The 117,933-nt window shown below is 40.8% G+C and overlaps 11 protein-coding genes and 1 long non-coding RNA gene across 13 annotated transcripts; 10 read left to right on the top strand and 2 right to left on the bottom strand.

The window, feature by feature from the left end:
* Nucleotides 1-7,291: 7,291 nt before the first annotated feature.
* On the top strand, nucleotides 7,292-9,197 carry LOC111236801 (G-protein coupled receptor 20-like). The gene is made up of 6 exons (XM_022765661.1): nucleotides 7,292-7,489; nucleotides 7,612-7,878; nucleotides 7,995-8,239; nucleotides 8,476-8,560; nucleotides 8,750-8,875; nucleotides 9,048-9,197. The coding sequence occupies exons 1-6, from the start codon at nucleotides 7,292-7,294 to the stop codon at nucleotides 9,195-9,197; spliced, it is 1,071 nt and encodes a 356-aa protein (XP_022621382.1).
* A 1,097-nt stretch (nucleotides 9,198-10,294) lies between these two features.
* LOC111236819 (solute carrier family 45 member 4-like) lies at nucleotides 10,295-22,420 on the top strand. Of its 2 annotated transcripts, none has more exons than XM_022765683.1 (13): nucleotides 10,295-10,424; nucleotides 11,753-12,723; nucleotides 16,661-16,849; nucleotides 16,942-17,121; nucleotides 17,353-17,951; nucleotides 18,195-18,341; nucleotides 18,463-18,711; nucleotides 18,886-19,005; nucleotides 19,234-19,333; nucleotides 19,450-19,530; nucleotides 19,675-19,805; nucleotides 20,264-20,332; nucleotides 20,588-22,420. In XM_022765683.1, the coding sequence occupies exons 2-13, from the start codon at nucleotides 12,465-12,467 to the stop codon at nucleotides 20,885-20,887; spliced, it is 2,424 nt and encodes an 807-aa protein (XP_022621404.1). In that variant the 5' UTR covers nucleotides 10,295-10,424; nucleotides 11,753-12,464; the 3' UTR covers nucleotides 20,888-22,420. The 2 variants fall into 2 exon arrangements, with proteins under 2 accessions (XP_022621404.1, XP_022621403.1); XM_022765682.1 differs by having other exon boundaries at nucleotides 18,192-18,341.
* A 5,497-nt stretch (nucleotides 22,421-27,917) lies between these two features.
* LOC111236800 (DENN domain-containing protein 3-like) lies at nucleotides 27,918-41,571 on the top strand. The gene is made up of 27 exons (XM_022765660.1): nucleotides 27,918-28,001; nucleotides 28,245-28,443; nucleotides 28,637-28,726; nucleotides 28,967-29,082; nucleotides 29,316-29,440; nucleotides 29,694-29,808; nucleotides 30,128-30,247; nucleotides 30,359-30,457; nucleotides 30,977-31,096; nucleotides 31,421-31,536; nucleotides 31,712-31,867; nucleotides 31,965-32,061; nucleotides 32,203-32,306; nucleotides 32,666-32,853; nucleotides 33,021-33,180; nucleotides 33,415-33,610; nucleotides 33,761-33,929; nucleotides 35,702-35,961; nucleotides 36,062-36,232; nucleotides 36,326-36,455; nucleotides 36,696-36,803; nucleotides 38,121-38,260; nucleotides 38,935-39,095; nucleotides 39,240-39,376; nucleotides 39,739-39,857; nucleotides 40,231-40,368; nucleotides 40,858-41,571. The coding sequence occupies exons 1-27, from the start codon at nucleotides 27,918-27,920 to the stop codon at nucleotides 41,074-41,076; spliced, it is 3,837 nt and encodes a 1,278-aa protein (XP_022621381.1). The 3' UTR covers nucleotides 41,077-41,571.
* A 921-nt stretch (nucleotides 41,572-42,492) lies between these two features.
* atp4a (ATPase H+/K+ transporting alpha subunit) lies at nucleotides 42,493-50,901 on the bottom strand. Its single transcript, XM_022765659.1, has 24 exons — nucleotides 50,890-50,901; nucleotides 50,096-50,200; nucleotides 49,747-49,806; nucleotides 49,430-49,633; nucleotides 49,077-49,190; nucleotides 48,777-48,911; nucleotides 48,219-48,336; nucleotides 47,833-48,101; nucleotides 47,665-47,743; nucleotides 47,456-47,575; nucleotides 47,139-47,248; nucleotides 46,781-46,915; nucleotides 46,414-46,606; nucleotides 46,103-46,278; nucleotides 45,776-45,912; nucleotides 45,437-45,587; nucleotides 45,066-45,234; nucleotides 44,630-44,784; nucleotides 44,347-44,470; nucleotides 43,858-44,003; nucleotides 43,571-43,704; nucleotides 42,974-43,075; nucleotides 42,652-42,743; nucleotides 42,493-42,521 (listed from the first exon to the last, which is right to left on the bottom strand). The coding sequence occupies exons 1-24, from the start codon at nucleotides 50,899-50,901 to the stop codon at nucleotides 42,493-42,495; spliced, it is 3,069 nt and encodes a 1,022-aa protein (XP_022621380.1).
* Nucleotides 50,902-54,676: 3,775 nt separating this feature from the next.
* tbrg4 (transforming growth factor beta regulator 4) lies at nucleotides 54,677-60,461 on the top strand. Its single transcript, XM_022765652.1, has 11 exons — nucleotides 54,677-54,750; nucleotides 55,260-55,728; nucleotides 55,846-56,166; nucleotides 56,550-56,724; nucleotides 57,166-57,323; nucleotides 57,454-57,564; nucleotides 57,660-57,804; nucleotides 58,513-58,752; nucleotides 58,899-59,010; nucleotides 59,136-59,250; nucleotides 59,899-60,461. The coding sequence occupies exons 2-11, from the start codon at nucleotides 55,324-55,326 to the stop codon at nucleotides 59,998-60,000; spliced, it is 1,884 nt and encodes a 627-aa protein (XP_022621373.1). The 5' UTR covers nucleotides 54,677-54,750; nucleotides 55,260-55,323; the 3' UTR covers nucleotides 60,001-60,461.
* Nucleotides 60,462-62,701: 2,240 nt separating this feature from the next.
* LOC111236798 (protein Ycf2-like) lies at nucleotides 62,702-68,972 on the top strand. Its single transcript, XM_022765658.1, has 5 exons — nucleotides 62,702-62,850; nucleotides 66,295-66,581; nucleotides 66,671-68,024; nucleotides 68,370-68,595; nucleotides 68,939-68,972. Exons 1-5 carry the CDS (start codon nucleotides 62,766-62,768, stop codon nucleotides 68,970-68,972), a joined length of 1,986 nt encoding a protein of 661 aa, XP_022621379.1. The 5' UTR covers nucleotides 62,702-62,765.
* Nucleotides 68,795-75,519, top strand: LOC111236778 (microtubule-associated protein futsch-like). Its single transcript, XM_022765634.1, has 8 exons — nucleotides 68,795-72,230; nucleotides 72,469-72,717; nucleotides 73,268-73,359; nucleotides 73,764-73,832; nucleotides 73,979-74,125; nucleotides 74,315-74,449; nucleotides 74,612-74,734; nucleotides 75,374-75,519. Exons 1-8 carry the CDS (start codon nucleotides 68,999-69,001, stop codon nucleotides 75,386-75,388), a joined length of 4,062 nt encoding a protein of 1,353 aa, XP_022621355.1. The 5' UTR covers nucleotides 68,795-68,998; the 3' UTR covers nucleotides 75,389-75,519.
* A 68-nt stretch (nucleotides 75,520-75,587) lies between these two features.
* Nucleotides 75,588-82,195, bottom strand: glipr2 (GLI pathogenesis related 2). The gene is made up of 5 exons (XM_022765635.1): nucleotides 81,817-82,195; nucleotides 80,975-81,083; nucleotides 79,368-79,471; nucleotides 78,821-78,898; nucleotides 75,588-77,528 (listed from the first exon to the last, which is right to left on the bottom strand). Exons 1-5 carry the CDS (start codon nucleotides 81,827-81,829, stop codon nucleotides 77,362-77,364), a joined length of 471 nt encoding a protein of 156 aa, XP_022621356.1. The 5' UTR covers nucleotides 81,830-82,195; the 3' UTR covers nucleotides 75,588-77,361.
* Nucleotides 82,196-99,278: 17,083 nt separating this feature from the next.
* steap4 (STEAP4 metalloreductase) lies at nucleotides 99,279-107,201 on the top strand. The gene is made up of 10 exons (XM_022765619.1): nucleotides 99,279-99,874; nucleotides 100,317-100,424; nucleotides 100,518-100,588; nucleotides 100,710-100,797; nucleotides 101,715-101,993; nucleotides 102,132-102,226; nucleotides 102,336-102,446; nucleotides 104,207-104,249; nucleotides 104,435-104,599; nucleotides 106,288-107,201. The coding sequence occupies exons 1-10, from the start codon at nucleotides 99,674-99,676 to the stop codon at nucleotides 106,543-106,545; spliced, it is 1,419 nt and encodes a 472-aa protein (XP_022621340.1). The 5' UTR covers nucleotides 99,279-99,673; the 3' UTR covers nucleotides 106,546-107,201.
* Nucleotides 107,202-109,049: 1,848 nt separating this feature from the next.
* LOC111236816 (C-reactive protein-like) lies at nucleotides 109,050-112,014 on the top strand. Its single transcript, XM_022765678.1, has 5 exons — nucleotides 109,050-109,159; nucleotides 109,351-109,405; nucleotides 110,137-110,239; nucleotides 110,330-110,627; nucleotides 110,776-112,014. Exons 1-5 carry the CDS (start codon nucleotides 109,088-109,090, stop codon nucleotides 110,992-110,994), a joined length of 747 nt encoding a protein of 248 aa, XP_022621399.1. The 5' UTR covers nucleotides 109,050-109,087; the 3' UTR covers nucleotides 110,995-112,014.
* A 1,109-nt stretch (nucleotides 112,015-113,123) lies between these two features.
* LOC111236807 lies at nucleotides 113,124-117,622 on the top strand. The gene is made up of 2 exons (XR_002665735.1): nucleotides 113,124-113,363; nucleotides 117,285-117,622. It is a non-coding gene; the product is annotated as an uncharacterized LOC111236807 (long non-coding RNA).
* Nucleotides 114,599-117,459, top strand: LOC111236806 (jeltraxin-like). Its single transcript, XM_022765665.1, has 5 exons — nucleotides 114,599-114,645; nucleotides 114,730-114,784; nucleotides 115,776-115,878; nucleotides 115,963-116,260; nucleotides 116,635-117,459. Exons 2-5 carry the CDS (start codon nucleotides 114,730-114,732, stop codon nucleotides 116,854-116,856), a joined length of 678 nt encoding a protein of 225 aa, XP_022621386.1. The 5' UTR covers nucleotides 114,599-114,645; the 3' UTR covers nucleotides 116,857-117,459.
* Nucleotides 117,623-117,933: the final 311 nt, after the last annotated feature.

The following is a 117,933-nucleotide window of genomic DNA, read 5'->3' as shown; positions in this document are numbered from 1 at the left end:
CTTAAGCCACTATTTCGGTAAAGGGTTCACAGCTAGTCTGTGACTTATGTGAAAGCATGTTCACACTCATGTAGAGAGCCACAGGAAACAAGCTCTTGACCGTTTTTTGGTTTAGGAAACTCTAACCTACAGTGCGATAATGGGGTGATTTGAAGGCGCACGAACCCTAGATGCAGCATTCTCAGCATCACATTGTAAAAAACATACTAAATAATGTTCTTCAGGAACCATTTAATTGACAGGTGCACTGTTAAAGTCTCACTCTGTTGAACATAAATACTCTGAAGTGGTGGGTAATGGTTTACAGGAGATGTGGTTGGCAAGAAAGTGTGTTTCATTTGACGTTTCCACTTGCATCTTGATAAGAGGAATACATGTGACTGTTTGTACAAGCGATCGATTTCTCAAATCTCTCATAAATCCCATCAGTCTGGGGAAAGTGGCCACCACTGCCAAAAAGTGAGCTTTTCCTGCAGGACAGCTGTAATCCTCCATCCACCCCCCACCCCACCCCCTCTTATTCCTGACAAATAAACCATGAGAGGATGGGGGGGTGAGTGCAGTCAGAAGAGCAGAAACCTCGTCATTTCTCTCTTCTATCATCAATATGCAGACCATCCCTGACATAAACAAAGCGTTCCAGTTCCTCCTGGTTGGACTGACTCATTGATTTACTGTCTTCGCACTTGCACACATACAGTACATATACACACACAAACACATGTCATATAATGATCCATCTGTCATTTTGACATCTATACATACAGACACTTACACTTTACAATAAGCACTTACTCTGTCTTTGTCTCCCTATCTTTGCTTTTTCTAATTGTTACTTTCACACCTCCCCCATTCTGTCTCTCTCTCTCTCTCTCTCTCTCTCTCTCTCTCTCTCTCCTTCCCTTTCTGTCCCTGTCCTGCACCTTCTCTCTGAGCTCATCGTCCTCAGTAACAAGTTGATCCATGGCTATTCTCCTGACATCCGTTATTCCGGATCTTTCCGAGGAACGCTGACGGGCTGTGAGTGATGATGATCCTCTAGACAGGAAACTGGGGGACACAAACCTGTCTAATTCTGCAAGATGGATGGAGCGTTGGTCCAGAGACACATTATAAAGAGACAAGACTCAGCCTTACACTTGAATGCAACTTTTAGTCGGGCATGTGCGTATTTATACAGATATGTTCAACTGATTCACAAATCATGTTCCAAATAGCAGTTTAAAGGAGACATATGGGTAGCATGTAGTGTTAGAGTTGGATTTAAAAGTGCAGACTTTATATATACCACACCATACAAACATTTTCTGTATGTCTGAGGCTGTGGCATCAAGAAATAAATGGGACATCACTCTGGTCTAAGCTTTTTGCCTTTCCTCTTCTTCTGTCAAACTGTCTCCTTCTTATAACATCCACGATGGCAAAACCTTCAGCATTAAAACAGTATTTTTATTTGATTTTCACCCTCCTCATCTTTCATTCTCAGTCTCAGTCTCAGTCATTCTCAATCTCTGATTTTCGTACATTTTTTCTTACAGCCAGTGGAGGTTTAAAGCAACTGGCTGAAACAATTTTAATCATCTTGAGAGAAGTGATTACCCTCATTTAGATGATATTGCCTTTCTTCATTTATTTTCCACTTTTAGTAAAAACAAGTGTCAGGATGAAAAGAACATCAAATCACTTGTTAAGCCCGACGTGTTTTGTCGTTCGAGCTCAGCAGAGAGAGATGAAAAGGTCTGCTCAGGTTCAAGATTTTGTGTTTTGAGGTTATTTTTAATATATCACCGAGAAAGCAGTCATGACAGAGCGCTGGTATCGCGTCATATTTGATCATGAATCTTTTTTGAAATATTTTTTTGCTTTGCAAGTTTCTTACTATTTTTGTAAAAACATATGCATATCTTGTTGTGAGTAATGTTTTTTTTTAAACCTAGCACAAATCAGAGGGCTTTCTGTCTTCATCTTCCAGTTCAATCCCATATATCACTCTCCATTCATATTCACATTTATCATAAGACACAGACCAAATCCCTCCTCCTTGATCGAAGGCACCTAATTTTCTAGAGTGTTATTTAAGATCAAAAAGGAAGAAGTTCATGGAAGCATCAACAACACACTGTTGATTTTTCCAAATGATTTAAAGAGATTTAAGTTTTTTTTTCTTGTTGTTAGAACACACTCCATTGTCAGTGTAAATATCAATGTTTTTCATACAGGGTGTAATTCACTTTCCTATAGCATTGCCCTTAACATTAAAAGAATCTAGGTTAACATGTTTTACAACATGTTTACACCTGCTGTATACTTCCCTTGGTCATTTTAACTCTTGTGTCTCTTGAAAAGCACGTGCTGCACATTCAGTAGTATTTCACATTGGTTACGTACTATAACCCAGAGCTTGTGGTGACACTAATGAGAAAAATCAGTTGAAAGAAGATCCATGAAAAAAAACAAAAACTGCTGAACTTTAAAGAGGATGCGTCTTTATTTCATGAGAGGGAACATGCAGAACCTCCATCATTTGTGTTTTATAGTGGTCCTTTTAGTGTAAGCCTTATGTATAACAATATTTAATGGTTTGGTGAAGGACTTTATGGACCTACACAGTAAATCACACATGAAATGTATGAGTTGTGCTTGTGATGTTGTGTGCCTGAGTGTATTTGCATGTAATTGTGCATGCGTGCTCTAACATTGGTGTGTGTGCATACTGTACATGGGTATGCATGTGAGTGTCACAGCAGAATGTAAACACATACTAAGACTTCCTGTCTGAAGCCCAAACTGGGGGGGAAATTTAGAGAGAGAGGGAGGGAAGTAGAAAGAGAGAGTCATTGAAGGGAAAGAGAGAGACTAAAAATGATGAGAGAAGAAGTAGAAAGACACACTGAAAGTGAGACCTACAACAATAGAAGCAGAAAGATTTGAGGATGTTTGAGAAATCCAGTGTGAAAACAATACACTGAGTAACAGCAGACTGGCTGACAAAGTGACAGAAATGACAAGGAGCCCTCTTCATGCACAGATCTGAAGAAGAGTGTTGTTTGCTGCATCCAGCTGGCATGACTCCAGAACCCAAACGGAGAGACTCGAATGACACACTGACAAGGGAAAAGAAATTCTCACTGAGATGCTGAACCGCTCCAGACAGAAAAGCAACTGACGTACGTGGATTTTCAGAGATGATACAAGGGCGCAAAGGTCACTGAGGGCTGAAGCATCGTGACTTGGAAAAGATCCAGCATCACCTGGTTGGACACTGACCAAGGATCTTTGTATTAGGACGGACATGAGGACACAAATTTGAAGTCCAGAGTTTATCAACTGGTTTGACTAGACTTCTTTTTCTTCAGAGGTAAGTTGTCATCCACAGTGAATAAATGGTGTCCACATTCTGAACTTAAAAGAAAGGAAAAACAGTGATGTTTCATCCTGGAATCCAGACTAATCACAAGGTACATGTACAAAAGTAATGCCAACAATCACTAAAACAGGGCATGACCACTCTTAAGTATATATTCAGAGTGCAAAATACCAGGGGAGCATTATCTTTACAGTACACAGAATACAATAAGCAAGCAAAACCATCCATTAATGAGTTTTTCCATTAACTGATATCTGCAAATGAAGTAGAGTGTTTAAAGAAGTGAAAAAACATGCCACATTCCCGATCATGTTTGTGATATATTATACAATCAGAGGACATGGAAAGGCCCCTCTGAGCTGTAATTGCAAGTTCAACTATCTCTAAATGTAGAGTTACAGCAGCAACAAAATGTTCCATTTGCCTTGGGGTGGGTGGGGGGTGGGGGTGTTCTCTGTAGAGCTATAATTTGATGCAGGACAGCGTGAGATCTGTATACCAGTATTTCATACTGTCTCTCTCCCTTTTATATATATTTCTGGTCTTTCTAACAATCTTAGGCACACACATGCGTGTACACACACCCAAACAGGACTCCCACGCTGCTGGAATTTATTTGGACAGTGTTATTTGTGATCTGCCTCAAGGCCCTCTGCTCTCCTTTTAGTATCGCTTTACAGTGATTACATCACCACTGTCTTTGATGTTGGAAGAGCAACAATAGGATAGAAACAGTGACGCATTAGATTATCAAACAACCTGGGTTGACTCATATTAGAGGATACACAAACTTATTGCTGTATTCTTCATATTTATTTTTCAATTAGTGCCAATCTGCACACTGTTTGTTCTAGGATTACAACAAATCCAATCATTTTGGTGTCTTCCTGAAACATGTTACTTTCAAAATCGTGACTTATTTTGGTTTAACGAAGGACATGTGGAAATAGACTGTTATTTAGTATCTGTACTTGGGTTTTATTGTATTACCCAAAACCAATTTTGTGGGACATTTTTTAGGTCAGATTATCAACTTTTTGAGAAGTTATGAAGGAATGGTTAGCTGCTGTAGGTTAAAGTTTTTCTTTTATCCCTCTTTATAAATGTAGGAATGAAGGACATGCTACAGCAGTGCCTATAGTTAAATGCTAACATATCTTAGTTTAGCATGTTAGCATGCTAACATTTGCTGGTTACCAATGGACACAGACTATGTCTGAGGATGGGTAGAGGAATAGAGGAAAAGTGGGCATGAAAGTCTGTATGAAACTTTGTGATTATCCATCTAGTAATTGTCAAGATATCTAATTGAAAACCACAAAGGTCAACCTAATGGTGGCACAAGGGGAAAGGTCAGGAGATCCCCAGAGATGTTAAGATACATCCTCGTGTGTTGCGTAGTTGCATGGCTAAAAAGAATACAGTCTGTAGCTTTGTATAGTTAGCTCAGCTTTGACAATACATCACTGAAAACTGTTGAAATACTTTATTTGTCCTTGTCATTTGTTTCTCAGCACATGAAGTAAGTGTTTTAATAGATAATTTCCCCAGAGCAATGCTCATAACGCTCGTTAGCACTGTTAATGATGATGAACTAGCTCCAGTACACTGAATAATATCAGGGGGTATTACTGTGAAAACACCCATTTATTTCCTTCAGTGGTCTTAATGTTCTATGGCCAGACTGGTCTTGGTAATGCAGATGAATCATATTATTCATGCCTCACCCTCAGCTGAGCATGTTATTCTCATTAGCTGGAATAGACTACATTTTTCATCAGCTGGACGATTATTTTGCTGTGAGAGATTAGTTGAGAATCATGAGCATAAGCAACACAATATGCTAGGCTTCTTAAACCTTTCCAGTTTGGGACTCACATGAGCAATTAAGCAACATTTGTCACAGAAGGATGCAGTAGCATGCTAGCCACCAGCTAATTTAGGATTCACACTCATCTGGATGCCACAAGGAAATTGTGATGTTTAACCTCATGTGATTTGACATTTTTTTGTGTTTTAAATGCCAGTGGATTCCTCATGAGTTTGATTCAAACAATAAGCTTTTTGCATCTGCTTCATAGTCCTCAGCTGATACTGTCACCTGTGTGAGTCCTCAGATCGGTAGAACTCCATTGTCCATTTTAAATTTAATCAAAGTAGTAAAATCAATGAATTAAACACAAAACAACAAAACCAGTTGTTGTGAATCAAAATCAGTGTGGAAAAATTACCTTCTGTTAAACCTTTTTCTTCTTTTTCTTTCTCTTTCTCTTCTCTTCACACATCTTCACACCCAACCTTAATGCTTTTCTTATTACGACTGTCCTTCATGGGCCCTAAAGGCTCCGTCCTAATATGGCCATTGACCACTTTATGAGCCGTGTCAACTGATGAGGAAACACCTATAAGGACAAGAAGCAATTCATATATGCTAAATTTATATCTATTCTCACATTATAGTCCAATGAGATATATACAGTGCAGTCACTGACTGCCCTCTGCTGTCTTTGATATTCACACCTGGAAGAATCTAATGAATATTTGCATATTCATCCCCTCACAGCTGAAAACATGGTATGGAAAGGGTGATGTTTAACTCAAGTGTCTCATTTTATGAAGTTTTCGATTGCACACTGTGAGACATAATCATCAAACTGTGAAAATGCAACATGTGAAAAATACCCTGAAGATGACATAGTGGTCTACAGCTGTACTGCAGCATTTATTTCCCCTTTGTCCACTCAGCAGTTATTTTAGGATGATCAGTGGATGTTTCATCTTCTGTCACTGTTTACACAGACGTGTCTTCTCCTGGTTTTGTGGAATATAACTTGATGAAACCTGCTGCATTTTGATAAGCTAATCTGATTTGATTTGTAGCCTATGAAGGTGTTATGGGGTTTGTAAAATAATGCACCCACAGAAGAATCCCCTATCGCTCCCTTTTAAGTATTTACCAGTTCATTCCTAACAACATATCTACATAAAAAAGACTCCTCTAATTCATCATATGAAATGCCATAAAACTTAAAATTGTAAACATCCTGAAAATAAGGCTATCCTCACACAGTTTATCAAATTCACCCAGTTCCACTGTGTTTATCCCAATTACGAGAAGAATTTGCCATCTTTGTTAGAGGTAAATAAACACATACAGACCATTTCTGAGATAAGGATTGATTCACACAGACACTGTAGGCATAGATAAATAATTGCATTATAAGTAAATAGTCTAAATAGATAAACAGATATTGGAAAGAAGTGGCTGTGTCAGTGTGGCCATGCCAACAGCAACAACCACAGCGAGGTCAGAGACAGGGGGGAGAGTGGACGTCAGGGCAGGGGAGTGGATGTTTGTGAATGTCTTTGTGTGTGAAAGTGGAGTGGAGGGGAATATTAAGGAATCAGCTTCATTAACTGGATAAACAAGTATAAGACAGACTCATTATATAAATGGCACTTTCGATTTTAAAGTAAAAAAGAATCTAGCTTCATCGATGTGGTTAAAGTAATCAAAATCAACTCAATAACCTCAGAAGAGGTTAAACCTTCACCCTGGTTTGTACGCTGCCCTTTTGTTTCCATACAGTTTCCATCACTCCCAGTCTCTAAGTGTGAACATTTGCGGTAATGTGATTAACTGTTTTCTGTATAAGCTGTGACAAATGTGTTCAGTTTATTGCCTGTCATCTTAATGCTAAACAACTACACATGGGTGTAGAAAATGAATAGATTATATAGGACAATAGAATCCTTCAATGAATTGCATTTTGCAGCTTGCACCCAGACTAAAATCTGAAATATATGTTTACTGAATCAAAACACTGTGTCATTTTGTCTGACAGCTTCTGCCCCAGCTCCGAATCATCATCATTGTTCTCTCCATCATCACCTACTTGCATCATCATCATCATCATCACCATTATGATGAACTTCAACAGTACTGAGTCCTGGGTTTTTATCAATACTTCATTCCCCATCCTGCCTGTAATAGCCAGTCCCACTAACAGGAGTGGCATGGAAGCTTATCTTCAAAGACTAGCTCATTTAGATGAGGGGCTTTACAATGACTTCTACGGCCTCTGGATCGCGCTGATGGTCATAAACTCTCTCATATTTCTGGTAGGAACGTTTTACAGAGATGTTTTTGATGTTGTACATACACATGCTCTCTTACAACTACACTACCCTGCGCAAACTCTAATTTTCCTCTCCTTTACTTCATGTCTCTCTCGCTCTTCCAGGTGGGGATGGTGCTCAACACAGTTGCACTTTACGTTTTCTGTTTCCGGACCAAGCAGAAGACCACCTCAGTGATCTACACCATCAACCTGGCAGTGACAGACCTGTTGGTGAATCTCTCTCTGCCGACTCGCATCCTGCTCTACTACAGTGGAGGAGCATGTCTCACCTGCTCCTACCTGCATATCTTCAGCTACTTTGTCAACATGTACTGCAGCATCTTGTTTCTAACCTGCATATGTGTTGACCGTTACCTTGCAATCGTGCAGGTGGGTTTTTTTCTGTAGTTTGGTGACAGAATCGGTCTCATTTATGTTCTCCGAAACCTAAATTGTCCCTTTGCAACATGCAGGTGTTATTAACTTATTCTCCTATGCCCTTGCAGGTTGAAGCTTCCCGTCGGTGGAGGAACTCCAGTGTGGCCAAATGTGTGTGTGTCTCTGTCTGGCTGTTTGCCATCGTGGTCACCTACTCCTTCCTCTCCTCTGCTTTTCAGCATACAGGCTGCTGCCTCTCAAAGCTCCTCTTTCTTACCATCACTGAGTTCTTTCTACCCCTCGTCATCATTGTGGTCTTCACCTTGAGGATTATGTGGGCCCTTGCGGACCGCCGTCTGATGCAGCAGAGCAGGTATAAACACTTACATTAGCAGAAGAAAGGAAAGAATACAGAATACCATGTGATTTCAGGTATTCGGGCCTTATTTGCTTGTATTTGGTGCTGAACAAGTTTCAAAACTTAAAATGAAGCTTTTGACACAAGGACATATCATACAAGAACAAAAGGACTAGGGGGAGTGACTCAGATTTGCAGCTCTGAGCAGCTGATGGGATGTCACAGTGATAGTTTTACCTGTGTTCTCTCAGGGAGAGGAGAAGGAGGGCTGTCCAGCTGCTGACCACAGTGCTGATAATCTTCACTGTGTGCTTCACACCCTTCCACATAAGACAGGTGAGTGAGCGACAGGTATGACAGATTAAATGTGAAATCATCATCATGTTTTTTGTGGCCTTTTAACTCTCGAGCAGTCCCAAGATGTCTGTCGCTGCTTTTATTATTATTTATTTATTATTTATTTTATTATTATATTTTTTTTTGGCTATGGTAATGCAATGGATGTTCTGTCTTTTTGTGTTGTAGGTGGTGGTGTACTTCTACCCCGAGATGCCTCATCATGTGATTGTCTACCACTTAACCGTCACTCTCAGTAGTTTGAATAGCTGTATGGATCCTGTTGTCTACTGCTTTGTTACAAATAATTTCCAGGTAAGACTTGAATCTCTTCTTTACTCTCTTTCTTATCATCATTCCATTCATCCCAACATCCTTCCTCTCTACCACCTGTACATTTATCCATTCATCCTTGCCTGCAGCCATCCACCACTCATTTATTCACTTATTGATTTCCTGAATGATTTAGAGCCTCTTTCTCTCCCAGGCCACTATGAGACATCTTTTCCGTCGTGCAGATCCCGAGCAGACCAGCGGAGACATCATCAGCATGCAGCACAGTTCCAAGGCCTCAGGAGCAACGGCCAACGCCATCACAAATAATGTGATCATGATGACCAAGATCCATACAGTGTAAAATCCCCTTTCTTATGGGGTAAGGAGAACTACAGAGATGCCACAGTTGTCTGGGGAACTGTGGTTGATATGTCTGGACTCTGCAGCATACTGACCACTGATAACGGCATCAGTTTGTAATGGTACAGTGCTGAGAGCTCAGGATTGGCAGCTAATGCTGTCCACAATCATTTAATATTGACCAAAAATCTATTCATAAAAAGTGAGATACAAACAAAGCCGGTTCAGCAGCTTAAAAACTTTTACGAACTACTTGAATAAATTACAACACTGACAAGAGACAAATTTAGTCTGCACCCCAACGTTATCATCATGCCAATAGCACCCTCTCATTACTTTTCAGCCATGACACTTCCAAATTCAATACACCAATGACAATGATAGCCACTTTTGTGCAGCAGAGGGCAACATTGCACTCTCATTCAAAGACTATTACAGTATAAGACCAAAGACAATTTTATTAGTCAGGTGGAAGCTCCTTGGATAAACAGGGAGCACCTACATTGTGAATGTTTGAACAGGGGTTGTTGGGCTGTAATCACATTGTTTTATTATAACAAAGTCTGATATTACATGCTGTTGAATGAACACTGTAATTTCATCAACAATGACCAGAGCCTCTCTTGGCAGGAAAAAAAAAAGTCACATTAAACGACATTTGAAAAAGTAGGGTGAAATTTGATCTGGTTATTTTACTTGTCTGATGTTAATGGGATCAAGTTCTAGTGGATGAGTAATAGATGAATGTAATATTGTCGTTTGAGCTTCAAATGTAAAATCAGTCTTAAAAAAGTCTTTAAAAAAACGAGAACGATAAGTAATTAAAGTTTCATTATTGCAATTTGAAATGTTTTACGTCTTTTCAATTGATTGATTTATTGTTTTTATACTATTATCGCTTAGTTTTGTTTTATTGGTATTGGTATGATTAATGAGAAATGAATATAGCCTACTGTAGGTACACCATAGTAAACATTGTAACTGTAATTCCTTATACCCCGTAGGTGAGTAACTTGCTCACGTCATTGATGTTCCCGTTTGACCACGCCCCGCTTTGTTACTGTGGAAACCAATGAGACTGATGAGTGTAGTAAACCAGATAGTCACTCAGTTAGCTGGTAAAGGTTAGCCAGATTGCTAACTCAAATCGAGTTATGCATCAGCGTTATCGCAAATGTTTAAAAAGCGGAAGTGGCTCTATTTCATCTTGAAGGGAGTAATATCTCAGGTATGTTACATTTTCCTGTCTCCATTTTGAGTGGGTCTCTATGTCGCAACTTGCTAATGTTAGCTGTCAAATGTATTAGCCAACGTAGCTCGCTAATGGAACGTTGATCCCGCATGTCAAACCTCAGTCAGTGAAGTTGATGTGTCCAGAGTCAGGTGTTTTGATCCAACCGGACGAAAACACGTAACTATCACCGTGTGCGCCATCCTCACACCCTTAAATGGACTGATAATGCCTCGTTATTAACCTTGTAGACTGTAGAGCGGGTTGGTTGGAAGCTCAGGTAAGAGTTCAGCGTTAGAAAGAGCTGTCTCTTAGCTAAACATGTCGTAACTGGTCCAGCAAGCCCCTTAGACACACACACCTAACGACCATGAATTCCTTTGAGGAACACTAATTTTCAACTCGACTTAGGGGAGGTAAAAAACTTCTATACAGCTGTTACTGCACACAGGAACATGTTATTCTGTCACTCTGTGAGAACATAACGTCAAAAAATGCACGTGGCTGTCCCAAATCTATGGTTTTAAAGCTCAGTTTATTATGTTTAAACATTAACCCTTACGTGACCTAACCTTTATTTGGGATACATTTCATTTGTTTACCTCAGAAAAGGCAGACACAAAGTCACTGAATAAAGACGACAAAGAAATGGTTCTTATCTACTGTATATCCCAAAAATCAAGTCACATCGCAGTTATATGGTTTGTATCAACCCCAGGGGCATGGGATCTACCTGTTTTAACTGAGACCAATTATGCGACAGCTATGGTTTTGCAATATGGGTTGATTTCTTAATGTGGCTTTTGTTCATTCCTCTGATGCCTTTTATAGTCTGCTTGTTAAGCAGTTCAAAGTGTATGCGTTCTGGTGATATCACTGAGTTTAACAGATTCAACAAAATATAAAAATGGAAGTCATTATAGCAATTTAAAGCACTTAAGGTGTGGCAAAACTGCTTGATCCCTCTTTCCTTTATAATGTTATATGATACACATGACAAGTCTATATCCTCCATATACTGTTAGTTCTGTATAACAGGATATGTTATACATTGAGTGTAAACTTGTTGCCAGTGTACTTCCTCGGAGCAGGGCAGCATTTTTCTAAAGCCAAGGGATATTTTGTTTCCCTTTATGGAGCCCAACTGCACTGAAACATTTTACACATGGGAGCCTTCTAGTATTTGGCCCTTGACCCCATATTAACAAAATACAAATATTTAAAGTATGAACAGCAATTCAGAAAATACTTTAAGAATGGGCATGTTAAAATCAATGCATTTATAGCTTCAGTTAATTGTCTAACTGGTTTCTGTTTTTCTGCAGGTTGCTGTGTGACTCAGTGGGTTTTCACATGCTTTGACCCTGACTTGCCCTGAAGTACACTTTGATGCACGTGCACAGACCTCTGCTGACCCACACTCTAATCTTCAAATCAATCCAAATACTGCATGCACACCACTTCCAACACACACTGACTGGCAGCAGCAAACGCAGTTGCAGACCTACTCTGCCTCTTACCACAAACTGAGCTACTGGAAACCATAATACACATATTGCTACCCCTCTCCTCCCACCTCTTCTGCTCCTCCCCTCTGCATACCTCTGGAGCTGTGCTCTGCTCTTCCTGAATTTTGAATTTGTGCAAGCCACAGTGAGGAACACTTCTACTCTCCCGCTGAGTTACTAAGCCGTGCACACTGGTCACTGGTCAAAAGATGGCCACAGGATAAAACATATTTTTACCACATCAATTTTTTGGACACATTAATCTCATTTTAATGATGATTCCTGCCTCCTCCTCAATCATTTTCAGTTCTTTGGTTTCAAACGCAGAACATGCTGACCAGCAGAAATGCTCGCTGATTACTCTTTCTGGATATCTTGGGCTCCTCTTAAACAGCGAGTGATCAAGATGAAAACCATGGACATTAGATGTTCTTTTAGCATATTATAACATAGTAGAGCGTGCTAACATATAAAGGAAAATAGCAATAAGTGGTATACACTAATATATAGCGACCATCAAGCAAAATAAATGGTTCCTCTGAAGTCAAACCATGCTGAAAAGGGCGAAGAAGCAGAGGAGAGGGAGACTTCTGGCCTTCCGGAGAGGAGAAAACCTAAGGAAGAAGTTGAAGAGAATGAGAGTGAGAGTGAGAAGGAGGTGGAGGAGGAGGGCAGAGGCAAGCAGATCCCTCTGCATCGATGGGTAATGCACGGGGCAGTGATGTTTGGACGTGAGTTCTGCTACGCCATGGAAACAGCTTTGGTGACGCCAGTGCTGCTGCAGATAGGTAAGGAGATGCAATACAGTCATACTGAGACAAACACACTCTTGCTCTTCTCCCGCTCAAGCAAATGTTTTAGAAATGTTAAAGATATCTAAAGATGAGAATTCAGCAATATTGACAGCCCCGGAACGTCCACTTTTTAAGTGTTACTCTTACTTACTTTTTCAACTGTGGTAAGTGTGGAACACAGACATTAAGAACTTGTATTAAAACAACTTATACATGACAGATGGATAAGTGCCAACAAAAAACACATACCTGTCTAAATATACATTGCTCGACTCATTCAGAGGTAGCAGAGTTATTAGACCCTTCCCACTTAAAGTACACAGTGGTATGGTAATAGTGTTATCAGTATAGCCATATGATGTTTCAGTGCTGGTGTTTACAATAACTGTAATGTGTAGCATGTTCTGTTTACCCTGTCAGGTATCTTAGGTTGCAGTTTGTTTGTGGCAGTGTTCCCCAGGTTAGTGTCAGGGATCTGGAGGATCAATAATTTGTCCAGATGAGCATCTTGTTGATGGTTCATTTTCTTTATATAAAAGTTCTTGGGTTTGAATTGTGATGAAGGCTGTCACAGCTATCCTAAAAGAGATTCCCATCAGTCTAATTTCCAGCTGCAACAGTAGTCGTAGTAGCAGTCAGGTAACAGCAACAACAACAATGTGGAATTCTACTGTCATTGCGTTAGCCAGGCTGGATCTATTGATCACCCACCAATGTGTCATGTAACCTGTGTGCCCAGCAGTAGCCAACACGGGCTATGCAGTTAAATGTCAGGTTTGCCACCATAGCAGAAATTGAACAAAGGCATTTTTTCCCTGGCTAGGTATTACAAGAATGTCTAACACAGCACATTTCACTCACACAGTTTTCACAATATTGTAAGAAAGACATTTTTTTTAAAAACCTTTAACCATACCCCATTCAGGGTGTTTTTGGAGGCATCCAATTTTGCTTTGGTACTATAAAAGTAATCTTTATGGTAAATGCCACAGAGTCAGTTAACATTGCAGTTTAATGTATCCTTTATGGTGTCCGTATGCTAAATGGGCCTAGAGTCCAATGATAGACCCTCAGATAGAAAAGACATTTAGTATGGCATAGATGACGATTATTGATATTGATTATTGGTCAAAATAGTCTACTAGCAGTAACATGACCTGCCACACTTCAAGTTTGGAATGAATCTTTTCCAAGGGGTGTCCTTTAAAGAGGAAGAAGTGCACAAAAGGCAAAAAAGTAGTAGACTCTGTAGACTGCATCTTTGTTTCCTTGCTCTATCCATTCAGTGATGCAACAGTGTGTGGCAACACCACCTTCAGAAAGATTAACATGTTAAGCTTGGATGAAGTACTCCCAGTTTAAAAAGTTGAAACATTAGCTTTGTGTTTTTACAAGGTTTACTTTGCTATTGACAGCACTGTAAAATCTATATCAATCTATAGTTTGCTGAATTTCCCAGAGAACTTCAAGCATGATCATACATTTATTACTACAGTCTCTCTTGGATTGTCTTTTAGCACAGTAGATGTATCAGGTGGACTCTTATCAGCATTTTTAGGGCAGTGAATCCATACGTTGTTAAACATAAGCATGGATTAGTTCGAATGGGACTTATTATGACTGTCTCAAGGCTACACAGGACCATTTGGTTGTTTATTTTTTATTGAGTACAAATTTTCATGGCATGATTCATCACCATTGATGCAATTATACCACTCCTCATTTTGCTAGCAACAACAGGAAAACCAATGAAGTAATCCTTGATTTTGTAATGTCTGCTTAAATAACTAAATAATTATAATAATTTAGCTAAAGTCATACAAACTCTGCCAAAGAAGAGTACTGTTCCCTGCTGAATGTCTGATCATTCTGAAAAAAAAAGAACTGTATGTTGAATCTTTTTAATACAAACAGTGGAATTTGGATTCTAGTTTTCTCAGCTTGGAGAGAGGCACAGCAAAATGTATTAATCAGTCTCCAGTCTGTGAACAGTGAGCTGAAGTGTGACTGCATTGTCAGCCACTGCAAAGTGCTGTAGCTTTGCAACACTGAACCCAAGCATGATGTATGTTCAGCTCCTTGTGACACAAACCTACCTAATGAGTGTGTCATAGTTTTGCTTAAAGTTATGTTCACTTACAGTGTTACTCACCAAAACACACTGTGTGTATCCTTCAGGTCTAATGAAAGTGTTGAATGCATTTCCTTCCTCATTAAATATTTGTAGAGCCAATTGTTTTTAAACCTGCATTGTTTGCGTCCGTGTCTGTCTGCATGAGTGACCTCGTCCATATGCATGAAACAAACAAAATGGAGACCAACTCATAAAAAAACTGCTCCATAATGCTACTCAAGGTTAAAAAAATCCTCAGGGAACCTTTAAATCTTCCTGTAGGCCTGTTGACAAAAGAGAATGTGCAGCAGTGGGACAGGGAGACAAAAAGCAAGAGTTTTTTCCTATTGCAATGCAGTCATCTGTTGTTGTGTTGACTTAAGAGAGAGGGAAGGCAGGAGCAGAGCAAGGCAACATGGGTAACAAGTTGTTCCCGTGAGAACCAGTAGGCTCACCCAGCCAGCTGACTGGATTCAAATGCATCAGATTTTTACATTAAAACTAAAAGCCCATGTCTTTATATGGGGTGGAAAATTAGGATATTTTCATCTAGCAGAGACTGCTTTTTTTTTAACTTTTTTTTTTACTGTAACTGATGTGCATAGCTATGCATACGTTTTCATACAATATCATTAAAAAGTTTGGACACACTCCTATCCTTGGGAAAGTGTGTCCAAACTTTTGACTGGTACTGTACAAGTGTGCCAAACTGGTACAGTATAAACTGTCCTACCACATTGGTATTGAACTGGCTACAGAAATGTGTGTTGAGTGTTTCCTGATTTCATTTGAGAGCATGATAAAGCCTAGTCTTTACTTATGACAGGGCCAACTGGAGGTGATTTCACCACTTTCCTGGCTGGTTGGTGTGTATTTCTGTCTGTGTTGTAACAGGCCACCTCATTATCTGAAATGTTCCTGCTGCCCTCAAAGCCAATGGTAGAGGAAGCTGTTTAAGAGCACTAGTGGTTCCTCAGCTACGCATTGGTATGCAAGTGCTGTCATGTGCTATGCTTTTATAAACAATGGAACACAGGAAAACTTTCACCTTTTGTGCAGAGAAAAAAAATGAAGAAAAAAAACTTCTCTGCCCAGACTCCAACTGCTCCCACTGGTTTAGTTATTCTGGGAAGTTCCTGCAAGACAAATATATGAATAGGTTGATGTGTTTTGTACCAAGTAATTCAATACAAAGGACATTTAACCTAATAATATAAGCCGATAGTTAAGTAGTCTGAGTTAAAGATAAGGTTCATGATAAAAACACTAAGTAAAACAAATTAAACTCGAATGAAAACTTTTGACAGATCTAAAAAAACGAACACAAAAGACGAACTGAATTAGATGCAGCAAAGAACGTTTCATGTTATGCTGCCTGAATAAAAGCACTAATGGTGAAACATTTAATATTTTTAGCTTGAAACATATTTGTCTTCAGTTTTTCTATTTGCACTTGATATTTGTTGATTTATAGGGCCTGTTAGCAAATGAAACCATTACTATTTCATCAAGTGTCCTCAAATGTCTTTTGTATCATTTAACTGTGTCTTAGGAAATACTGGGAAGACTCAAATCTGTATTGTGAAAGCACTGACAAATTAGCAACAGTTGCTGTAATGATGTGGTTTATTATATTAACTTAGTAACAGTGTGATCAAATATGAAAAGGTATATAGAGACTGATATAAGTTAAAGCAATGCACTTGGGTCAATCCCCTGCTCATGTAAAAAAAAAAAAAAAGAAGTAATCTTGGCTTTAATCTAATTGTACTTTCTTAAGCTGAATATAGCTATTGTTCTGTTCTTTATTGTTTCCAGGCCTTCCTGAGCAATATAACAGTTTAACCTGGTTCCTCAGTCCCATCCTTGGTCTCATCTTCACCCCTGTGATCGGCTCAGCCAGTGACCGATGTACTCTGCGATGGGGCCGGAGAAGACCATTCATCCTGGCCCTGTGTGTTGGTGTGCTGCTGGGAGTGGCACTGTTTTTAAATGGATCATTAATAGGTAAATAGGAAGTGTCAAAGAAGATCTCCACTTCCAAATGATTATAGTTATTGTTTAACCACATCTGTATATATGTTGTGGTGTTCTTTCAGGCCTCTCCATTGGTGATAGCCTAGGCAGCCAGCCAATCGGCATTGTCCTTACTGTATTAGGTGTGGTGGTGTTGGACTTCTGTGCTGATGCCTCTGAGGGACCAATCAGAGCTTACCTTCTGGATGTTGCTGACACTGAGGAGCAAGATATGGCCCTGAATATTCATGCCTTCTCTGCTGGTAAGACATGCTTATATGAACACTAAGACACACAAAGACCGTCCACATGGATCTGTATAAATATCAGCTCTTCAAGAAAACATCTGCAAGGAGTGCATATATGTACATTCTCAAAACTTGCAAATGATCTCAGAATTTGAGCTTTAAATGTTTTAAACATGTCAACAATATAGCCTCAGATATATTAATGTATTTGTCCATGTGCATCTGTTTCTATCCCTGTTTCTCCAGGGCTCGGTGGAGCAGTGGGCTACATGTTAGGTGGTCTAGACTGGACTGGCACAGCTCTGGGGCAAGCATTTAAATCACAGGAACAGGTCCTCTTCCTGTTTGCAGGCATCATCTTCATTATATCTGTAACACTGCACATGTTCAGTATCCCTGAGCGACCTTTCACTCCATCCTACCAGCTTAAAGCCATAGGAAGTGGGGAGTCTACCAGCCAGTTGTATTTCAAGCCCGTTGGCCACGTGCCACCTTCACTTGATGTGATTGCAGAGGAGGATGCTTCTGCTCAAGCCCCTTTCAGAGAGGATGACGAATCAGATCCTGAGGAAGGGGAGATTGATTTTCTTGCGGTGGAGCGAGTGCGGAGTAAGAGTGACTCAGTCTTAGCCATGCCAGATGCTACAATTGAGTTGGATTCCGACCTCGACCCAGATGCGCAACTTTTCCTGCCAGAAGTGCATCACTTTCTACCAGAGACGCAGGGAGAGTTAGAAGATGCTTTCAAGCCATCAGATCACAATATTTGCTCCTCATCTCCACATGCCCTTACTGATGTGATGGTCTTAGAACCTTCTGGCTCAGAGGACTTGCACCGTAGACAGGTGAAGTCAGATGATACAGTTGCAGATGTTTTTTGTGTTAGCTTAATGTGACTTTGAGACTGTGAAACAATTTATTGCCTGCACAGAAACAAATGTCATCAAGTGCCAATATCAACAAGTTATTTGATATGTGATTATTTTCAATAGGCAATATATGGAACTCTTCAGAGACTGAAAACCTCTGTACTGTTTTTCAGATATGTCATCTCATGTGGTCTCTATACATCTCCCCAATCACAGCAGGTCAAGGCTGCCAATGGTCTCAATGCCTGTTCGTCCTCTTCTGATCACTCCAATGCAATAAAAAGCCATGCTTCCACCAAGCCTGGGAACCGCCCCTCCAACTCCTCTGTTTCATCACAGCCACACAGACACACCTTCTACAGACAAGTACAATTGAATTTATCATTTTTTGAATTAATTAATGTAATCGACATAAATGTTTGCTACACATTGCAGTTCAATTTGCAAATGTGAAAAAGCTGACAGCTTGTCTTTTTTTTCTCTCCAGCCTTCTTTTACTTTCTCGTACTACGGACGAGTAGGATCGCAGCGCTATCGACTGCGACGGGCAACACCATCGAGCCCTCAGCGAATCACCACCTCTCGCAGTCTGAATGATCTGAGTGACCTCCAGCAGTGCACAGACAGGCGAGAGATACATCTGTCAGCTAGCAGTCTGTCATCTGAGGGCTCAAGCAGTGAGGGAAGAGCAGACAAGGGTACAACTGTTCGACTGCTGTGGTTGTCCATGTTTAAGGTGAAGTAAATTGGAAACAAATTTTTCTTTTTCTCCTTTGTTACCATTGCACTGCATCACATTTAGTAAGCAAAGTGTCTACTGTTGCAGATTAACAAAGCAAACATTTTTGTGGAACTATTTTCACCTGCTCGTCTTGATTCCTGTTTTTTTTTTTTTTTTTGCCCACTGTAGATGCCGAGGCAATTGTGGAGATTGTGCATATGTCACCTCCTCACGTGGTTCTCCATTATAGCTGAAGCTGTGTTTTACACTGATTTCATGGGGCAAGTCATTTTCAAAGGAAATCCCAAGGTACACACTCGCACACACACACGCCCTCATTATTATTTAAAGAGAGTTGTACTAACTGACATCATTTGGTTTTTTTTATACCATGGAGACCACACAGTAGAGGAATACAGAACATATACACAGCTCACTAATTAGTAATTTATGTGAAATATAAACACTGCAATGTCAGTTATCCAGTCTTTTTGTCAAGTCAACATTGCTATGATAACATTGTTCCACTTTTTTCAGGCACCAGCCAATTCCACAAAGCTACAGAATTATCACAAAGGAGTACAGATGGGCTGTTGGGGACTGGTGGTCTACGCTGCTACTGCTGCTGTTTGCTCTGGTAAAACACAAATGCTGTTTCCATTTTTAGATCAGGATTCACCTAACTACACACAAAAGAAGTGGTGAGTGAACAATTAAACTTCCTTTCCCTTTTCTGACCCTCTTTCCACCCAGCCATCCTTCAGAAGTACCTGGATAATTTTGATCTGAGCATTAAGGTCGTCTACATCGTTGGAACTCTGGGATTCTCAATAGGTCTGTTAATATATAAGAATAAACAGCTGTGAGCAATAGAGTGTATTCCAGTAGATTTAGGAGCAGATGCTGATCGTCTCAGTAGGCATGTAGGTAGAGGGAAATTATATTAAGTATTAACGCTTTTATTACTCCCTATCTTAGGAACTGCAGTCATGGCGATCTTCCCTAATGTTTATGTTGCCATGGTGATGATCAGTAGCATGGGAATCATCTCCCTGAGTATCTCCTATTGTCCCTATGCATTACTCGGGCAGTACCATGAAATCAAAGAGGTATGTACACACACACACACACACACACACACACACACACACACACACACACACACACACACACACACACACACACACAAACAAAAAGCTATTCATCCATGTTATATAGTTTTCATGTATCATTTTTTCTTGGTACTAACAGGTACTTAACAGAATTTTGAAATGTGTTATGTAGCATTGTTCAGTCAAGTGTAAGAACATTACAGCAATTGCAGTCGATGTGATATAGTCCTATTTGTTCTGTCTTGTCTCCTGGGACATTCATGATGTAGCTGTTGTCACACAAATCATTAGCCTCAGCCCTACATTATTTAAGGAAAATGTAATTTTATTTAACATCAAATGCTTATCTTACTGAAAGCCAAAAACATTTAATCTGAAAACCTATAAACTGAAAATCTAGAGAGACAATATTCGGGCTGAAGTTACAATCTCTCCTCTTGTTTACCTTTCCTCAGTACATTCACCACAGTCCAGCAAACACTCGGAGAGGTTTTGGTATTGACTGTGCCATCTTATCCTGCCAGGTGAGCATTCACACTTTTTAGACCCAAATTTAAGTTTCCTGTTTGCTCTCAACTTAAACTGATGCAGCAGTAATACACAGGTTACATTTAGTAAGTGGAACCAGCAACACCCAAACGTGAGGTGATTCTTGATCTTCTTTGAATGAATCCACAGAGTGCATGGTTTAGGCTGTGGGCTGTAATAACACGGCGGTGGTAATGAGAATTGGTGAATGCCATTACAGTTTGTATCACAGTACTTTTCTCCATTTCCAGGTCTATATCAGCCAGATTTTGGTTGCGTCCACCCTGGGAGCTGTGATAGAGGCAGTTGGCAGCGTGCGGGTCATTCCTGTAGTGGCCTGTGGAGGCTCCTTCCTTGGCTTCCTTACTGCCTGTTTCCTCGTCATTTATCCTGACATGGAGCCCAGCAGCTCAGAGCAGGACCAGGGCTTGGTGGATACGTCTGGAGATTCAGACCAGAATAATGAAAGAACCAGTGACCAGAGACTGGCTCTGCTGAGCATCACAGACGGAGACAGTTTAAAGATGACAGAGAATCACTCTGTTGCATAAGCATGAAGACGGAGCATAGTTAAGGTTTATCCTCACCAAGTACAAGCCATAGCATGCGAGGATTATACCAAATGCGTCTAATTTACATATTTGACAGTCTGTGCTTTTCTAAAGGAGGAAAGATATCAAAAGAGGGGAAACATGACAGAAAGTTGATGACCCATTTACAGAAATATGGGAAGGATGGATTTGGCTAGATATCTTCTTGGAGTAGAGGACTGAATTAGCTCAGTTTTAGGCTGCTCTGCTTGTCCTGTTGCTACCTCAACCCTAATACAGGGTTTCTGCGGGTCCATAAAAAGTCTAAAATCCAATAAGTCTTAAGTCTTAAATTTAACTTGTTGAAATCTGCAGAAACCCTGTAATAAATACATATAAATGTTTGGATGGATAGATGTAAGCCATTAAAACACAGAGCCACGTAACAGTGATTTGGTCAGACTGTTGAAACCCACTTAGCTCAGACTACTGAGGCAAACACAAGCCTTTATTGCGAAAACATAAATGGGAAGCACACGAGGCACTTTCTATCTCACTTCTGAACAGCACTGTCACACTGATGCTCCAGAATGTTTGACCTTTGACTTCACGGAAGCTGCTCTATAATTGCTATTCGGACAATTGTGATGCTGTAAAGGTGTTACTTTGTGTAGCTCTGCATTACATGTAGACTGAATACAGATGTGTATATTAGTTCCAGTCTGTTCTGGGAATACCTTGAAATAACATTGTTATTTTATGTCACAAAGTTTCCAAACTACGCGTATAATCTTATACATTTGTTGTAGACATACACAAAACAGTTTGTTTAATTTCATACACTTTTTTATTCACATTTATGGTGTTGGAACCTGATAACATAACAAGCTAGTCTGCAGTTCAAAGTGCTCTTTTATGATTTTTTTTAATGATCGCCTATACAGATGCAGCAAAATATTCTGCTATATTCTCCTTTCATGCCATGATAGACAGGCAACATGCTGTCATAATGTAGTTAAGATACTAAGCCTGCACTGTAGTTGATAGATGACAGATTTTTCACTGCCATTACCGTGAACCTACACTGTAAATGGTAGGTTCTCATGGCCTCTCATATTTGACCTCAAGGGGTTTTGGGTTTCAGTGTGATTATATTTCAGGGTGTCATTCATTTTGCTTGAATTCATTTTAAAGATGTTTCGAAATATACATTCCAAATAGTTGAAATGTTGAAATGGGAAAATAGTTAATGATGAGCTTATGTTTATCATAGCATATTTGTCATATACAGTCTTTGAAAAATAATTGGATAGAAATACTTATTTAGCCTTGTAAAAGGGATTGGCCTTTCTGTTTGTACTTTGTATTGGAGGCCTTGCTTTACATATTAGGTTACTGTGCCTTTCTGATCATATGACAGCTGTAAAACTCTGCCTTGCTGTACATAAAGGATATATAACAAGATAGATAGCACCCACACTGCCGTGTGTGAGTTAATCTCAGAATTACAGACCCTTTCCAAAAAATTAGAATATCATGGAAAAGTTGTTTAATTTCCATAATTCCATTCAAAAAGTTAAACTGACATAGATTATAGATTCAGGGCCCACAATTTAAACGATTTCAAGTATGTATTTGTTTATTTTTACATAATTTGGGCTTCCAGCTCATAAAACCCACGAAAACAGGAATTCAAAAAATTAGAATACTGTGAAGAAATCACCATTTACTTCTCAGCTCCAGCAGGCAATGCCACAGGCTGATTGCCTCAATGCCACGTCACATCAACCCAACCAAGTATTGAAGATTGACATATCGTTTTGAAAGTACAATATTTTGATTGATTTGATGTGATCCTAATTTCTTTCTTTTTTTTCTGCAAAAACTGAGAAGTAAATGGTGATTTCTTCACAGTATTCTAATTTTTTGAATTCCTGTTTTCGTGGGTTTTATGAGCTGGAAGCCCAAATTATGTAAAAATAAACAAATAAATACTTGAAATCATTTAAATTGTGGGCCCTGAATCTATAATCTATGAAAGTTTAACTTTTTGAATGGAATTATGGAAATTAAAAAACTTTTCCATGATATTCTAATTTTTTGGAAAGTATCTGTACAAACATGAAAGGTACCAGAGAGTCTGCTGAGGATTATTATGTGTTTAGCATAGTCTCTACCACACTTTAACACATAATTTAGTGTGATGAACCTAATGTTATAAGCTACAGACTTATGTACAGTCTTACTTTAACAGCCTAGTGTCTACTCTCTAAAGGCTCATCTTCAGTAGAACCTTATCTCTGCTGAATTTGAGAGTTGGTGTAAATGCCCAGGGCAGCCTTAAACTCACTGTTCATTTAATTTTGGAGTCTTTAATGTCACGTGGTTTGAAACTGTTCCAGAGACCTATAATGCTGCATATCAAATGGTAGAGAGGACCACTTCTATGCAAGACCAATGACTGATCTATGCAAACTTGAATTTCCCTTGGCTGGGGTGTTATGACCAAATGAGCCTAGAAAACAAGCACAGGACCTTCTCACAAGTGAAAACACTTCAAAGGTTCTCACACGTCTGAACTCTGAGCCAGATGTTTATTATCATTACACCCTTGAAAGACTTTTTCCTTACTCTGTCTATCAGTATTTGGGAAATGCTTACAGTATTTGCTGGGACCCTGTATCCTGCTAACTATGCCATTGCTTTGCCTGTCATGAGAGAAAAGTGTCTTTTATGGTGTGTTCACTGTCATTTAGGATTTAAGGCCTCAAGATTTACACAACCTGATTTACAAGCACTACAAAGGGAACATCCTCATTGTTTGGATTTTTGCATCAGATATCAAAGGGAAAGTGTTGAGACAATTAATACAAAATAATATAATTAATAATTATTTCTTTTTGTAAATAATGCAAGTGTGTGTGACATGTGGCATGTGCCATCATGTTCTTAGCAAATTGTTCTGGAGCTGTTCTTTAAAAACACCTTTTGAAGAGATGTAAGGGTATATAGTTTTGTTAGTGGTTGAAATTCATTTTTGCTAATGTTATGTTTTTCAACTGATATACGGTACTAATCCAATTGCATTATAACGAATCAGTGTAAATTAAAACAGAGCAGGAAATTTCCAGCTTGGAATCTGTGGAAACTTTTTCTTTTTCACATTTTTTCCCCAAGAAATTGAATGTTTTCTTCACAGCATACACTACTGTTACAGTAATTAGTTGCTTTAGTTTGGTTTAATGATTCATTTAACTTCAGCTGGTCTAAATGTTTCAGGGATATTTCCATCTCACTAAGAAGCTCTGTCTGTGGGAAATACTCGTGTTTTCATGCTGAATAAGAAAAATAATTTCTTGGAACCAGCCCCTGGCTCATTGAAATTGTTTTGATTTTATACAAATGTTAAGACTTTTTGGATGATAGTCTGTATTTTATTTTGAAATCACTGGTGTGTTTTTAAGTGATTTTTTGATTCTTTTTGCTGCTGTACAGATTTTTGTACAATGTAAAATGGTATTTTTGTACCAGTTATTTGAAAAAAAAACAAAGAATTCACCCTCAGTTGTTTCAGTGTTTTTATTATCAATCCCTCACACGTTTCTCCCTGCAGTCATTATTTGCTTTCTTGCTTTTCTTTCTATTCTTTTACAGATATTTGGGATTTTGTAATTATAAAAAACAAAACAAAAACTGAAGCAAAAAACCACAAGAAATGAATTAGTGATTTTAGAAAAAGCCAGGAGGTGTGAATGGTTATTTGCAGTTATAGGTTACAAGTAATAGTTAAATAATAAGTGTCATAATACAGGCATGTCAGGAACTTGTTTCAACAGACTATAATCCCTCTTTGCATTTTATTTCTTTGTATCTTTCTGTATGAATTAAGTTTGCTGTTGGGTCTACTAAAGTTTTTTTTATTCTATTAATTTTGTTGTAATAATTTACATTTTTACTTTTAACTATGGGGGGAAAAAATAAAAAACGTGAAGCACGCCCTCACAGTTATAGGCTACACTTTACAAATTGAGTGCTATCTGGCCGACTGTACATTTACATTCAGTCAACCACTGTCACCTTCAGGTCACGGTGGGTTATTACAACAGGCAAAACCTACCATGATAATACAGGATTTACATGTTTTTGAAGTTTTTTCTAGTCTAAAATCAGTCGCTGCTTACACAGGTGTTTGACAGGAAGTCACATCAGAGCATCTGGACATAAATGTAAGATGTTTTTTTTTTTTTGTTTTTTTTTTTTTAAAATCAGATGTCACAACTTTAAACTCGAGTTTAGTAGCATAAGTGTCGAAGTGGCTCCAATATTAGATCTGTGAGCGTGCTTGGATGTAGAAAGTGAATGCCTGTTACTCTAATGTGAAAAACTTCATTTACTGCTTTAGTCAACTAAGTTTTCACTGGCACTGAACAGATTATTCGAGAAAACACTGTAGAGCCTAATTATGGTACAAGATCTAATAATTTTACAACATTATTCTGTGACACTGGGTTGTGCTTCCTCAAACCATCAACGCGCATGTTTGTCTCTGCACACACAGAAACAGGAAGCGAACTGATAGTGATCATGGGAACTGAATGAGCCGGTTTCATTCAGCAGCGGAGAAGTTTGCTACCAGTTCGGCACCGGGATGCAGACATGAATATATGGATGAGGAGCCGCACGGAGGTCTGTGAGGAGGTCAGTGACTTGATATAGAAGTTTTAACCATGAGTTATTCATCTAATTGTGCGAGTTCTGATCTTAACTGATCAGCTGAGTCGCGTCTGAGGTGTAGAGGCAGATTGGAAGCATCCTCTTACCTGCACAACTTGTGACGCTGGATCACGTGTCACACCAGCAATAAAACTGTTTCAGCTGATCATTAAACTTTAATGAGTAAAACCCATGAACTCTAAATTCTTTGCTAAAACCACATTCTGTGTAGGCATGAGCATACGCAAACTTTGGATCCTAACAGTGTGACGGTGATTTTTGCCTGGACACATTCACAGTAGTTCATAGCAGAACTCCATGTGCAATGATTTTGTTTGTTTTGCTACTGACTTCCAGTTACCTATTTTTAGCTTCATTCCTACATAATGACTGGAACAGTCAGCCTCTATATTTCCTTGACAGGTGATATTCTGGTTAGGTCTTTTATTAGCTACATATAATTATTTAAAGAAGTAACAGAAAATAATGTTAATTTGCTCATGATATAAATTACGTCAAATAGTAAATGTGCCGCCTTCATGAAAACTGGAAAAAGTACCCTGTTTACATACAATTTTCTGGATTTGCATGTGAGCAGATCAAAGGGGTGGACATCTAAAAGCTGGAGACATCAGACTGTGTTAGTTGCTTTTCGAAGCTGTGATTATAGCCCACTTTTTATTTCCATGTAATTGATTATGATGGTCAGATTTTTTTTTTCTAGGTTATGTTTCTGGCTGCCAGCTTGCTCCAGAAATGACAGTCAGCCTTCTCTTCTGCTTGTATTCCTGTAAATTCTTGGTTATGGTACTCCCCCCCCTCCCCAGCCCTGAACCTTCACACTACCTTCCTGTGTTTGAAGGAAATGTTTGACCCAGATCTCACTGCAGGCTTGACCGCTTCAGATCTGAAAGACAGAAATGTCAGATTGTTGTGTGCTCATGTCAGTTATTGTGCTGTGACATTATCAGAAGACGTAACACTAGTCCATATATTGCATCTAAAAAGATTACATTCTTATGGGTTGATGTGGGATTTTCCCTGTTTTTTCCAATCATCACATGACTGCTGTAGATTATGATGATCGTGTCACATCCTCAGACTAATAATGAAGGGACAGCAGCCAGTCATGTGGCATTCTCTCTAATGGGAAATTAGTAAAGTTATGCTGAATGTTCTCGCTGCTGATGGTTAGTTATGATTTCATGCATGTTTCCTAGGGAGAGCACTTGAAGTGATTTTAGTCTTAATGTTTCTTGCAGCTGGCTAAAGGTCCTTTCGTGATGAGGCTGTTTTAAGGTGGACTTGATGTTAACATTTCATCTGTGCAGCCCATTCAGTGTGGCCCAGTTACAAGTCATGTTCTCTGTGTTTTCGTGTGTATGTGTGCCTGTCCTCCTCTGCGCACATGAGCTTAATTTTCCAATAAGACCGTGTGGTGTCTCAGCTGTATGGAAAGAGTAGCAGACCATGGAGGGGGAATGATAACCAATGATCAGATAGGGTGTAGAAAAATGAATCTCTGCTTTGTCACAGACTGTGAAAAATACTCACGAAATGATGAGTGACAACTGCTTTCATGCCAACATTTTCCCTGTTGAGTTTAATGCAGTTTAACGGATTCAGTTGTTTTCCCAAGTTGTCATAGGAATTTCTCGGGACACCTAATGGGTGCCACTGCTGCCACAGTCTAAAAATGACAAGCTGATAATCTGCTGGCAACAATGTTTTGTTCCACACATTTATTCATGGAGCAGTAATCAATACCACAGTGCATTAGAGCCATAAATATAGACATTGTAGTACAGTATGTTGTGTGGGTGTCAGTGAGCTGATAAGTTTAAGCATGGACTGATGGAGAATTTCCTCTTAATATTTGTTTGCAGTCAGATTATAGCAATGATACTATATTTAACTTTTGTAGCTATAATAATTACTGAGAGGCTGTTTCTACTTTCTCCATCATGTGGTGGAAAAGAAGGTCTGACTGCATCTGTAAAGTTGTTGTTGATGAGACGAGCGGCAGCGATAATGAGCTGCAACAACCACTCTGTCATATGTTGTGACTTTATTTAGCTGATCAATTTTGTTCTCATGTAGAGAGATAAAGATAAGAGGAACAACTGTCTCCCTTGTTAAAAAAAAAAGCCAAAATAACTATAAAATCTGTTTTTTTTTCTTCTGTGATCTGTATCTCTTGATCTTTGTCACTCTGGTTCCTTTGACTTCTCTCTCTGTGTTTCTTCTCTGCTGCTTTCAGCGGTTGTGATCTAGCAGGTCTGAGTTGGCCCTTGGTCGAGTTCTGCTGGTCCAACTAGGTCCTGGACTGGTTTCAGTGATGGCGGACCATCTGCCTCCTGCTCTGCTGGAAGCCTGCGTAGTAGTAGGAGCATCTGTCGACAAACTCAGGGAGGTCTACCAGGTATTTGCCTTCAAACACCTGTAAACCTAATATTTTCTTATCTTTATCTTTTTATCAACCCGGCTAGCTGCTAAAAAGCAGCTTCAGTGCAAACTTTAAACTGCACAACAGCGACATGTAAAAATGCCCAGAAGTCCAAACTGAACCAACCCAGTGGGCCAGACAGCAAACATAATAACAATGCCCTAATGATCCTAAAAAGCCATGCTATCTGTGTTGATTCCCGTCCTGTCTGCCACTCAGGCTGTTAACAATAATGGAGGTCTAGAGCATCTGCTGTTGGAGCCAGAGGTCCTGCATGTCTTGGCGCCTCCCTTTGTTAGCAGACCACAAAATGAGTGTGAAGTGGTGAGGCCACGTGGGAAGAGGCGGCGCTCCTTTCTCAGGAGGAAGAGGGAACAACCTCCTTCAGCTGCTGCTGCTGCTGCAACCCAGAGCCAAGGTTTGGTACCTGCTTGTCTGGTCTGGTACACCCGCTGGTCACTTACCTGTACATACATAGGAGGTTTTAGTTTATTCTCAAATATTGAAAATCTTTCCTTTCCATTCCCTGTGCAAACTGTTTTAACCATATTATCATCAGTGATCGGTATCATTTTTGCTTTATAGTGTTTTAGCTGCTGATATTTTTGCAGGTGGAGGAGCAGAAGGAAGAGGAGGAAGTGAAGATGTCAGTGTGCCCAAAGACATTGACCTCATGGCTTTGCCTCAGCTCTGCTTCCCTGGTATTTAGTGTCCTGGTTTGAAGTTTGTGTTATAACAGCCTCTGAAAGCACTGACTGTAATCCCTCAAACATCATTATATTGTCATTATTGAGGTACTTGCTTCAAAAAAATTAACATCTGATTTTGTATATGCTGTTCAGCCATAGAGCAGCATGAAACTCACATCTTGTAATTGTATAATTGCAGCATATCAGGTCAATGTGATAACGTGTGAATATATATATTTTTCTTTCTACCAGATGGGCTGCAGGTCACTAATGAACAGAGAGATGAACAGTTTCACTTCCTGGTTTTCACTGATGTCTTTGGCAACAAGTCCCATGGAGTAGTAATGCAGTGTTACCGACCAATACTGGTACACAGCGCTACACGCACTACATCACACACTGCAACGGTTAACTTACATCCCAACTGTGTTTTACTGCTACAACCAGATTTCTAACCTGCAATGCTCATTGTGCTGCTGACAGGCCAGATAACAAGACATTTTAGGTGCAGGCATGGGTTAACAAATTCATTCAGATAAAACTAACCAGACCTTAAATAAAAGCAAGTCACTCTCGGATTGTCTTTCCTGTGTTTTCGCAGGAAGGGATGTCTTCCTTCCACAATGGAACCGGGTCCTCTAAGTTTTCTACAGTTTTCTCTGCCTTCAGTTTCTGTGTAATATCCAAGTATCCGTACTTCACTGCGCTGAAAGACTGTCTGTCCTGGTGAGAGAGAGCGTGCCCAACCAAACTGCTTTGCTTGGCAATTTTTAAAAACCAAATGGTTTTGTTTGTTTCATTATTACTAAGATCTACTTGTCAGCAGGCCAACAGCGTGTGTGTAATGCATATTTGATCTGAAACACAGCTTAACTCTTATTTTAAGAAAACCTCTGAGGAATCTTTTGTCTGGTAACTGAATCTAAGGTTATTTGTTTGCATCAATTCTTGTATGTCTCTCCATCTGTTTCTTTGTCAGCCTGTTAGTCCAGCTGAGAACTTGTCGTTTATCAGACATGGAGGAGAGAGTGAAGGAGTTTGCAGCCAAACTGACACTTGTGCCCGTCCCACCTCCTGTGACATACTTACATTTGGTGTGTGTGTGTGTTGTGTGTGTGTGTGTGTGTGTGTGTGTGTGTGTGTGTGGTGTGGTGTGTGTGTGTGTGTGTGTTGTGTGTGTGTGTGTGTGTGTGTGTGTGTGTGTGTGTGGTGTGTGTGTGTGTGTGTGTGTGTGTGTGTGTGTGTGTGTGTGTGTGTGTGTGGTTGTGTGTGTGTGTGTGGGGCCAGGCTACAATGATTTGAAGATCTGTTTACTTTGTGGTCACATGTCCTAAAAATGTTTACATTCATAATCACATGTGCCAGAAGTTAGTTGATATAAGAGCACCAACTGTAACTGTGTATGTTTTCCAGATGTTTACTTTGCGTCCCCTGACCATTGTTTTACCATCCAGTGAAGACAAAGACCACCCAGCTATAGATTTAGACCTCCATCTACCTTTCCTCTGCTTCAGGCCACAGCAACTACTGCAGGTTATTACACACACCTGTATTGTTGTATTTGTCAGTGAAGCACAAGGAGGATCACATTGAACCTCATGCCTCTTTTTCCATTTATTTGTCTTTCTGTCTCTGTCTCTGTAGGTGATGTCTTGTCTCCTGCAGGAGCAGCGGGTGGTGTTATTTTCTTCTGACTGGGCCAGACTCACACTGGTGGCAGAGAGTTTGTTGCTTTTCCTGCAAGTCAGTTCAAAATTTATGTCTGCACATCTGCACAGGGCAAAGTAGTGTTAAAGTTAATCATAATTTTTTATTGAATTTAACTGGTAACTATGAGATCAGAATGACTTTTCTCACGTTAAATTAAGTTTCTCCCACTGTTTAAAAAGGGAAAGACTCAAACACTGGTTTAAAAAGCACAGTGCTACATGGCTTGTGGTTGTTAAAGTAAAAAGTAGAGCAGGGCTGCAGTTGGAGGCCTTAATAAAAGCCCTGCTTGAGTAAATGTCTGTCTTTGGAACCTGAAACTAAATGTAAGTTATGAAAAAAAGTTACAGCACATTACAATCAATAAATAATGATAATGATCAAATGAAAATTTTAACCCATAGCTTACTATTATGTTTATTTTCTCAACATATTACTATTTTTGCTGATTCATTTTGGACATGGTAAAGTCACTTTTATGCAATTTAAGAAGCCATCCTTTAATATTTTGGTCCATGGGTTTGTTCATCCATATCTTCCTGATCTTTCCTCCAGCCTCTGTCATGGCAGCAGCCTTATGTTCCTGTCCTGGCCAGAGGCATGCTGGACTTTCTCATGGCTCCGACTGCCTTCCTTATGGGCTGCCATCTCAGCCATTTTGAAGAGGTTGCTGCCGTAAGTACACAACCTTCCCACTTAAAATTTCCACCACAGGATATCAGAGGGATGTGGGTTTGCTGCTGTTTTTGTCTTTGGCCACAACTTATTTTTTTTAATTCATCTAAGAAAATCTAAAGCAAAGAAGGTTATATACTTGAAGTTCAAATACAGTTTGCTAAGTTGTTGTTGTCAGTTCGAGTATACCTTATTTGTAGGTCATATGTTCTTTGGTTTCTGGTTGTTTATGTTAATGCATATTGACGGAATTTTTACAGATCAAAGGAATAAACGGAGAGATGAATGAAACATTAATTTTTACCTTGACACTCTTTTATCCAGGAAACAGATGATCTGATCTTAATCAACATTGATAGTGGAAGTGTCTCTACTTCCTGTTCTGATACCGTTGACCTTCCCAACATTCCTCCAGCTGCTGCAGACTGCTTCACACAGAGGTACTCATTATTATTATTCAAGTAACTAACTGTACTGAATAAAAACACTAGCAGGTACATATACTGGAGACTTGGAAGTGTAGATCTTTTATTGACGGTAAGCGTCTCTCGAACTAGGCCAGAGGTATGGAGACGTAGCCACTGTCGGTTTGTACAGTCTGAGTATGTTTTGCAGGAGTCAGTCTCTGCAGATACACTTTGACTTGGATCAGTGCCACCACAACAGCTGCACCGACATCAACGAGCAGCGGGCGCACAGAAGAGCGTGGCAACAGAACCTCAACCATGACATCCAGAGGATCACGCTGGAAATGATTGTCAACATATTCAGGTTGTGTGTGTATTCTTTGGGTATTAAGATACAATGGGATTGTTCTCCTAAATGATATAATATATTTTGTTAATATTTACATGTATGTATTTTACAGGGATGTTAGTTGTCATCTTAACTATGAACATCGAGTGTTTAACAGTGAAGAGTTCCTGAAAACCAGAGAGCCAGCTGAACAACTTTTTTACAAGAAGGTAAAGACTGACCTGATAGAAAAAGTGATATTTTTCTATTATAGTATTTTCTATTGTTTTACTTGAATGGACGACACCTCTGAGCAAACATGGGATGCTGGGCCGGATGCGCATCTTTACATCAGCATGACTGTGTTGCAGGTGCTGGAGACATACATCTTCCATTCCTTCCTCAAGGATCGTCTCAACAGGAAAATAGACAATTACGCTCGCATGGAGCTCAGCACTCGTTCAGAGATGCAGAAGTAAGATATTAAACCGATCTGATAATCTTCAGACTGACCTATAACACATTCATGAAGTTCACCACTTGATCTGTGTGTATTGATTATAAATGAAGTTGATAACACCTCTTGGTATAAATCAGTACAGTTCAAAAGCACCACAACTTACAGCCTCAAGAAGGACCACACAGTTGTATCAGCACCTCTCTAAAACAACAAAAACTTTACAAACATTTTTTTTTTTTATTAAACTGGGAACTAAGTGTATGTTGAAATTCCCTTTTCCTACTGTATTTTTTTTTCTGACATATTTTCTTCATCTCCTTTCCGTGCTGGAGCAGTATCCATGCAATGCATTGTTTCTATCATGTGTCCTCAAGGATGAAGGCTATGATTGAAGTCCCACGGAGACCCACCATGCAGGAGATTCAAGCCCGGAGAAAGAGCTCCATCACAGAGAACAGGCTGAATAAAAGACTGGGGATGAGCCTTCCTAACCTGGGAGATGCCCAAACTATCAGCTTCAAAAGAAACTCACTGCTGACTCGGATCATCGTGTCTGACCCTGGTGAAGCTAAAGAGGGATATACCCAATTTTATGTCTTAATTTATATACAGGGGTACAAACAAGTGGCAATAAACAATTTAACATTTCCTCAATTTTTCTTGCTTTTCTTGTCCTCTCCTCCTCCACCTCCTCCTCCCCACATCCTCCACTCTGTCTTTGTCCCTTAGCGCTGAGAACTCCTCCTAAGCCTGTAAAGGTGTTTAAACTCCCAGACTTCCCGGCGTCGCTGTCCTTCCACTCTGTCCAAAGTTATTACAGTGAGCTCATCCAGCAGCTCGGCAAGGCCATCTTCTCCGTCCAAAACGAGAACTCTACTCTGCTTGCCAGGTACTCTGCTTTCATCATTTTCTACGCTCCTCCCGCTATCGTTTCAAGAACAACCCTGTCATTCCTGTCTTCTTCATTTTGATTTGTACAATCAAATGTTTTTCCACTTCTCATTGTTGGTCCGTTGATTCTCTTCACTCTCCGTCTGTTTTAACTCCTCTGTTTCCTCCTCTTGTTGAACGTCTTTAATCCACTATAAACCTTGTCTTGAATTAAATCATTTCCCCTCTGTAGATTCTACTACTTGCGTGGTTTCATCAACACGTTGTGTTCACGGCGGCTGGATGCTCTGAGTGATTTCCAGAACCTCTACAAGACAGACACCGCCATCTTCCCCACACAGCTGCTCACGTGGCTCGTGGATTCGCTGCACCGAGACGAGAGACAGCAAGCTGACAGACGACCTGAACTCAAGAGACTCATCCTCAAGGTCAGTCGGCTCACGCCTTCATTGTCACCTCTGTTGTAGAGGTGGTTGGTTGGTGATAGACAGTATGTTTGCTGGTGTGATATAGCTGCCTCTGATGGAGATTACTTAGCGATGATGTTGGTGATCTTTACTTTTTTTCTCATCTATTAGGTGAAGACAGAGAATGAGAAGACATTGGTGCAGCCCGACGACCATGTGAAGAATTTCGAGCTTCCTCGTAAGCATCTGCATCAGGACGACTTTGTGCGGTGCGTGCAAGAATGTGGGATTGTTAAGGATGTGGCGACCATACACCGTTTATTTGATGCTCTCACTGATGGTAAGTGAAGGAAAGGAAAGCTGATGTGTGTAGATTAGATAAAACTTTTGATTTCTGTTAAACATGTACAGTGTGAGTCAAAGTAAAGTCTTATTAATGCTATGGTGCTGATTTAAAATCCAAATCCATGGTGACAAATGGGTGAATCTTTAAGGCATCTTGTCGCTTAGGCATCTTAAGTCCTGCGATTAGATGAGCTCTGAGCTAACGTAATGGAAACAGAAAGCTAGACGCTGATCATTTTCGTCACCAGCATTAAACAAAAGAATTTTGAATTGATTACACCAGTGGCCGCCGACATGGTGGAATCAATCAGCTGTCAGATGATCTGTTACACTCGTTTAATGCTCTGTAAGCATAAAGTACAGTCTGTTCAGCATGTCCTGTCACACACTCACTCACATTGTTCAAATGAACCCTGCTAAATGTAAATGTAACACAAGTGTCCAACTGAGGGTACAGACACATGATAATGTAAATCTCATAATTGTAAATTCAGCATTTTATGTCTGTGTGTCTTAACCAGGCACAGATTATAAAGTCTTCAGACTGTCTGACTGACCTCTATCCTTTTGGAGTGCTCTTACAATGGTTTTTGGATTTCTTTCTTGACAGGTTGAACCTGTCTGATATAGGATTTTTGAGGCTGATAGTGATATTTCAGAATTTAAAAAATCCCATCAGGTGGCCCAATATTAATTTTCTTTGCACAACCCCTAACATAAATAAATGGACCTTTTAGCATTTCTGTTCTTCAGCTCATTATTATTTATCGGCTGACATATACGCTGATACTGATACATCTGCAATGAACTAATATCAGCCTGGCCAATTTAATCTCTAATGCCTTAAAGCTGCACTAATCAATACTCTGAGCAGTCGCTCATAGTGACAAAATGGCAGAGAATTAGGATCCAACTCTGCGGTGTCCCTCGGCATTTTAGAGTTGTTTAGATCATTGATTTGGTTCAGTCTCATCACTATTGTTTTTCACCTTAAAAACTGTTGCTACCTGCTCAGCACCAAGTAGCAGACAGACAAAGTCAGTGAGTAGCTGGTGAACATATAACAGCTAAAGAGCCAGATATGTTGGTAGAGACCAAAACTAGAGCAAAAGAATGAGTAAATATTGGTCTTAAATTCATCAGGTGGCCAGAAATATGTGAATGTTGAGGTGCCTTTGTGTCTGCTGGATGTGCAAATAAGTAACTGTGAGCTAATAGTTCCATTGATAAATTGCTTTGGTCATAGAACCAAACAATGGGCGACAATGATCAACTTTCTGATGTGTATCCAATATCTAATTTATTGTTTTCAGTAAGCCACATCGTGCGATATAAGATAAGACAATTTGTTAATCTTCAGAGGAAAATTTTGTATTATAAATTTCTAGTCATTAAAGCTAATCTGTAAATCAAAGGAAAAAAGTCTGTTTAGAGCAACAAAAAACATGAGAGAAAAAAAAACGTGATAGCGGTCATGAAATGACTCATGGTGTGTTACACCACAGACCCATATCACACACAGTCTTTGAAGTGTTTTTTTCCCCCACCAACATGTTTTTCCCCATCTTTGTTTGAATTTTTATCTGACGTGAAAAGGAATCATGCATGGCTAGATGGATGTAAAAAACAGACAGGACTGAACACCATATTTAATCTGTAAATGTACATGTTTTCTGCTTGTATTTGCACGTGTATTTCTTTGTTTTGCATACAGTATGTTTGTCTGTCTACATACTGCACATGCCGCTCTGTGTGTGTGTGTCGTAGGCCAGCCAAAGCAGGTCGATCCCGACCTCTTCAGAGTTTTTTACACCTTCTGGAAGGAGACAGAGGCTGAGGCACAAGATGTCAACCTGCCCACTGAGGTCATCGACCACCTTGACAATAGCGAGTGTGTCTACAAGTTGTCATCCTGTGTCAAGACCTCCCATGGCGTTGGCAAAATCGCCATGACGCAGAAACGTCTGTTCTTGCTGACTGAGGGTCAACCGGGCTACTTTGAAATCACAAAGTTCAGAGATATACAGGTCCATTGTCTTTCATCCTCTTTTCTCTGAATCCTGTTTTCTTTGGAGTTGATTTATAACCTCTTTTATTTCAATCAGTAACTCCTCCATTTCTATGCAGGACGTGAAGATTGCCTCAGCTCCCTTTCTACTTGTTCGTATTCCCTCCCTTCGTATCCAGACCTCTGGCAGGCCTGAGGTGTTTGAGGCCAACCTGAAGACAGAGACTGAACTCTGGAACCTTGTGGTCAAAGAGATGTGGGCCGGACGCAAGATGGCCGATCAACACAAGGTAAAATCTCAAAACATTTTGACTGGCCTGGGAAGGAAACGGCCATGTTTGGGTTAGGGTTAGATTTCTGTAACGCTGATTTTCTGTGTCTAGGACCCTCAGTACATGACTCAGGCTCTGACCAATGTGCTGTTGATGGATGCTGTCATGGGCTGTGTGCAGACCCAGAGGTCCATTATTGCTGCCTCAAAGCTGGCTTACTTTGATAAGATTAAACATGAAGGTCTGGGCTCACTCTTGTTCTTCATCATCTACTTCTTGTTCTTGTTTTTTCTTTATTACTAGTATGTAATTGTACTAAAGTGTGTTATTTATCATGCTCGTTCTGATGTTGATGCCAAACCTGAATCATCATTATCCTTTATAGTTATTTCTTCTTCCCTCTCATGTGTCGCAATTTACACCCTTCTCCATTTACCCTCTCTTGAATGAATTCGCTCTTTGTGTTTGTGATGGTGTCCAGTGCCCATGATGGTGCCTAAAACTACCTCAGAGACGCTAAAACACAAGATCAACCCCTCACTGGACCTGGCTGAACCTCAGACTGTACATGTGCTGTTATACACACCAGGTACTATTTGGAGCAATTTGTGTGTCATTTTGTTGATAAGTATCCATTTTCGTGTGTTTAGCCTTATCTCAAATATATATATATAGATAAAGTAATGTGTGTGTATATATATATATATATATATATATATAACCTTATTCAATGGATATTGAGCCATTTGCCGGGGCATGTTTTGTCATTATTGGATCAGAGTTTGTTTGATACATGACAAATAAATGAACAAAAAAACAGTACTAACACACATCCCCTTGGTCTCGTTGTCATGGTGACAGTTGTATCATTTTTATAACCAGTAGCTTCATGCATTATATATCCCTGTTGCACTGTCATAGCTATTAAAAGTCATTTATAGTTCAGAGAATAAAAGATGTTGTGACAATCCATTTATTTATTTATAGTAATGAGTGTTCATAAACTGAACTGCTGTCTGAGGAGAGAGATTATCATGTGCCTCCCATTTTCTTTGATCTTTATTATATCTGTTTAAATCACTGTATAGCTGTATGTCTGCTGTACACTGACTGTTAAAGTCACAAGACACCCACTGTCAATTGGTGTTAAGTTGTCCTAATGAGCGTTGACATCAGAGTAGGGACAGGAATGACAAAGTAAGGGATAAAAATAAAGACAGAGGACAAAGCACAGACATGCTTCAATGGATATTTCTGTATCTGTGAAGGATTTTATAAGTTGGTATCAAAGCTCTGAATAAAAATCTGTTGTTGCTCAGCTTGGCTGGTTAAAACTTTTAGGTTTGCATGAAAACATGTCAACGTGATGACCTATATGTGAGTACTAATTGCACACTTGCGAAGTGTTCACGTGCACTGTGCAAAAATGTTTGTATCGCAACAGCTGCCTCAGGGAAACCTATCCACATAACCTGATTAGTCTTGTTGTGCTGTGTATTAGCAGGCAGGATAATAGTGGTGTTGTTAGTGTCTCAGTTGTTTACACTGTGACAGAACAAAAGCAGAGTATGTCCCATTTTGACATCAACCTCAAGAGCAACACACCAAAATAGTAGTCATTTATAGTATTTTTATCAGGACATTGGAAAAATAAAAATGTCAACTAATTAACTAGTTATTCTCTGTGTATTTATTGCCACTGCCCAGGAGACATTGATGAATAGCTGTCTTTGAAAACTAGAGAAGAGAGAGTGAAGGGTGGAGGTTTTCATGCCCACCCTGCAACATGTTTTTATTTATTTATTTATTAATTTTTACTGCAAACACTCTCTCGCAATTCACAGGTCCGCTGCGCTCTCTCTCTCTCTCTCTCTCTCTCTCTCTCTCTCTCTCTCTCTCTCTCCAGGTCAGTTGACGTGCAATGACTCAGAGGGTGAGATGAACCCGAAGCTGTGGGTGGCTCTCAGTGGGGGCAAAGTGGTTGTATTCGATGCAGCGAGCTGGTCCATGTTGCAGGACTGCATTCAGGTTGGAGAGTCAAAGCTGGTGAGAGCAGACGTTATGTACTCCATTATAAGGAGTAACATTTATTTAATTCTACACATCAGTCTTGGAGCATGACTGCGTGTGTGAAAAAAGTTTTGTGCCTCCAATGGGAGAGTGAAATCTGATAAATTTATTTGGGTCTGAAGACTATGAATTTGAAAATGAAAGAAAATGTGGGTGTGGAGTTAGAATGAAGTGAGATTAAGATTATATCTCTGGATCAGCTGCATCAATTTTTTTAACTTTTTGTTTTATCATCATGTTATGAGTCTGACTACGTTATAGGTTGTTAAACTCTATATAGCAAAGTCAAAAATAGATCTACTGTTTGCAGAATTTGTATGTGATTAAATGGTCTTAAACATTATTGTAAAAGAGAAATCTAAAAACTCAGATCTACCACTTTGTTGAACCTCTCACTGGAGGCTGCAAAGTTGTAAATGTTCAATTTCTACACTTAAAAAAATCCTGTATTTAAATATTTTTTGCACACTGACATTTTCTGTATTGTATCTCTTTTATGCAGATATTTGTTACAATTTTGTTATGGAAACCAATGTACATAACAACATACACACAAAATAACATAAGCTATATTGTGTATTTACAGATGTAAAATGTATAAATCATAATAATTATTAAAACTGAGATCCCATGTCACATCTTCTGTGTAGAACTGCATGCTGGGATTGGTCCAGGAGCAGGTTTGGATTGGCTCCCAGGACTCTGTAATCTACATCATTGACACTCACAGCATGTCCTGCAACAAACAGCTGACTGAGCACAGACATGAAGTTACTGGCCTCACCGTGGACACCAGAGATCAACACAACAGGTAGAGACATGACGGACTCCACTTCGGTCATCAGTTACTGCTCATTAAACATTAGTCTAAACTTGTAAGCAGACATGTTGCAGCACTGTAGGCGTATACAGAGCAGAACAATCACTCGTGTCTCTCTCTCTCTCTCTCTCTCAGTCAGCAGACATACTCCTGCAGCAGTGATGGGATGATCCTGCAGTGGGACTCGGCCAGTCTCAAAGTGAAGCGACAGCTCCACCTGAGCTGTGACCGTCTCTCCTCCATACAGATCCATGATGGCACGTTGTGGTGCTGTAAGTACACTTCCTTACCTTTTTTGTTTTCTAATCTTAAACTCTTATTTCATGTACATTTTTATCTGTACAATTAGTGCTCCCTTGTTGAGGTAAATGTACCAACTCCACTCACTCTTGCACAAACATTTTGTGTGACTGACACAATATACCCAACTGTAATATTGTGTGCATTCATGTGGTTTTTGTATTCCTTCTTTACAATTACAGGCATCGTCATGGTGTTGTGTACATGACAACCTTGAGACCTTCATTCCTGTGTGAAAAAAACCAACAGTGTTAGTTTACATTGTACTTCTGCTTTATAAGCAAAAAGGATCCTGATAATGATTTGTTGAACAGAAGCGTCTGTGTATGTGCAGGTTGTGGTGACCGCATTGTGGAATTAAAAAAGAGTGGGATACCACAGCGTTGGATGACACTTCCTGACGACCTACTGAGCGTGCCCAGTAGCTTCAGCAGCTTCATTGTCATGCCAGAGGTGACTTGAACTAATCCAATATGTCAGTCTATTACACGAGGTAGCAGCCATTTTTTTTTTTTGTCAGTCAATTATGTTTTAACATGGAAGTAGAAGTCACTGCAACCGCGAAAACTAAGAGATTCAAATATTTACTGACATTTCCCAACATGTGGATATCTAGATACAAAAATGTTATAATTTATGTGGGTGTCAGACATGTTGTTATGCATAAAGACAGCTAGGCACGTTTTTGTAAGCGTATGTACAGGCTAAAAGTATGTATGTGACTTTACTTTCTGTGTGTGTGTGTGTGTGTGTGTGTGTGTGTGTGTGTGTGTGTGTGTGTGTGTGTGTGTGTGTGTGTGTGTGTGTGTGTGTGTGTCTGTTCCAGCGAGGTCAGTTGTGGACGGGCTGTGTAGACTCGGGGGAGCTGTGTCTCTGGCACACCCACAACCACAGGCATCTATCCAAAAGAATCCCCCTGCCAGGCAGTTCAGGAGTCACCTGTATGATTCGCGTGAAGGACCAGGTGAGCTATGATAACATGTCACGTCACGAAGTTATCTTGTAATTGTTTTAGTTTGTTATCTATATTTTGTATAATACTTAAGAGTTGCTGAAAGGTGTACGTAAATAAATATGGTGTTTATTTTATGCAGTGAGAGCTGAGCAACAACTATTTGATTGACTGAAAAATAATTTGCAACTATTTTGATAATTAAATATTTATTGTTGTCATTTTTCAGCTTCTCAAATGTGAGGATTTGCTTTTCTTTTTCTACATGATTGTAAATTGAATATTTTGGTGTCCTGGATCAGTGGTCAGACAACACAAAGCATGAGAAATAATCAGCAGATTAGTTGCAGTCCCAACATGCTATAATATAAATAGGGACCTTTGTTGTTTTTCTGCTTGGAATTGTTGTAGCTGACTCTCATCTCATCGCCATTTTGGTCTTTTTCTACCACAATCGTCACTTTGTGACTGCCTTTCCTTGATGTCCTGTCCTCCCCTCAGATCTGGGTGGGCTGTCGTGGCCGGAGCGGTGTCGGAGGTCATTGTGACGGTCACCTGAGGAGTCAGGTGTTGGTGGTGGACCCAGAGAGCCACACTGTGGCTAAGGAACTGCAGGCTCATTCAGACAGCATCCAGACACTCTGCTCAGCTGAGGATCGCTACGTCCTGAGTGGCTCCGCACGCCGTGATGGCAAGATCGCCATCTGGAAAGTCGAGTAGAGAAGAGCGACAGAGAAAGCAACAGAATGGAAAGAGGTGGGTACAAGTGAGGCAACAGAGGAGCATGGGGAGAAGAAAGAAGAAAAACACAGAAGGCACTTTAAAGGAAAGCATGACATGAATGAGGGTCGGGATACAAAAGAGTAACAAAGAAAAACAGAGAAGTGCAGAGGAAAGTTCTTTTCTTTCACTTGGCGAAGCAGCTTTTTAAAGCCACATTTCAATGGTAATTGAAGTTTTCTGCTCAGAGCTATAATTAATTAAGGACACAAAATGATGAAAGCAGCTCTTAAAAATGACATTGTGAGACTTATATGGAAGTGTGAGCCCTTGGAGCAAAGTACAGTACACTGAATGTAACAAAGATGTGCTTACTGACGCTGGTCTTGGACGACGAAGAGCAGATCTTTTTCTTCTTGGAAACAAACCTTCTATGCACATGGAGTGTGAAAAAGATCAAGTCTGTTCCTGCTGTATGTTCTGTTTTAAAAAAAAAAAAAAAAAAAATCATTTTATTTAGTCTAGATGTCAGCAGCAGTCAGATATTGAAATGTCACAATGTAATTGTCATTCACATTTTATTGTCAAGCACTGCTAATAAATTGCATTTTCAGGTATTGTCACTTACTGTTGCTTACTTTTTGGGTGTTTGCCTGAAATATTAGTCATACTACAGTCAACTGTCTGCCTGCTATGACATTTAACCTGGGTACTGCTTCAAAGAATCACATTTTTGAAGCAATGCAATGGTTTAATTGTTGTTGACTGAATCAGTACATTAAGCTGTTATCAATTTTTTGTCAATTTCATTTGTCAATGATGTATTGATTCCTGCTAAAATAATCAATATCAAATTTCTCTTTGAAACATCTTTGTGCATATTGTACATTCTTAGACACGAGGCTCTTTGTGGTGCCAGATCAATAAAGAAATCGTGCACGTCTAGCCTTAAGCATTAAACCAGACAGAACATTTTCCAGAGTGAATCTCAAGTGCAACATTGAATGAGTCTGCATTTGTTAATCCCAGACTATTCAAATGCAGACAGCAACTCTAAAATTGACTAAAGATACAAACTTCAACACAAAAACACATGAAGCAATGTGGAATTCAACAATGTTGCTGCTTTTGTTATCAATTTGAGGTCATGATTGGTCTTAAATTTCTTTATTAGTACAAATACAATGCAGCCACAGTCACAGAGCTGGAACACAACAAATCTGTGTGAATTATTCAACAATGGCTTCCAGTAATGATTACCTTTATACTTTCTTAAAAGGATTTAGGCAGACTCTTGAATATTATATAATGTTAACATTAAAAGACAGGATAAGCTATAAATACATAGATTACAGAGTAAGCTTTCATGCATATGGATGGAAGGATGGATGGATGGATGAAAGAGCCTCTCTGGTCTCAGTAGTATAACTCCTGATCCCACCAACCTGTGAGAGCACAAGCCATAGATTAATGAATAATTAATGGAATGGAATGAATCTACAGTATGGATGTTAATGATGAATGGATGTTTAATGGCAGGTTGAGGTTAGTGGAGAATAATGAATCTTGGCTTACTTCCTGGGTATCTTCTGACTCCTAACTTCCTGATCTCATCGTAGACAAAGATTAAAATACCATATGGAAGAGGAACAAACCACCACTGGACCCTGAAGTAAAAACACAACATGTGATGTTAGACCTCAGCTTTCTTTTGTTTCTAATATAGAAGAAGTGATGAGTGTAGAACACAAATAACTTTCTACTTGTGGGTTCTATATTTATAATGTTTTCATTTGAAATGTGTGTCCTCAGAATTCACAACAAGAGACCAAGTGTTTCCTATAATTCAGTCTGAGCTTTGATTTCAGAGGGTGACCATGTGAATGAGGCCTTTTACCTGATGGGCATGAAATTGAAGATATTGGGCATTCCAGGGCAGTAACAAAGCAGGTTACCAAGGCAGAGCTGGAAGACAATGGCAGTAACCAGGACACGGTTCCTGTACAGAAATACACACATAAATAACCAAATGCCCAGCTGGTTCAGGTTTAATTGCTTCCATATAAAATGGTCTCAAAACCCCAAAGAGATCGGTTGCCTCTACTTGGAAATGAGTACGTGAGATAAAATTTTTATACAGCTGTAACAGAAATGCAATTTCCAAGTTTCAAATCTTCATAAATCATAAAATATGGTGTTTAATAAGGTATTTAAAGCATGTGCTTTGGATCCAGAGAACAATCTGCTCATGAAAAGGAGCTATATACACTTTTTGTATCTGATTTCTTAATGAACCGCTCCAAATTTATATATCCAACCATCTTGGAATAAGTTGCTGATGCCGACGTATATGTGAATGCAGTATAAGCCCAAGAGTTGTGAATGTTAACATGGTACAGACAAAGAATTAAACCTGTAAATGTTAATGTTATAACTGTATCTATTAAAATACACTATACTGGACGAGTCATGTGAGGGATGGATCTTCACTGACCTGAAGAAGCCTTGCTGGAACACAGACAGACGTCGAGTCTTCCTGATCAACACATCAGAGATCTGACAGATCTCTATACTGACGAAAAATACAGTGTAGCACGTATACTCCTGGTACAGCCTCTGGCTGAATGTCTGTAAGTAGAGGAGGGGATTTAAGGGAGGAGTTATTTAGTTTGTTTGCTGATAAAAATATAAATACTCCCTTGACCAAACCACTTTCTCTAGGTTTAACACAGGAGGCAAAAATATGCCTGTAAAAGGTGGGATCTCTAAGTCAGTACTAACCCATTCTTGGCCATAGCTGTCCTGTAAGTCTTGAAGGTGAACATCCTCCCACTGAGAACGCAGGCCGACACACAAGAGTGGAAACCAGCCCTCCTGGGCCATGGCTGTGAAATAATCTGTAAAACCTGCAAAAGACTGGATGGCTCCTAAAAGAGAGAAAGAAAAATGGGTCGATACTGTTTTAGTAGTATATAAATCTAGCTCATTGGCTGTGTGGCATTATTCAGTGATCATACGAGGCCGTGGCTCAGCTCCTCAGAGTGCACTCTGTTACAGGTACTGTCTCATCTGCTTTTTTGTTCTGTTAAAAACCTGTTTACCAATGTCTGTTAGCAGGCAATGCATGTATTCATAGAACTGGAGATATACTCATGTGTGTCTATTTCATGTCCATGTGAAGTTAAGTATTCAGTTCAATATAGTTAGTGCTATAGTAATACCAAGTATGCATGTTTTGTTGACCGGCACAGACGCACACATCAGTCTCACCTATCTGGAAGTACGAGTACGCAGCCAGGGCTTCGTTTACCAAACGATCACGACGGGGGTTCCTGGGCTTCAGGTGCATAATGTCGCTCTCTGCTTTCTCATAAGCCAGAGACACAGAGGGGAACTACAGGAGAGACAGGAATAAACAAAAACCATATCACTATGCAGCAGATAGGGGAGCGAGGAAGATAATCATCTGCTGTAAAGACCGAGGCTGGTGTTCAAAAATGAATCATCATCTGTTATGATAATAAATTGCAACTGTAATGACCTATTAACTCACAATGTCGGTTGCCAGTTCAATGAAGAGGATAGTGATGCAGCCCAGAGGAAGAGGCACACTGACGGTGATGTAGATCAAATATGGAGTCAGCTCAGGAATGTTTTTGGTTAGTGTGTACGCAATAGACTTCTTCAGGTTGTCAAAGATAAGACGGCCTACAGGCAAACACACACACACACACACACACACACACACACACACACACACACACACACACACACACACAAAGTTCATACAGTGGTCACTGTACGAATCATCTACCTCCATATTCCCCCTTGTGGAAGTACATTCTGGTCACTAGGATCTTTCTTCTATCTTATCTCTTAAAAAAGCTCAGTGTATATGAACAACACGTATACACTATACTGTTAATTGTTCAGCACAAACTTGATATGGACATCAAGTTTTTATTTTTATTTTTTCTACTGAGCCTCACCTTGCTCCACTCCAGTGACAATAGAAGCGAAGTTGTCGTCCAACAGGATCATATCTGCAGCGTTCTTGGCAGCATCTGAACCAGCGATCCCCATGGCGACGCCAATATCAGCCCTCTTAAGAGCCGGTGAGTCGTTCACACCATCTCCTGTTACAGCCACGATAGAGCCCTGGTGGGATGAAGGACGAAAAAAAAAAACTCTTTCACAAGCCTGAAAGTGCAGTTTGATCATTCACACTGGATATATGAAGACATGCAAACCAATCTCTTCCCCTGCTGCTTATTTGTAAATTCAATTAGTCAGTTAAGAAGACAGGTAGTAAAGCAAAAGGTGTGTGTTTGTGTGTGTGTGTGTGTGTGTGTGTATTTACCAGACGTTGACAACTCTCCACAATAATCAGTTTCTGCTGGGGTGATGTTCTCGCAAACACCATCTCAGGATGGTTCCGTAGTGCATCATCTAAGTCGTCACTGCTCATCTCTTTCAGCTGACCACCGCTGATCACACAAGCACGGGCGTCACTGCACACAGACGACACAGAGTTACACAAGCATGCATCCAGATACGACAGCTCATTGAATCGTTTGTGAATCTCGAAGGGATGATGATGATGAATCCTGTGGTTCACTTATTAAGAAATACAAAATTATACAGGAATGGATAGCTAGTTAACACACTGTTCAAAGTGCGGACAGCACTGATTCAATACCTCTTGTTGACCTGTTCGACAGGTATGCGCTTCCTCTCGGCGATATCTTCCACTGTTTCGCTGCCTTCTGAGATGATACCAACATTTGCTGCTATTGCCTTTGCTGTAATTGGATGGTCTCCAGTCACCATGACAACCTTTGGTTTCAAAATATTTTAAAAAACATTTCTGAGACAGGTAGATAAACATAAAACAACTCACAAAGTGAAAACAGCATCTCGGCCTAACCAAAGTAATCACACTCATGTTTTTTTTTTTTTTTTTTAGAATTCAAAACCAGCCCAAACAATCTGTTTATGTGCATGTGTGGCAATGTGAACAACACACCCTGATGCCGGCAGTACGACATTTCATCACTGCATCTGGTACAGTGGCTCTTGGGGGGTCAATCATTGAGATGAGACCAGCAAAGCACAGTCCTGTCGTGGTGAAATTCATCTCATCAGGGTCGAATCGATAGCCACGAGGAAACTCTTTCTCATTAAGATAGAGATGACAGAAGCCTGAGAGGGGAGGAAAGGATTGTTAAAAAACACAACTAATAGTAATAATAATTACTTTTTGCTTTCAGTATATAGGGACATAATAGCAAGCCTCAGGATTAGGCCACATCAGCGTTACTAGAAGAGCTTTCTAACCCAGTACTCTCTCTCCCAGTCCTCCCAGGTCCATGTAAGCGGTCTGAAACGCTTCTTTCCACTGCTCATCCAGAGGCAGCTCCTGGCCTTTTATCAAAATGGTGGAACAGCGCTCTAAGATACGCTCAGGTGCTCCCTTCATCACCAACAGGTAGCGTAGGTCCAGTGGATCCTCCAGTTCGTGAATAGACAGCTGGAGAGAGAAGGGATGAATAAAACTGGATGTTAATCTGTGCTCTTAGATCCACCGTGAATCACAGGATTATAGTAGTATCACAGTATTAAAGACACTCCTGCTGTCAGCGTTTAATATATATTTTAAAAAAAAAGATCTTTTTCCCACTACAACAAAGCCTCCTGCTCTCACCTGGAATTTGTTGGTTGAGTTAAAGGGCACTTCCACCACTTTCTTGAAGCGATTACGGTAGTCCATGATGTTTCCTACAGTGAGCTCGGTGAACTTCAGCAGAGCTGTCTCTGACGCATCTCCCACCACGAGCCTCTGTGTGAGACGGTAAAATAGAAATTCATAGAGACGATAAGAACAAATCTGTTCTCACAATAGTTTGTAAGAACAGAAAGTACTACTAACAGAAAGTAGGCAAAACTACAAATATACAACTTGATTTTTGAAAATTAAAGCCAGAGCAAGACTTACTGTTGTCTGCTCAGCATGACATCACATGGATGTCCACTACAAATGTCTTAAAACATTACATTCGTACCTTAGGAATAGGCACTCCTTCTTGATCAGGTTTGAATATAGCTCTGTTACACAGGGAGGCCACTCTCGCCAGTGAACGCCATGTCTCTGATGACTGGTCAAAACTCTGTCCTGAAACCCACACAATCAATCAATATGATCACTGAAAGATTACTGACATGTAAAATAACATCAATCCACCTTTAAAGAGCAACCCACACAACAGCTCATTATGGCCTCTATTACATCTGTATTATCACATCGCTTATAACAACAGCGTTGATCGATTTCAAAAGGAAAATGCTTCCGACAAAAACAGGCTTTGATCCACGTGTTTACCTGACTGATCTTCCGTGGTATCAGCAGCGTGGATCTGGTTGTCAAACCACAGGTGAGCTACAGTCATCCTGTTCTGGGTCAGGGTGCCCGTCTTATCAGAGCAGATCACTGAGGTGGAGCCTAAACACACACAGGTTAAAGGTCAGACTCTGCCTGAATACAACAAAACTACTAGGAACAGGATACGTCCGGTACACTGGTATACTGACCCAACGTCTCCACAGCCTCCAGGTTCTTCACAACACAGTTCTTCCTAGCAAGTCGTTTGGCAGTCAGAGACAGACATACCTGTTGACAAAGACACAGGCTGTTACACACTGACAGATTACTACAGCGCATGTTAAATCTGTCTAACCTGTAGAACATTTATTACTCACAGTAACTGTAGCAAGCAGCCCCTCTGGCACATAAGCCACCACGATGGCCATGAAGAAGATCATGGCTTCCAGGAAGGCATATCCGATGAACATGGCAACCACGAAGAAGGTAAACCCGAAAAAGATGGCAAGTCCAGCAATGATGTCCACAAAATGCTCGATTTCAATGGCGATGGGTGTCTTCTCGTTGCCGACGCCGCTTGCCAAACTGGCAATCCGACCAATGATGGTACGATCTCCCGTGTTAATGATCACACCAGTGGCTACACCTGAAGAGGGAAGAGGAGATCTATCCTTATTCTTATGTAGTAGAAGAATTCATACAAAAGCATTAAACAAATAATACTTAAATAAATGACAAAATAGATGATATCCATGTACTGTACCTTCCAGACAGGTGGTAGAGAAGAAAGCAATGTTTCTGGTCTCCAGTGGATTCTCATGAGTACATTCTGGACTCCTGGTTTGTGGCTCGGACTCGCCTGTCAAGGACGAGTTGTCCACCTGTCACACGCACACAGTACATTAATATATACAACGGTTTATTACACGTCCACATGATACAATGGGGCTGGAAGATACTGTGTGTGATGATGGATTGGGCTTTATCTGTTCCTCAGACATTAAAATTATAGTTCATTCTCCCACTGTCTATCACTGGGATTGTAAAAACATTAAAATACCGGCCTAATATGCAGTTCAATCTAATTGGCACCAAACTCACCACAGTCAGTAAATTACACTGTCTAGCCAAGTGAGGACTCAATCATTAAAAGGTAACAACTTTGAAGTTGATGCTGCAAATTTTGACTGAATGTAGACAGCCTAACATTGTTTTCTAATGTTGAAAAATACACAGATTTTATCTACAGACATAGCAAGACGTTGAAAAAATTTGTCTTGAAGCAACATATCTTTCTTTGTGCAGTATGTGTGTATTTTACCTTGCAGGCCTGACCAGTGATGATGCGAATGTCAGCAGGGACTCTGTCTCCTCCTTTGATTTCCACCAAATCTCCCACCACCAACTGGTTAGCATTGATCTCGTTTTTCTTGCCATCACGGATCACAAGGGCTTGCTGTTTTTGGAGATTGAGAATAAGATGAGCAAATATGAAGGAAGAAGGGGGGGGGGAGAACACAGAGAGACAGAGGGAAAATATGAGAGTGACAGAAAGAAAATAGATCAAATGAGGTGCAATGATAGAGAAGCTATTAACATTAAATTCCAACAATGCACCTACCTGTGGCACCAGATTCTTGAAGCTGGCAATGATGTTGGTACTCTTGAATTCTTGGTAGTAACCAAAGCACCCGGTTACCACGACGACAGCAATCAGGGTGATGGCCAAGTAAAGCTGAAGTCAGAAAGAAGATTTAACCATAAAAACAGGTAGCTAGAAACGGCTGATTCAAATTGTGCTCCTCAATTTCTACTCTTCATTTTTCTTCTCTTATCTCTTTGTCTCTGTCACTCTGTGATCCGTCCTTCTCAAAGGAATCCACATAATCCATATATGCACTCAATCTCTGTTTTTTTTTTCTTTTTTCCCCAGTGCACTAAAGGAGAAACACTCAATATGGTAATATAACTCACATCATCAAAGCTAGTGAGGTTCCCTCTCCCAAGTTCAATTCCAAAGGCGATGAAGCAGATGACGGCTGCGACCCACATCAGACACTGCAGCCCTCCAGCCAGCTGCCTGGCAAACTTTACATACTCTGGAGTTCCTTTAGGAGGCTTCAGTTCATTTGGACCATCTCTCTCCAAGACCTGCTGGGCAAAGGTGGTGGTCAAACCCTGTGGATGAAAAACAGAAAATTAAATAAATTAATAAGTGAGTATTTTTGAAAAAAACGAAAAACAAAATGAATAAAAAAACACCACTGTCAATCATCAAGAATTATTTTTACCTTGGTAACACTTGTGTTGTATCTCATTTCCAGTTCTTCAATTGTAATCTCATGGTCGTCCTGCAGGAGGAGACACAGGGCGTCATTGATTCAGGACACTTGTGAAGGACAGATCAGAGTGAATGAAGGTGATTTATTCAGAGCCGGTTGGTTGAAGCTTGGTCATAACTTCACAGTGGCTTGAATTACTTTTTCTTACAGAGATTACATCTTCTCACTACTGCGCAGCCCTGAGGCTTCTGTTGTATCACCTGTAAATCACAGGTTTATCTATACAATACATAACAACACTCATTACCACTGCTGTTTTCCATTGCTGTTTTTTTGCCAGACAACTTTCATTACTCACAATATCCATTTCTTTCTTCATGCCCTCCAGTTTCTCCTTTTTCTTCATCTTTTTATTCTTCTTCTTGTCCATCTCTCCATCCATCTCGAACATATTGTAAGCGTCCTAAATGCAGGCAGAAATGGCAAAAATATTAATATGCATATTTTTATACAGAAAATCTACCTGTCTGTCCAGACGGCTTGATATTCTTGATGATATTGATACCAGAACTAAATAAAATGTATTTTTTTCCACATCTGCTGTATGTTTGTCAAAGGAACTGCTTACTTAGTGCACTGTATGTGAATATGTGACAACTGGTTTGGTTTGTAGTTGTAGTTAGTAATAAAACTAATCCTGACACCTCATATATTGGAGTACATACATTATGTCCATGCCAGTCAAGGAAAACAAATGCAATGAGAAAGAAAGGCATACGACTGCAGTATTTTGTTTTAATTTATGCATTCGTACTAACACCATAACAAAGTGGAAGTTTGGTAACTGACTGACCTAAAGTATAATAATTAATATAATATAAATGATTATAAATTGTAGTACAAAGAAAATACATTTTTATAGAAGATAATTGTTGAACTTTTTTCATTTCTACAGTAGTGTGTGTGCACTATATAACAACTTGCACATTAGCTTTTTTTTTGTTTATCTGATTTAGTCTTTGTTTTTATGTAGAATAAATTAGAATATTTGCCTACTTTTTTCTTAACATTAATTAAAGACGTGTCTACTGTCTCCCACAATTAATGACAAACACGCTGAATAGTGATCATCTAATCAGCTGGGTCTCCTACCGTTTTACTCATGGTTGCTGATGTGATAGGGGACTGCTCTCCCAAATCAATGGAGGTCCAGACCACTCGATCTTTCTTCACCCCCGAAATTTTGGCTGTCAGCTAAGCTCCGGTCCCAGACATGCACCCTGTTTCTCCCTCTCTCTCTCTCTCCTTCACACACACACGCACACACACATGCAATGGTTAGAAACAGGACACATTTTCTGGAAAAGCCTTTTATACCTGAAACTCCCCTTTTCATATACACATGCGCACAAACATCTCTGGACACACACACACACACACACGTTGAAACACGCAGTTAAATACGACCATCTGCGTAAAATGGTACCTCCAGTAGTAACAATGTCACCCCTAGCCAGGTCACACACAACACGCACTTACATATAAATACATTCATATCACAAGCTATGCGTAGGCTAGTGTTTCTCTGCTATCTCTTATCTCTCCACAGCACGTTTCTTTTCCTGATAAACTGATTGGACGAAGGAGCTGTGAAGGTTAAAGCGGACCAATGTCATTTCTACCAATCTGCCTGACATTGCAATGCATCAACTTACACCAAAAGCTGCACTACACAACTACAGTCTGCTATTGGTCATCGAGTCATGCTATAGGTCGAAATGGGATTGATAGAATGAGTATTAACTGAGACAAAGTGACTTCATAAGCCCAGGGAAAATTAGTCATCTTTACTGCTGCCGTATGAGCTGATGGACAAAATGCACCCTTAGGAAATAAGACAGAGGAACTCAAACCAGCAGGCGCAATCCACAGCCTGACAGCTGTGCCACTCAATCAGACAGTCAGTGATGCACTGCAGCACTATTAAGCCAAATACAAAGGGAGAAGACGTCAGGGAGAGAATAGCCTGCAGCTGAAGTTAATCAGCCTGTCACACCTACTGCCAATCCCAGCTCCTCAGCAAAGCTGTAACAGGTAGCCTCAGCCACAGAGGCAGGTTAATGGTGTCAGGATGTCCTCCTGCAGGTTAACAGATGGTGTGATCACTCTGGTGACCACACACTCCTTCTGTCTGAACCCATACCCTCCTCTAGAGCTTCTACCCCTCACTACCACCACGTTTGATTAATACATTCCTGTTCGCAGGTGTGCAGGTGCACCTCATTTGTCATGTTGTCTGGTTGTGATTCCCGGCTGTTTCCACGACAACTCACAAAATAAAAACATAGTGCACTATGATTGGAGAAAAGTTTTGATGTGCACAAAAGAGGCATCCTCTCAAGGCAACAAACAAGACTGAACCGTGCCCCATAACCCTATGTTGTGTTGTGTATGTTTTTATGCATTTATATGTAATTCACTCTTACATTGCAGGACACAAAACTATTCAGGGTCTAGTGTACATGACTGAGAACCACTGTTCAGAGTAAACAAACAGCTCCACACTAACTACAAGGAAGCAGCGATAAGATGACGTACAAAAACAAGGATGAAAAGGCAGTCGAGAGAAACAGGGAAAGGGAAAGGAAATTAAAGATTCGCAAAACAGTATAATTTTGATCTATCATCTGCTGATATTTTAACTTACTCATTAACATGGCTATGAAAGCTTAATGACTAATCAAGAAAAGATATTCAAGTTTTCCCACCACATACAGCTCTCCTCTAATCGGCTCATTTACAAACAACATAAGAATCAGAAAAGATCCTATACTTAGTTTCATCCATTGTTAGTCTCTGTGTTAAAAGATCTGCCAATTACTATGGGAGTGACATATGGTTCCAATCCTAAATTGTGAGTTTTGGTGGCTTTCAGATCACAGATTTTACTTTCAGTGAAGTAAAAATCCATTATGTGAATGATTAATCAAGAATATTAAGAACACAGGTGTTTATTCACATCCAGGCGCAGCATTCCTCTTTTCTGAGCCAGGGCGTTGATGGTGCCATTATATCAGACATGCATCAGCAGGTCTCTTCTTCTCAGATGTTAGAGATAAGATACACTGTTAGAAATGCAGTGACACAAATTACAGTTACTCCATCATAAAATACCAGGTCATTAGTAATATTGCCTACTTGTAAAGAAATATTCCACCCAAACACACACATATAACTTACTCATTTAAATACTGCAAAGTAAGACAAATTACTCTACCACACAGGAACAAACATTCATTTAAAAAAGCATGATTCCAATACATTGTATAATGAACTGGTATAAGAGGAAGAGTAATGAGTAAAAATTGAGCTAAGGTCACCCCGTCCCTTAAATGTTCCTTCCCAGAACATGTTGCATGCTGGGTAAATAACAGCCGGGTAAGATAAGTTGTGTTTTAGAGAGTCAATATTGTACTGCACTGTATACTGTAGAGTGACAGTACAATCAAAGCAATGTTATCAGCGTGGTTTTATCAGCTGTAATGACACATTAATGGGGTTGACAGGTGAGTAGGGAGTGAATAGAGGGGATGATGGGTAACAGAGAAGAATGAGAGACAGGGATATAGATAGAGGGACCAACACACATACCTTAACACACACATTAAAATGTTCTTCCTAACCTCAGTAGCTAAATTAAAGGGTTCACCCAAATCACAAGAAAGCTAAGTGTGTGCATTATCAGTAACAGGGACATAGTCTCTGGAAAAGACATGTTATGATTTGAAAATTTAATTTGTGAAGGAATTCTTAAGAAAGGTCTAAAGGAAGACGTTATTGAGTTGCATTGCATCATTTTAAACGTCAACCCAGCATTTCTGGACTTTGAGGAGTCGAGAGATATCCAGGTCTCCTAAGATATCCAGTCAGGATATCTCAACGTCTTCTGCTTAGATTTTTAACAAGTCTTTTTAAAATCTGTCTCATGCAAGTAGCCCAGCTTTAACAACATGCAATAGCTACTAAATTGTTGGTGTGACCCTTTAAAATACTTTATTCTAAGCTCATACAGTGCATATTCTTAAATAAATTTGTATTCAATTAGTGGGGTCCAAAAGAAGGCCCTCCTATTCTCTATTAAGGTTAGACTGCATTTGTTTCAGCTAACATACTCAATTACTGAATAAGCCCAATATCCCCAATACAATTGATTCACTACTAACACCTACGGATCAAACCAGAGCAGGAATGTATGGAGCCCCTCAAGGGTCATCATTTAGAATAATTATTGTTTTAGAAGCAGCATTTCTTTCATTTGCAAGGCTTCATTAATTTCTCAATATCTCAGAGAGCGAAGTATTTGGTGCCATCGATGTGTTTAGAGTTGGGATAATGTTTAAAGGTTTAAATGTTTTCTTACTTTGCTGTTAAGGAGCGGATGCATTATTCAGTAGAACCAACTGTAGCTACCAAGTAGCCTGATGCATCCCCTATAATTTCATTTTAGGCCATTATTAAATGCCTGAAATTGATAGAATCGAGCGACAATTGCCTAAAATATGAAACCCGTGTGACTGATAGATCTTCAGAAATAAAGATACAGTGTGGATGAATTAATCGGCAAAAGTGTTTTTTTATTACTTGCTGAAATGTATTCACATGGATGCTCACCTAAATATTTTCTTTTTCACAGCACATGGCCGCTTGGGGCTCCGTAGTAACGCGACTTGTGACAGTAAACTAGGCGACTTGCCTTACAAAGAAGACACTGGTTGAAAACTCCACCTAAGGCTACCGACCTCATACCACCGAAATATAAACCACCGGAAAAAAACAATAAACAAAAAACCTTTTAATCGACTTCAGATCAAAATTTAGTGGCAATGAGTCGAACCAATTACAGCTGCGTACGCCGATCACGTGACACCTTGCAGCAAACGTCATCTTTCCGCGACTATCCCTGACGGACAGGTCCATGTGAACATCTTTGACCGAAGTTATCTCTTTCTACAGGTAAGTAACATATCGCTGTGATGGTGAGATCGGATCGGATTCTGTCTTTGTAAATAAAGCTGAGTGTTGTGAGGGGAAAAGAGTTCACGCGCTGCTGGTGGCACGCGTTTCCCAGCGTCTCTTCCCTCCCGTGACAAGGTCAGGATTTAACGTTACATCACAGATCCCCTAGTTACATGTCAGTAGAAACATCCATACTGCCGGTTCATGTAACATCACCTTTACTGCAGGAGAGGTGTCGTTTCAGCCAAAGTTACTGTAACAAATATATCGCTGGTGTCAACGCAGCTACATTACTGTCATTGTGTGCCTCACCCTGCGTTATGGGTTACACAACCATTACAACCAACCATTACACTACATAAGAGCCCCATGTCTGTCATACCAGAGAAACATGGGTTAAATATTTGGTAGACATGAAGGTGAATATGTGACTGTGTGTAATTGTTGCTAAAGCAAATAGAGCAAACGAGGGTTCAGCTCATTGCTGACATGTGTCTTTCCTTTAGATTGAATGAGAGAACCTTTTCTCTGCTGTTCCACCCTTGGACATCATCTTGCCCCTCAGACAGAATGGCCAGCCGCCTCTTGGGCAGATGTGCCCGTCTGCTCTGCAGGGCCTCCTCTCAGGCTGCTGCTGCCCCGCGCCTGCCTCTGCCCGTGGCTTCGCCGGCAGAGGTGCTGAGGGCTCAGGGTTGGCCGTGGGTCACGGAGAGATTAATGTGTGATGGAAAGACAGTTGCCAAGGATGACAGCGTTCCAATCTTACCCACACTCACCAAGCTGGATGAGTTGGTGGTAAAGGCAGAATTACCAGAGGACGTCCTGCGGATCTGGGATGAGCACGGGAACAATAGTAATCAAGCTGCTAAAACTTTGATGAAGTGGGCTCTGTTGGTGATGCAGACGAAGGGCAAATTTACGGAGCTGATGGTGGATTCAAGGCTACAGGATATGATGAATACCTTATCTCGGCAGGTAAGGAAGCCAGACACGGAGGTGAACTGGCGCTGTCATCGTGTAAGATCATTAACATCTTATCCAAGTTCTTCTGTTAATATTAATTACTCATTTATCTGAGTGTTTTTCTTCCAGATATCTTCAGTGTGGAATGGCAATCTAGTGTCTGCCTTGCAAGCTCTCTGGATCATGGGTTTGCCCTCTGATGATGTAGTTCTCAGTTCTGTCCAGACAGAGGTCCTGTGGCGAGTGCGCAGGCTAAACCACAAGCAGCTGGGTCACCTGGCAGACTGGGGAGCAAAGAGGAAGGGACAGCAGGATATTGTATTAGTGAACGCTGCATTAAAACAACTGGAACTGCGCTGGACTGAAATCACTGATACTAAAACTGTAACTGGACTGATCACCAAAGGACAACGCATGTCACCTACTTTGAGAGACAGATTAGGGGAAAAGGTATCAGAGTTAAAAAAAAAAAAAAAAACATTACAATTGAACACAGTTAATGTCCCAGTTGAACCAGGTAGTTTGGGAACTAAATGTGAATTACTGTCTTTAAAAGCTTGACACTGTTTTTCTCTGCAGAATTAATTTACACGTAAAATGCAAGCATATAGTAGAAAATGTATAATAATGTCGCAATCACTGTGCAGGCTAGAATATACCTAAATCATTATGTCTGGAGAAAGTTAAGAAATCTTCTTCAAAACTACCTTTTGAAGAGGATGTTTTGGAGCATAAATCTAACTTTAACCTATGAGAGCTCCAGCAGCTGTTGGTACAATTGGTCCATAATCCTGAACCACACAGTGATAACCTTCCACCTGTATCTGATGCAGGCGTTGGAGCTTGCAGAGGGCTTTTCAACAGAAGAGATCTGCAAAGTCTGTGTGTCTTTGGCAGCTCAGAGCCGGAGATGTGTCCCGCTGCTCAGAGCTCTGTCCTACTATCTTCTCCAGAAGCCGTCGTCAGAGTACACCACTCCGCTCATATTGGACATGGCTTTTGCCTATGGTAATGATATTATATGGTAGCCATTAATGTTAAAGGCATGCATACACCAAATTAATTGCGGGAAGTTTCAAGCTAGACCTGTGAAGGGTTAAAGGGTGATGGACGGGGACGTCACCCCTGTTTGCTGGTGCTATATTTAGTTAGATTTAACACTGAGCTTTTCTGAGGTAATCTATGAAAGTCACTTGTTCTAGTCTTTTTAAATGAAAGTTGATTCTGTTGGTAACATTTTGTTTCCTCAGTACTTAACAAATCTTTTTATTTTTATATGTTTTGGAATCATAAATCTTAGTATGTACACCATTATGTAAGGCTTGTGGCAAAAAATCTCATGTGTTAAGCTTGATGTGTAGTGCAAATCAGAGGGGATTCAAGCACTGTCTGCTCAGTAACATGCTGTACAACGCTAACAGTATCATCTTTGTCTTTGCCCTTCTGTAGCGAAGCTGAGTTTCCATCATTCTCAAGTATTTCAGCGAATGGCCTCAGAGTTGTTGCCCAGAGTCCCTGAGCTCACCTCTTTTGATGTCACACGCTGTGCTAAATCACTGGGCTTCCTCAAATGGCTCCACATCCCTCTCTTCGAGGCCTTTGCTGTGGTCAGTCCTACACCTCCAAGACTAACTCTAATTCAGCTGATTTTGACAAGTGCTTATTCTTTAATGTCAGATAAACCACTATATATGTCTTGGTCACTGTGTAACTTTCTGTCTGTACATCTTTCATCAGCACTTCATGGCAAACAGTGAGAAGTACAGTGTCCTTCAGCTCTGTAATCTGCTCATGACTTTTGCCAGACTGGGCTTCCAGCCTAGCAAAGGAGAAGAGTTCTTTAACAAGGTACTAACGACACTGAAAGCTGCCTGTTGGCTTTACATTGGTTGCTTCTGCTTCTTCCTTGAATGTATGCCCTGTGTGTGTGCCTTTGTGTCCAGATTCACTCTGTGCTGGAGGAGTCTCTCTCTGGCCTTGAGCCCTTCCTGCAGACAGATGTGGTTTGGTCTCTGTGTGTGCTGCAGCAGGCCAAGCCCCACTACCTCATCCCCCTCACACAGCAAAATCACATCGCCAAACTGTCAGGTAAGACACAGAGCCGTGGGTGTTTACCCTGTGTGTTTTCGATGTGCATATTTATACTGTAAATATGCAGATACACACTTCGTATGAGTACAGGTAAGCACCCACATATTGCTGCATACGTCACTGTCAGTGAGAAACTCGCAGTGCAGCACCTGCTTCTCTTAACTGGGAGAGGCTGGTGAAAATGGTTCAGGCACTTGCTCTTGAGGCACAAACAATACAACATGACACTAGTACAACTAATCAGCATGTCAAATTCATTGTTAAGATTGACATTCAAATGAAATAAAAACCATAAGTAATAATGATAACGATAATGCCCACATTTTAAGAAGTTGGAACTTCTAATATATTCTCACTAGACCATAGTGCTCACAGTAACACAGTTTAATAAGCTTTTCTGAATGAGCCAATACTTTTGTCTTGCATCAGACATTCCTATTTTATCATAGGTTATTAGGTCCAAGTGTGGGGGATATTTTGTTTGGGAGCATAGAAATGATATGACTCATTTATGCATTCATTTGAAATACTGTGGTCTCTGAGGACTCTGGGATGTGAAGGCCAAAATACTATTCTGGCTCAGTAGATGGCAGTGCAGCTCCAATAGATTTCTGGTTAGAAAGACACATTAAACCCATTTTCTCCCAGATATAAAGCACAGCATTGATTACTAAAACAGTCTTCTTGTTTTTTTTCTGTCTACAGAGGGCAGTCCAGTCCGAGTGGAGAACTACCGGCTGAAGTTCCTCCACATTGTTGCTACTCTCCAATTAGAGCATCCCGGTTCCTCAGATTCAGATCCTCCATCCTCCCTGACTGCCCCACATGTTCCGGCCACCATCTCCCCCCTGCAGAGCAGTATAAGAGAGGCATTACAGACATTGGTGGGTGGGAGGACAGAGGCTGTTCGCACTGGGGTCGACACTGTGTTCGGATGGACTATAGGTGAGGGGACCGTGGTAGATCATAAATATGGTAGATTCGATTACATATATAATCACGCTGTCTTTTCCTGTCATTACTGGACATCTACTCCAAAAGCAATATTCAACACAGTTCTTTTTACAACTAACATGCCCTTCTCCATTCAGATGGTGAGCTGGTTGTGGATTGTGACAACAAACCAGTTGACATTTCAATGCTGAAAGCAACTCATCTACCCAGTGGAGGAGGAGACCAGGCTTTACCTGTCGGGTCACGCCGGTGAGTCATAGAAGAGAATCAAGTGTGCCTGGGTTTTTTTTCTCTTGCTGTCTTATGTTACTATGCTCTCTGTTCCACTCCTCTGCATCTGTTTTTTTTTTTTATTTTTATTTTTATTTTTTTAGGATTGCGTTCATAGCTTGGGAATTTCCAAACTTTGGCTCAAAGAGTAAAGACCTTCTGGGGCGGTTTGTCATGATGAAGCGACATCTTCAGTTGGCTGGCTTCATCACAGTGGAGGTAGGGATTTTGTCATGTGTTTGTCATTGTGGTTTACATACTTCAAAGTAAAAGCTTTTTTTTATTTTATTTTATTTTATTTTATTTTTAACAGTGATCAAATTATTTTCTCGATATAGGGTAAACTGAGCTCTTTGGTTTCCAGATCTGTTTCTCATGACACACATCAAAGCCAGTCGAAAAATAAATGTTCTAATGTGTTGTGTTTGTGATAGTGAGTGAACAGAGACAGAGAAGGTGTGCTGCTGCTGCTGCTGCTGTAGCTGTAGCTGTAGCTGTAGCTGTAGCTGTAGCTGCTGTTTCTGACAGGCTAAGCCCATGCAAACAATGGACCTAATACTTTGGTAGAGCTGAGTGTCAGGTGGGTCCCGCTGCAGTCAGTGGTATAAATAGAGCTCCAGCTGCAGCTCTGCCTCATCTAGGCCAATCCAAGCACTTTCACTCTCATCTGGGACAATCTCCTGAACCAGTAGTAGCATCACATCCCTCTCAGGTTTGCAGTGTTGCATTATGAATAGGTTAATAAAATGATCTTTACAGTTGCGTTTGCGTCTTAAGCTCTCACAGAGCATCTGTAATGAGGAGCTACTTGCTCATTAGCCTTTTAAAGAAATGTTTTACAAACCCTTCCTTTTCGTCCTCTTTCAGGTGCCGTATTATGAGTGGCTGGAGTTGAAGACAGACTGGCAGAAACTGGCGTACCTGAAGGATAAAATGGGGAAAGCTGTGGCCGAGGACATGGCCAAGTGAACTGGGCAAAGTCTTGATGAAATTTTTGCAGGCTCAGCTAAATCAGAGCTTTCCCAACCAAATGGGACCACAGGGAATACACACATACACCCACGTTCACACTTGGAACGGAGCAGCACTGCAGAAGAGCTCTCCCGTTCTTTATCAGAAAAAAGAAAAAAAGAAATCATATTTTCACTCTGGTTCCCTTGGCAACGTGTGGGGCTTTCCCTGTTTCCATGGTGATGACGAGCAAGAGTTTTGGAGCCAGAGAGTGACAGAAATAAACACAGTAATGTTCAGTTGAAATGATATGATCAAGGACAAGTCTGACCTGTCAAAACAGAACCACCTGGGCCATTTGTAGAATTTTGGCCGAAATGTTGTGCTTAATATCAGCATGTGAATAGATTGGAATAACTTAACTATCTCTGAATGTGTCTGGAGTCAGCTTGTGATGGAATAAATTGTTTTATTGCTGCTTTTTGTTTTTTTTTAATTCTCACCAGATTGACTAAAGCCCTTATAGGATTCAGATTCAGTATGTAGGGCAATGTGTGTGTGATACATGTGCACATTTCCTAAAGGGTTGTACAGTGTTCATACAGTGTGTATTGTATTTGGTGTGGTATTCAGACCGAGGATGCTTCATTTCACATCTAACAGCCAGTTCGCACACCTCTCTGGCGTACTGGTGTGTGTGTGCAAAGTGCATTAGTATTTTTAGCAAATATTTATTGGATCAGCACAGAGTAACAACTTGTTACTGTGTTCCTCCAGAGCTTAAGTAATTAATTTCTTTTTAGCAGCCCAACGTTTTGGTTATCAAAGGAATTCAAATCAATAAAGACAGCATGTTTGGGTAATGGACAAAGTCGTATTTAAAAGTTTCATTTCTTCAAGTACTCTGTTAAATTTGAATGTTTAATACATTTTTCTTTATCTATCGTCCATGTGCGTGTTTGTTAAAGAACAGCATTATCATCAAGGGACAAGGTGAGATGAACCCTTTGCCGGCCTGAAACTGCTTACACAACATCATGGGCAGCAGCAGCCCTCTGACTTCACAGGCTGCTAAGTGGCAAAAAGAAGAAGGCTGACTAATGCAAGCCAGGGCAGAGGAGAGAAAATGACTTAACCTGAGTGGGAGCCAAAGGATAACACAAAGCCAGAATGGCAAATGAGGTAACAGGAAACAACAAACACGAAAATTAATTGTTACTCTGATACACCATCACATGATCCAGAGGGCATGGTTCATGCTTCCTGATATTCAGGGATTAATGGATCAATTGATGGACTGTTGACAAAGAGCCAAGCTAGCACTTCCAGCGTTGAACTCCTTGGTCACAGTTTCCCCTCTCTGAACGGTTAGCAGTGGGCAATGTGTGTGTTCAGACAAGGCTAAGTAACAAAGGATATGGAAATATTTTACATTGGAAAGTCCCCTAGTAATAAAGGAAACAGCTTTATTGTTGTCCAACACATCAGATCAAGATTTTCTTTTTAAGATGGAAAAATGTGCCATTCAATATCTTTGAAATACTGTATATTCATCTGGTTTCTACTCTGCCTTTGCCCGATGCCTGAGGGGTGCTGCTGTGCACAGGACAACCACAACCTGAGAACAAGATGTGAGTTGAGAACCCACAAACACCTTTTCTTCTTTTTATGAGCAGTGATGCTTGTCAGCAGCCGTATTTGTTGACGTCAACTGGATTGCACGGAAGCCATTAGACATTATCCGGTAAAGCTACAATCACTTCTGCTGAGCTGGCACTCTATAATGGGAAGTTTTGGGTTGTCATGGAAACTACCATTGCTGATCATTTGGCTCAGTGCTGCCGCCCCCTTTATCTCTTTCTATTTCTATCTATTTTTCCCCCCTCACTTGTTATCTATAAAAGTAGAGGAAAACTGAAGAGAACATGTAAGAGTGCTGGAGAGGTGTTTAAGATGGAGAGCACAAACAGATGCTCTAGCTGCCCAAGGGAGAAATGTCTCCCTGTTGATTCCTCAGGGATGCAATCAGAGCAGGAGGCAGAAGGTATAATTAGCAGAATACTTTCAAGTTTTCGCCTCTGCCCTTTTTGCTCTCTTGTGTTTTGAGTTTCTCTTTCCTCTGTTGGTTGTGTTTTACGTGAAACAGCCTCCTTTTCTTAATTTCTCCATCCTCCTCTTGTTTTTGCAGTACCTCTACTTTCCTATAAAGTTGAGGGCAGCACTGAGAGAGCAGTGGAAATCTGCTGACATCATCTCCCAAGATCCAGTCATTGCTTGGCTGGGAGAGAAGGAGGTGGGGCAGAAAAGAAGGAGAGAGATACAGGAGGGAGGAAGGAGGAGGGAGGGGAGGCAGGAATTGGGCATCAAGAGAGAATACTGCAGCTCCCTCTCAGATTTTACGCACACACACACACACACACACACATATTCAGATGAACTGGATCATGAGGCTCTAAAACACACGCCCACAACAGCAGCATCACTGTGCTGCACCACAGAGAGAGAGACCAGCATATACTCCCATCTCTCACTCTCCATCTTTCTCTCTCTGTCTGTCTCATTCTGCCTCATACACACAAACACACACACACACACACACACAGACACGTGCTGCAGGGAAGATCTGAGTGTTGGGTCGCTGAGCATTCAGCCAGCCCCCCCCTCCCCTTCTTCTGCTTTCTCCCTCTCACTCTCTCACTCTCACTCCCTCTCCCTGTTCACCTTGTCTGTTCCGGCTGTATGGTTTATTGTTGCGTCAGAGCCAAAGAGAGCCAGCGAGAAGCATGCCGGGGGAGAGCACTCACAGATCTGTCCCCGCCGACAAGCATCCAGAGCAGGGAGCTGAGGAGACAGGGCTCCCTGGACCAGGTAGGACCTCTGGGGGTTGGGGATGGAGAAGGAAAAATTAGGTAAATAAGCAGATAGATATGATCGAAGACAAATTTCGGAAGAGAGAATAAAGATAGTGTAGAGCAAGTATGGTGTTAAATTGTTTGGGGCTGGAGGGAGAGTTAGCAGGACAGTAAGCATGGCACATATATAGTGACTTCTGGGCCAGTGAGTGTAAGGGTCTGTTAGATAATCACAATCTGCTTTAAACTGCCATGTGGAGAACAGTCAGTTTCAACCTGGGTCATTTCTGTATATCTGTTGACATGTGCAATGAGTAAGCTGTGATTCAGCTGCATGTTGTTTCCCCCTCAAGCTCCTGGCTAATAGCAGCCCCCCCCCCCAAAAAAAAGCCTCCACCCCAAAGCTATCAACTCCCACTCCACCTCTATGCACTTCTCAATACTAAAATGCCAATTAACAAACAATCTCCCATCTAAAATGCACCACTGACTTCCAAAAGCCTTTGTGCAAAATGCCCAGCCCCCATTGTCGTCAGAATCCCAGCACTGTCTTCCCCCACCCTTACCCCGGCCTCCTCACCCCTATCCGTCCTCTTGCTGCCCCATCTTCAGCACCCAGTGCCGCCCCAATCCGCACCCACATCCACATCTCTCCATCAGTTTAACAAGCTGTAAGGACAGCGTAGAGTGGCTCCTCCCTTCCCCCCAGCCTCAGCAGGAACATGACACAGCAGCATGGCAGAGCACTCTGTAGGAACACACAAACACAACCACACAAGAACAACAGCTTCTGGCGTTTTTATTTCCAACTGTTTTAAATTATCGTCAGCTATTGCTTATGTTGTTGTTAAGTTGTGAAATCATGAAATAAGTAGGCTAATTACACACAAATGATGAGAAGGACAGAGCAATGGTAGCAGGTAAGACTGGGAGATGAGAGATTGGGAAGGTCAAGATTTTATTAATGTCCCCTTAATTAGATTTTATTAATGATTTTATTCATGTCCCCTTAATTAGTCAGGCAATAATGTTCAGAGTGAAAATGACCTCATTGGATCAAAGTCTTGTGAATACGCTCCCTCTGACAATTACTGCATAATATAGCTTCTAGAGTTGTTGGGGGTACTATCGTAAACACCCGACAGTGATAATGGATAACCTATTAGTGAGAAAGCTGCCTCCTCTCTGCTGGAGATAGTTTACAGAGGTCTGCTGTTTTAGACACATTACAGCTTTAACTTCATCATTGCCCTCATCTGTTCTTAGGCTTGAAATTATTTTAAGCTCTCCTGGCCTGAATCTCGACAGAGGAGGGAGGAAAGAGAATTGTTGGATGCTCTGATTACGACTGGTGTTCTGGAAAAGGAAAAAGGAGAGGTTACAGAAGTGATTATGAGTAATAAGATGAGAGGTGGAGATGGAGAAAGACAAAGAAGCATATGAGACTGTTGGGGTGTCTCTTCTTCATGGCTCAGTCTGAGCAGTAGCTAAAATAGAGGTTCCCCGTTGGGGCTGACAGCGCTGCAGCCTCTGTGACGCAGCTCCAGTCTGCTCAGCTTGCTGCGGCCTACTCCTCGTATATGGGCAAGCCTGGTGCTCAGTTTCACTGCGTTCCCCCAAGAGGAGACTCCAAAGCTGGGCCAGGGAGGGAAAGAGAGGCTGACGCCCGTATTTGCTGCACTGAGTCTGCAGCTAAGAGGCAGAAGCTGACAGTTACTGTATGCTAACACACGTAATACATATCATTGGCCTATTTAGCAGCCAAAACTGCAGTTCCCACATTATGCAGTTCTTACATTTGATTCCAGTTCATAGCATATAAGGGAAGAAGATACAGTATTTCTAAATATGCTTAATATGTGTGTTGCTTTGCTTGATTTAGTATGTATAAGGTAGATGCCTTTTTATTAGGCCCTGAAGGAGGAAACAATCACATTGCATTGTACTATACATGTGCAGAAGTTGGCTTTTGTGCATGCTTAACTGAGCATCTTTCTGATTAGTGGCAGGTTTTAATCTCTGAGGCATGACTCAGCACACACACACAAACACACCTAGAGCTTGTTCTTGGGGCAATGATCAGGCAGGGCTGCTAAGTGCTGATGCTTGCATCCGCCATCACCACTGGCAGGACAGGAGAGCTGCGAGGGAGGAGAAGGAGTTCTAGTATTTGCAGAGAAAAAAAAAAAAAAAGAACATGGAGGCGAGAGAAGAAAGCAAAGAGATGCAGATAAAAGTGAAACAATGGAGCAGCATCTATATATATATTCATGTATAAAGCAGGGCCGGGGAGAGGATTAGATAGGGAAAGATTTAGAGAAATCTAAGGAATTGAGACAAAAGAGCTTCTGCAGAACAGGGAGTGAATCAGTAAGTGATATCTGAGTTCCTGGCAGAGCAAATGTTTTGTATGTGTGTGAGGGTGTGTGCATTTGTGGCTGGCACCAAGCTGAGCCACTTGTGTGTTATAATGGCCAATCAGCATGTGGCTTGAGGTCACCGTGGGAATGGCCCAGTTAAGAGAGCAACTGCCCTGTTCTCTCCTTGTGTGTTATAGAGAAACAGGCTTATGCCACATCCTCTTGGGCTGTTTCAGTGAATGTATAGTGTTGTGTTATGGTAATCAATCCGACTTAAAAAAACCATTAAAGATGATCAGTGGAACTGAAACTAAAGAAGAATACAGTCTTTGATCCCATCATCTCCCTCCTTCTTCTTTTCCTTCTTAGCTCATACTCCTACATGAGTCTCCCTCAATGCACCCCTGACCCAATTGCATTCAGTCATCCTGTCATTTTATCTCAGTGACTTCCCCATTACTGATGACTGTTATGAAAATGATAGGATGGTCTAGAAGGACAAGGGGACAGAGAACACTGTAATTCAATAAGAGTTCCTTTTGCCTCTGGCTAATTGTGCAATTGTGCAAGTTGATACAAAATGAGAGACAGAGAAACTCTGAGAGAAAACATTGTTTTCCAATTACATGTTTTGAGTCCTCCCTACAGTGGACCATTACAGGCAGCATTATTCAGTTTCAATTTTTTTTTCCAAAACTGGTGGCTTATAGTCTTTGTTTTCAGTCTTGGTGATTGTTTTGCTTTTCATTTATGGGGTTGGAGTGAAATACAGATATGAAAGACATTTGTTTAATCCTCTGACTGGCATTCTGGTGACATTTTTTGTAGCTCTCTCTGAGTTAGTGTGTGGGAGAAGAAAAATAAAGTTCAACTGAAGAGATGAAAAGTCTATTATTGTACACCAAAGGAGGTGTAGCCTTCCATATCAATAACAGATGATCATGTTGAGATAATTCAGTCAGTTGAATGACTCACGTCTTTGTTAAATCTTTACTACCGTTAAAATTTACCATAAATTTGTTCGTATTTCAAGATCTTGATGCAATGACTCCTTCCCTCTATTCAAACTGTTGTTCTACATTGCTTTCTCTGTTTTTCAGACATGACCAGACACCCATCTACTGACTCCACCCCTAGTGACAGTGGCTCCTCCCCTAGTGATTGTGGTTCTAGCCCTTCTCCCAGCACTCCTCAGAAGCTACTCCCAGCATGCACCTCTCCATTTGGACCACGAATATTTCATGCAACACCTAGTTCCTCTGGTTCTCCAAGACCTCAACCTGAAGGCTCTGACCATCGCAACAGCAACACGCCAAAATTGTCGGGAAAGTTAGGTGGTCATGGACCGTGTGGCCGCCTCGTCCCTGTTAAGATGGAGAGAATCAAGGTGTGTGTTATGTGTGTATGAGCATACTTGGATTTTTACACAAGATATGCTACCATACTTTAATATGTATGTATAATGTGTTATTCCAGGTCCTGACCGGGTCTGAGGTGGAAAGTGATTACCAAGAGCCACAAACCATTGACACAAGGGTGGTGATGGGTCAAGAGACACTGCTCAAAACAACAGAGATCCAGAAAGGGAAACCCGTGGTTGAGCCGAGTGGTCAGGCTATCCCTTTGCCGGCTATCCCAAGCTTTTCAGATCCTCAGGCACAAGCAGAGGAGACTCAGCTGGAGACCAGCAAAGAGGAAAGCCGAGCCCAAAGCCCTCAAAAACAGAAGGATCAGCAAAAAGACCCTGTGCAGCCCCCAGCCACACTACCTTCCCCTTTTCACAAACCCCTGTTACCTTCCCCATCCTCCCCAGAGCCTGTCACGACCAATGACAGTTTGATAGACAACCAGGAAGAGGTTCAAACCCTCTCTGAAAACGAAGTGCCTTCCCTCTCTTTTTCGGAGCTTGCCTGTCCAGTTGCTTTGTCCTTCTCTGAACCAGCCTATGCTGTTGACCCTCTACGAGTGGGTGTGCCCTCATCTCTTGACCCTGACTTGTATTATACCGCCCCTTCCACCCCAATCAAGATGGCTTCCCGCTCTTCACACCTTAAACATCATTCATATCCTGGCTCTCCAGCCTCCCCGCTCTCCCCTGGTTCTCCCTCAGACAGCGAGGACCTGTGTTCCCCTCTCACCTCTCCCTCTGGTTCTTATATCACGGCGGAGGGAGGCAGTTGGACCTCCTCTTACACATCTTCCACCTCCCCATCCACTTCTCCCAATCTGCTCCTCACAGAGGAAGCACAGGAGGCCCCTGCTTGCTTTGTGAGCTCCTTATCAGAAATTGGAGATGAAGCTGGGGAGGAAAAGGGACAAGTGGGACCAGAACGAGAGGAGGAAAGGGCAGGGGACTTCTGCCTGTACCGCCCTGAGGATTTTGTCAGGAATTCACGGATAGGTATAACAGGGACAGTGATCCTCGAGGAGGAAGAGGCTGTAAAAGGGGAAGAGGTCAAGATTTCTAGAGAAAGTTGTCGTCCATGCTGGGTGACTGAGGATACATCCCCTCTAAGGAGCAGTAGTAGCCGTAGCAGTGACTCCCAGGAGGATGGAGGAGAGTCTGAAAGCTCACTCTGCCCATTGGAAGAGGCTGGTTCAGACAGAATAGAGTACCCTAGACCCATGCAGACAGGCTTGAAATTGCAACTGGAGGCATGCATATCAGATGAACACTATGGACAGATGGATGACCACCCACAACTACCCTCCACTGCCTTGACTCCTGACATAGAGAACATGACCATGGCCTCATCTAGTCTTAGCCCTGACTCCCCTCTCACCCCCCTGGATGCCTTCTGTTCCGGAGCCTTCGATAGGCTCGGCCCCAGTTCTTTCATGATCTCACAGGCCGCTTGCGCTGATGATATACCAGAGGAGGAAAGGATGATCCCTGCCTCCCTCATCTCCTTCCCCCTCCACACTAGCCTTATCTTTAAGGCTGATTCAATGGAAATCACCCTCTTCCCCACAGAGGAAGAGAATGAAATTGAAGTTCATGACAGAAATGAAGGGAAGGATGTTGATGCATATGCAGCAGGAGAGGAGGAGGGAGATGTTGAAGATGATGACGATGATGACGACGATGACGATGATGATGACGATGACGATGATGATGATTACGATTATGATGATGATGGTGATGGCAATGCTAACGGTGCTGCTGATGGTGAAGACGATGATGAAAATAATGAAGATGATGACGGTGACGAGCACGATGAGGCAGGTGAGGAAGCCAAGGTGGAGGTGAAAGTGGTGGAAGAGGAGGAAGAGGAGGAAGAGGAAGAGCAGGACGATGATGATGTGGAGGAGTGTGATAGCAAAGCAGTGGAGGATCCTACAGATGAGGACAGCTCAGCATCGTTCCTTCATTCACTTTCAGACACATCTATCAATGAGGGGTTGGACGAATCCTTCTGTTTTCAAGATGATACAGATGACTCATTAGATTCCGCCTCCTATAATGGGGAGGAAGATGAACGTCTATACAGCACTGAGAGGCATGCACAATCACTAGAACCCACAGCTTTGGATGCACTTGATCCGACTGACATCCAAACAGAACCTGAACAGGGGTCTACCACTGAAACAGGTCAAGCTGAAACTTTGCACACACAACTGAGCACAGACGAACAACTGGATCATTCCGAACCCCCCTGTCTTTCTGAAGCCAATGGCGCCCACCCCTTGGATAACAATTTAAAACCCAAACCTCTGGATGAACCTGAACCCTGTGAACCTCAGCCAGACCCTCAACCAGAATCTACCAGTGGAATAAGTGAGACAGAACCTTTCCACACACAAATGAGCACAGAGGAACCAGTGGATCACCAGACACCGATCCTTTCTTCACAAGCTATTTCTTGTCAACCAGAGTCCTCCAGCAACCCAAACAACACTGGGAGTGAGAGTGAAATGATAGATATCTCTGGTTCTTCCGACCCTCTTGACGAACCTGAAGACAGCCCTCATGTTAACCCCTCCACCGCCCCTGTTGTCATTCAGGCTCCTCCTGACCCAGCTGATGAGTTCCACACCTCTTCTCTTGCTGCCGTTTCCACACAGGAGACAATTGATCTAAACAGTTCCCTTCCTCTGGAAGAACTGGCCGAGGAAAATCCCCAGATGACAGACACTGATTTGCAACAGAGCAATGACAATTCAGAGGAGGAATCCACCAAAGAACCAGAAAGGGACTCTTTCAAATTGCTCATCAAGCCTCGTAATTATCAGCCAGAAAGCCAAAGGACTGTTGGAGCAACTAGACTAGTGTTATCAAAGTCTTTCTCCAATAAATCTGATGTGCCCAGAGGGGCTGAGGCCATGTGTAGGCCCAGTATTCACAGAGATTCTGACATTGAGCTTGACCAGAAGAATGGGAATGCCTCAGCTGAGTCCATGAGTTTAGAGTGTAGAAGTTCTGACTCTGGTCCCTCTGTTAATATGGCCACTGCCACCAATGACTTGAATAAAGGTGTTCTCCTTCTTTCCTGCCCTAAAGACCCTAGTCCCAACCCCAGTAATATCCCTGTTTCTGTCTCTCCAGAGATCATCTCAGAACTTGCTGACAATCTGGCCCTGACCCCTGAACATTGCCCCAGTGACTCTGCCCAGGAGAACCTGAGGGAAAACACCCTGAGTACTGATGAGGGGGCGCTGGGAGCTGTTGGATCTCCACACTCCCCCCTTGCCATTTCACCCAAAAGGGAAAACTCAGAAACAGACACAAGCAAGGAGATGGTTCCTGGAGCTGGGGCGTGGTGTGATGACAGGATCGGGCTAGGGTTAGGTCTAGGATTAGGTTCGGGGGCTGAGTTTGGTGTCTGGGGAGCAGGAGAGTCTCTTTCCCTGTCTCTGGGGAAGAGGTATGAGTTAGAGGCAGAGAGTCTGCTCATGTGTGACACAACGGGCCAAAGCACACAGACGGCTGTGGTTCCCAACATGAGCAGTGAAGTATATAAAAATTATGACAATGATCTGGGTTCTGTTCTGGATGAGGAAGATAACAACAGTCTGTGTGGAAAGAGGGACCGGATGGCAGATGAAGAACTGGTAGAAGAAGAGGGAGCGGCTGAGTCCAACTTGGCCCGTTGGAAGTCCATTGAGGAGATCTCAGAAGCAGGTGGAGGAGAGGATGGAAGCTCCAGATTCCCAGAGGACGATGTCAGTAATCTAAATCCAGACAATGATGGAGATAACACAGACACAACAATACAACACACTTGGAAGAATTCTAACAATAACAATGACTCTGCCTTTGACTCTTTGGAAGTAGCCATGTGTGGAAGTCTGAATGCTCTATCAGAGGAAGTGAGACCCCAGAGTGTGAGTGTCAGTGTTAATGAGTCTGTGTCTAATATTCCACTAGAAGAGATGCCACCTCAGGTTTCTGACACAGTTGCTGATGAAGAGCAGGAATCGACAGACGGCTCCATAAACCAGACATCAGACACATCACAGGCACCATCCTCAAAGGAAGGTGTCTGTAGCATCTCAGTGCCATTCGTTGAAACTCACATGGACCCAGCTGCAACAAAAAACCACTTCGATTTGGCAGATAAATCAAGATGCCACACTCGTCCAGAGTGTCAGACAATCACTCCAGAGAGTAATACAGCATTTTCTTTGCTACATGGATCCTTTGGTTCCTTTACTCCTAAATGTAAATCTAATGACTCCAGACCAAGGAGAGCTTGCAAAGACAAGGTGGAAAATACTGGTGCTCTGTCAGAACCAGAGATTGTGAAGCCTCAGACTGAAGGTCAAAAGAAAAGCGATGTGACTGACAGACTTGTCGATGAACCAAAGACTAAGGATACCTTCAAAGAACAGCCATGTGTTGTTTGTGACTCAGGGGAAGAAGATGATGAACAAAAAGTGGAAGAGAAGGGAAAAGAGAGAGGTGAAGAGAAAGATGAGGAGAACAAAAAGGAAAGAAAAACCTCTCCTGTACAGAGTAGCCCAGAGCACTTTTTGTGTCACACCCCTAAAGGGGAATTTTGCACAGATAAACCAACTGCTGCTAAGAAAGGGAGGAGAGGGAGGCAGAACAAGCACAGGGCATCTCAGAGAGACAGTCACGCCGACTCTAGCCCTGAATCTGTTGGTGATCCAAAGAATGATGATCCATTAAATACCACAGCAGATGGGTGGTCAAAGGGGATTGCAGACAATTCTAAAACTAAGGCAGGTCGAAAGGCAAACAACAAAGCTTCATCAGTGGACTGTCAACAGAGGACATCTGAGACGGACAAAGCAGAGTCTAGTTCACAAATGCAGGTGGATAACAGTCCCAGTTTTGATGTCAAAAGTCCTACCCACGGACACTGCAATTCAAACATGCATACCCCAGACAACCTCAATGCTGTGGTGGCACTGAACCAAGAATTACAACAGAAACAGGAAGTGCTTGATAACAGACCACTATCTGATAGTCAGAGAGGAATTACAGTAGACATTAATGACAACAACATAGATACTGGCCACAGCACGCTTACCCAGGATACCATATCATGCTCTCTGACTCCACTTCCTTCCTCACCATCTCCTGATTCCTCCTCCTCCCCTATACCTTGTGCCTCAACAGAGCCAGAGGGAGATCTTTCCACACCTGTGCAGGAATCCCAACCTGTCCCCTCAGCTCAGCAACAGTCTTCAATATGCCACACCACTCCTACCGTTTGCTCTACCCCCACCCCCACAACACAACAACCCCCAGATTCCCAAACTCTTCCTAACAACGACGATGACGACGACGACGACAACGACGACGTCCAGGAGGTCGCCGTTGTCCTCTCTCCATCAGCTCCATCTGCCACAAGTGTCTCGTCACCTTCATTCTTCACTGCCATGCCGTTAAGCCTGTCCCAGCCTACCCAGGAATCATCTACACCTGGGTCAGGGGCTCAAGATTCAGCATGTGTTCCAGACTCCATTCCCTGTCCCCAGTCTCAGTCCTCTTCGCCTAATCTCAACACCCAGTCTCACAAACAAATCAAGCAAGGTCGCACATGGAGCACACAAGACCGGTGCAGAGGTGAGTACAGAAATTATGTCTAGTTAGATTGATATCACAGCGCAATACACACTGAGGAATTACTTAAACTTTTGTTACAGTCAGTTGTGGTGACAGTGAAAAAGTGCTTTGCAAGTTGAGACTGTTATCATAAAGAAAAAATGCCCACTATATTCCCTGGTCTGTTGGTTTGAGGGTTTGTTGTGTGAAGTGTGTGGCTCCTAATACAAATATGATCAATGATTGTGTGGTCTGTAAGGTCCGAGTTTGGCTGAGGAGGAGACAGACAGTGAGGATGATGGTGGACTGCCTCGACGTGGTCACAGGTCCCAGCCCAGAGGAGTCGTAGGAAACAGAAATGGATCGTTGCAGAACGAGTCTGGTCCATCGAATAAACGGGAGATACAGCCTTTCTCTGGCCACCAGATAACCGACAGGCAGTCGGGCTGTCCAATCAACCACAGCCATAAGATTTCTGAAGAGATTGACTTATCCTTCAAAAACAATTGTGAGTTGTTTCCGACTCCTGCGTGAAAAAGAAATCCCCTAAAATTCTTTTGCTTTGGGTTGTACACTCCACCCCTTCTTTCCTTTGCCCTGTTTCCATCTCTCTTTCTGTTTGCACAACAACAATCACTGTTACTCTGTATTACATTTAGTTGTGTTTGAATATGAAGTTATCACACAGGACAGAGTGTCCTAACACGGCTATGTTTTTCTCACAGATAACATCACAAAAAACTCAGCTTTACAAAATTCACTGTTTGAATTATGGATGACACTTTCCCTGAGCTTTTCCATGTCAATGTCAAAGGCACCTTGCGTACAATGTGAAATCATATAGTATTAGGATATAATTAAATTTATTTTCCGTAGGCTAATTCAATTCCCTGGTGTTGATTAGATGAGCTTTTGAATTTCATAATGAACACTCTCCATCAGCATAACACTAATGAGACAGACTCTCATCACTTCTACTATGGTGATTAGTTTCTATGGCAGTAAGGATATGATACCCTTCACTTACCTGTATGTGTGTTGAATATATGCTTGTGTAGGCTCCATATTGGCTTCCTGTAATGAGTCTGAGAGTGAGGGGTCAGTGCCTGAGCTAGAGGAGCCGGAGCCACTGAGACCATCAGAGCCCCAGGTGAGGCAATTCATGCTGCTTTTAGGAAACATAAGTAAAAACAGATTATCTGTAATTGCTTACACAGTGACAGCCTGAAACATGTCAATTTTCAGTTGCTGAAGTTCAAGAATTTTTATGCTTGTCATGATAAGCTCTTTAAACGCCTGTTTCTGCTGTTGCTATAAACATAAAACCACTTCCCTTGTGTGCAAGAGAAAACAGAATCGCCTGGCAACAGCAAAATAGTGTGTACAACCTTTCTTTGTAGAAAACCTAACTGGGTGCAAGATTGTACTCATCTTATGTTTATGTTACTTTTGGTGATATCAGCCAAATTGACATATGGCAAATGAGTAAAATGTAAATATAAAAATATCAAACATTACTATAGTAAAGTAACTGATATTAGGTTTTTCCTTCAGTCTCTCTCCTCTGCAGATGAAGGGCTGAACAGACCAAAGCAGAGCCGCAGTGAGAAGAAGGCTCGCAAGGTCAGACTGCCTGTATAAAAATACATGAGTAAAGTAGTCAAAGAAAATATTAAAGCTTTATTGTGTAAGTGTATATGAAATCAGTGTTTAATTTATGCTATTTTGGTTTTATTTCTCACTCTTTCTGCTGCTGTATGTGTATGCAGGCCATGTCTAAACTGGGTCTAAAGCCGGTCCATGGTGTGACCAGAATCACCATTAGGAAGTCCAAGAGTATCTTGTTTGTCATCAGCAGACCTGATGTCTTCAAAAGCCCTGCATCAGACATTTACATTGTATTTGGAGAGGCAAAGGTAAGGCTTTGTTTGTTTGTTTGTTTGTTTTCTTTCTTTCTTTCTTTCTTTCTTTCTTTCTTTCTTTCTTTCTTTCTTTCTTTCTTTCTTTCTTTCTTTCTTTCTTTCTTCATTATTTAACCTTCAGTACATGTATTATATCTCACTCTCTCCTCTCCTCTCCTCTCCTCTCCTCTCCTTTCCTCTCAGATTGAGGACCTGTCACAGCAGGCTCACAAAGCAGCTGCAGAGAAATTTAAGGTGCCTGTGACTTCTTCTCCCCTGGCCCCACCTGTCCCACCCAGCCTCACCATCAAGGAAGAGAGTGAGGAGGAGGAAGAGGAGGTACTGTCTAAACTATTGTTTTACGCCTATTTATCACACTAATGTCAGTACAGTATGTACAGTATGTACTGACATTTCTGTAAAATCCTTTATTCTGTTGCTGTAACTTTATCCTTCATATGTCTCTGTGTCTCTGACTTTTTCTTTCTTTCACTACATCAGGTGGACGAGGGAGGTCTTGAGCAGAGAGACATTGATCTGGTGATGGCACAGGCTAATGTGTCACGAGCCAAGGCCGTCCGTGCGCTGAAACACAACAAGAATGACATTGTGAATGCTATCATGGTGAGGAGGAAGGAGGGGGAAGGAGGGGGCGGGAGAGGAAGAGGGTAGAGGGAGGGCAGCTGGTGTGAACAAAATAATGAGTCTAAGCCGATGGGGGGTGGGGGGTGGTGGTGGGTGGGGGTGGTGGTGGGGTGGGGGGGTGTTGTGGGGGGGGGGCTGGTAGAGGAGAAGGAGCAGAGGACAAATGACAAGTACAATTTCTCCCCAGTAACTGAGCAACCTCTACAGTTCTGTAGGTCATCAGTGCTGTTTCATGCCCACTAGGTGGCAGCAACACCCCACACTGAGATAACTGGGGTTGTTTAAGTGACTCTCATGATTTTTTACTTGACCGGGTGGGAAACCTTATGAGCCGCTGGCAAAAGTTTGCTTAGTATAAACACAGCCTCTCATCCTGAGTATCTTAGACAATTTTGTTTATTTAAGCAATGTAATATCTTCTAGACTGGCTCATGTTTTTTACTCAATAGTAGGGAGGACACTGGTATTTATTTTAGTTTAATAAATGAAACGCAGCAACCGTTTTCTTTACCATCTGAATTTTATTTGTTGTTGTATTGTTTTTATAGTTACATTTTTCTCACTTGAATCTTTTCCCCCTCTTTTTTCCTTCCATCTTTCTTTTCCTTTTATGTGTAGGAGCTGACCATGTGAGTGGAGGACAATTTGAAACCTGATCCCCCTTCTCCCAGCCTATAAAGCCTAAACGCCACTGACTCTTCTGTATCGCTGCTACTGTATGTTGCATCCCCAGTATCTGCCAAATAAAGTCTGTTCCAACGTGGGCTGTGACTGCACCATGAGATTGATTTTAGTGAACAGATTGCAGATAGTTTGGTGTTATTCATTTACTTATCTCTCTACCAACTAACCCTCACATGTTACCAGTGTAGAGATTCTGTTGGCCTGCTAGTTCCCAAAAGCCAGAAGTAAATGTTCACAAATCGACTACATCTTATCTAAATGTAAAATCTATTAAGCTATTTGTAAGTTTTGCTATTGCTACATAGCCAGCGTTAGCATTAGCAACTGTTTACTTACCAGTGTAGGAGCAACATTGCAAGCTCAGCATCAAACTGTCTTCTCCATCATGTCTTGTCTAGAACTGCAGTTAGCATGCTAACCAGCATCAGTCTCTGATAGTTATCCACTGTAGCCTCCAATCTGCCCTGAAGATGTAGCACTGCTCAGAGCGCCTATTATAACCTCTTGTAAACGCAACGATGGCCAAAGCTCTTGTAAAGCGACAATCACCACCAACTGCTCCTGGCAATAATAGCCCCTTTAAAGGTAAAAACAAAGCCAACATCCAACAAAATAATGGAATCTGCTATCACTCTCAAACCAATTCATACTAACATCTAAATGATTGTTTTTGTTGCTGCTAAAGGGCTGACAGGCCTGCAGCGTGTTTCCGAGCATTCAGAGCTGAGAAACACACAAATGCATATATTTCATCCATATCTCGTCTATATATCTTAATATATGTAAAAATACAGCGTGCTTGTAATTTATATGATAACAGATTGGAGCTTTAATGTGTGAAGCCTGTCATGGCGTGCTGTTTAAGTGTAGACTGTGTGAAATATAGGCAAGGCATATTAACATTTCTTTTTCTGGTAATGGGTTTTTCTTAAGAAACATTGCTAACAGGCTGCACTGTAAGATTACCATTTCATATAATTGTTTTATTGTTTTGCAGAGGCAGTCTGCAGATATTAAAGAAATACTTTGCACTGCTATATTGGTTTTTAGAAGTAGAAGATTTATGTCTTACAGTTATTCAGACCCTTAGTACCAAATGGAAAAAATGCTCATTACTCAGTGTTTACATATGCAACTGCTCAAATTGTCTAAAATGTTCCCGCTTTATCATATTCCATGGGGGGATTATTTTTTTTTCCAGAAAACAGTGACTCATATTCCAAAAAAATATGGTTGTGTCATGATTAACGTTTTCTTCTGTCTCTCTCTCTAATGTCATGCAACACTGATAACACTAGCATGCATGGACAGATGCCAAATGCATTTCTGACAATCTGTCAGCTTTATTGTACAAAACTGATTAGAGTACAAAACACATACAAGGTGGCAGGGTTCTGCTTTGACAAGTAGTAGCAATAACACACATACCAAGCATGTTGAGTCATCAGCTTTAAATTAAAAGCAAAGACTCCACAAGTAAATATGTATTCCCTGTCCTGACTGAATTAGTTCCCATTCTTACACAAATACAGATGTGAGGCTTTGATGTATTTCAGTGAGTGAAAATATAAAAGTACTGGAATTAATGAATGAAATACTATCACAGGAAATTTAAATGAAAATCAGGATTATACTTCACATAGTCTCTGGATATATGTTGTTAGTCATGTCAAACAGTAGTGCCTCTTTCATTTCAAACACTGTATCATACACACCCATGTCCAAATGACAAATATAGGACTTAAAGCCCAAGTGCATTTCATCTTTTAGAATCCATACAAGACTTTAACATGGGTCTCTACTAGGCAATAAGTGGTGCTCTCCTGAGTATTCACCATAGCAGTGCAGACAGATAACTTCCCTCTTGGTAAAAGGAATAAATGCCTTTGTGCCTGAGTCAAGTCTTAGGCATCTAGAAATCATTAGGACGTGGTTTTTGCTGGGAGAACGTTATTTTCAAAGTGTCCCTGGTTGGTGATATTTCCAGCTGGGTAGTATCTTGCCACCACGAAGGAAGAACCGTCTGATGCAGTGGCCTTACCAACACCCAGCTCTTTAGTGCTCTTCCACACCATTGCTGTGAAATGACCTAGGTGGAGAGTAAAAAGAGAAATAATAAGTAGAAAGAAACTAAAGGCAGAAAAGGCAGGAGAAGATGGAGTCAGAGTTGCACCTTAAGGGGCTGTTAGGATATGGTTGAAGCTAAGAGCTTCTTTAGTTCCTCTAAATATTTATAGAAGAAGGAATTTTAATTCCTCTCTCATTCATTAATCTCAAACCTCCGCCTTCTCCCTGTACGCTTAATTTCTTTCTTTCTCTAACAGGCAACTTTATATGAATCAGCGTGAATCACTGGTTGGAATGATCTGCTTCATGTGTGATTAAGTTAAACAGACTCATGCACACCGGAGTCTGAGGCTATGGGAAACCATCTGGAGGAATTAGGGCAGACTAGAAATGACGTGGGCTTAGGAGTGATATAGAGGACTGTGATTTCCCCTCAGTTTCCCCGTGGCTGGTCACAGAGTCAGTCACACACTAACTGAGGTGTGACACCAGCACGAGAATAACAGCAGCCTTCCCCGCCTGGGTAAACGTGACACTGAGACAGAGAAACTGACAACGAGTAAACAGAAAATGACAAAGACAAATAGAGCAAGAAATAGATACATTGAGATAAATACACAGATAAAAAGAAGTGAAGAAATGAAATGAGACTCAACAAGAGGGCATGAAAACACATGAGAAGGAGTGAGGAGTGAGTGAGGTTGAATTGTTTTGTTTTACACTATTAATGTTTAAATGAACATTAGCACATTTAGGTAAAACTATGACAGAGTGACTGAAGAATATATCAGTTTCATGAATTTAAATCAACGTGATGAGCTTATTTTAATTATTCTATTTTATTTTATAATATCAATTATTTTCCCAACCAGTTAATTCTGCTGATGAGTTGGCATGAATAGTTTACAATTTAAGATGCTTGTTTTATCTAACAGTCTAAAATCCAAAATATTCACTATCATTTTTTATTATGACAAAAACATTTTTAAAACAGAAAATATTGACTTTTTAAAAGCCAGTACCAATCATTTTTTTTTGGCATTTTCCTTCAGAAATTACTCAAACTGATTGCTTAATTACCAAATAGTAACTGGCAAACCAATTAATCAACTAATGGTTTCACCTTTAAATTATTTTACATGTGAGTTTATAGACATAAGCCATACTGTTTTATATGTTAATATATAATGATTACTCAGGATTATCCTGATATTGAATTCAGTTTGTTATGCTGTTGGTCAGAGGAAGTTTACCACTGACTGAAATATGAAAGAAAGTGCGACAGATGGACAGACACTCTTGTGTAAATCTCACCAGTGCCGGAGGAGAATCCAGGACGATTGAAATTGTACTGTTTCACTTCATCGTACCAGCGGTCTGCCACATCCTTCCCTGCACGAGCAAAGTGTAACTTTAAGGACAATCAAATCAGTCATGTGTCATACATGTTAATCGGAGTGACAATAAAATAAGAAAACTGCACCCTGCAGCTACAAATCCCTTTTGGACACATCTTGTTTACGGTGCTGCACTTTTTGTTGCCTGATGCAGCACTCTAGGAGATGTTTTATGAATCACATGGTCCTGTTCTAACATATTTCTGCCATGAGTCATGGGTGCCTGAGGTCCCAAACACACAGTGAACTAGACGGGAAATAGATCCCAGCTGTTCAAATGCATGGTGAGAAAGTCTGCACGGAGCTTTAAGCCCCATAGACTAAACTATTGCATCTATTGAGGGATGTGTCTTATGCATGTATGTCCTACATACACACAAGTACCTCAGGGGGACCAAAGTGTGTAAGTGTGAGAGAATAGCATGAACATATACAGCTAATCATTTAAGTGTGTGTGTGTGTACCTGATTGGTCATAGGACGCCCACGCCAGGTTCTCTCCACAGCTCCCTCTACTGGACTCCACACTGTGTTTCAGGATCCTTGTGCTGGCCAGACTTTCAGCATAACTGTGGTAAAAGACAAAAGGAAGTTGGCAGTAGTACTGCTTAAATTGTCCTTTTCACATTTTCACAATGAATCCTGCTAAAAGCTGATTTCTACACTGGATAGATAACTGGTATGAGTGGTGTTTACTTTACAGCTTGTCTCAGTTTTGAAAAGCCTCCTGCACTGTGCTGTCCTCCACCCTCAAGATAAACAGTGTGAAACATCCTTAACTTAAAGTATAGTCAAGTGGAAAAACCGCAATGTAGGCACAGAAACCAGTTCTTTAAAAGACTGCTTTTGATAGTTGGATCGGTATTGTGCTGATTAGAGAGTTCATATATTATCTTTATGGACTAATTGCACAGTTCTAAAGTTCAGTCGTTACAATGACAGATATAGTGCTGATGCAGTGACATCCACTTTGCTCAAGTCTGTAGGTGCGTTACTGCATCTTGGCCTGGTAGTAACTTATTCATGTCTCTATTTAAACCACTGCATTGACAATTATGTGGCCATATGACCTCAGTGACTCCTACAACATGGCGCGGATCAACCACAGGCCTTAAATGCCAGGGAACTCCCTCCTCAGCAGAGCTATTGAGGCTTCTTGGATGAAACTTCTTCTACTCTACAAATGTAAATCCAGTCCACTTTGTCACTTATTTTGTTGAATTATGTTATTTATATTCTAATTATACAAATTATTCCCAAGACATGCAGCGGTGAATGAGCGTATGATGCCTCAACCTTTCTCCTGAGCAAGTGTGAAAGCAACATTTTGGCAAGCCCCGTTACAAATCAAATCAGTGCAAGTCAGTTGACACAGAGGGAGAACTAAACATCACATTCCAATGAACTGCAGCACTTTAAATTGCAGATAATCTCTGAACTCAGATATTTACCATCATAGATATTAACACTATACACAGTATATAGAATACACCCATAATAACAGAGGTGTAGATTTTTGTATTAACATTACATACTGTAGCCTGAGGCCAATTATTTAAAAAATACATTTCAATACATTAAAATCACCTGAAGAATAAATATTCTTTTTTTCTCAGTGTAAATATTATTGTGCTTTGGATGTTAATGTATATTTTCATGTCAAGTATCATAAAACTAAAGGTTTTATTAGCATCTCACTGTTATTGTTGCTATTGCACCATTAAACAGAGTATTATGTAAGACAGTCGCCTCTATCCATTCTCAAAGTACTAAACATGTTTGGTGTTTCAGTAACTTCTGAGACTTTTTTGGGGTTAATGATACAGAAGGTCTGGAGATTAAGTTTCATTAAAACCTTATTTGAATAAAATGTTAATATAGCTGCAATTACTTGCAGCAAATTATCAACATAACCTCTAATCGCAATAAAAACAAACCAAAGACCCTTGATATTGTATTATATGTACTAGTTATTGCATGACAGGCTAGACTGGGACTGTCACTGTTATCCAGAGTAATTTGACTCCCTGCTAATTAGTTTTCTAATTTGATCTGTGTGTGCATTAACCAACCGGGCAGCCTCTCTGCTCAACTTGCTGCTCAGCTTCAGTGGAGGAGCCTGGTGCTTCTTCCTGTACTCATTATGGCATCGCAGAACCTCCTCAGCAAACTGCTTTGAGGCTGAGAGACATAGAGGATGGAGACAGAAGGGTCAGACAGCCAGAGCAAGAGAAATCTAACAAAGGAGATGTGATGATGCAACATGAAGACTCATACATGACTGCAGAGCACAAACTCGAACTGAAATCTGAGTTCACCACCTGCGGACTGACCTCAGACAGTGAGTACTAACTCCATGACAGATGATGCAGAGTAGAAAACGTCATCCATGTCACACACACACACACCCCCCACCCCCCCTTTGCCCGGTGCCTATCACTCACTGGCCTTTTCATAAGTGCTACAAGCTCTTGAGTGCTCACACACAATGGGCACATTCAAATAGTCACACAGAAACAATACAAATACCAATGCTGCCAGCATTTACTCAGCATGCTGCAAGATGAATCTTAACTAAGAACCAGAGAAAGCTGTTTTGAAATCTCACTGGAAGCACCATTAACAAGGAAACGATATGAGTGAAAAAGAAAGAAAAAAGGTTTGATTTGCAGTTCTGTATTTTTAAAAGAAAAAAAGAGAAGCAAAGCTCACAGACACATGCAGTAAACAAGCAAGCACTGACAGTTAAACACACACACACACACACACACACACACACACACACACACACACACACACACACACACACACACACACACACACACACACCGTTTCACTGAGGAGGTAAAGTTCTAACTCTGGCCAAGCTGATACAATCAAAGTAAAAAATTCTCTGAGTGCAGTTTCCACTTACCTGACTTTCCCATGGTGCTGACACAGGAAGCCTTTCAGTGAGATCAGTAATAAGCTTGAACGAAATCAGCCTCTCCCCTGTCTCGTTTTCTGTTCCTGCTCTCTTTCTCTCTGCCTCTCTCTCTGTTGCTTGCTCCCTCTCTCTCTCTCCTCCTTTTAGTGCTGTCTATCCAACGCTGATGCTCTGAAGCAGCTGCTAACACTTTTATTTTGGGCCTTTCCTTCAATTCCTTCGATTCCACCTTGAAGATCGAGCAGTTGTGCAAAGTTCCCCTTTAGCTATTTATCTGCATGTAGTGATCATTACATAACTTCCTGAACCCTTGTTTCACTTCATTTAAATAACGTGTCTATCTGTCTTGTAGCCACACACCCTATTATCTGTATGCTCTCCATCTATCTTTATGGCTCAGAGGAGCACACACCCACTGTGTCTTTACTTTCCAATAAATGAAAAGGGAGCCCCTGCAGTGGTTGGTGACATCATCTCTGTGAGACACATGCCCATATATGGCATATGGACACATGCCTTTATATGGCATATGGGCATGTGTCTCACGGCGTAATTGCTCCTTGCAGCCATAGCTGGGACAGTGACTTTTCTTACAAACTACACTGTCATGATGCGGCGCTTTGCCATAGATAATGGGCCACTGAACACCATGGCATGGGGGAGAGGTCATAGAGTGTGCTCACTGCTATTTCTGAACTGACATATCTCACCTTTCAAAACGTCCTTTCACTTTCACTAAAGCAGATATTTTCAAAGTGCTATGGTCTTTAAAACTTTACAGGAAACTTTCCACCTCTATCTTTCGGTTCCTGCAGTAACTTCTGGATCAATAAGTTATCCCATTACACCCACTTATTCCTTAACCTCCATCCTGGATGAAAAAAACAATGATTGAGCAATATGCTTACTGCAGATGACACACAGGGAAAGGCAGAACCACCATTCATCGTGATGCAGAACAGGTTTCTACTATTTGTTTTGTCTGTATGAGGTATGCTGCCTTCTTTGCGTTAATGGTATTTCCAAACTGATATATTCATCATTACAAAAAAAAACAAAAAAACACACAAATGACACCTGGTTTAACAAAGGCAGGAATGCAACAGAGCCTCACAATGGATTGCCTAATATTTTACCGCACATCTCATAACTCAGCTTTTAAAATCGTCTCTCCAGTTTTTGTACAGGCTACAGCTTGTATAAAGAATGAATACTCTTTTTCTTACACCCTCTAAATCAATAGGACTTCAGTGTGTCAGCACCAAAGTGCTGTGATAAAACTGCTTAATGTATAACAGCAAAATGCTGAGGCTTGACTGGCTAATCTCCCAGTTGTGAATTAGAGTTTATCCACACTTTGTTAGGCCTGAATGAATCAAGGTCAGTAAACACACACAATAAGGCTATTGTGGGAGTATCTGTTACTGCAGAGTGTGAATGTAGTCTACCTATAGAGTAGGTTAGAACAAATATTGATTATTGATTTAATGAAATTCTGTACAGACATTCATAATCCCCAGGGGATGAATCCCTCTGACTTTGGTGACCCCCTGACTTTTCCTCTAGCACCTTCATTAGGTCCAAACTTCAGTTTGTCCAGTACTTTGATTCATATCCATAAACCTGCAAAACTGATGACGTTCCCATCACCTGTGCTTTATATTCATGGCCGCGGAAAGTAAGGGTGCTGCGGGTGCTGCAGTACCCCCTAGTGGCGAGAGGATCATTTTTCTATAATGTTGACATGTACTACTCTTCCTCAGAATTACTTATTCTTACCCTCTTTATACAGTATATGATTCTTGCCTAAACCCTAACCACTCAGTCCTCAACCAATCCAACCAACATAGGCAGTGATCACTAGCCAATCAGAGGCAGAGAAGGTTGGTCATGTGAACTCTATGGTAAGATTCCTAACTTTGAGTGCTGTTTCTATAGTATTGACAGCTAATTCAAGGATTAAATCGCAATGGTGCAAACCACCAGCAAACCACCAGCAAATAAAGGTCCAGCTGAAGTCCGGGACAGCAGGTTTTACTTTAGTGTCCGAGACGAAGACCACCGTGCCAGCACCGCCCGGAGTTTCAGCCCTTAGCACCGCTAACACTGAGGGGGCCTGCTGCTACCGAGTGTCAGGTCAGGACTGACATGGCGGCATGTAAGGAGCCACCCCTCGAACTTCAAGTTTCTTGCCAGACGTTTTGGAAAAGAAATTTTCAGCCGCGCATTTATACAATTTTGTTTGCTGACTGGAAGTGGCTTCATTATGTGGCAGAGAGTGTTCATGTTGTGTGTTTTGCTTGTATGAAAGCAGTGGGAAAACTGATTGATGAAGACAGTTTTAGGGCTGAAAACCCCTTCCTGAAGGGCGGCTTTTCAAGATGGCGTAAAGCAATTAAGAAAAACCAAAGAGCACTAGATCTAAGTTGCACACAACACAATACAAAGGCATGCTGCTTTAAGATGGACTAATGTGCCGATCGAAGCCCTCTTGTTTGATGCTGCTGCCGTCCCATCTCCGTGGCCTCATCCGAGGACCTTCTTGCGTCACTTCAAAACATGACTACGGAACACCATGACCCAGAAGAGACTGACTCACCTCTCCGTGTTGAAGGTCCACGGTGACAATTTGAACTCATTGGACATCCATGCCCCATCCATACCCAATGCCCGAACGCAAGGCCACCTTTGGATTATTGTAACTACTGGAGCACATTGTCTACAGCTCAAGGTAAGATATTTGGTTTATTACAAGCTGCCGCCGAGCAGTTTAATAGCCCGTTGTCAATATATTTTAATGTCACACTGATATAGGCCACATTTGCTGAAAAAATTGGCATATTTGGATATGTTCTTGTGTGCTGTGCGCAATGAGCTTTTGGACCTGTTACAATCGAGGCATACATCTGATGGTGCAGTAATGCAGTATTGCCCAAGCAGTTAATAATTTAGTTGCCAATAACTTAAAACACACTAATAAACACTAACAAAGCAATGGCATTATTGTGTTTCTGTGTTTTATAGACCTTGTTGTTGTTGTGGTCGTGGTCTGTGTTGTAGTGGCATTGCTGTAGCCCTATGTTGTATTTGTATGAAGAGACACCGATTATGATTTTTTACAAAATAAGCTCCAACATGTATTTGCAAAAATGCTACTCCCACTACAGCACCCTCAACATCTCCCCGCGGCCCTCTTTATATTTAGTGTTAAATAGCAAATATAAGCATGCTAACACACTAAACTCATATGGTGAACATGGTTAACATTATACCCAATAAACATTGGCATGTTAGCAATGTCATTGTGAGGATGTTGCCATGTCAGTGATAGCATTTATTTATCTCAAACTACTGTGGTGCCCAAGTAGGCTACAGCTTCACAGAACCGCTGGCATGGATTTAGACTCTTCTCCTTGCCACATTTTGTATTTCTGTCTTGGCAACTGATGCAGCATTTCATCCTGTGAATACAATAAATCATAATTCCAAAGACAGCCTCATAAATGAGTCATATTAAGCTGAATGTCAGTTTGCAGTCTATGCGTCAGCTGTAAAAGAGGTCTAACAATCACTGTTTGTATACGTGAGTTCTTCAGTCACATCATAAGGCGACTCTGAAAACCCACAAAGAGGCCAGATACAGAAAACACAGAAAGACCACAGTGTGAGAAAGAAAAATAACACTATGATGCTCTATGGACAAAAACACTGTGGTCACATATAAACTTTCAAAAACAATGGCAAACCAAATGTACACATAGATTCTGAGACATGTCATCATCAGTCCATTTAGACCTACACATAGCCTACTGTAAATAGGCCTTTTTCAGTACCATTTTATATCTATTTACATTACTGCCATACCTCCATGCATTCCCTTTTTTGCAGCTGTCAGTGCTAAAAAAAAAAAAAAAAGCTAAATTAAATCTTCTCTGAGATACAGTATAAGACTAATTCATGAATCATCATTTGAAAATATAACCAGGCACAATGGGAGTATGTAAAATAATACATGCCTCCATTTTAGATTAAAAAAAGACTTAAACTCTGGGCAATTTGAAATTGTGTGTTTATTATTATCATTGTTATAATACAAGAGGCCAAGCAGGAGCTGAGGATATTTCCTGTGGGCTCACTGATTTTAATCCACTCCATTTATAATAAAGGAAGTAAACAATATGAGTTTCTAAATTAGGTTTTAACTCAGAGCTATGGCATTGCATTGTCAAATGTGTCAGTTACTTTGCCAACCCCCTCTGTGATCCTTTCACATGTAATTATTTAATTTGCCACAAGGTGGGACTATTAGCAAAGACACAGGACAAGGATGTGGTTGTGACTATTAGTCACACTAAGTGCAACTAATGACATCTTGGTTTCATAATATGAGTGGACATGATGGGATTTGTGTGAAAAGTCAAGCCACTTGATTTCTCATTAGCCGGATAGTGCTATCTTAACAAATTGATTTCCTTCTTGCCTCCTCCTACCATCTGCAGAGTGATAGGACTGGACAGCTGGAAGAAGACATTTACATAGTGGTCTAGAGACACTGGGACTTTACAGCCATACATCTTAATTCATACTAATTGAGATATCTGTGTGTGCATTAAGGTGTATGTAGTGCAAATATATGTATTTGTGTGCACGCATGCACATGTACTAGGAGGAATGATAAGATGAATTATAGAGAGAGCCACTTTTAGAGGGACAGTACAGACATTGATCCATGCAGATATTACATCATTTATCTCTGCACATTGGCTATATCTGTTGTACTTATTGCTTGGCTCCCCTCCCTGTCAGCTGCGACATCGTTCCTTTGCTGCTCCTCTCCTCCCCATCACTTTCCCTCAGTCTCTCATCCCCTCCCTCCATCCCTCGAATCTGTAATTTTCATTTTTTCCTCACCTGAAGCCCCTACTGAAAATCTTCCAGCAGATCCCTTATAAAAAGAAAGACACACAAATTCTGTCTCGGCCAGAAATAATTTTCCATTTCCATCATGACTGCAGTGGATGTGGATTTATGGCAACAGAAATGTGAAACAACTGGGGCTGTAAGTGCACTTAGTTGCATATAATTCCTCTTTAGTAGTCCCAGGAGGAAGGTGAGGACTTTTTAATAACTCCTTCCATTCACCTCCATCCTCATTAAGAGGTCTAGTTGAGTGAAAATGCAGAGATCTACTGAGAGGGTGTTGAGAGGATTGATCTCAGCTGAGAGAAAGAGAAGTGAGGGGGCTGCACTTTTTCGAAGGAGTTGTTGGAAGCTCTCTCTCCAGAGCTCCGCTCCAAAATTTGACACATCAAGAAGCCTTTTATGGTGTCATTAGTGCAACTGTTCCACCGAGGACAGATGATTCTGTGGGTTAAGAGGAGTTAATCACCTGCCAATCAAACCTCATCAAGCCGCCTCTACGGATGAGGCGTTATACAAATCTCATCATATTTAGGGAGCCTTCAATTAACCAGATACAGGCAAGGGGATACATGCAGGGAGGAGAGAGTGACAGGGTGAGCAGAGGGCAAGCTGGGAGGGAAGGAAAGGAAGAAAGGCGGGGACATAGGGAGGCAGAGACAGTAAGCAGGGCTGGACGACTCCTGTCTGACACTAAGCAGCAGAAATGTAATGTCTTAAAAGGCCATCGCAGTCAATAAAGTTCCTAATGTGCTTAAAGCAATTACTGTGTCCGGAGAGGAGCAGAGTGCATGCAGGATATTAACCTCAGTAACCTGCTCTATCTGGTCCATAATTAAATTATCCTCACATCCTCATTCTCATACAGACACACAGGCACACACCCAAGCACACACACTTATGCAAGCATGCATTTATGCATGCTTGCAGGAAATGTGTGTCGAACCACATGTCTGCTGATATCCTGATCTGACAGGAGAGAGAGGAGGAAAAAAAACATGTATAAAAGTGAAAGCTTGATGACAATGTGGATCTCAGCGCTGGTAACAGTACAAGTATTGTTTGACCTTGACATTGATTGACATGTTATGTTGTGATGGCTGTTATAACGAAAACTGTCTCTCAGCACCCTGTAGGTTTAAATGCATCCATTTGATGACAAAAGAGCAACACTCTGACAGTGTCAATGGTGTTTCTTTCTCTCTATAAATATCTTGGGTAACTATTTATTTTAAGGCTCCCATAGTTCCGTGTAGTTTCCCAGAAAAGAACTGATATGCAAGTGTAAAGTCATAGACAAGTTACTGGAAAGTAACCTGTAAAACATGTAAAACTAATTCTAGGAAGAATGGAGACAGTGTTCAGCTGGTATCTAGAGTATGAATTCAGCATGAATTGATATGATTGAATTTCACATAGTAAATAAGCATTGAATGTTTATTTAATTGAGTTTAAAATGGGCAGTTCTCTCAATAAAACTCTTAAACTAATCTCAACATAAATTTCCAATTTCTCTCTATTTCCATTTTAATTAAATTATTTACTTCTTTCAAGGAAGCTTCCAAGAAAATAATACGGAATTTAAGTCATTACTGAATATCCTTGCGGTATTCTTTGCTCTTGCTGTTTACATGTCCTTGATGACATTTGGATCTGCTGCCTGTTTCCTCCCCTCTCCTTCCTTTCTCACTCTGCATTATATATATTCTAATTTAAATAGCTATGTCCAAGTAGTATAACTAATAAGCTCTTCAAGCTGATTTAATGTTGTTTAATAGTTGTCATACAACATTTGCAGAGCCAGTGAAAAGTCTTGACACTATGGACGCTAATTATGACTTCTGAAAATAACTAACCACCCTTAAGCATCATGCATTGGCCCCCCGGTGGAGCTTTTCTCAGCATCTGGGACAGCTGTTGTGGTTGGACTGGGCAGCAAGCTAATTTAGTATTTCTGGATGGTGCCTCTTTGGCTTATTTTACAGTTGTGTTTGTATTGTTTAGTAATATTTTCTGACCTTGCTGTGGGAGCTACTGCTTTGGGGCAACATAGAACAAAGCTATCTGTTAAATATGAATTGTATAACTGGCTTGTGAATGTGTGTGTGTGTGTGTGTGTGTGTGTGTGTGTGTGTGTGTGTGTGTGTGTGTGTGTGTGTGCGCGCGTGTGTGCGCGCGCGCGCGTGTGTATGTGTGTGTGCGCGCGCGTGTGTATGTGTATGTGTGTGTGCGTGTGCCCGTGCCCTTGTTTTAGTACATTCATGGGGTCCAAAAACTGGATGCCCACTATGGGGTCTGACAGCTTCATGGGGACCCCACAAGTTTAAATGGCTTTTTTAGCTTAAGGGTTTGGCATTCAGTTATGATGGTTAAAGATAGGATAAGCGGAAAGGGAATGCAATGTGTCAATGACAGGGTCCCTGTGAATATACTACAAGTATGTGTATATAAGTGCGAGTGTGTGTGGCTGCCTTTGTCTATGTGTGCATTGTTAGCAATGCTGAGGAGGACTCCATTGCTCTGGCGAGACGATACAGGAGGGTGGGCTGTCTGGAAAAAAGGTGTCGGCCCATCAGTGGACTGTCAACCACACACGCATTTTCACACACACTCCCACACACGAATAAAATACAGCCATCAACTACTGACAAATACAGAGCTGGGGATAGGAAAGGTATTTGCTGCATCCACCTGCATGCCCACATATCCAAGAACGCATATAGGCCTACGGTAAACACATGATTATAGTCTCACGTAAGCCTTATCATAAGAGCAACAATTTGTCACTCTGTAGTGTTTAAGCTGTCATGATGAACAGAGTGTGAATATCATGAACCGAGTCTGTGCCCTGAATTTAATCAAATCAACTGCTGCTAACCCAGCAGGAATTACAGCTTAAACCACATTACAGCAAGTAAGCACTTTTTGAAATTCATACATACAGTATGTCCTTGAGGTATTTGAATATCACGTGTTAATGAATATTTAATGATGAAAATAGTAACCTCTGAACAGACTTGATTTTACAACATGCATCGCTGCAACATTTAAGGAAAGATCTCAGTGTGTTAGCTGGCAGACAATGATGGCATTAATCAGGAGATGTGAAACTGTATCTATGCCTCACTCTGCTAAGCACTGTAAACTGACAGCCTCCTCATGCCACTGAAGAGAATTAAGTAGGTAGAGAAAGTGAATGTTGCGTTAACAGCCTGCTGATGCCATTTACACAGGATTTGCAATCATATCTGGGAGGATGTGATCTTTGGCGCTCTCAACAAATACAAAGACTTGTCTGCTTGTCGATCATAGAGGCCTCTAATGGATTAGTGAAGTTAATCACATCTGGCTATTACAGCTTGATTTCATTCATTGTGAATAGTGCCATTACCTAAAGAGACGTGTGTAACTCCAAAACAGGAATCAGCAATCTCACATTCATTCAGCCTTAGAGCATTAGGAAGCTGTACAGATGGATATCACGTATTTACATTGCAAACATGTAGGCTATGTATGCAAGGATACAGAACAAGCACAAAAGACCTGAAATTGAGCATTTTTTTTCGTTTGCTTTGAGAAGTGATAGCTAGCATTCTAGTGCGAGATAAAGCCACTGGACAGCTCAATATTGCATGTCTGTGCTGCTAATATCGATTTAATTTTCTCTCACTGTGTGTCTTCTCTCTTTTTGTGGTCATGGATCATAGAAGGCCAAGGAGAGCAAACAAAAAAAATTAATATGAAGCGAAAATGCATGACCATAGCCTTGGGGGAGTGAAAGGACGGCAGGGTAGGGACCATTTGTGTGTGTGAGTGCATGTGTACATGTGTGGGAGACATAAAGAAAGGGACCATTTCTCTCAGAGCCAAAATGAGGTTGGGGAATTGGACAGAACACTTGCATTCCCCTCAATGAAAGTGGTTCTCTCATCGTCACAGGAGGACATATGGGGTGTGAAGCCAAAGCCATCGGACGACGACAGAGGGAGAGGAATGCTTGTGAGCCTGAAGAGATAACAAAGAAAAAAACAAAAAAACAAAAAAACAAAGCCGAAATCAAGTTAAGGGGGAATCTGTCGCAGAGATTGCTCGGGATACCACGGGACTGGCACCAGTGTAAACTTTAAAGAAGAAACTTCCTGTGTCGCTCTTATGGGAGTGAGTGCCACTGTTTCAACCATCTAAACAAAAACACAGTGATTCTGTCAAACGCTGATGGGCTGCACAGCGTGTTCTAACACCGTGGAGCACAATATACAGTGTCCACCTCACCTCACTCCATCACTGTGAACGTGCTGATACACTTAAGCTTGCACGTGTGCAGACATACCCACACAGCGCACACACATTAACAGCTACACACACAGGCAAGACAAGGTGGTAGACAGTCAGTGTGGAGATAGATGGGGGAGGTAAATAGGGGTGTCATGGCAGTGTGATGGAATGAGGCAGAGGAGAATTCATCCTGTGTTTCCTCTAGCCTCTGTCCCCCTGCTGACAGCATCCTGAAATAGGGCCCACTGTGTCTGTATATATACCTCTATGTGTGTGTGTATGTGTGTGAGAAAGAGTGCATTTCTCTTTTGTATATGCTTCCTTCTTTTCTCTTTCTGTGTGTTTTTTGTTTTAACTTTTGTGTGTCTGCATGTATATCTCTCTCTCTCTCTCTCTCTCTCTCTCTCTCTCTCTCTCTCTTTCTCTCTTTCTGTTGTGTATCTCCTCAGCTCTGGGAGCTGGATGAAAGCAGCCAATGTGGAGAGAGATAGAGATAACGGTAGCGAAGAGGGACAGAGAGAGAGAGAGAGAGAGAGAGGGCCCTCTGGGAAAATGAAACATCCTCCCTGTTCCGTTTTTATGTTCAGATATGGTTTGAACTGGAATCCCATTGGGCCAGTGGTCAGTAAAGTGTTATTACATCCCGCGGAGCAGCTGTGTGTGTTCAGTACAGGTTGGCAATACCTGGGGGTAATCATTTAAATGCTGTTGCCGCTAAAGGTACAAGAGACATAACTTTAAATGTGTAAGGTATTTAGCTTATTTTTTCTCATTTCTGGCTCCAGTGGGACGGGTTTGGGTCATTCAAATGGCGTCTTTGTGAAGGAAAGAATTGGGAAAAGAAAAAAAAAAACAAACAAACAAAAGAAAACATCCTTTGGCTGTGGGAGAATGCTGCAGTGGAGGCGATCCCAGCGCATAAATGCAAATCTACCTTCTGCTGCTTTTTAACAATGACTATAAAATATAGATTTCATTCTGCTTAGTGTTATGTTTCAGCAATACTCATTAAAAATACAATCTCAAAATCAGGCAGTAGAGCAAGATTCACTTTTTCTCCCTTATCCTTTCTACCTTTTTGGATCTGACTGACTGTGACGTTGAAGACTGACTGTGGTGTTAATATATTATCTCTGTTTGGCAGGCATGACTGCCATCTTGGGATGTACATAGCAAAAGTGCCATCGGTGTGGCAGAAAAATCTTAAACAGAGCAGTTAAAAGTGTTTTTTAAAAAAGACACAAAACCCTGCAGGAGTAGTAGCAAAAATTGACTTTAGGCAGTGCTTTGGGAAAGATGGAGAGATCATTTTGTTCCACATATTTTAAATATATAAATATAGATTTTGGGTACTTTATCAACAGGTTGGTACACAGATCCCTAGTAGAAATACAGAGCATTGTTTTCCTTTTAGCACAGTTAGCACAGTCAAGTTATGGGTTGGCTTCTCCAACCCAACCTGACATGCTGGTGTGTAAGCAGCATGTTTGTAATTTAGCTTCCGCGTACCTCATGCACTAAAATGTGCCTGCCTTTTACTCTGCTGGTGGAGCTCTGTATGCTTGTCTGTCCCTGTTATTTAGAAATCTAAGCACTTTACAGCTAGCCATCAGTGAATTAGTGTTGAGCGAGGCAGTACTGTTGTCCTTACTCACTTCATTCTACCTTCCTCTTTTTCACTTTCAACTCTGTTTCTTACTTTCTGTCTGTCTTTCTTTCTTCTCCTCTCTTTCTGGCTGTGTCTGTCTGCCTTTGTCTCCTTCAGACTCCCCCTCTTTCTCTCCAAAGGGATAAAGACCCTCCCAGTCTTCAGCTCACTGAAGCCTGTGTGGAGTAATTAGAATTAAAGTATTAGAGTTAAAAAGGAGGATTTGAGTCTGATTATGATGAAGGAAAACTATAATCCAAATACTCCCTCGTGGGTTTCATACAATTTCAGTCAGCAATCCAGTTTTTCAAATGCACAAAGCTAAACAGGCCAAATATTATTTGCTGTTGTCCGTTTGAAGCTGTGAACATGTGTGAGTGTGTTTGTTTTCGGTGTGTGCGAACATGTATAGGTGTGTCTGCACTGCGTTGTGTAGGTGGCTGGAAGTGAATGGGCCTCATCTATCTGCCTTTCTCTTTGAGGTGAGGCTGACTTTTCCTCTCGATTAAAAATGAATGCCCCCCCTTCTGCTCTCTGTCACTTTTCCTCGCTTCTGCTCCTGCTCTCTCTCTTTTTCTCCCCTATATCCTCTCTATTTTCTTCAAGCCATCTCTATATATCAACCCGCCCCCCCTCAACACCTCCAATACATATACACACACACACTCACTCACACATGCACACACTTTCTTTCCTCCTGGCTCTCTCTTCTCCGATCTCATTCTCTAAGACCCCCCCTCTCTTTCTGAACATATTTCATCAAAGGCCTCCTCACAGGTAACACTCACCCTGATCTCATTAACTGCTGCTAAGCGCAGAAGACTTGAAAGAACACACTGTCTCTAACACACACACACACACACACACACACACACACACACACACACACACACACACACACACACACACACATAGACACATACAGCTTGTATAACCCTAATCGTAGCATAGGACAAGAGAATCAAAGACGGGAACCTTCCAGAAGGCTCATGTATAATTCTTAAACTGAGGAGAGTTATAACGATCTAATGATTTCAGGCTATGGCACGAGCACTGAGATAGGCCTTTATATTGGTCGTGTTGCGGTGCGCGTGTTGTGTGTGTGTGTGTGTACATATATATATATATATATATATATATATACCCTCCCTCACTCTGTCTCTGTCCTGTTAGTAGCTGTATTAACCTGGGGTCTCTCTGCTCTCCCGATCACTGTAACCCCATTAACTCCCATTAAGTCTCATTACCACCCTCGTGAGGATCGTTACTACTTGCTTTATCTCATTTCCTAAACACCACAGTATGCATTCTGTGGATGTCTGTTCGGTGCAACACAATTTTTGCCAGTAATTGCGAGTCATTATGCGTTTCATTGGAGGAGGGACCAGTTGTGAATGGTGGTCTGCCACTGAACGATTGACAGTAATTGAGCAATCCACTGACTCTGAAAGACGAAAAGGCAGCCCACACTGCCAAGGAAACTGTATTTTGAGGCCTGAAGGGTTGTGCGGAAAAACTACCAGAGAGGGGGCACTAGAGTGACAATTTGACATAGAGTCAACTATAATTATACATGACTGCCAGAGTGAAATATTCAGCAGTGTGTGGTCATGGGAATGAATTATATATTCACTACAGTCAGGAGTTCTGTTCCAGAGTGGGATTTGATGTTGTGGGGTCTAAGAGGGAGTGGGATCTGGAGTAAAATGGAGTGAAAAAACACATAAAAGGGGGTGAATGGAATAATTAAAGATGAGAAGGGAGGGCAGATTAGATTAGACATGGAGGAAGTGAAGTTTTACTCTGTAGCTCACTGAGGTCTGTAATGTCCCCAGGTGCATGGAAGATGTACGGCATTCACTGCTGCCTCGCAGTTCTTTTTATTATATATTTTATTCATACATTTTTCATTTTAAATTTTAGTTTTCAGTATTCAATAGTTTTAGTTAATATTTTCTTTCTGGCCATTTAGAGGTCTCAGATGATTCACTGTGTGATGATTCATGTGTGGCCCTGTGCAAAAGTGCTTAACAGAGCATGCTGCTTTCAGTGTATTTAGTTTCACTTCTTGTTTTAGTGTGTTTGGCAAGACCTGTTTTTTTTTTTTTTGTGAAATACAAAAAAGGAAAATGCTCATAAAATTTCAGAATAGGTTTGTTGTTGTGTAAATCATAAATGGAATACATAGAGCGAAACCTACAAAGCTAATTCAGGCAGACAATTCGAGTTGCGCTGCCGCACTCACATGTGACACACTCTACTCGCTGCAATATCCAGCAATGCTTTTATAATAAGGTGATGTATTTAATCTGTCAAAAGCCGCAGTTACACTCCTGGTTTGCTAGTGAGGTTGCTTTATGGCTCTGTTTGCAACTAGTGCCACTACTGTTACTGGTGCTGCTGCGCTCCTGCATTTCATCAACGACTGGTGCTTGACCCACACATAGGAGGTTTCATGGGACAGATATTCCTCAGGGGGGCTTTAAGGTGGCTAATGTAATGGTCATATAGCTGACACACAGAAGATCCTACATAATGTAGCTGATGTCACGCTCTGTATCTAATGTGGCTTTTGGATTTGAAAGCCACATTATTTGAACCGCTTTTAAAACCCCTGAAAACTTAAAATCATAGTATTTCTCCAAAGAATTAAATATCTATGACGATAATAAAAAAAAATAAAATAAAAAAAAACACAGTTATAAACTGATTTCCTAACTGAGCCCTGCCCACTTCAAACCACAGGAAAAAAATAAATATAGAAATGTGCCATGGATGTGTCATGGGAAATACCCAGATCATATAACCAGATTCCATCACTCATATAAAGAAGCTGATTGAGAAAATACATTTTTAGGGCCTTTAAAATGTATCTTTGCAGAGTTATGAGATCAGAGCCTTGCCTCATATCATCTGTGCGATATGTGCATACACTATGAGAGAAGACTGACATTCAGCAAAAATAGCCCAAAATCATTATTACTCAGCATGAAAACAAACACAGTATTTCAAACATTTTACTTCAATTTTGAATCGTACAATAGTTTGTGTTGTTTAAGGGTGCTGCACACCCACACAGGTGTTTTCATTGACACTGTTTTATAAGGCCTCTTGCCAGGTTTAATTTGGATAGTGTTATACAGGGAATGACATGGTGTCACCAAACTATATTTGCTAATAAGAATGATAACAAGGTAAACTGTCCTGCCCTCAATCAGCTGTACATGCCCACACAGCCTTGAGAAGAGGTCTAATCAGGCAACATAAGTACAAACACCCGCGTGGATGGATGATGAGTGTATAGTGGGTTTAAGGCTCCATTTTTTTTCTGTGGACCTAGTATCCAGAATCTGTAATATGGCATACATGAGTGTTACCAGAGGACTACTGCTCACTCATTCAGTCACATTTTATAACCACTGTGATTAAGACCCGTATAAAGCTGAGACCATGTCCTGATTCTGCTCTGCATTGTAAGAGACAGAAAGAGAGACAGGATGGTGTGTGTGGGCCTGAGGAAGAAGTGAAGTGAGGGAATGCGTGTGTGTGTGTGCGCGTGTGTGCGTGCGTGTGGAGTGAAGTGTGTTACAAGGAAAGATTGGATCTGACCCATTAACTTTACAGGCCACTCATTGAGCACCAGAGCAGCAGGGGTCAGTAGGGAGATTTCACTGTAAATCTCTACAACGATCACAATGATAGACCAGAGAGAGAGAGAGAGAGAGAGAGGCACAGCTTGCAACTCAGCCCCTGACTCTGTCCAAAGCCAGGCTAAGTTTCACCAAGGATATCATCTGCTGCCAACCAGCCAGGTGGACTTTATTTTCTTCTGTTACTCATTTAAACACTCTACAAAAAAGGGGGCCTTTGACAGCTCAGCCATTTTGTGAGAGAATGATGAGAGTATATGTGTGTTGTTTTTCAGGCCGCCTCTCTCATGTTTCTGCCTTAAGAAAAGCTGTTTTTAGATGTGGCCTTTCTGCGGCTGTGTCGGGTCATGGCCTGCAACCCAAAACACAACCTCAAAAAGATAGCTCAAGGGGCTCATATGAGGACACTCTGTGCCTTAAGGAATACACAAACAGCAGATGTGTTGTGCAGAGGAGGTGAAGCGAGAAGAGGGAAAAGTCGCTGTACATAACATCGGCCTCAGACCAGGATGCTTCTCGCTCTTCTTTTTTGCCCTGCGGCACGGCAGCTCCTCGGCTTGGTCACACCTCAGATCCAACTACCTCTACCCACCAAACCCCTGCGGTACTGTACAGCCATTATCTAACACACCCATCCCCTCTCTATACCATCTCTCTTTCTTTTTGACATCAAATCACACTCTGCAACAAATCTTCCCACTGTAGATTATTAATAATTCACCCCCCAATGACCATGCTCTCCACTGAATAATTGCTCCAGTTATTCATGTATCTGATAATCCATTACCTGGGGAGCATCCGCTCTGATAACCCAATCACTGTAGAAAACCCACATCACCTTTTCCCTCCTTCTCCTCAGCTCTCTAAGGTCTAAGTTCCACCATGATCACAGTTACACATATATTCATTTATTAGAGCTGCTTTAAAAATAGCACAGAGCAAACACTGCGTCCAAACCTCGAGAAGTGCAACTTAAAATCAATCATTTTGATTATATAGTACAATGATCTAGAAAGCAGGATGCCTCATTTCATGCACCAGAATTCATTAGCATAGACTTGTGGCTCTAATGCACCCTGCATTTTGCTTAGACAGTCAGATATTGCAGAGTGGAAAGCCAATCATGGTAATGGCGGTAGCCTGGGAATACTGGACAGTCCAATCATCACCCTCGCCTGAGAGTGCCTTTTTCTAGACTTGACATTTGATATGTGATTGCTGCTTCCATTCACTTTTGTTTTGATCATCAGCCCGCCCACTCTTTTTCGAGGCAGGATTGTTTGCTGTGTAGCTCACAAGTACTTGACTGCAGAGCTTCTGCTCAGTGAGGTTGAGCTCTGTTCTTCAGTGCCCGAGCTGTTACTGTTTGATCTCTGAGCTTGGCTCCAGAGGGCAAGGAACTCTGGGTCAGTTATTACTGACCAGTCGATATATGAAAAAACAACACTACCACAGTGGATACATAACTCTGACCTGCTAGATTTACATTAAATTTGAACACTTTTTTCTATCGGTCTTTCTTTTATTTGCTTTTCTTCTTATTACTGTTGCAAAAACCCATGATTTTTCTTTGTTTATCAAGCCTGACCCCCCATCCAATCAGCAGCACTCTTCTTTAGGCGTTAAGATCTTGTGGGAGGAAGAGTAAGCGAGTAATTGTTTACCAAACAGCAGATTAATTGCTGTTAAGGTCTCAGGCTAATTGCTTCCCAAGAAACCAGATCAGCGACAAATTTCATTACATTATCTTGTGTATATGTGTGTGTGCTAGTAAAATACAGATATATTTGTGTCACATGTAGACACACACACACGCACACACACAGACACACACTCACACTCACACAAACTGGCCACTTAGTGAAGCAGCAGAGCAGAGGGAGTAATTACAGTGTAGGACAGGTCACCATGCCTGTGGTTCACCTCAACCCTGAACACTGGAGCTATTCTGGACCTCTGGGAAAATAAGAGGGGCTGCACTCAGAGGCCAACTTTAGTTACGAGGCTAAGAACATTAATTACTCACAGGGCAGCACAAGAGTGTAGATTAGACTGTAATTGGTGGGTTTGCCTGCAAACTCCATGAATCAGCAAGTGCCTATATACTGACCACCACATCAGTGACTGATTATAAGGATTGTGTTCTTTCAATCCAAGTGCATGGAAAATCACCCCCTGCTAATAAAAGTGTGTGTGTTTTTGTTTTGCACACAAGACAAAGTAATTATGCTCTTGGTAGGGCATGTGAATTTTACGGTCATATTAACAGATGGTGTAGGGAAAGAGAGGAGGGGGTTGAGTGAACTCACGGTATGCATTGTGTTTGCATACCGTGACCTAGACTTGGTCCAGATAGTGTGTTGGTAAAGAGCTCAGTGTTACCGCTCCACAGTAGTGATGAGTGAACTGTCAGCTAATCTTGTTCTTGTCTGAACTGTCAAAGTTTTACTCTGCACTGAATCTAGGACACTAGTATAAAATTTAACTTTGTTTTCACCTCTTTGGTTTCATTCTGTGTAAATGCCTAAACCTGTATAATGATCTTGTCTTTGAGCAGCTGACATTAGTTAAGCTACAATTAAAAAATCTGTCTCACACTGCCAGTCAGAGAGAGCTCACTGGGGGTTTATAGATGTGTATTGCCTGTATGTCCTAAAATTGACTGGGACTTTCACTTACTGCCTCACTCTGTGCGTGTTGCTTAATGTGTGTCTACATAGCCATAATTTGGTAAAATCAGAATACCACAGTACTTTTTGGCGTACTATAATGAATTACAGCATTGTTTTCCAGCGTTGCATAATCAGAACGACGAACTGCTGGTTTCCCAGAAGAAGGCCACACTTGAAACATTGCCACAGTATTTCCCAGCCCAACACAAATGTGCACAGGCGTAGACAGGCACAGTTTGTACAGAGGAAAACATAACCACTCACTGACACTCATGCCAGTACAGACACACTCACACCTTTGGCTGTGGAGTTTCCCAGTGTAGACAGACTTCACCCTGAGCCCATCCTAAAATAGGAGGGGATGGGCCAAAACAAAAACTGACTCCAGACTGACAAAATCTGTCAGTCCAGAGAGTAATGAGTTAGAAGAACAGAGACTTGGACTTGAAGGGATAGACGGTTGATTTCCTGACACATTTTCGAGAAGCACCCAGGAGAACTGTGACTTTGAAGACTATTATTTTGTTACATCTGCCTCGAATCTGGACATATTACTCAGTCATATTTCAGTACAGCTGTCTAGCATTGACAGAAAACCTGGTGGAGTGTTTTGTTCTTTCAAAACCACAGGCGATATCAGCACTGTTTGTGTCAGACTGTCGGCTGAAAGACTGAGCAGCATGTCAGAGGAGGTGAAGCCAGAGAGCGTGTCGCTCTGTCCTCTAGGCACAGCAGCTGCCCCTGAGCCAGAGCTGCTGTGTATTTTTGGGACGGGGGACTTGGGGCGCTCTCTGGGCCAGCGTCTGCTCCAGTCGGGCTACAGAGTGGTGTATGGCAGCCGCAGACCTCACAGCTGTGGCCCCTTGCCTCAGGGAACTCAGGTACAACATATTGCATGACATCTTCTCAAACTCTGGAATTCACCCTTTCTTTTTATTATTGAGGATTGTTGTCGTTATAACAACTGATACTTCAGAAACCGTGTTGCATGATAGCTTAGAACTAACTCAAATATCTGTACTGATAAAGGTTAAAGTGCGTAGTCTGTGTTGGGGAAAAAAAGAAACTGTTCTTATCAGACTTTGAAAGCTGACTGAGCTAAACAAGGTCACTGATAATATGTGTGTGTACGTGTGTCTGCAGATGTTGCTGTGCGTTGTTTGTGTGCTACGTCACGGAGTGTTTTGTTCTCATATTTCATGCAATATGTGCTTAAACTAGTGACACACATGTCTGAAAATGCTGAGACAGTTTTTACTGAGTTTGCTTCCATGTGTAATGGCCATGCATGGTAATAGTGCTGTGTTTGTGTGTGTTGTGCAGGTGATGAGCCATGCAGAAGCAGCCCAGTCAGCCAGTCTGGTGTTTATTTGTATTCACAGAGAGAACTATGACTTCCTGGAGACACTTGCACCTCAACTCATGGGGAAGGTACCTTGTTGCACAGTCAGATGCTTGCGTGTAACATAGCAGTTGGTCAATTTCAAATGTTTCATCCACTCCACTGATTTCATTGATCGGAAGGTGCTGGTGGACGTCAGCAACAACCTCAAGAAGAATCTATATCCTGAGGCCAATGCCGAGTATCTGCAAAGGTAAGAGGAAACTAGGCAATAATGTAATTACCTAAACCATTCAGACAAGTTATGGACCATGTGGTTTGAATCATCACCAGTTGGTGGAACATGAAGCAAACGTTTGTTGTTTGTTGTCCAGGCTGATCCCTGGAGCTCATGTGGTGAAAGCTTTTAACACTTTGTCGGCTTGGGCCCTGCAGAATGGACCCTCAGATGCCAACAGACAGGTACTGAATATGTCTGTTTCTGATGTCGCTGTTTCCAAACCCCTTACATATTGAGAATAAGATTTGTTTAAAATGATTGATACATGTTCCAAATTGGGTCTTCTTTTGCTATGTAGGAATGCACCTTTTTTTTTCCTGATGGTGACAGATCTCATTTTGAAATTAAACTAGTCACTTCAGCTTGTCAGATTCTTCCTCCAATGCAAAACTACAAGCATTTGACAGTTATCCAATGTGTTCACACAGTGGGGTGTTGACCAACAAGTTAAAAATAATAGTCTCTTTCAGAAAGGAAAACATTTCAGTCCAAATTATATTATTAACTCATTTGAAGTTTTGATCAAACCAAATCCAAGTAAAAGAAGCCAAATCGGAGGAGTCAGCCTTATGTCTTTGCTGTGAGTGCCATCTCTGATGTATCCTTGAATCAATTAACTCCACAATCTCTCTTAGATCTGAGCTTCTCTTCACATGCTTTGCTCTCTCACTCTGTACTGCAAAGCTGCAGCATATGTGGGTTTTTCTGTTTCATTTTGATCTGGTTGTGCAATCCCAGAGGACAGTAAAACCACACAGGAGTGTGTGTGTGTGTCTGTGTGTTTGTGTGTGTGTTGTGGAGGGAGTATGTTTATGTACCGGAGTGTGTTGGTGTATTTGGAGCACCATCAGCAACATTACATATGTTTACTTAGTGTTGTTAGTTTTTTACCTGCTTTCTTTGACTAAATTTAGCGTTTCATACAGGAAGCCACAGTATCTCCACGTAATTTTAGGTTCAATCCTCTGGAGTCAAAACCATCCTTTCATCATTGTGTGTACAAATGCATAATCATAATTGCATAAATATAAAATAATGAAGACACATAAGACACACGTTCTTGAGTGCTTTAAAAGCTATGGATGTTTTCATCCACCAGGTGTACCTGTGTGGAAACAGTGCTGAGGCAAAGCAGGCAGTAGCGGAGACATCCACCAAACTGGGCTTCACTGTTCTGGACAGGGGGTCTTTGTCTGCAGCCAGAGAACTGGAGGACTTCCCCCTGCAGCTGTTCCCAGAGTGGAGGCTGCCACTACGTCTGGCCTTTGGTCTCACCGTCGTCCTCTTCATTTATGTGGTCATTAGAGATGTCATCTACGCGTATGTTGTACAGGGGAAAGACATCTCCTTCAGAATCATGGTGTCCTTGGCCAACAGGGTACAATTAAGACCCCTTAGTGTCTTGCAATTCATCATTTGTTCCTCTTTGAAAGGCAGCCTCCAGGTGTGTTCTTGAGAAATCTGGTGCATGTTATCCTCACAATAATCTCTCCTGTGCTTATTCTTCATCATTCAGGTGTTTCCCGTTGTGTCGCTCATCATGTTGTCTCTGTGTTACCTGCCTGGTGTCATAGCTGGTTTCCTTCAGCTCTACAGAGGAACAAAATACAGGTCAGACATCAAAACAAGATGGATTGTTATTTAGTTCCTGCACACGGGTACACTATTTACAATATATTTTATATGTTGTGTAATACAAATCAAAGTATGTTTGTTGCAGGCGTTTCCCTGACTGGCTAGATCGCTGGATGCTGTGCAGGAAACAGCTGGGACTGCTAGCACTTGCCTTTGCCTTTCTACATGTGCTCTACACCCTCATCATCCCCATAAGGTGTGTAACAGGTGCACACATTGTCATACAACTTTTATCTGGAATGTCCCATTAAAGCTTTGTTGCTTTCAACCAGACCAAATAATGACAGCTTTGAACATGGAAGCAATCGCATCTGTAACTTACACTACTGCCAGTTGCCAGATTATTATCTCCACCTAGCTAAAACTAATACAGTAATTAGTTATTAAATTAAACTAGATATTTAAATACAGTTAATAACAGCCCTACAATAAATCCTGCTTTAATGAATGTTTAGATTGTGTTTGAACTGTTCGAGAGAGGTGTTGTTTCAACTTTATGTACATTCTGGATGCTGCAGTTTCTGCTGCTGTTGAATTGTTTTATGCTATCTATTACGTTATATATTATGTATTATATAATCCTGCTCCGATCAGTAACACTCTTCTAACACCAGCATAGGCGGGAAATGAGGGAGGACCCGCTGTGCAAGATATGTGGGAGAGAGAGGCACATTGGTGCATATACTGACAGGGTACAAGACTGCACTTACCCAGGGGAGTTATAGATAGGGTCACAACAATTTCCTAAGAGCACTTGGTGACATCTTGGAGCAGGATTGACAGAAAAGGCATCAGACCCATGTGAGAGCAGCTCCATCCACCCAGTTCATCAGGGAGGTCATATGGTCTCAGGAGGGGAAGAGAATCATCCTGATTGAACTGATGTTCCCGTGGGAAGACGGTTGCAAAGAGGCCTTGGAGAGGAAGACCACCAAGTACCAGGACCTGGTCCAACAATCCAGGGACAAAGGGAGGAAGGCCGGGATATTTCCAGTTGGGTTTCCTGGCACAGTCTGTGTGGAAGATGCTCTCAAGTTTGGGAATAGCGGGAAGGGAGAGGAAGACGGCTTCTTGTAGGTTGGGGGAGGCAGCGGAAAGAGCCCCTTCTTGACTGTGGAACATGTGGGAGGAGTTGAGCTGGAAGCCAGGAGAAGATGGGCAGCGACTGGCCATCACTGCTGACCTACCAACTGGGGGACTCTGCTTCAGGGTTAAAACGTCAGAGGAAAGTTGGATGCCACCTGACAATATCTTTTAATGGTTGACAGCTTCAGTCATAAGAAAGTGACGAAAGGTGTTAGCATCTAGATGTATCTAACAGTAGCTGAGAGGTATTTCTAAAATATATTCTACTCCATTTATTAATATAAATGGGGGCTGTTGTATTGGACTCCATTCGTTTTTGCTACGTGTAACTATAAAGCATAATTCAGAGAATTAGCCCTCAGATTCTTAGGAACACCTAAATAAACTTAAAGGGACTTTATTGTGCTGATGGTAAGACAGAAAGAAGGTAGCTAGCTACATGGTTGCTATTTTTTGGAGGGATTTTGACCGGCAGTCACTAAAAATTAGCATGAATGAGCAGTTGTTTGATGAAACATCTTAATGCAAGATCGACTTATCAGCTTTTATTCAGAGTTCTCAACTGCATCTCACACTCCTCCTTACCAGATAGAAGTTGTTCAGTTGTCATGGAGATAACATGAATGAAGTGTGGAACAAGAGTAACAGGATGTTCACAGTGGGCCCTGGATATTTGCTAGGACATTAATTGGTGGGTAATGTGGTGTTGCTAGGAAGACTGAAGGTGGTTGCTATAGTGATTTAGGGTGGTAAATGACTAAACTATTGCAGGGTTGATAGGATGTTCATAGTGTTCATAGCCATCTCAAAGGTGGGTCTAACTTTTCCTGATGATTTTTCTCTAAAAAATCTTGCCATTTTCATCCCCAGATATTATGTGAGATACAAGATTGGTGAAAGTACCATCTTAAAGGTAAGGCAGCTACATAGCTTGAAAAAAAATGGTTGATACATTAAAATCTTTGTGTTTGCATAAAAAAAAACTTGCTTATTCATATGAAATCAAAAGGCCATGATTTTGAATAGTTGAATAGTTATCTGTACTAGTAGAGAGACAGTTAATCAACATCTCTCTCCTTTGTGTACTGTCACTTTAAGATGAGGGAGAACCGTACATCAGTGTTTGACACCACCACCGCCTGGCGTAGTGACTCTTACTATGCAATGGGGATTCTGGGATTTGGCGTGTATCTCCTGTTGGGAATAACCTCTCTACCCTCTGTCAGCAATGCTCTCAGCTGGAGAGAGTTCAACTTCATACAGGTGGGAACTGGCATGTGTGTCTGAATCATATGATATGTTGGTGTCTGGATGTCTGAACTTTAGTGTGTAACACACTTTCACAGTGACACTTTATGGACACAGAACTCTACTTTAGCTGTGCATGAGCATTTGGCTGAATCCCTGCATCCTGTTTACATGGTGAAACATTGGTGGCCACAACTGGAGGAATGAGACTGTGGAATTTTTTATAACAGTTTCCCAGGCAATCTGTCCAACAGATTTTCCCTCAGCACATGTTGGTGTCTGTGCTTGTGTGTGTAGAGATGGATTTGAGAAGTTGCCATTTCCTTTTTTCATGTTCAGCCAATCAGAAGAAAGTGGGCTTTTAAAGAGGCCTCTTAAGGAGGCCTGAGCTAATATTACGTGTTTCTCAAATGAGGGGCTGCATAACACACCGTTTTGAATAAATATTGACTTTTTTGAGCCCTGAATCATACAAAGCTTCTCTTGTGGAGTCCCAGAAAGAATAATATAGAGCTGGAAATGAGTATAACAGGTCTGCTTCAGCCACAAAAGTAAACTGAATGTCAAACAAGCGCATTTCCAGTCATTTTAGTACCATTTCTATGATATTTCATGGAGAAATGAATACAAACAAACTCATTGGGAAATTTAATTTGAGACAGTTGATTATCTCACCTCTTCACTGTGGCCTTGAAAAGCTGCAAATGACAACCATTGATTGATGATTCAGTTAACACAGAGACACATGCTCACAATATTAAATAGGTTCACTTGGTATCCAGTTACAATGTGCCTGCTGGTGATATTTTAAAGTGTGTTATGAAATTTGAAATAGTGTACTTCCGCTATTGCACATGTTTATGCTCTAGGCTGCTGAGGCTCAGTTAGTGTGGAAAGTTACAGAGAGGCTGCTGGACCTTTAAGGAGTGTGGATACTGGCAGAAAAACTGTTTTCTGTGATTTTCACATCATGTCCATTAGCCAAAACTCAACCTATGACAGATGAGGATGATTCTGTGCTCCAGCCTAGATGGAATGTAGTCACATGGGCCTGATTGCTGTTCCCAACTCCCTATTGGAGGTAATCTGCTGAAAGTGTGTTAGTGATATCTCATTCCCTTGCTAAATCTTCCACTGTGATTGTTTTCACTGAGCAGACTCAAATGTTTACCTTTTTTCACACTTTGACCAATCAAAAATGAAATCGGACTCACCACAGGGAACAAACTCATTCATAAATGTAACTGGGTCATGTCAACCTCATTTTCTCATTCCACACCCCTCCCCTTTACTCCAGCCCAAATTAGAGCAGTGCTTTAAATGTTAAGTTATTCATCAAATGTAGTTTGAGGGGCATACATTATCCTTGGCCACAGTCTTTAGGTTTTGTTCATGTGTATGGAGTGGATCTATGGGTCAGTGAATGTGTAAGTCTGTATGTTTGTGTATGTGTAAGCACATTCTCTATCTACTGTAGCTGAATTGTCTCTATCTATGCACACAAGGTAGATGAGTGTGTTGGAGTATGTGTACGTGTGTAGGTCAAAAGCTTCTCTTTAAAGGCCATTCTATCACATTTCATCTTACTGAGCCTTTCACATAATAATAATGTGTTTTCAGTGAAAGTGAAACTATGTGAATCTGTGAATGCACAAACACTGAGTATAAAGTTATATTTCTTAACTAATTCTTCTCCCTTCCAGTCGAAGCTGGGCTACCTCACATTGTTCCTCTGTACCTTTCACACCTACCTGTACGGCTGGAGCATGTTCCTTTATCCCTCTTCCTACAAATGGTACACTCCTCCGGCCTACATGCTCAGTCTGGTGTTGCCTTCTGTAGTGATGTTGCTCAAGCTGCTGCTCCTCCTGCCCTGCGTGGACCGCACCCTCACCCGCATTCGACAGGGCTGGGAGAGGACTGATCCAGAGGATGTCAGCAAGAAGTTGCTGCTAACATAGGGCTATTACAATTACAGAAACAAAAACATTGGTATTCACAGAAAACAGACTCAAAGACAATCCTTGAGATTTATAAGCTCCATCATCTGGTAACCTCACCTCCTTGTTTCGGATGCCTTCGGTCCAAGACTATAGGCTACAGTTGTTCTGCTCTCCACTGTAAACATATTCCACAGAGAAAAGTCATTCAGTCACTTTATGTAATCATGTTGGAATTGTTCCATTTTGTAAACATAGCATATAATACAACAGCACTGTATAGGTTTTCTTGAGTTACACAAATACCCTGGACCTGCATTGAGAATCATAAATGCATGTTAAAACTGCTATGCTGCATTTCCGGCAGCTGCCCTTCTCTCTTGTAAGCTCATGTCTTTTTCTCCACTAGAGTTTCATAATTGCACTATACACATGTACAGTCAGTACTGTTACAGACTCTGACTCAGAGAGAGCCGACTTTGTTGTATTTCCTTTAACATCAGCAGCGACCATTTGACTGATTTGTATATCTTTGACTTTCTCAAAAACCTTGAGCTACTGTATATGGTGGCTATTGTTTATTGGACAAACTTCATATATTTTTCTGCTACTTTGTGTTCTCACTAAAGTGTTACCACTGTAAAATGCTATTCAAAGTAAACTTCATTTTGACTGAACAGCATTGTCTTGTCTCTCTTTCTCCATGCCATTTATATATATATCTCATCCTGTCTGGAAGCTCAGTCAAACTCAGAGTTTTTCCCTGCTGAGTTGAGTGTGCTCTGTCTAGTCGTCTCGGTCTGATCCCTCTCCAGGGTTCATCCCCCCGGCTGATCTGATGCCGTTCTCCAGGAAACATTCGCTCTGAGCTGTGGGCTTCTCCCCCAGTCACTACTGGGTCTCATCACATCAGTGGATAGAGGAGCATGCAGACTCCTCCATCACAGAAGTCCTCTGCAGAGAGGATGAAATATTCGGTTGTGACAGTACAGATAGGCCCCTGATGTTGCGCTGCAGCAAGTCATTTTTGAAGATCATGAAGGGAGTGAAGAAAGCATAGAACTCAGATAAGTGTTAGTTGTTAGCGACACATGATCAAGCATTAATCTATAAACATTGACAAGGAGGCACACACATACGCAGTAGGTTGTCACATGCATGGATGCATTCAAAACACAGGGCACACAGACACACCTGTAGGCAAGGAAGGAGGAAGGAAGATGAGTTTCACAGTCAACTGAAATATTAATAATCTGAAGAACGATTGTGCTACATTTGGTAAATCAGACTACTAGCTGCTGAATTGTGAAACCTTGTATGATTCCTTGTATGGAATCGTACAGTGTTATGACAAGTCTTATAGGTTAGGATTGTGTGTATAGATTTGTGGTAAGAAATGATGTCAGACATAAGGTTAATGATGTGCGACCATATAGCATAATGTATATGCTACTTTAATGTGAAGCCTCATTTTGCTTTTATCATGACTAAAAATTAATTTGTTTTCTTTTAGGACATACATTTGCTGAGCGCAACACAACTAAAAACAGAGGGCAGGGATTATTTGCAGAAGAAAATGATCTACGTGTTAACCTGTGCAAAATCAAAAGATAGTGGACAAAACAATAAGCAAACTAAAGAGCTAAGTGCAATATCAAAAATAGTTTTGTTAACAATATTTTCTCTCTTTCTTTGGGACTTGTGATCGACTGGTCTTTAGTAAACTTCCTCACAGCTTCAAAGTATTTTTTTTTCATTAATCATGAATGACGGGTTGGCCAGATGGGGAGCAGTGCTTACATGTATGCCATTCAGATATCAAGAATCAATAGTTTCTGTATGTTCCTACAAGACCTTTCAACAAAAATAGTTCCAACAAGAGATTTCTATCTTCAGTTTACAGACCAGAATTCCATGATGTAAAATCATCTTCCTCAAAATATCTTTTTGCAATGCATATATTGACTAATTACTTTATTTTTGTAACCACTGTATGATTGATTCATTGATTTTATAATTAACATAAACATTTGTCTCAGATATCTCTCTCTCTCTCTCTCTCTCTCTCTCTCTCTCTCTCCCTCTCCCTCTCCCTCTCTCTCTCCCTCTCCCTCTCCCTCTCTTCTTTTTAAAGATCTGTGAGGTAAAATGTCAAAATTGAACCAACACAAGTCATGTAAAACTTACTGTATCATGGAAGAATTTCAGTGCCATAACAGTGTGTGTTAAATGTTTAAAATAAAACAAAGGATCCACTTTGCTGCAGTGGTGCATAATGTATTAAGTGTAAGTTCAGTACACCCTGACATTATTATTGCAGAAGGTCTGGTTACTGTAGTAGCACAGTATACTTGAGTATAACTTTAAATCAGCAATTTTAGGCCAAAATGAGAACTAAAATTGCAGTTAACCACGTGCATTTGACTATTTCAACATGAGGATGATTCTGTTGATTCAACAGAAAGCACTGTGTGTGGCATAACACTTTTTTATGTTACAGAAAGCTGAAGCCAAAAAAATAGAAGTGGATAAAGGAAGGAAACACAAAATCACACAGACAGAAATGGGGAAGCAGTGTGTCCAAAACTCAACCCTAATGCACTGCCGTGCACACAGTCCTCACACAGATTTCAAGGTAAGTTCTACACATGCAAAATGCATTAAAGTAATTGTATCATCTGTGAACTATTTTTAATTTTTTTTATGCTTTCCTCTATTGTAGAATTTCAAGGCAAATAAGAGTAAATTATGAGTAGCAACTCAAAAGTGGTAGATTTACTGGATCAAATCTAAATGTTTTCCTGGCGTCTTTTGTCTTAACATCAGATGCTGTTTTTACTTGCACTGCTGGTGCTGACAGGATGTGCCGCAAGTCCTCAAGGTAAAAAAAAAAAAAATCTTCAAATTACATCTGAGACAGTTATAGAAAATTTGTTGCCTTTTGATATTTTTTTTATTTTTTTGACTTCACTCACATGTTGTGCAATACTCTCTGAAGAGAAAATTCTCAATGTTAATGATGTTTTGAAATGTGCACTGTATTAATAGCAGACATTTAATTTGGAAAAGTATGTATCTAATATAATAATATATATTATATATATATATTTTTTTTGTTTTTTTTTTTTTTTGTTTACTTAAATTACCTATTTACAATCACCAATTAGAAAAGAAAATTACCAATTCATGACTAACCATGACTGTTTGGTTCATGGACAGATATTGTGTGACTTGGCAAAACACTGGTTCTCATTCCACTGTCAACCAAGAATAAATTCCACTATTTGCAATAAACCTGACCTGTGCAAAATCGGACAAACCAATAAGCAAACCAAAAAGCTAAATGGAGAATCAAAAAGGCATATCTTAACAATAAAGAGTGGCTATCATTTTCATAAGATTTGTAGTCGACATCGTAGCAAGTATTTCCTTCCTCAAAGCTTCAAGTTTTTTCAGCAGTTCTTACATGTGTGCCAAAAGACGTATGTATGTATGTTCCCAGTTTCCTTTGACAGTGAAGGACTTTCACTCCAAATATAGAGCAAATTCATAATCTTAATCAAAACAAAAACTATAAATAGATAGTAAAAACATATTTCTCTCTCATTTTAGATCTGTCAGGTAAAATGTTCACCTTCCCACAAGAAACCAACACGGCTTGTGTGAAGCTGAATACATCACAACAGACTTTCAGTGCTGTAACCGTCTGTCACAGGTAATGTTGAATGTGCAAATGCATAAACAAAAGTGTATCTCTTAATTTTGAAAGGTATGATGCATAATAATGTTTTTATAATGCCTACAGGTCCTTTACAGACCTCAAAAGAGACCATGTCCTTTTCTCTTTGGCCACACCCGCCTCTGCCAATGACTACCTGATTTTTTGGGATGAAACAAATAAGGAGATGGAGCCGCATATCAAGGATAGAAAGACAGAATATGGAAGACAGGACTACAAGCCGAACACATGGCACTCTATTTGCTCGACATGGGACTCTGATTCTGGACTGGTGCAGCTGTGGATTGATGGACAGCCTTCGATTAGGAAATTCATCAGCTCTGGATCCAGCATCAGAGGATCTACTATAATTATTCTAGGACAGGTGCAGTTTTATTGATAAGCATCATTGTTAATAGTCTTTCAACAAATGATTTATATGCTAAGGTGGTTTATTGTGTGTCTCTTGTGTATAGATATCAGAACAATGCTGCTTGAATTTACTGTCTTCCAAACCTCTGCACTCTCTACAGGAGCAGGATTCCCATGGTGGGGGCTTTAACGTTAAGCAGTCTTTCGTTGGCATGATGTCTGATGTCCACATGTGGGACTACGTCCTTTCCCCCTGTGAGATCCATAACTACGTTGATGAACACAACTTCACTCCAGGGAATGTGCTCAATTGGAGTGCACTGAACCTCCAGATTATAGGCAGAGTACTGCTAGAGGAGAAAGTGATGACATGTCACTGAATGTAGAATGTAGAATAGAAAGTATAAATGACCGATGTCAGAAGTCTATGTTACATGATTATTTAGTAAGGGAGAGGTTCTGATTTTTTCAACTCTATCATAATACAATAATCACATGAAAGTATGTTATGCTTTTCAATAAATACGTTCCAGGAAGGTGTCACCTCACAGCCAGTATTGAGGGAAGGAAGGATTATGTTTACTGTCTCAGCATACATGTAAATTCGAACGTCTCAAGTGAAAAGGGTGTTGTAAAAGCAGATTAAAAACTGAATTTATTTTGTCGCTGAACACAAAAATGTTCAGCCACAGGAAGGCACTCAGAATGGCAGACTGGCAACAGCACAAAAAAAGTGAAAAGTTATAATTAGCTGACTCGCTTGTATCAACACTATTAAGAAAATCCTTTAGTTTAATGCAAAGATTTTTTTTCTTTAAGTGATTATCTTAGATGACTTATGACTGGCTGGATTGTAGCTTTAAAATAAAAACGAGACAGCTATGACGTAGTTAGCTATCGTATCATTTCCTGATCTGTTTTCATTTCTTGGTCAATAAATAAAAATCTTAATTGGCCAAGAGAAAAATAAAAACAATGAATCAAATGACATGTGACGTGGAACGACTCACTGGTTGTGATTGTCCCTCAACAGATTTTCCATCTGTATGTCTACTAAGATATTTATCCTGACTAACACATAGTCTTGGTTTTGTCCATGTATGGTTCAGTCTTACCGCCCAGATGCTTTCTGCAGACTAAAAGTAAAAGGTTGTAATGTTGCCCCATGACTCCTCGATGTGTAAGTAGATTCTTTGGGGGTTTTTTTATTTTATTTTATTTCTTTTACATGTTAGCCATAACAACTTTATACTGTGGATCATTCTACTTATTTTGAATGTCCGCTGACCCCTACTGGCCAAATATTGATAAATGCATCTTTAACTTAGTTTTGATATACACATGAACTCATCTGATCTTGGCCTGGTATTCTTGAAATAAACATCATCAACTTCATTGAACTGGACAGCACAACTTTGTGCTTACTCTCCTGTATGTGAATGGGGCTATACTTGGCAGAGGGCTTAAGTTTCTCCATGTTTCATCACTTCTCCCAGTTCTTTGATAATAAATCACACACACTCCCACATGGACTTTCGATTGTTCATGCAAGTCATTCTGTGCTGACAGATGCTGCTAGTCTCTCACTCAGTAAAATGACTACTCTCTCCTATGGATCCATTCTTCATAATGAGATGGACTACACCAGTCTCTAAGGCTAGTGATGAACCAAGCCATGTTTGTGTTACCCTTTTCTCCAAACTTATTGGATGAATCAAACATGAACTTTATCTTCATAACAACAATTGACTAAATTACCAATTTTGTCCATATAGCATCCTTCTGTTATGCGTGTCACTCATTTAATTAATTTGTAAATTACAATACAGAAAAAATCCTAACTATCTATTAAGAAAATTTCTTGGTCAATTTACAGCCTTGTGTTGAGCAACAGTCAGGAAAAGTAAACAAGTCCAAGGTGCAGAGGCAGAGGCAAACCAGTTCTCTGATAATAAATCACACAACCTCCACGTGGTGTTTTGATTGTGTGATTGCGCTGCAGATACTGCTGGTCTCTCAATCAGTAAAACTACTAGATCATAATGAGAAGGACTACACTGCTCTCTAAGGCTGAAGATTAACAAAGCCATGTTTGTATAATAAATTACCCTACGTTTTGTCTCTGAAGAAGCTACCAGCTCATGAAGGTCCAGAAGTAAAAACCCAATGCTTTTTGAGAGGGTAAAGCTCATGAGGAGACACTGATGTCCAGTGATTCTAGGTGTTTTAAAGCTCTAAAACCTTCTGGTAAGGACTTGTAACATTTGCTCAGACTATGGCACTGGTGATGCTGCAGGATACTTCCACAATAAATTAGGCTGTCCAATAGCAGTTATAGCAGCAACACTACACACCTGATATTCCCGTTGAGAACTTAAAAGAGCGTCTTGTGTAGATTCCTGATGTAATGCAGGGCAACAAGAGTTTGAAATTAATTAGCTGATTCCTCTTCGGTGTGACGCGCAATACGTTGTCATATTCATGGATGCATTCAAAACACAGGGCACACAGACACAAACACACACACCTGTGGGTAAGAAAGAAGGAAGGAAAAAGAAGAGAAAAGGGAAAGGAAAAATAAGTTTCACAGGAAACTGAAATATTAATAATCTCATGAATGACTGTTCTACATTTGGTAAATAAGAGAGCAGAGAAGCAACTGCTGAATTGTGAAACCTTACAGTGGAAAGGTATATCAATACACAAACAATAATATAATGCAATTGCAGTGCAATGACTAATCTTTTAGGTTTGTAGGTTGGGGTTGTGTGTATAGATTTGGGGTAAGAAATGATGTTCCACATTAGAACAGGTTTGTCTTGTAACAATGCACTGATGTACATACAGGCATGAAGATTCTGTTTGTCATAATGTAATGTCCAATGTAAATGATATACAGTAGTCTAATCGTCTCAACAATTTACCTGAAATGTTTTCTTAGAAATTTGGTAATGTGGTATTTTATATATCCCACTATTTTACCATTAAAGCATCTTTCTGGCTCTATTCAGGTAATAATTGTTTGGAATATTACAGGGCTGAAAATCCACTGGTAGTTGTTGCTTATACCACTGGATGAAGTTCTTACTTTGCTGCAGTGATGTATAATGCATTTACTACACCCTCACATTATTGTCACAGTATGTGTGGTTACACATGAAGCACAGTATACAGTACATATGATAACTTAGTTTGCACCAGCAATTTTAGACCAACAAGAGTACTAAAATTTATCATGAATGAGTTTGGTTTGCTCTCTAATGCTCAATTGTGTGGGTTGTGAAATAATATGAATCTGCACTTGATTCCTTATGCCGGGAACACACTGCCTGTGTTGCTTGTGCGTGGCGGGTGCGTTGCTGAACTGCTGCAGCTTGCACGCATGTGTGTTCACACTGGCTGCGTGTCTGCTGCTACTGCCAGCTCTATCTCTCTACATAGCGTTTACAAGCTACTTGAGTGTTGGATTTCTATTCAGTCAAAATTGTGTACACAACTGCCTCTCCCATCCAATTCACTAGGCTAATGTGAAATGATGTTGTGCTACTTGAGCATAACTACCTTAACATTAATTAGCCCAGATAATGCCGACGTACTCATGAACAGAGAAATACAAATATACAGAAATACATATAAAGCAATCTTACAACATTTTCAAAGCACTTTATATTATATACATTTGTCCATCAACATTATTTAATACATTCATTTTACTCTCATGGTGACTACTTTCCTTCAGCTGTGTCCTGATCATCGATGACATAATCACCAGGAACGAGGCTTCTAGCCATAGCTCAAGAGCTGCAGCTCAAACTACACGACTTAAAGGGACTATTTGTAAGTTTTGCTATTACTACATAGCCAGCGTTAGCATTAACAGCTGTTTACTTAGCAGTCTTACAGCCTCATGTTCAGCAACACGTAGGCAGTCGGGATAAGTAAACAAGCCCAAGGTACAAAGGCAGGGGCAAACCAGTTCTTCTAACTATTTTATACACTGTTTCACACAACATCCTGACACAGGATTCAAGGTAAGATCAACTCATGAAACAGAGGAATTTAACCTGACTGCATTAAAAACCTTTTCTGCTTTTCTCCATGTATTGTATATTTAGATGGCGTTGTTGCTTCTACTGGTGATGTTGACGGCATGTGCTGCCATACCTCAAGGTAGAAAACGAATTTCTTTATTTAACAGAGGGAATACAAAAATGTCATCACAGTAAAGCAAGTGCACTGGGCTCACGAATCAAATATTATCTTTTGATGATTGTTAACTTTGTTTTCACTCTTTTTGATATGTACAATTTTTTTGTTTTTTTATTTAATATTATGAAATACTGTATGAGCTTTAAATTAATAGCATCAATTTTGCCTTTAGGCATACATCTATTATGTTTTTGTCATTCATTTATTCATTTATTTAATTTAAGACAGATTTAAGACAGTTTGCTTGGTCAATTTGCCACCATACACTCAGCAACAAGAGGCAGTCACAAGTAAACAAGTCCAAGATGCAAAGGCACGGGTAAAGTCCATAAACAGGCAAGGGGTAATCAAGCTATGGCAGATATCTGAGTAAGAAACAAAGGCTGGAGCATACTGAAGGCAATGAGCAGGGTGGAGTCTTCAGCTTGAATTAATTTTCTATGGGAAGTGGCAAATCCTTCACATGGAACATGATGGGGCAGGGTAGTGTAGAGGGCAAAATACAACTGTGAACTGGAAGTGTGGAAAATGGTGACACAGTATGCAATAAAATTTGACACACAGTGTGTAACTGTTTAAGAGACAGGTTTCATTTTTTATTTATTTCATATGGTTCTGTCTTACATTCATGATAATTTGAGTTCATACTGCCATTAAAAAGAATTAACAATGCAAAGATGTCTTCTGAGTAAATAAATCTGTAGAAGACATCTGTATGAAGAAGTGTGGCCATTATTCGTTGGACCAGTGTAGCTATACAGTACATTACAAATTTATTTGGAATAAATGTATTTAGCAGATTAATGTTAGCTGCACCAGTGGTGTGGCTTTATGAATGGCAGGTACACAATAAATTCTACATTTGAATATATTTTCTGCTAATATATAATTATTTGTTTATTATATTATTTACATTTCACTATCTGATTTTGAATGTCTTTCCCTTTTTAAGATCTGTCAGGTAAAATGTTAACCTTTCCACAAGAAACCAACACAGCTTACGTGAGGCTGACTACAACAAGACAGGTTTTCAGTGCTGTGACTGTCTGTCTCAGGTAGTGTTGATTACGCAAAATGACATTCTGTGTTCCTGACAATAACAAGCTTCATGCGTGATAATATCTTTGTATTGCCCACAGGTCCTTTACAGACCTCAAAAGAGACCATGCCCCATTCTCCTTGGCCACACTGTCTGCTGCCAATGACTTTTTGATTTACATGAAACCTGAAAACAATGAGTTTCATCTACATAGCAAGGACAACGAAATAAAATTAACAGGGCAGGACTACAAGCTGAACACATGGCACTCTATTTGTGCCACATGGGACTCTGTGTCTGGACTAGGGCAGCTGTGGTTAGATGGAAAACCCTCGAGTAGGAAATTCCTCAGCTCTGGATCCAACATCAGTGGACCCGTTATAATTGTTTTAGGACAGGTACGTTTTTTAAGAATCACATTTGAAGGAATGGTTTGACATTATGGGATGTACGTTGATTTTTTTCTTTTATCACTGACGTAAATGTAGCTTGACTCATCCACAAGTTAGTTTAGTTTAGCAGACAGACTGGGAACACAGGGAAACGGCTAGGCGTGGCTGCATGAGACTGGCTATCTTCTCTATTAAATAAATTCTCAGCAGCAGAGCAAACAAGTTTATTTCCCCAAAAGTCAAGCTATTCCAACAGTGCAAAAGTGCTTCAAATTGCTACTTTATGATTAAGTGTATGTCTTCAAATGATATACAGTATATCAGAAAAAATTAAGCATAACACATTATAGCTGTTATCTAAAATTTCTGCACGTTCTCAGGACCAGGATAACTATGGTGGGGGATTTGACATTAAGCAGTCTTTCGTTGGCATGATGTCTGATCTCCAAATGTGGGACTACGTCCTTTCCCCCTGTGAGATCCAGAACTACGACGATGAACACAACTTCACTCCAGGGAATGTGCTCAATTGGAGCGCACTGAACTTCCAGATTATGGGCAGAGTGCTGATAGAGGAGAAACAAAAGAGCTGCATCTTTTGAAAAAGTGTTTTGCAAAGTCAAAATATAATTGTTTTTTTTCTGTGTGTTTTTGTGTTTTGTTATTGAGATCATTGAAAAACAATGATTTCTTTTTCTTTATACTTCACCAATGAGCTTATGTCCTTATGTTGCCTAATATTAATCTGGTTAAGCGAATGTTGTTAGGTTGCCATTGCACTAAAGTTTGTGCAACTGAAACCACACACCTGTGGGTAAGAAAGAAGGAAGGAAAAAGAAGAGAAAAGGGAAAGGAAAAATAAGTTTCACAGGAAACTGAAATATTAATAATCTCATGAATGACTGTTCTACATTTGGTAAATAAGAGAGCAGAGAAGCAACTGCTGAATTGTGAAACCTTACAGTGGAAAGGTATATCAATACACAAACAATAATATAATGCAATTGCAGTGCAATGACTAATCTTTTAGGTTTGTAGGAAAGAAACTCAGATTATAATCCACACAGAAGGCGTGTGACTTCATTCTTTGCTAGGGATGCAAATAGTCCACAATATCTTCACATAGAGAAATTGTTTGCTGCTACATTATTGTTTAAAATCTTGTTTACAGGACCTTTAATCAAATTAAATGTATATGAATATGAGTTTTTAATTTGCTTGTGTTTTGCTGATTTACATATATTCTGTATGTAAGCTGCTGAGCTCTCAGCCACCGTACAGGTTAAATACTTGCTCCCTAGGGATAAAAGCTACTTGCAAAACCTATGCAGGGACTTCCACAATAAATTAGGTTATACTGATCTGTTACACTTTGTGTGCTGCATAAGAACTCAAGTCTGTTGTGTTAAGCTAGCTGGGCAACTATGAGTTTGCAATTAGTTGCCTTTTCTGCAGTCGTTGAATCTCATTATTTTAGGCTAATAGCTGTGTGTGTTTATGGAAAAGTTGGACTATGTGTTGTTGATGGGTATAACTGATTTGGTATTCTGGTTCACTTGTATTTATTTTTTGTGCCTATACCCGGTTTGACCCCCACAGTCAAATATTTAGATTTACTATAGTTCTTGGCAACATCACTAATATTCCTCTCTGATTTTGAGAGGCTTATAAGTCAAACT

The sequence above is a fragment of the Seriola dumerili genome, unplaced genomic scaffold (assembly GCF_002260705.1).
Source record: "Seriola dumerili isolate Sdu_G_001 unplaced genomic scaffold, Sdu_1.0 BDQW01000723.1, whole genome shotgun sequence".
NCBI lineage: Eukaryota > Metazoa > Chordata > Actinopteri > Carangiformes > Carangidae > Seriola > Seriola dumerili.
This window is presented reverse-complemented; position numbering and strand designations above follow the sequence as displayed.

Coding starts and splice junctions, on each gene's coding strand:
- tbrg4 (XM_022765652.1), top strand. CDS start 55,324: ATGGCCAGCCGCCTCTTGGGCAGATGTGCCCGTCTGCTCTGCAGGGCC. Junction 57,324..57,453: donor TCTTCGAGGCCTTTGCTGTG/GTCAGTCCTACA, acceptor ATCTTTCATCAG/CACTTCATGGCAAACAGTGA. Junction 59,251..59,898: donor CTGGCTTCATCACAGTGGAG/GTAGGGATTTTG, acceptor GTCCTCTTTCAG/GTGCCGTATTATGAGTGGCT.
- atp4a (XM_022765659.1), bottom strand. Junction 48,337..48,776: donor TCACTGGTCAGGCCTGCAAG/GTAAAATACACA, acceptor TGCGTGTGACAG/GTGGACAACTCGTCCTTGAC. Junction 46,916..47,138: donor AAGGAGTGCCTATTCCTAAG/GTACGAATGTAA, acceptor CGTCTCACACAG/AGGCTCGTGGTGGGAGATGC.
- LOC111236819 (XM_022765682.1), top strand. CDS start 12,465: ATGGTTCCTCTGAAGTCAAACCATGCTGAAAAGGGCGAAGAAGCAGAG. Junction 12,724..16,660: donor GCCAGTGCTGCTGCAGATAG/GTAAGGAGATGC, acceptor TATTGTTTCCAG/GCCTTCCTGAGCAATATAAC. Junction 19,006..19,233: donor TTTTCAAAGGAAATCCCAAG/GTACACACTCGC, acceptor CACTTTTTTCAG/GCACCAGCCAATTCCACAAA.
- LOC111236778 (XM_022765634.1), top strand. CDS start 68,999: ATGAGCACAGAGGAACCAGTGGATCACCAGACACCGATCCTTTCTTCA. Junction 72,231..72,468: donor CACACAAGACCGGTGCAGAG/GTGAGTACAGAA, acceptor GTGGTCTGTAAG/GTCCGAGTTTGGCTGAGGAG. Junction 73,833..73,978: donor GTGAGAAGAAGGCTCGCAAG/GTCAGACTGCCT, acceptor ATGTGTATGCAG/GCCATGTCTAAACTGGGTCT.
- LOC111236798 (XM_022765658.1), top strand. CDS start 62,766: ATGCCGGGGGAGAGCACTCACAGATCTGTCCCCGCCGACAAGCATCCA. Junction 68,025..68,369: donor CTTCGATAGGCTCGGCCCCA/GTTCTTTCATGA, acceptor CTGATGGTGAAG/ACGATGATGAAAATAATGAA. Junction 68,596..68,938: donor GACACATCTATCAATGAGGG/GTTGGACGAATC, acceptor TGTGAACCTCAG/CCAGACCCTCAACCAGAATC.
- LOC111236816 (XM_022765678.1), top strand. CDS start 109,088: ATGGGGAAGCAGTGTGTCCAAAACTCAACCCTAATGCACTGCCGTGCA. Junction 110,240..110,329: donor GCTGTAACCGTCTGTCACAG/GTAATGTTGAAT, acceptor TAATGCCTACAG/GTCCTTTACAGACCTCAAAA. Junction 110,628..110,775: donor CTATAATTATTCTAGGACAG/GTGCAGTTTTAT, acceptor CACTCTCTACAG/GAGCAGGATTCCCATGGTGG.
- LOC111236801 (XM_022765661.1), top strand. CDS start 7,292: ATGATGAACTTCAACAGTACTGAGTCCTGGGTTTTTATCAATACTTCA. Junction 8,240..8,475: donor CGTCTGATGCAGCAGAGCAG/GTATAAACACTT, acceptor GTGTTCTCTCAG/GGAGAGGAGAAGGAGGGCTG. Junction 8,876..9,047: donor TTGTTACAAATAATTTCCAG/GTAAGACTTGAA, acceptor TTTCTCTCCCAG/GCCACTATGAGACATCTTTT.
- LOC111236806 (XM_022765665.1), top strand. CDS start 114,730: ATGGCGTTGTTGCTTCTACTGGTGATGTTGACGGCATGTGCTGCCATA. Junction 114,785..115,775: donor ATGTGCTGCCATACCTCAAG/GTAGAAAACGAA, acceptor TCCCTTTTTAAG/ATCTGTCAGGTAAAATGTTA. Junction 115,879..115,962: donor GCTGTGACTGTCTGTCTCAG/GTAGTGTTGATT, acceptor TATTGCCCACAG/GTCCTTTACAGACCTCAAAA.
- LOC111236800 (XM_022765660.1), top strand. CDS start 27,918: ATGGCGGACCATCTGCCTCCTGCTCTGCTGGAAGCCTGCGTAGTAGTA. Junction 32,062..32,202: donor AACAACTTTTTTACAAGAAG/GTAAAGACTGAC, acceptor ACTGTGTTGCAG/GTGCTGGAGACATACATCTT. Junction 33,611..33,760: donor TCAAGAGACTCATCCTCAAG/GTCAGTCGGCTC, acceptor CTCATCTATTAG/GTGAAGACAGAGAATGAGAA.
- steap4 (XM_022765619.1), top strand. CDS start 99,674: ATGTCAGAGGAGGTGAAGCCAGAGAGCGTGTCGCTCTGTCCTCTAGGC. Junction 99,875..100,316: donor CCTTGCCTCAGGGAACTCAG/GTACAACATATT, acceptor TGTGTTGTGCAG/GTGATGAGCCATGCAGAAGC. Junction 104,250..104,434: donor GTGAAAGTACCATCTTAAAG/GTAAGGCAGCTA, acceptor TGTCACTTTAAG/ATGAGGGAGAACCGTACATC.
- glipr2 (XM_022765635.1), bottom strand. Junction 79,472..80,974: donor TTGAGCAGAGAGGCTGCCCG/GTTGGTTAATGC, acceptor CTTTTACCACAG/TTATGCTGAAAGTCTGGCCA. Junction 77,529..78,820: donor TGGATTCTCCTCCGGCACTG/GTGAGATTTACA, acceptor CTCTCCACCTAG/GTCATTTCACAGCAATGGTG.